Source organism: Chanodichthys erythropterus, chromosome 17 (genome assembly GCF_024489055.1).
Source record: "Chanodichthys erythropterus isolate Z2021 chromosome 17, ASM2448905v1, whole genome shotgun sequence".
NCBI lineage: Eukaryota > Metazoa > Chordata > Actinopteri > Cypriniformes > Xenocyprididae > Chanodichthys > Chanodichthys erythropterus.
In genome coordinates, this window is record NC_090237.1 from 13,370,464 (window position 1) to 13,514,642 (window position 144,179).

General features: G+C 36.4%; 1 protein-coding gene across 7 annotated transcripts; it reads right to left on the bottom strand.

Moving 5' to 3' along the window:
• Nucleotides 1-4,336: 4,336 nt before the first annotated feature.
• Nucleotides 4,337-111,459, bottom strand: ncam1b (neural cell adhesion molecule 1b). Of its 7 annotated transcripts, none has more exons than XM_067364326.1 (19): nucleotides 111,212-111,459; nucleotides 59,191-59,265; nucleotides 56,710-56,919; nucleotides 54,334-54,477; nucleotides 53,912-54,049; nucleotides 50,096-50,213; nucleotides 48,535-48,695; nucleotides 47,765-47,907; nucleotides 47,563-47,586; nucleotides 37,561-37,590; nucleotides 34,708-34,858; nucleotides 31,791-31,978; nucleotides 27,338-27,434; nucleotides 26,885-27,055; nucleotides 24,658-24,783; nucleotides 15,570-15,694; nucleotides 15,293-15,473; nucleotides 4,830-5,025; nucleotides 4,337-4,576 (listed from the first exon to the last, which is right to left on the bottom strand). In XM_067364326.1, exons 1-19 carry the CDS (start codon nucleotides 111,261-111,263, stop codon nucleotides 4,456-4,458), a joined length of 2,451 nt encoding a protein of 816 aa, XP_067220427.1. In that variant the 5' UTR covers nucleotides 111,264-111,459; the 3' UTR covers nucleotides 4,337-4,455. The 7 variants fall into 7 exon arrangements, with proteins under 7 accessions (XP_067220427.1, XP_067220426.1, XP_067220428.1 ...); XM_067364325.1 differs by having other exon boundaries at nucleotides 24,658-24,786; XM_067364327.1 differs by lacking the exon at nucleotides 37,561-37,590 and having other exon boundaries at nucleotides 24,658-24,786.
• Between the last annotated feature and the right edge of the window lie 32,720 nt (nucleotides 111,460-144,179).

Sequence of the window (144,179 nt, forward strand, 5' to 3'; positions counted from 1 at the left end):
AATATAGGTGAACATGTTCGATGCGTTTCCTCCTTTTGCAGGTAGGCCTACTTTGCGCCCGCATTGTCTTTGGATATGGTTTTTCTATATCTAAAGTATTCCCATAATGCAAATTGTAACTTATTTTTCAACGGGGCATAGAGATTAGAGATAGCAACTTCTGTCTCTGACATTGTCTGCTGTATGTGTGGAGCAAGTTTAGAGTGTAGCGAAGTAGAAAGTTGTTGTGTATGCGCAAGTGAAATTCTGCGTCTTATTTATTTTTTTACAATACCATAAGCAAATGTACACGATATGACAATCGCACGTGTTCATACCGTGATATATCGTCATACCGGTATATCGCCACAACCCTATTCGTCGCTGACAAAGACATTTGCAAGTTTTGTTTCCTACAATATATTGTACGTATCCAACTCGTCCATTCTCTCTTTTGTCTTATAAAGTATCCTCTTATTATTTTGGTGTTTGAAAACGCTTGCAAGTGATTCAGTGCGTGAGTGAAAACTGAATCGTGAAAAATTTCTGGCCTTTTTGCAAAACCCATTTGAAATCTGGCAAGACTAGTTCTGATTCTAAATGGCTGATAGAAAACACACACGACTTGATTGCTGAAATATTATCAAAGAAAATTATTATTCGGTCAGTATACTGTAATCTCCATTGATAGACAAGCATTTATTAGTAATTTTTTACTTGTGCACAGTGGTATTTCACTGGGGCTGGTGTCAATAAAAAGGTTCTAGCGATAATCCTGGAATAAAGTAAAAGACTGATACTAGGATTTTAAGAACTATTCTCAAATTTGGAACGACATGAGTGAGTAAATGACAGTTTTCATCAACTTTTAAATGACTAAAAGTATATAACGCATGCACATTCACTGATTCAGATGACCACATGCAGTGAAATTACAACAACTAATGGCTACAACAAACACACACAAACTAAGAACATCTAGAGAGCATCTAGAGATCCATACTCGTTCTGTGCTGGAGCAGATGGGCCACTGGAGCCAGCTGTCCCCACAGCATGTGACCCATCCTGCGGGATGTCTGTGTCTGGAGCCAGTGGGAGTTCTCCATCAATCTCAAGTTCATGATTCACTAAGGGGATAGCGACACTGCCCTGTGGGCTGATGGGATTTAAAGTGGCATGAGATGCACTCTGAACAGACTCAGGCGACTCAAATTCGTTTTCTGTTACTTTTGAGTTTATAGCACTGGGTTGGACAACGCTGGGAACAGAAGAGGGGACTTCTGACGGGACCACTGGAGGAACCTCAGCGATTGTTTTTGGGGCATCACCCAGGTCTACCAGGAGAGTAACATTAGCCGGGTCGGAAGACGAGGGAGATGAGATGGAGGTTTTGGTGTGATTTTTGGGGGTGCTGCTGTCGGGGGGTGTCAAATGGATGGGGTTAGCAGGGTCAGAAGGAGGTGCTGTGATGCTGGAGGTGAGAGTGGTGCTCTCGCTAACTGGGCTGCTCTGGCTAAGGTCAAAGGTGTCAGTGACTGTGTCTGAGTTAGTGGGCACAGAAAGAGGCAAGTCCACCACTGTGGCGGCAGTTTCCGTCACTTGCCTGTGAGAACAAGGAGAGAACAGAGACACAGACGGGTGATGTCGACACAGAGGGGAGACATTGAGGGAGAGACACCAAACCATTGCAGGTATAATATGTGGTTACAACACATATGCAATACCGATTTGAAATACAGTATTGCATTTCTTGTAAGAGAGGTGATAATATCAGTGATCACTAGAGGGAGTACTTGATCTAAAATATGAAATAAGGGGAAAGGAGTATAGGAAAAATCAGCATGATGTCAAAGACAACATGAAATCAAAATTGATTCCATTTACTTTTACATTTACCTTTTTTTTAATATTTTTTTTTTTTGTTCATAGTTTTTCTATTAATATATATAGGCTACTTTTTTTTCTGCTGATACAACAAAAGGAGGAATGGACAGCCAATAACATTTTTAAAATAATTTTTTTCATGGCTTTTTGCCTTTATTTGAAAGGACAGTGGAGAGGTGGCAGGAAAATACATTGAAAGAGAGGGGAAACAGGACTGGGATATGACCCAGGTCAGACTCGGGTCTCCACAAGTACAAAAGCTGTTCATTTCATGAGACACTTGTCATGACCTAATGAAAGCCTGATAGACATTACAAGTCCCATTCCAGATAATTTCCTACTAATTATTTAATTTAGCTAAAAAAAAATACAGTACATCAGGTTACATATGTTACAACTGCTGTATATAATGTTTTTAAAATACTGTAATGCTTAAAAGATGCAATTATTGAAGAGCTTTACACAAAGAAATAATAGTCAAAAATATTTTAAATCATGTACACTACCATTCAAAAGTTTGGGGTCAGTAAGATTTTATAATTTTTTTGAAGAAGTCTCTTTTTTTTTTACATCAATATTTATTACATAAAAATATAAATGCTTTAATTATTATTATTATTGAAATTCTTATCATTAACATTGATGAATGAATGGCACACTTCTTTATGTTATTAGTTGCCTTTCCTGGTGCATATGGCAAATAGTAAATAATTTTGAAAAAAAAAAAAAAAATCTAATCTCTTTTCCATACAAGGAAGTTTAATATCACTAAAGTTCAATACCAACCATTAATTACATCAGTCCATATTTAACAATGCTCTTGTTTGGTCTAAGGCTTAGAATGTAGTGCAGAACGTGGACTGTTTTATTGTGCCTTTCTAGTATTTGTCCTTTCAGGAGCCTGACAACTGTCATTTTATGGAATAGAGGTCCAACTGTGGAAAAGAGTGTAAAAATTCTTATGTTTATGAAAAATACAGTATATTAGAATGATTTCTGAAGGATTACGTGACTGAGGACTGGAGTAGTGATGCCGAATTCAGCTTTGATCACACATTTTACAATAAATCCACACAGAAAACAGCTATTTAACTGTATTTACGATCAAATAAATTCCGCTTTCCTCTCTTTCAAAACATTAAAGAATTCTTATTTCAAACTTTTGATTGCCAGTGTGTAAAATATAGACTAATTAGCCAATTATGTTTTTATTTTAGACACTTTCCTAACTTGGGACATAGGCTACTTGAATATGAAAGTTGCCAGTATTACCATGTTTTAGTGTAAGTTTGAGAATGATATTTTGAGTTTTATGAATCATTTTCAAATGATTGTGAAATTACTGAAGAAATCCTGACAACAGATAGACTACACAAACATTCACTCTTATCTGACATGCTGAAAACTGCTATGTTAATGTTTCTTTGTGCATTGTGTGATTAATAACATAAATGGCATTAAAATATGAAAAATCCAAAAAGGTCAGAAGTAGTTTGCATCCCTGGAAAAGAATGCATGTCGTTTAACAGTTTTTTTTTTTTTTAAACAGTAGGCAAATTTATTGTCTCATCATGTTCAGCTGCTTATCTTCCCTCATTCTTCAAGTGCCGGGCTGCTCAGTTTCTGTGGACAAGCATTTTGACATTGACGAGCGCTTTTAGAAAGACTGAGCACACTAAACGGATTAGAGTTTTTGCCTCAAGTGGGCCGTGCCCATGCGAACAATTCATCTGTGCTGACAGAAGGATATAGACTACGTAAATGTACTAATTCATTCTTTATATACATTTACGCTGCAACAGGCTGTCCCACCGGGAAAACTACTCCAGATGGCCAGTCCGCCCCTGATGCTAACTGAGCCTGCATTTATTTGATAAAAAAATACAGTAAAACAGTAATATTGCAAAATATTATTACAGTTTAAAAGAACTGTTTTCAATTTTAATATATTTTAAAATCTAATTCATTCCTGTAATGTCAAAGCTGATTTTTCAGCATCATTACTCCAGTCTTCAGTGTCACATGATGATCCTTCAGAAATCATTCTAATATGCTGATTTGCTGCTCAAGAAACGCATCTTATTATCAGTGTTGAATGTTGAAAACGGCTCTACTGCCTAATATATTAATACATTTACAGCATTCATCGTTTGATCAATTTAATGCCTCCTTGCTGAATAAAAGTATTAATTTCTTTAAAAAAAAAAACATACTGAACCAATACTTTTGAAAGGTAGCCTAATAAACAGTTGAAATCACCAGCCCAAGATACTCTTTGCTCGTTTAAAGAAACTTTTTTTTGTGATGCTACATTCACACCACCAGGTGTCAGTATATGCTTAGGGGAAACATGTTTGAAAACAGTTATTTTTCACAATTCCATTTGATGCCTAGTGGCACAGAACTTTAAGAATGCACTGCAAATGCGGTTTCATGTTGTCTTTGAGTGTGAGAATTAGTGAGGTGGTTTGGAATGGTTACTCAGGGTGTAGGAAACACTGATTTAATGTCATTGCAGATGTTCTGTGATGATGCCTGTCAATAGCATCAGTTAAAAGTGATTAAGCTCAGTACTAACACATAACATTGAGCTTACTCTGGTTTGGTCAGTGGGGTGGTCTCATTGGGCTCAGGATGTCCTTCTGCGTCATGATTGGCTGTGGCCTTTTCCTCTATCCTCACTTCTACAATGGGTTCTTTAGACACATCTTGACTGCATGCAGAGAGAAGGCATACACATCTGCTCATTATACAGCGATAAGTAGAGTTTGATGAGGTCACTAGTCTTGGCATAAGAGGAGCTCTTTCATGGTGGTTTGATAATAGAACAGCTTCTGTGACTGGAAATAATTAATGCTCAACATTCATATGCTTAACAATCCAAGGCCCTTGACTGCTCTCGATGTGTGATATGAGCTTGTTTGAGTTGATATAGTATTGTGTGCAAGAACATTGTGGATACTCACACAAAGGCAGCTTTGCCCGTCTCTATGTCTTTGCCCTTGGTGCCTTGCCCGGGTTTACCACAGATGCACATGAGGATGCCACACTTGTTGAGGAAGCAGCAGGTGGCGTCCACGATCAGCAAGAGCAGCACACACACCAGTATAAGAATACCAACAATCACTCCAGTGTTCAAGCCCGTCCCATCTCCCATGGAGTCTTGAGGAGAAAGAGGAGAAATACAGAGACACAGACAGAGCAGGAGGGATCATCAACCCAAACTGGAGATGCACAAAAAAACAACAACAACAACAAAAAAAACAAACATGAAATGTAACAGTCAAGCCAAGCATGAGTAATTTTCATATCACAAGACTATCAGGATTCAGCAAAGCAAAGACAATTGGTGAAGCCAACAAGGCAAAGCTAACAACTCCCCCCTCAGATTTAATTGTGCACTCGCTGAATATAATACACACACACACACGTTTGGACTTAAAGGGATAGTTCATCCAATAATTCTGTATTCGTTTACTCACACTCATGTCGTTTCAAACTTGTATGGCTTTCTTTTGTAGAACACCAAAGGGGAGTTTTTGGAGAATATCCTGGCTGCTATTTTTAATATAATGAAAGTGAACTGAGGGGGACTGAGGCCGTTGAGCTCCAAAATAACAAAACAATAACTCTTGTGAATGAGTCAGACTATGAATCCACTGAAATCTGAATGATTCATACAAAAAACAAACAAACAACAACAACAAAAAAAAAAACTATCAGACTAGAGTTCTCAAGTTCAATTTGCCCGATCCAGTCTGAGTGTTTCCTGAGTTAACAGCTCACTAGAGGGGAAGATTATCAGTGAATGATTTCAGTGTAGTACTCGCATAAAGCTACCATATGACTTCAGAAGACTTGTGCACAAGTCATATAGTACAGACTACTTTAATGATGTTTTTTTGGAGTGACAAGCATGTTAAAGGGTTAGTTCACCCAAAAATGAAAATTCTGTCATTAATGACTCACCTTCATGTTGTTCCAAACCCGCAAGACCTTCGTTCATCTTCAGAATGCAAATTAAGATATTTTTAATGAAATCTGAGAGCTGTCGGACTCCTCCATAGACAGAAATTTAATTACCACTGTCAAGGTCCAGAAAGGTACTAAAGACATTGTTAAAAATAGTCTACGTGACTGCAGTGGTTCAACCTTAATGTTAATGTAATGTTTTTGTGCGCAAAAACAAAACAAAAATTACTTTTTGTCTTCTATACGCTGTTGACGTAGTGAACACAGTACAGCACTTCCGTGTTAACGTCCGACTCAGTATTGTGCGTCAGCATTACACAAATGCATCATGCTGCTCATGTGAACAGTGTAGGCCAAAACTGAGCTGATGTCATGAGAAATCGAGTCCCCCCAGGAATCGGGTCTGCTTTAGGCCCCAGGCAGTAATGCCTGATCAAAAGTTGTTATCATGATGTCTTGACAAATTATAACCTATTTCACTATTGTATGATGTTTATTACATTAAGTTCACAAACAACATGCTTGAAATATAAAATGAATGCCTATGTACTGCATAATAAAACAAACAGGAAACAGATATTGGAAGCCAAAAACATACATAAGTTAATCAATCAATCAATCTATCTATCAATCTATCTATCTATCCACACACACACAAAAGTTTTGGGACGCCTGCCTTTACGTGCATATGAACTTTAATGACACCCCATTCTTAATCTGTAGGGTTTAATACGGAGTTGGCCCACCCTTTGCAGCTATAACAGCTTCAACTTTTCTGGGAAGGCTATCCACAGGGTTTAGGAGTGTGTTTATGGCAATTTTTGACCATTCTTCTAGAAGTGCATTTGTGAGGTCAGGCAGTGATGTTGGCGAGAAGGCCTGGCTCGCAGTCTCCGCTCTAATTCATCCCAAATTTTACATGGACTACCACTTTGTTGCAGAGTTGCTGTTGTTCCCAGTTGCTTCCACTTTGTTATAATACCACTAACAGTTGACCCAATCTTTCACAAATGTTTGTAGAAGCAGTCTGCATGCCTAGGTGCTTGATTTTATACACCTGTGTCCATGGAATTGATTGGAACACCTGAATTCAATGATTTGGAGGGGCGTACCAATACTTTTGGCAATATAGTGTATGTACATAAGCTAACTTAAAAAAAAAAAAAAAAAAAACAGTAAGAATGAGAAATTCTTGATTTCACAACCTATATGTAATGTAATTTAAAAGACATTAATGATCATAACGCTTTTTAAACAATATAAATCATAATGGGATTTTGCAGGAATTATAATCAGGCGCTAAAAATGAAAATAAAAATAAAAATGAGTTGAACCAATGGGATCACTCATGGTCCTAGAGGAGACCCAATTCCTGGGGGGACTCGATTTCTCACCACACCAGCGTTGTGATGTAGAACCTGGAAGTGCTCTATGTAAACAGTATAGGAGACTGACACAGCAGAGAAGAAACTGTTGAATAAAGTCATTATGTTCTGTTTTGACGCACAAAGTATTCTCGTCGCTTCATAAAATTAAGGTTGGACCACTGCAGTCACGTCATCTATTTTAACGATGTCTGTAGTACCTTTCTGAGCCTTGACAGTGGTAATTAATTTGCTGTCTATGAAGGAGTCAGAGAGCTCTTGGATTTCATTAAAAATATCTCAATTTGTGTTCTGAAGATGAACGAAGGTCTTACGGTGTGAAATGACATGAGGGTGAGTAATTAATAACAGAATTTTCATTTTTGGGTGAACTCTTTAATTAAACATTTACCTGTGTTCCACAGAAGAAAGGAAGTCAATCACTTTTGGAACAACATGAGCGTGAGTAAATGCTGACAGAATTTTTGCCTACATCTTTGCAACCCTTATGCTTTTGTTTGACCACCAGTAGTATAAAAATAATACTTACCAATAAACACCAGTGACAGTTAAGATGATGATATGATGACAACTGGCACAATAAACACTATTTATGACAGATTAAAATCTTAGTTCATCATTTCAAATTATATACACTATTGTTTAAAGAGTTGAGACCATTAAGATTTTTTTTTTTTAAAGAAATTAACACTTTTATTCAGCATAGATGAATTAAATTGATCAAAAGTGACAGTAAAGACATTTATAATGTTACAAAAAAACCTTCTATTTTAAATAAATGCTTTTAAACTTTCTTTTCATCAAAGAATCCTGAAAAAAATGTATCTCCGTTTATACAAAAATATTAAGCAGCAATATTAACGGTTTTTGACATTGATAATAATTAGAAAAGGTTCTTGAGCAGAAAATCAGCTTATTAGATTGATTTCTGAAGGATCATGTGACACTGAAGACTGGAGTAATGATGCTGAAGATTCAATTTTGACATTACAGAAATAAATTACATTTTAAAATAGATATAAATAGAAAACAGTTCTTTTAATTTCACAATATTACCATTTTTACTCTATTTTAAATCAAACAAATGCAGTCTTGGTGAAAATAAGAGACTTTAATGTTAATGTTTCAAAAACATTAAAAATCTCACCAACCCCGAACTTTTAAAGATATCAGAAAAAGACACTACAACATCATATAAAAAACTGAATTTAATAATGCCACATATGTGAACAATAGCCCCAGTGATGACTAAATTACATTGGGTCTCATTCACTAATAATTGCATTAATTATTTCTTATTTCTACACACAGGAGAACTTCTCACGAAAAATCTCCATCTAACTAACAACACGTGCGTATTGCACATAAATTTGTTCTTAACCTCATTCTAATGTTAGTGAATTTGGAGTATTATAAATGAGCGCCCCCATACACAATGTTATACATTTGCATAAAACACACCCAAAATATCTCCATATAAGTGCTTTCCGCACAACCTTTCGTCGCTCTCTGCAGACACGCTATTGCCAGACCCTCGAGCAATGCCAAGTGTGCCATTCTCAAAACCAGTTCAAACACAATAGACACATTTAATACCGACCCAGATTACAGACCTCTGATTTGCCAGCTGTAAATGTGCATATATCTGCTAATTATATCTGGAGTAATTGCTATTTAGAGAAACTTTGCAGCTTTTCTTACTCTTTCAGTGGATATGCTGCAATGAAATTAAAGATGAAATTAAGATGAAATTAAATTGTTTTTATTAATTTATGATATATAATATAATATAATATAATATATGCCGTGATAAGATAAAATATATAACTTTTTAAACACGATTATAAGTGCTTTTTGCGTATGTGTGGTTTCAGTTGTTTCTATATTTTTCGTAAATACAGAATACATTTTAGTACGTACAGATTTCACGTACAAATTTGAACGTATGCATGCTTAGTGAATGAGACCCATTGCTTTATTTTCCAAATATTACAGTAATTAATTCATGTAGAAGCCTCAAAAAGACTTTTAAGTAATAAAATAACATCTGAAAGTTTTGTTACAAAGTTTGTTCCCAAAGGACTGGTAGAGTATAAGTTCAAAAATCCACAGAGCAAAAGAAGTCTATTGAATATCAGACAAGATATATTTTCTCTCTGCTTTTATCTTGGTGTTTCTCTCATTCTTTAAGGTGACATGTCATTTCTGCATCATTAACAGCACTATATGGAATTGAAAAAGTAAGTGTTGTTTCCAAACATATAGAAGCCCACACAGGCCATACATCATCATTACTATTCTGTCTCTAACAACTTAGTTTAGGACTTCTATGGCCTTCTGTTTCATTATTTCTTCACTGTTTTTGCAGCTGACAAAGCTCCGCCCTCTAGGTTATTAATAAATAGCATTTAAAACTACACGAAAACAGATTCTCCATAACCTTGCCTTAGAAAAATCAAATGTTTATCTGAAAAAATGGCTAAGGTATGATTAATAAACACTGTTTTAAGGCGAGGCTTAGTGTCTAGTCAATTCCTTCTGGTGCCACTGAAATGACACATTGTAGCTTTACTTACATAATACAGTGCAAATGTCTATAGACTGGATGCGATATAATTTTTTTTTTTTACTTTTTTATTGACAAAAACTAAAAAGCACAGTCATTTTTAAGCATTTGGTCATCTAAAACGGAAATATATTTTGTATTTTCTTTAGTTGTAATCTGAGTTACTTTGTCTATGAGGCTCAGGTGTTCCCAGCACATTAGAGAGATACAGAAACAAATCATGCAGAGGATCCTCAACATGAGGAGAAGACATTTCCTCAACTCTATCAAAGCAAAAGCAGCAGTAACGGAGAGAGCAGGAGGGACACTAGAGTGCAGGAGACTGAAGAACCACTCAGAGTGACTACAAAACACAATGACGGACACAAGATCACAGGCAGAACAAACATTAACACAATAACCACAACAAAGGAAAGGAGGAAGAGTATTGGCACCAGGACGTTTGCGTTATGAGTGCATGTGATGATCCGTCCATATCCAAGCCCAGGAACAACGACAGGACAACAGAGAAACAAGGTAAAAGGGAAATGGGAAGAAAGAGAGAGAGAAAGAGAAAAACAAGAGGCAGAAAAATAAGTCAAACACAGAAACAAAGTTTCAAAATGAAAAAATAAGGTGGTGATAAAAAGGAAAATGAATGAAAGCATAAGCTGAGGGTGAAAGAGAATATGTGAGACAATAGTTGGGTCATTCTCAGTACCGCTGCCATGTGCATTCATAAATTATTACTGTTGAGATTCAAGTGCCCCGATTATGCTATTTTAAGGTTCCTAATTTTATTTTGGAGGTCTCCTACAATAGGTTTAAATGCATCCGAGGTCAAAAATGTTAAGCATTGCAGCATGACCTCTTTTCTCACAGTGTCTGAAATGGCTTGATCAGGGTCTCTCTAAACCCCTCCTTTCTGAGAGCCTGCTCTGCTCTGATTGGTCAGACAGCCCAGTGACCGGTCTACCACTTACAGCGCGTGTCGTAAACGAAACGCCCATTACCATATCTGAATTTCAGCTCTTGGAGGCTTCCTCGGCGCTTGATACACAGTGATACGAACAGTAATGGTGGTGTCGGTTTTACCGTATCAATACGATCCGAAGTCCTCATCCTTTGGAAGTACATGCAAAGTGCATTTGCTGTCACAGAACAGAAAAAAAATACAAACCAAACTATTCCTTCTCGAAATTTCAACACCACAAACCAAACTCTTCCAGGCCTCAACTACAACTTCAGAGTTTGAGGACGGGTCAAAGTAGATGTTGTTCACGGGCAGCCAATAGCTAGGTTTCCATCCACCTATTTTTATGCGGATTTTGGGATATCACATAAAAAAAACTGCTGTATGGAAAAGCCAAGATGTGCATAAATTCTAAAAATGCGCTTGTTTGAGTCAGATACATTTTTTTTAGCCGATAAGAAAACATGCACGTAAACTACGATGTAAACACATTTACTGAATAAATTCCTTGAAAAATCATGTGACTTTGCACGATGGGATGGCATAACTGGACAAACCAGCGGACCGATCTTTTTGCGCAGTATCTGAAATGCTGTTTTGGTTGTTCTTAAATGCCTGAGCAAAGTCTTACACGACTGTGCTCCCATACAGCAGGCATCTGCATCCCAAAGCAAGATAACACGTTTATTGAGTTTCGTCTGCATGCTCTGAGACGCAAGTAATTTATTATATATGAAAATTATTATGTACAGTGGTTTCTCCTACTTTTCTTAGATATATTTAGGGCCAGTTAATCAGGAAGTGATGATTTTGTTCTCTATGACTCACTGGATGGAAACGCTTTTTTTATTCGCAAATGTTTTATGTGATATTACAATTTTTTTAGCATAAGTTAAATTCGTAACTTTGGATGGAAACATAGCTAATGAAGACCAAAGGCTGGCATTATGCTTATTTGTTACAACCTTCATGCAAGAAGTGAGACTGGAATTACTAATGACTCATTTCAGGCAGTTCAAAATCGGTTCTTTCTTTTGGAAGACAATAACAACATTTAAAGTGCACTTTGATCTCTGAAACTTTGCAAACCTTTTTATATTAACACTGCATTAAAGATATTATCTGAAAAAGAATAATAAGGGCACTCTAAATTAAAATTATAAATTAAAACTATACTATACATCTATTAATGCCACTGAAACCTCTATGACTATTTTCAGTGATTACAACCACAAAACATTTAGAATATATTTTAATCTCTACTATCTATGGTGGTAACCTGTGTATGGCAGTTAAGGCCTTAGTACTTTGGGCCTGAGGTGGGAAAATATGATTTTTCAAAAGTAGTTCAGAAGTAGCTTCAAAGGAAATTATGATCAATACAAAATACAATAAAATAAAATAGCACTAAGAAAAGAGAAATAAAGAAATAAAGAAAAGAAATAACGAAATACAAAAAGTTCCTGAAGTGTTCTTGCATAAATGGCACCATGTCCTGAGGATGACCCAGTTAACAAAACAAGGCATGCAAAAGCCCAGCAAATGGTTTTGATGGGACAGCTGGAGTTGTTTATTGCACCATAACGAGGATAATAACAGAAAGATAATGAAGATTATGCAAATCACGCAGAATTAGCACTACACTTTATAATGTAGTCCCTAAAACACATTGTACATCACAGCCCACACAGTGAGTAGCAAGGAGCAAGCTATTCATTATATTTTAAGTTAATTAGGGAATGTATTTACCCCACTGTATGACTTTTTAACCATAATAATGGTCTGCAAAAAGCCCTCGAAGACTGCGAGGTGCTGCATTAAACAAACAATGCTCTACTGACTAAGCAGTTAATGAAGATGTCAGTACTGTGTAGTTTCGCTTCAAAGTAGACAAGAAAAATCTGGAATAGATGAATGCCCACAACAGCAGAGCAACAGAATATTCCGGACCTGAGCTCATTCATCTGTGACTAGAGAACATGTTATTTTTATGTGTATATAATAATTGCAACATTATATATATATATATATATACACACACACACACACACACACACACACACACACACACACACACAAACACATATATACATATATATAGGGGCTGTCAATATGATAAATTAATGAGTTAAAATTAGGTGCCTTGCTCAAGGGCACCTCAGTCATTTCCTGCAAGTATTGAGAATCAAACCCGCAACCTTCGGGTTACCAGTTTGACTCTCTAACCATGAGGCCATGACTGCCGCCTAAATAAGTAAAAGGATACTATTTTATTATGTCTGGACTGAAAAAGACCCACTGTGGTCAAAAATGTCACGCAGAAACTATTAGTATGGCAGACAGGGACAAAAAGTCTACTGCAATGAATTATTTCCCAAAGTTTTCCATAAGGAGGGAACAGATTCGTTGTGAGGGATGTGCAAAGTGGGCCCCATTAAACAAATCTCCACTGTAATTGGAGCAGTTGTGAAATATGCCTGTACTAGCATTGTAGCTCCAAGATGTACACAGTTAATTAACAAATAGCAGAATAATGCATGAGTTCTTATAAAATATTCAGCTAAGAAGTTATGAAATGCCAAATATGATTAAATAAACAGAAAACTTGCACACAAGTTGTTGAAAATGGTTATTTCAAGCAAGTATGTTCTTAAATGTTACTCAAAATAAATAAAAATATATGAATTGTAGTGGCTAACCGTTACATTAAATCACTAACATGTTGTAGACTTCTATTACGCCAACATCCAAGCTGTTCTCGGCTTTAACGTGAGTTATCACAGTAAAAAATAAAAACACTTGAAGCATGTTACTGCCAGCAACTTCAGTAAAGTTCTAGTCGGGAGGTGATGTGGTCTCATTAGCATGCTGCGAGGAGTGCGCTTCTGTACTCGGAGGTGTGAGTGAGACAAACAGCCTTTGGATGTGGGCCATTCGCAGCCTAGTATGCCAAAGAGAGCGGCGATTCAGCCCTCCTACGTCCAGAGGGCCGTCTCAGAGTGTTAATGAGGGAGAGAGACAACGAGGGACAGACAAAGTCTCTCTGCATTAAGAAGCACCAGATGCTTGTTACATTACAAGTGAAGCAGTGAACCCCAGCTGTGGCCCTGGCACGCCTGACCAGACCGCAACCCTCTCTGTTAAACAGCCGCAACACACTAGGTTTCGCAAACAGGAAGTGATTCTCCATCAGGCAGGGAGAAAGGGACTACTGCCCTGCTGCTAATGCTGAGGGTTAGCCTGGTCACAGGTGAATGGAGGCCAAATCAATAACATTAAATAGACAGTGACTCAGAGTGTACCTGCATGTGAATGCAATGGGTCTGTTGATTTTGCCTCTGTAATTCAAATGTTAGTGAAACAAAAGCTTGTTTTGCAAATGGACCATGCAATTTAAACCTAAAATTCTTTTTTTTTTTTTTTCATTAATCAATGCTGATTTATTTGAACATGCAAAATGATTAAATTAAAATAGGGAACATACTAGTACATTATCAGTTACTGGCCATATTAGAAAAATAAGTGATTGTTTTTCTTTGCGATTTTTTTGGATGTCCATTATTTGATAATAATAATAAATTTAAGTTTATATTTTATATTATATATATATATATATATATATATATATATATATATATATATATATATATATATATATATATATATATATAAAAAATGTAAAATATCCATCCACCCAGACAGATAATTATTATTATTATACATGTTTTTGGATGTCCATTATATAACAGATAATAATAATAATAATAATAATAATAATAATAATAATAATAAATACTATATAAATACTATATCCATCCATCCAAATAGACAGATGGATGCATTATTTATTTATTTATTTAATAATAATAATTATATATAAGTTGTGTTTTTGGATGTCCAATATATAATTAATAACCATAATAATCCATCCATCCATATGTGTTTTTTGGATGTCCATTATATAATAAATAATAATTAGTTGCAAAGTAACTGATAGTTAGTAGAATGTCTAAAGTGGATCATACAGTGGAAATAAAGTGTATTATGTATTTTTTTTTTTTTTTTTAAATAAATAACGAACATAACAGCTTAAAAAAAAATTCACAAAGTAAAATAAATGATACTTTTTGTCAGGCACAAACAGAACTCTTTACTGAGAATTTGCTGAATAAGTGTCATCATACTTGTTTGTGATCAAAATTGCCCCTCTGTCTCCCCTACTTTACACATTTGGCTAAATCTAAAACAGCTTAAATGGCCAGTTTGAAGATTGGTATCGGCGTCTCACACTATCTTATGTTATAGAAATATGGCATCAAGAATCCCATATGAACAAGCCAAATGTTTTGTCCGTGTGATTCGTGATCTGCCATGTAGCATGACTCACTGTTTATCATGCAGTGTAAGTGATGGCCCAGACTGCATTCACATGTTTGGTGTCATTACAGCTCTGAGTCAGCTGTTAAAATCAGTGTGCTTGAGATTGGTGGCGAGGGTGAACACAGAGAAGGAGGGATGGAAAGGGAGGCGGAGGGAGGGAGGGATGGTGGTTACCTGTGGTAGCTGCAGGCTCCAATGAGGTTTTGAAGGTCAGGGTGCCGGGCTTGGACTTGCCCTGCTGGTTCTCTGCCACCACAAACACGTCATACTCAGTGTCCCATTCCAGACCGGTCAGCATTACGTACTCGCTAACGTTGGGCAGGCGGATCTCAGGCTTCCAGTCAGGGTCTTCCCTCTGTGTACCAAAAAGCAGCCATGAAACGGTCACAAAAGAAACAAAAAAAGAAGGAAAATATTAAATATACATATTTATTCTTATTTGGACACTCACAGCTTTGTATCTGACCAAATAATGGGTGATTGGTGACCCTCCATCATCTTGTTTGATCCATTTTACTTTGAGAGAATTGCCTTTGGGATGTAGAGTTCCTTCGAGTATAGGAGGGCTGGGTTCTCCTACAACAACAAACCAGTAACAATGCCGTGAGAAAAAAGCACCATAACTTAAAGGGATAGTTCACCTAAAAATAAAAATACATCATCATCATCATCTACTCACCCACATCATTACAAACCAATAAGACTTTCTTTCATCTTCAAAACTAAAATCATCCACCAAATCATCTGTGCATCATGCAAGCTTGTGTTTACCATATTTGATGTGCTCTATGTATGGGTGCTGATTAATGTTTATATGTGAATAAAATCCTAAATTAAATCTGTCATTTAAAGCAATTGTGTCTCTTCAGAACACTTAGAATAAACTAGAGATGCACCGATGTAAAAGCTATTATTATCACTATCGGCCAACTGACGATAATCAGGGCCGATTATATCCTGTCAATCAAAAGGGTGCAAAAAAATGTGCTCAGACTGCAACTCATACATACTGTGTGTGAAGAAAATCACTCTTGTGTTGAATTTTAATGCAATAACAGATTAAAAATAGTGACATTAAAGCAGGCTTTTTTTGACCCTATGAATCACCCGTAGTTCAAGCTAAGGGTTGCCAGGTCTGTGTTTTTTCCCTACATCAAATATTATTCTTAGCACCTCCCATCACAAAAAGCTTTGTGGTTTGTTACTTCTGATAAGAATAAAAGTTTCAGTCTTCAAATTCTGTCAATAAATGGTGTTTTGACGCTCTTAAATGTGACGTGTCAGATCGCTGTAATGCCTCAGTTCAGACAGCAGCACGGAGCGCGAGGCTTTTCTTCCTCTTCAATAAAAGTTAACGTTATATCTCGAACATGCATGAACATCAAAGTTATGTTAAAAGACAGTACAACTTACCGGAATGTATCATGTCTCATGTAATAATCGGCTATCGGTAACGGCAGACACATTTAGTATCTGTGCATCTCTAGAATAAACCCCTCGATTGCTTTTACAGTGTCCGTATAACCTTATTAAAGCATCAAAGTGCTGGTGGAATGGACTTAAAATGGAAGGATTCAGGTTTCAATACAAATATGTTTGTTAAAAAGTCTTATGGGTTTGAAACGACATGAGGGGGAGTAAATGACATATGACAGAATTTAGATTTTTGCATAAATTATCCCTTTAATAAAGAACAAGGAACAAGGAAGTAAAATCAGCATTAATTATTGGTATTATTATGTGTAGTGACAAGCCGATACATCTGCCTTGTCAATTGCTAAAAAATGAATTTAACATTTTCCAATAGTACATAGTGTAAAAAAAAAAATTCATTTGAATCGTTTCATAGTAATAATTTTGGTGTACATCTCTTTTGCCGTTACTGAAGCGGCAACGTGTAATTTTCCTGCAAGTTACTGCACCAAAAATAAATAATTAGGTTTCTTAAAGAGTCCTCCATGATATAGTTCAAATAATCAGGTAGTTGATTCAAGTTACAAATAATAATAACAACAACAACATTAACAATGCACCAATATTATCAATAAATGCTGAAAATATAATTAGATGGAAAATAGCTGAATTTATTAAATTATCAACTGATTAATCATCAAAATGGTTGTAGCGCAACTCCATACTCATGCCATTCAGTTTGAGCCAGAAGTTGACATATGGGGCCAACAATGAAAAATTGACACACAGCAGCTTTAAACTGTATTATGCATATACCAGCTATTGGCCATTCAGGTCTGTAGATATCAATTCTGGCCAATGAAAAGCCAGTCGACCACTAATTATGTGTATTAAAAGGTGGCAATTTTCGAACTCCCATAATTCTTAGCCTCCTACACACCAATGATTCTATATAGGCAAGTAATAGAATAATATGACACATGCTGCTTGACTGGGTCTCCTTAGATGAGTAGGCTGATATTTGGAGGTCATGGTGAACTGTGAACATCCCTACAGAACATTCATGTGTATGAGCGCAGTGTGAATTGGGAATATTTCAATGGCGCTGTTCACTGAGGCCTCTCCTTCACGGGCCATCATGATCCATTTCATTTTAATGACCAGCGAATGCTCGTTTGATTCACTACATTAGTTTGACGCCGCAGAGTGACACGTAACAACATTGCAGGCAGAAGCTACGCGTGTTCACGGCGGATTGAAAAATGAAGGCATTTTACTCTCATTAAGGGAGTAATTAGCTATTAGCCTGTACGAGGGAGACACTTTCATTCACACGTCCTAACTTTTCAGGTCTTTTTTCTTTCATTCTGTTTGGACTACTTGTTCAGCCTGATATGAATCATTAACACTTAATTTTGTCTGTGCTGTATTGAAATAATGTCGTCAATACATCAGTTGCTTCACTTCTCCAATAAAGGAGGATACAATTTTTCAGAGAGGTACAATACACATCTAATTCTCTTTGGATCTGCTAGAAAACACCACCATAACTACAAAAACTGAAGGAGATGTGATAAAAATTCAGTAATTAATCTTAATGTGTTACGAGGCTATAAAAGTGCACACATAAAATGGTAGAAGCACCACTAACTGGTGTGAGGAATTACAATCCCAAACAATCAGCTCAATTAACAAGCAGATATTCTACTCGACTGACAGTTTAAAGGGTCATCAATAAACGCTCATCTCTTTAATAATGAAATTTCAGCACTGCATGATTAATTCTATCCTCCTTAGCCATCTGTCCCTGCAGGATACAGTAAATTAAGTTATCTTATGCACAAGGGAGCAAACAGCAGTAAATTAAATTAGACTAAAAATAAAAGTTTTACATGTTTGCAAATTAACTCTTAACGGTAACTAGATATTCTTGGGGGAATTCACCAAGAATTAATTGCTCCATTTATTTGCACATGCTATCTGGATTGTTTTAGCACATGATTCGCCAAAGGCATTATGCAAATTGGGTAATGCGCAAACACACCTTAAAAAAAAAAAACAAGACAATTTGGTTCTAAATACTACACTGTAAAAAGAAAAATTTTTTATGATGTTATCAACATTTTTTCTTTTGTCAAATCAACTTGACAATAATTAATGTGGTTCAGCTAACATAATATTTTGAGTTTCTGTTGATTAAACCAACTCAAATGTTTAACCAGGTAACATACTTTTTTAAGTTAAACCAACAATTTTTTTTTTTTTTTTTTTTTTTCACACCCACAGGAAGTTGAATTGGAATGAGAGGAATTGAAATTCAAAGATGGTTGGTTGGTTGGTGTTTAACACCACATCAGATTCCTTATTTCCTATTTTCTAGTTGGTTAACAGGTTTAAATACTACAAAAGTGCAATTTAAAAACTTTTTTTTTTTAAAGAACTGGAATGTGCGGCATTGATTATATATGATCAGATGCAATTTTTTAAGAAATTCAACACTGATAATGTATTCCAGGAAAGGAAATATTCTTCTATACTGGTCTACATTAGGTTTTTAAGGCCTAATGTTTTTAATCTTCTCGGTTTTTAATGCCTAAAAACCTTTAGAAACTTTTTAAATACTTTTTTTTTTTTTTTTTTTTTTTTATACAACAATCAAGGTTTGTCTTGGCACACTTTGCTTTTCTAGTAAACATTATTGCTATTTTATATTCTTTGAAATTCATTTTAATGTCTTATATTAGAAATCAAATTGAAAATCTGCATCCTGTTCACAGCCTCGATCCAAATTCAGCAATCAAATTAGAATTTAAAAGGCATTGTCGTTTTAATTTGAACCGACAATCTATCATGACCCTAATCATCATATAATGCAATCATGTCTTAACTTAAGAGTAAACTGCTCAATTAATATGGATTACTTTAACAACACCTTTATGAACTTTGTGAAGCTTGAGAATTTTTATCATGAGGATTTTCAATGGATGGTGAAGAATGATAAGTGCATATAAAAAAATATCAATATTTGTCTTCCAAAGATGAACAGAAGTCTTATAAAAGGTGAATAATTAATGACACAATTTTCATTCGAAGGTGAACTACTTTAAATATGCATGGCACTACTTGTGCAGGTATCACTTGGTTAAACTGGACTGCATATGGATCATGAATAATATACAAAGTGGCGCAACCGTTAAATAAAGTTGACTCTTTTACACATTAAAAAGACAAGCAAAATGCAGCCCAATATACTCCAAACATCGAAAACCTATTTAAATAATCAAGGTGTGTACGCAAAGTAAGCAACTGTGCAATGAAAAGAAAGTCGCAATATTTTTCTGTAGTCATCATGAAATTTACATGCAGGTAAAAACAACCGGAACATCAAAGCACATAGTTTGGAGAGGAGGGGAGGAGCCCTGTAAAAGGTTCAAAAGTTATGTTGAAAGGAAATGCGGTACTGTGAAAGTTACTGAAACATGCTTGAAACTGGAGGATAAATAAACCATTGAGATCAACCACTTGCAGCATCTACTGTAGCATTTGTAAGGGTTTTCCTAATTTGGATATAATTGTACACCGGTAGCAGCATATCCAAAGCAGCATAAGATGAAAGGATGTCAGTGTAGCGAGCGTCTGTAAACCCGCTGCTTGTCAAAATGTTTAGGCTGAACATAAAAGAGCGAGATCGTCATACCCAGCGATCGCTCTGGGGAAATGTTATTCAGCTCCAGAGCTTTTGATGTCATTTCCATGGTTGGCAGGACACGGCATCAACTTTTTTCTTTTTTCTTTTTTTTGATTCCATATTCAACACGGAAGATAATTTGTGTAGTCAGAGTGCAGTGGTTGCTCAAGGGTAACAGTCTCCGTTAAAAATTGGGAATGGATGAATTTTCATGACCTGTCGGAGGGGATTTAATTCTAGAAATGTGACAGTAGAGAGTTATAATGGCTGGTTAAGGATGAATGCAGTGATCCTGATGTGAGTGAGGGATAATCCTGTACATGAGAGGATGAAGCTGGGCCCGTGTGTTTACCTTCTGCTCATCAGTGTGGATGACATCACCAGCACCATGCAAGCCACATGACACAGTCACATCATATGCACGCACATGATTGGTTGAAAGGAAATTGGAAGAGGTTGCATGAAAGATACAAAAATACAGACACAAATGTAACTATGTGAAAAAAGATCAAGTCAAGGGTTAGAACAAACTGCAGAGAAACATAAAACCAAGCAAATCAAAATGGTTTTAAATCACAAAGATCACAACATTGAGCACAGAAGCAGAAACACACTGAGCAGGATTTCCTCTGAGAGATTGAGCATATGGTCTCATTTTAAACAACTGAAAAGCTAAAACTAGTATTTTTTTTACATATTCTAAAGAAAATGTGAGTGGTACGCACTTGTACAAAACTTGCAACAATAAGGGTGTTCTGCTATGTGGCTGCTACATTGTTCCTATTGGTTCTTAGAGTGTTGCTATGTTCTTGGTGGTTGCTAAGTGGTTGTTCTAGAGATGGTTGATCTATATGACATTCTGTTCTCTACATATGGCTTGGGTCCCTTTCTTTAACGCTCTGGTGCTCTGTCATTTTTGACCGAAAAATTTAACATTTTGTGTTTTTGTTTTTTATTCTTTTCATTCGAAAAAGTTAAAAAGTTAAATGGTCCTGAAAACAATAGTCAAATTTGTGCTCCTCACGGTCAAAAATTGGAAATGAATGGAAAATTAATTCCATCTAATGGAATCTTTTGGTACTGCGTCCAAACAAAATCTTACTGAAAGCTCATTTTTTGAAATATCAACCTCAAATATGGAGCAACTTTATTGCTTTGATTTTCTTGCAATTTTAGAGTAAAAGATATTTTGGAAAATATATAGTTCATAAAAAATTTAAAATAGTATTTTTGTACATTTTTCATAATAAAATTCTATAGCTTTTTAAAAAACTTTCTTCATTGCAGCAATAATCTGCCAAGTGTCGTCTTTAAAAAGAGACCAAACATTCAAGATTTACGACAGTTTAAAGGTGCAGTGTGTAAACTTTAGCGGCATCTAGTGGTGAGGTTGCGAATTGCAACCAATAGCTCAGTCCACAGCTCACCCCTCCCTTTCGAAGCACATAGAGAAGCTACAGTGGATGACACAGAACAAAGATGTTGTCGTCTGAGACAGGAGAGAGTAGCCAGTCAAGCAAATGTGCTCTGTAGAGCAGTTTGTCCAATTAGGGCTACTGTAGAAACATGGCGACGCAAAATGGCGAATTCGGTGTAATGGGACCCACGGTGTATGTAGATAGAAATGGCTCATTCTAACGAATTAAAAGCATTATGGTTCATTATGTAAGGTCTTTATACACTACTAAAAACATAGTTATGTATATTATATTGCATTTCTGTCAACAGATCCTCCCTAAATATTACTCCCACACTGGACCTTTAAGTTGTAAATTTCATGCTCAAAAAGTGAATAAATGGATCATAACTACTGCATACATATAATTTAGTACCATAAAATCCACTAAAATAGAAAATATTAAATAAAAACATTATTGAACTAAAATATAATATAACATTTCATTGAAGAAAAAAAGGGTCATTTTTGACCGCCACATGAAGAGCACCAGAGAGTTTAAGGTTAAACTCTTATGGGACCTCTGTAACTGCCTGTTCTATTATCCGCCAAGTGAAAAAAAGCTCTTATTGCTTATTAAAGTAATAACATACGTTTTTGCCACATGATTTGAGGTATTGTTCATGTGCTCAGCAAAAACAGTACGGGTTAAATGGGGCATCCAAAGTTTATACTTAGCATTACAGGTTTGTTCAAATCCTATATAAAGAACTGTGATAGTGATGCTTGCTTTAGTTGTCAAATCATATTTCTCAATGAAAAACAGAGGAAACACTTAAGTATTCATATAATACTAGGGGATCATGCATTAGTTTTTGGACAAAGCATGTGATACAGTAAGCATATAACACTGCATCTCAATCTCTAAAGAAATATTCAAAGTTGATCAACTTTAAATACTTCATATGTACTACTAATTGGATTTACTGTGTGTTGCCTAGAGATAAAGACATGTGGAGGCTTATCTGCAGCCACAAAACCACAGAATAATGTAATATAACTCTTATATTACATACAGAAGAATCTTTTTGGTTTCTGTTTTAATATAATACAATAATAATGAAAACCATCATACAGCTGCATAACAAACCTGTGTCCTCAGAATGAAAATGAAAAATCCCATCTAGGGAGCATATGAAAAAAGAAAATGTTCACTTTTATTTAGTTTGACAACTAGCATATTAACTTAAAGACCCCATGAGAACATATGACGAGTCCAGTTTTCTTTAATGTGTTCCTAGTGAAATGAAATGAAAAAAAAGTCATTCTCATTCTAAAGAGCATTTGACTGGACAAAAAAAAAAAAAAAAAAAAATATATATATATATGTTAATTTGCTCAAATTTACAAGTACAATGACATACAGATGCCCTCATTCTAGACATGGACTTAAAGCCACTCAACTCTCATTTTGATGTCATGGGGTCTTTAAATCCTACAACCACTAGAAATGCTATCAACAAATAATAAAATGTGGAAAAATGTATAAAAATGGATATGATGATCACAATGATCACAAGGGTAGATGAAACACTTACTTGTGTAAGAATAACCTAAAGGATCCCATGGGGAGAAAAAAAACAACAACATACAAATGGGAAACAAAATAGGGGAAGAAAATCACATAAAATGACAGGATGAAAAAAAAAAAAAAGAGAAGTCTGAAAATGTCAAAGGGTAAAAAGCCGGTAACAAGATCAGACAAATACTTTCTCATCACTCATACTTTACCTGAATTAGAGTCATTACTCTATGGACTACATCCTGGCTATTTTGCACTAAATGGGTTTTGTTTCATGTACTGACAGGAAATAAATCCCAGTGTACAATGTGTTGAGTGTATTATGTGGTAATGGCATCTCTGGAAGTTCAAAACATCCCGCTGATCACACAAACAACCACCAGGAGGAGTAAGAGGGTAGATGTGTGTGGTGTGTAATCGTGATGAGAATATCAACACAAATCACAGGAATATTCCTGTAGCGTGTGGTGTTATGACTGATTTTTATTGATGTTTTGTGGAATGTTTGCAGAATTATATCTCCTGTGTGAGAACAAGATGTTCTGTTCTTACCAGTTGGATTTCTCAATCAATTATTGGTATAAGAAATTATTTATGTAAGGTGTGACCGGTATATATATACAGCATGAACGTGCTTAGCAGCAGTAAAACTGGCAAGCATATATTATTGATATTCAGTGATTTGCAAATGCATCACGTCCATTAACCAATGTTCTCAATGCACTGAATTACAAATCTTAAAGTCATAACTGACTATTTTTAATGCCAATTTTTTTAATATTCTTATGTTCTGAAGAAGTTCTTAGCCTAAATTAATTGTACATCCATAAGCTTCGACCTATAAATGATACCAGGTTTCTCTTAATGATGAATAATATATAACCTACATAAAGTGCAAAACAATGGATAGAAAACTGGGAAATTTTATTGGTTGTCAAAAAGAGGTAAATATATTAAACCACCCAGGTATCGCCTAGAAAAGGTTGTCCTTCAAAACACAGAGACGCCACAGAGAGGCTAACAATTACTCTGAAGGAGCGACAGAGTTCAGTTCAGTTGAGAACAGTGTAAAGGTGAACCAGTCAACCATATCAAGAGCTCTACTGTTCTGTATGGGAGGGAGGGAGGCACAAAAGAAGACATTGCTCAAAAAGATCCATGCAAAGGCATGTCTGGAGTTGGTTAGATGAAACTAAAATTGAGTTGAATGCTGTTTCATTGGATTTGTAATTCAGTAAAATGAGAGAATAGTTCAAGGGACTGACATGTTAATATTCAAAGTACTTAATTCATTACGCCCTACTCTTTAGCACCATGAGCACAGACTGTGTCTTTTAGCGTCTGCGTCAGCCAAAGACTTCACACTAGCTGGTTGATAAGGTGTGTGGGCCGTCACGCCACGCTGCGCTGCTGTTGATGGAACTACGTGCTCCTGAGAGAGAGAGAAGTGGGATACTCACGGACATGCTCGGTTTTGAAGACCACTGACGGGCTGCTGTCGCCTTCGCCCTTGCCGTTGATGGCAGACATCTTGACTTCGTAATCGGTTTCGGGTTTAAGCCCGGTGACTGTGACTGAACTCAGTCCTGCTGGGAGGCAGCGAGAAGCAGATTTAATCAAAAACCCATTCATTAATTCATAAACGACAACATGAGAGTTAAATGGGCAACATAAAACCTTGCCACTGAACATGGCGGAAATACATTTGACATTTAAAGCTATGGGTGTACAGTGATGCTGACATTCAATATCATAGTAAAAATTGATATTTCACTAAAGAATGAAAAGTTTGTCCTCATTTACTTACCCTCATGTCATTTTAAACCTGTATGAATTACTTTCTTTGCCAGAAAAGAAGATATTTTGAAAAAAAAAAAAATAATGTTTGGTTGCCATTGACTTCCATTTACATTTCTCAAAATATATTCTTCTATGTTACACAGAATAAATAAACTCCAGGTTTGGAACCACATGAGGGTAACAAGTGATGACAATTTTAATTTTTGGGTGAACCATCCCTTTAACATGTAGTAATAACATGGGTCCATGTTATTACTACTGGCCCATTTATGAAACGTGAGCAGAATGCATTACTAACAAATTGTACATAAAACCATTTGTCTATTTTTATTTTAAGGTGTCCTTGTTACATTGTAATTAAATATTTAAGTACCGAGTAATATGAATTAACTATGTACTTACTATAGGGGTTAGGATTAGGGTTTGGTTTAGGGTTAGTTGAATGTAATTATGCATAATTTACTGTTTTTACTCAAAAAACATGTAACGTGTAACAAGGACAGTAGCTATGTTTCCATCCACCTATTTGTATTTTGTAATAACCCATAAAAACGCTGAATGGAAACGGCAAAATGAGCATAAATTCTAAAAACGCACCTTAAAAAAAACAACTTATGCCCTCAATTGAGGCAGATATATTTTTCATCCGATAAGACATGCGCATAAACTACGATGGAAACACATTTACCAAATAAATCCCTCGAAGCACAACAAAAAAACCTTGCGTGAATTTGCCTCAAAAGCGTACGTGATCGGATAACTGGACTAACCAATGGACCAATTTCATTGCACAGCATCTCAAATGTTTGTTTGATTATTCTGAAATGTCAGAGCCAAAGTCTGTCATCAGAATGATTTGGTTTAATTTCCTCCCACAAGCATCTCACATGATCGCGTTCCCAAACACCAGCCATCCGATTGCAAGATAACATGACAACGTTTACTGCGTTACGTCGGAGGAAAAAATGCCATATTGGCTTCCACAATTGCAACAACTTACATTTTTATTACAGATATTTTGCACCAATTTCCCAGGAAGTGATGATTGTGTTCTCTTGAACACATGGGATGGAAACGCTGCTTTATTTGCAAATGTTTTATGTGATATTCCAATTTTGTGCATAAGTTAAATTTGCAACTTTGGATGGAAACATTGCTACTGTAAGATAAAGTGTTACCAACCATCAATTGATTATTTTCTTCTTATGTTTCATGAATAAGGCCCATTACATGCAAATCTAATTCATTATAACAGATTCTGTTGTCAACAAGTTGAAATAAACTTGAAAACTTGAAATAATTGCATATTAAATACTGTACACTTTTATAGAAAGTAGATTTTTCCCTTCAATCCAGTTATAATGTCAAAGTTCTGGCACCCATTTAATTTTTTATTTTTTTATTTTACTTGAGTAATGGTTGCTGAAAATTCAGCTTTGTCATCACAGGAATAAATTACATTTTAGAATGTATTAAAATAGAAATCAGTTATTTGAAATTGTAATAATACTTAACAATATTATACTGTTTTTACTGTATTTTTGATCAAATAATCACAGCCTTAGTGAGCATTTTGAAAAAGATTTCTTACCAAAACATTACAAAACATTACCGACCCCAAACTTTTGAACGGTAGTGTGTTAATGTGACCATAGATGTGACATTAATATCATCGCAATTTCTAAATTAACCATTTTTAAAGTATTAGTTTCCAAAAAGGTTCTGTAATGCAATTTATAAATGACTATACTGATCTCTTATTTTATTACTATCAAGTGCTGTTTTCCACTATATAAGTCCCCTGCTAAAGTCTACAAACCACAAAACAGTGTTGATATTCCATATAATACAGATGGCTTCTTTCTTCGGTTCATGTGACAGACTTACCGTCTTTCACCTCATAGACTCGCTGCACCCATTTCCCTCGGCCCACCGCTCTCCACTCAGCTCGGTACTTGAGCACAGGAACTCCTCCAGTGGACTCGGGCTCTTCGAAAAGCACCTGAGCCGTGCTGGAGTACGGTTGCACTTGAGTAATGGCTGGCGCCGAGGGCACATCTGCACCACAGGGGAGACACTTTACAATACACAGTGGGAAAACTGCCCTTTAACAGCTTATGTCCAATAATACTGCCTGATTGTGCCGCTTTGTGCTGAGCAAAAGTTTACACAAGGAAAATTTGAGCTATTGTATTGCACTTTATTGAACAAAGGCTAGAATTGCAGATAATTCAAAAATACAGTACCTTGAAGGCAAAAAGCATCCAAACACTATACGATTTGCTACCGCCGTAAATTACTATATTGTGTACATTTTGAGATCAATACAGAGAAACAGACCAGCGGGGATCATGATGAACTCTCTGTATTCGGTTCCGATCTCATTGGAGGCAGTACAGTTGTAGGGGCCAAAGTCGCTCTGAGACTCTGGATTGACCTGGGACAGATCAAGTGAATGCATTAACCTCTAGTCTCTATCTCATCATTTATCTTTCAAACATGTATTTTACAACTGTCATTCCATTAGATGTGTATTTACTCCTGACAGAGCGCTCACTGTGCTAAAATATTGATAAGACGCACAGACTGCAGTAGTGCCCTGGAGCAACCCTACCCTTTCCTGTGTAAAGCTCACGAAAATCAGGTCCAGGTCACATTTCACCCCTAAACCAAAATAAATAAACTAGGTGTAATATTTCTGATACAGAAAATTAAGCTCGTTTATGAAACCATAAAGATTGTAGATGATGAACGAATCATTACAAATGTGAATAAATCATTCACATGAAATGTGTGACTGCCTTCCTGCCTTCAAAAACTCTATCATAAACCAACAGAATTTGAGTTTAAGCTGGAAAGGGAAAGAAACATTATTGGCTGGAATTACTGAAAGAATACATTCACTGAAGGAGTCTGAACAAGTTTTATTTTAGTATTATTTACAGTATATACTGTACTATTACAGCATTTATTAACAATTTTAACTAGCTTATATTTTTTATAATTTTAGTTCTCATTAAGTTTTTCATTAGATTTTTTTGTTTGTTTGTTTGTTTGTTTGTTTGTTTCTAGTGACAATCTGTAGTAATTAAACTTCAACTCATTTCCAAGGCAACATTTCTAATGTTGTAATATTCTAATTTGTTTTTTTATAGTTTTAGTTAACAATAATAACCCTGGTCTGAATGAGATTTTGAGCAGCACTGAACATGTTTGTGAATGATCTAGGAAATGTCATTTATAAACAAAATGCAGGGATCTAATGAGGCAAGGTAATTCAAAGTGCTTTACATAAAGAAGAACCAAATATATACGCTAAGAAATAGAGATAACAGAAAAAACAGAATTCCGCTATCTGGATGGAAGAGTTAGGAAGTTTTTAGGGAGTTTTTTTGTTGCCCATCAGAGTGGACCTAAACAGATCTATCCATTAGAGCGGATCTAAATGGATCTTCCTCACATTTAATTCTCCCAGAGCCTAGCTCTACCTGTTAAGGCACTTCGAACTGATAAAAACAGTTTCAATCTCCCCTTTTGCCAAGACACCTCAAACTGTGCCACACAGCCCCAATTCCCCTTTCGGAGATATCTTAACTATGCAACGCAGTTCAAATTTCCCCTTTGGAAAGTGTCCTGACTGTAATCCAGAGATATTTTAACTAAGATAAAATAAATGTTAACATAAAATAACTTGTTTGTGCCTGAGAATCTGCTGACCAACTGCACTAGAAAGAAAGAGCATGTCTTTCATTCAGTGTCATTAGAATGAATATTATTTAGAACAAGGAGCAAAAGATTGATAACTGTTGTGGTTGTGAATGTGTATGAATCAAAACAATCTTTCATAAAAAGGAACAAAACATTCAAGTCACTAGGATGTCATGAATTATAACAATAAAAAATAAATAAATAAATAAATAAATAAATAAATAAAAAAAATTAATAGTTCTAAAACAGACTTCATTTATAATTAGCAGGGCTGCCCTTAATAGTCAAGTCAAGTCAAGTCAAATTTATTTATATAGCGCTTTTACAATTGGTAATTGTTTCAAAGCAGCTTTACATATTAGAAGCACAGAAAAAAAGGGAAGTGGTTAAAACTGTACAAGCAAGCGTGGTAATATGTAACATATACAAGATGGTTCTACATTAAGCCAATGTCGGCTGACTTCCAGGGGTGGAAAAAACCCCCTAGGAGAAAAACCCAGCGTGCTAGCACTGGGAAAAAAGTCCTAGGAGGGAAAAAACCCCTTGGAAGATATATATATGTAAATGTATATGGAGATCAAAATCTGAATTGTACATTTTTATTATAGAGATTAAAAATCGATTATATATAAATATAATTCCAAAATACGTTTATGTTTGTGCGAATCATTTTTTGACTGACTGTTTTGAGAATGAGGGTCAATTCAAAGCAGGTCTTGCTTCAAAGTTAATCCTCAAGTGTGGATCGTTGCCTACTGTTCGCGATCCAACGTCACCTCCAGAAGAAGTAAGTGCATTTAATGTTTTTTGAGCAAATAGTCATTGCAGTCGATGTCAGCCAATTCAATAACAAATGCGTCTAAAGTTGTTGTCGTCGTCGTAGAATGTCTGTGTATATAATTTAAACCTTGTGTGTATCTAACGTACTTAGCAAACGTTATCACAGTATTTGTGTTTGTAGTTTCAAAAAATTGCGCGAACGTTATCACAGTGTGTGTGTGTGTGTGTGTGTGTTGCACATCCATAATTGCAAAGGGGACGTGATTAAAACTCTATTCGTACATAAATGTATCAAATAACCATTCGGAGACATCCTGCTCCATTCTCAATTGTGTTTCTTCTGCCGGAGTCTCTTCATCATCTGGGTCTGATTCCGGTTCAAACATGTACGGCTGAATGCCATACAAAACAGCGGGTCTCTCATTCTCAGCCATTCTGCTTCTACCGACTGTTTATTGCCATAAGTATGCAAGTTACGCCCTCATCCAAAGGCAGGGCGGGGATAGTCAACTAACCATTAGTCAATGAGAAGAGGCTTAGTTGTTTTTTATTAGTTAATTTTATAACATGCAATTAGTCGACTAATCGCTTAAAATGAACAACTACTAGTCGACCAGAAAAGTCTTTAGTCGAGGGCAGTCCTAATAATTAGAGCTGCACAATCAATCGTTAAAAGATCACGATTTCGATTCAAACACCCACACGATCTGAAAGCTAAATGACAACGTTTCGCCCGTGTCCATTAAATCTTATTTTAAATCTTATCATACCGGAACTGAACATTCAGATCTGTGTTCGCACTGCCGCTGATCCAGAATAGGTGTGAAACAGATTCACAAACAGTCTTTTCAACTACACATTATCATTATTTCTGTCTTGCGTTAAATCAAATTCTCACCGAAGTTCTGGGATAAAAGTTTATAGTTCGGATATAAGCACTGATGTCTACAGTAGTGATAGGGCAAATCACCTGTTGAAAGCAACTTAACGCTATCGATTACATCATTACCAGACAAGTGACTGTTGTACAATGTATTTGTCAATGAATCATTGATTCAAGAGATTTGTTCAAAAACACTGTTCATCCAGTAATGGAACAAGTGAAGTCTTTATGAGTGAGTCATTGAATCACTGATTCAGGAGATTCCTTCAAAAACGCTGATTCATCCAGCAATGAAACAAGTGAAGTCTTTATGAGGGAGTCATTGAATCACTGATTCAGGAGATTCCTTCAAAAATGCTGATTCATCCAGTAATGAAACAAGTGAAGTCTTTATGAGGGAGTCATTGAATAACTGATTCAGGAGATTCCTTCAAAAACGCTGATTCATCCAGTAATGAAACCGGTCTTTATGAGTGAGTCACTGAATCACTGATTCAGGAGATTCCTTCAAAAACGCTGATTCATCCAGTAATGAAACAAGTGAAGTCTTTATGAGTGAGTCATTGAATCACTGATTCAGGAGATTCCTTCAAAAATGCTGATTCATCCAGTAATGAAACAAGTGAAGTCTTTATGAGTGAGTCATTGAATCACTGATTCAGGAGATTCCTTCAAAAACGCTGATTCATCCAGTAATGAAACCGGTCTTTATGAGTGAGTCACTGAATCACTGATTCAGGAGATTCCTTCAAAAACGCTGATTCATCCAGTAATGAAACAAGTGAAGTCTTTATGAGTGAGTCATTGAATCACTGATTCAGGAGATTCCTTCAAAAATGCTGATTCATCCAGTAATGAAACAAGTGAAGTCTTTATGAGTGAGTCACTGAATCACTGATTCAGGAGATTCCGTCAAAAACGCAGATTCATCCAGTAATGAAACAAGTCTTTATGAGTGTGTCATTGAATCACTGATTCAGGAGATTCCATCAAAAACGCAGAGTCATCCAGTAATGAAACAAGTCTTTATGAGTGAGTCAGTGAATCACTGATTCAGGAGATTCCTTCAAAAACGCCGATTCATCCAGTAATGAAACAAGTGAAATCTTTGAGTGAGTCATTGGATCATTCATTCAAAACATTTTTTTTTAAATAATTAATCCAAATAATACATTTTGAAATCGACTGCAGCAATTAATAATTTGTCAGAACCTCTAGTAAATTTTGTTATTTTTTTCTAGTTGTCCGTTTAAAATTGTAATATAATATAAATCATATTTCTTTCTTTTGATTTAGGGGTGAAATATAACCAGCACATTCTTTTTCCAGTTTTGTTAAATTTCCCATCTGTGTATATAGTATCTGTGTGGTCATGTATATAGAATGTTTATGTTCTCAGGAAGGCGTCTGTGTGGGCCGTACCTCCAGGTAGCTGGCGGAAGGCATGTTGTAGATCTTGATATTGGAGGTGTTAACGTTAGGCAGCTGTAGGCCGTCTCGCAGCCACGTAATAGACACATCGCTGGGGTGAGCCAGCACTTCACAGCTGATGTTGGCCGGGTTGCCCTCCCACGTGTACACAGTTACTGATCCCAGGATTTTCGGGGCATCTGTGATGAAAGGCAAAGTATATACAACTGAAAAACAAACAAACCTGCTGGTAGCGCTGACCCTTTATCTACATACCGCCCGTCTACATCCGCTAAGGGAGAACAAAACCTCCATTCTAATTATCTTTGAAGCCTCAATTCTGAGGATAAGGTGGTTAAAGATCAAAATGTCCATGGCTTAAACATAGAGCTGAAAGCGGAGTGCTTAAAACACAGTGCTCTGCGATGTTGAACACATCTGTTCGTGGCAGTACATAAAAGCCAATCACGCTTCATTGGCTTCAAAAGGCCCCTCCTCCAAGCAGCGTCCCTGAATAGCATGTATAGAGGCCTACTTCAAGCACGAAGCTCGTGACGTGGGCCCGTGTTCCCTCACAGACTGTGTGCGAATAACTGTCGGCCTGCTGAGATACTGTTCTCACATTCATCAGAGATTCAGATGTCATTAGTCCCATCACACGGCTGCTACAAATGCACAAAACAAGTGAAGAGGGAGGCTGGTATTTTCACAGCATACGCCGCCGCTAATGTGAAAACAAATACAAACAGGCGCAGTGGGGGGAGCACAATAACAGCGAAAATGGGCGGTAATGCTTTGCTTGCTATTGATTGCAATAAAAAAGTTGAAAGAAGGTTAGTGCTCTGTTTTTGATTTCACAGCAATATATGAATCGTACAAACAAGTAAATGTGCATTTTCAGTCTGAACTTTGTCTTTGTTACTAGACTTTAGTCAGAGTAAATGCTACTTCAGCTCTATATACCTGCTGACCAATTAAATTGAAAGTTCTTGTAATTGAAGTTCTAATAAATGGATAAATGCCTGGTTTCACAAACAGTTAAGCCAAGATTAGGCCTTAGCTCAATAAGGGCATTTAAGTAGCTTTTAAAAACGTGTCTTAGAAAAAAAAAACATTACTGATGGGCATCTGATAGGATGTGAGACAAGACAATGACACTAACATATTTTAGGATATGTCACTTCAAGGTGCTTTCAGTTAAAAGAGCTTAAACCGAGGGAAAGATTTTCTACAATTTATACAGCTTTCTTCATCTGTAGCTTGTTCTGTCTTCTTTTGTCTTGTTTTAAATAATTTAAGTCTTTAGGCCGTCTTAGAGGTTTGCTGAGGCCCCCTGGTTGAAAATGAACATCAATATTAGCATTTCTATTAGGGATGTCCCGATCAGGTTTTTTTGCCCTTGAGTCCGAGTCCAAGTCATTTGATTTTGAGTATCTACCGATACCGAGTCCCGATCCGATACTTCTATAATACATAAAAAAAGAATAAAGAAGAGCGAAAAAACAGATCCAGGATTTTCCTTATTTTTTATTTAATTCACTTTGTTTGTTAACAGAGTTGTTGAATGTTAAAATAGAGCACTTCTGTGAGGTAGCTTGAACAATCAAGTAATAACATAAATTATTCACTTCACTTCACTTTAGTGCAACAGTAAATATAAAAAGTCTAATATAAAAACAAATATATTTGGTTTGATTTTGGTATGCTGCAGTCTGTGTAATAACTAAAATAATGTTAATATATATCATATTTTCTGGCTATTTTTCTTTAGATTTTTAAAATACACCATACTTTAACCCAAACTGAATAAATAAAAACAAGTTTAAATGGGTAAATCTCCAATACTAATTTTTGATTCTTAATTTTCTTTTGTGTCATGCTCATTCTTGTTAAAACACGAGACATGCTTATTCTGTGCATTTTGAACACTTTTTTTGTGTGAAATTATATTTATTTTGTCCATCAAAAGTGTGCTTTCACTTTAATTGAGCGTCAGCAGCACAGCGTGTGTCTCAATCAGCTCCCTAGTTCAGTAGTCAGGGCACTGATCAGGGTATCAGCCACATTCACTTTCATTATATACCGATTCACGACCTAGGGAGCTGATTGAGACACAGGGATAGACTCGGTGCCGAGACGATCGCGGCACTGCTGCTTACGCGACGCTCCTGCCTGACGCTCGAGCTGCTCCTGCTGCCTGTGTGAATGCATCCGTTGGTTACATGCACGCTGAAAAAATATGCACTGCTCACGCGCCGCTTATGCTTTCAGTGTGAACAAGGCCTAACTCTGTGCCACCGCACAACTATACATGTGTTACAAATAATGAAAATATATACACATATATATCCGAGTCCTGATCGGGAGGTATCGTCCGATTCCGATCGAGTCTGAAACCACGTGATCGGGCCCGATTACCGATCACTGGTGTATATATTATATATATATATATATATATATATATATATATATATATATATATATATATATATATATATATATATAATACACACACTCTGTATTGGATATATATTGGCCGATATCAGTTATATAATTGTGCATGCTTATTTATTCAGTTTTTTACTTTTATTTTACTTTTGCCATCATCTAACACTCATCATCTAAATTTCACAAAACCTTGTCACATTGCTCTTGGTTAGGACACAGCGTGATTTCAGTCTACTGGGAGGCTGTTTTCCTATCATTTGTGTCCGGTGGTGGGGGAGGGGGGGTGATAATGTTGGGGGGTGGCTGTAGTTTTAATACATTAACTACCATTCTCTACTGAGTAGCCATATGCTCTCTGGACTGCAGCCGAGCAGCAGTGCAGCTGTGAATTAAACATATGCCTTTGAGGCATATCAGTGTGGTATCCAACAGTACGTGTGACTGATAGAAGCTAATGAGGCTACAGAAACTATAGACTCACAGCGCACTTCCAGGTTCACAGGCTGTGAGGTCTCTCCAATGGCGTTGCGGGCAGTGCAGAGATACTCGCCGGCATCGGTGTACTGAGCGTACTTCAGGGTGAGCGAAGACACGCGGGCGTCACTGCGGACCAACACGTCACCATCAGGGCTCTGAACACAGAGACAAGGGAAAATTCACTGAAAAATTCATACTTTTCACTTCCTTCAGCCATTAAAATAATAGTTCTCCCTCAGATGAAAATTCTGTCATCGGTTACTCACCCTCATGTCATTCCAAACCTGTATGGCTTTCTTTTTTCTAACACCACAGGCTGTTAAACTCCAAAAAGGACACAACAAAAAAAGCACCATAAAAGTGGTTTTATGGCTTCAGAAGAATTTAAATATAGTAAAAGACAAGTATGAACTACTTTTTGGTACTTTTAAGGTGCTTTTAGACTGTTTTTTGGAGCTTTTGATCACATCCTGCCTTCATTTTACTGAGTAAAGCAACTCGGCATTTTGTAATACAAAGTATTTTGTTTTCTAAACAATGAAAAAAGTCATTTGGACTTTTGGAACATGTGTCGAGATGAATGATAGAATGTTAATTATGGGTTAACTATTCCTATATAGTTTGCAAGTAACTCCACTTCAATGCAAAAAACAAACAAAAAAAAAAACACTTTATTTTAGGGTCTTTTAACTAGTTGCTTATTAGCATACATATTACTAGAATATTGGCTGTTTATTAGTACTTATCAAGCACATATTAATGCCTTATTCTGCATGAACTTATTCTAAATTCTTAATCCAACCCAATACCTAAACTTAACAACAAATGTACATATAAGCAGTAAAATAGGAGCTTATTGAGGGAAAAGTCATAGTTAATAGTGAACATGTGTTCTCTATACTAAAGTGTTACCAAAACAGTTCTCTACTTTCAGACAAAAATGGCCATTTGAACAATTCTTCATTTTTAAGTATGTGAGTACTGAAAGATATCAAAAAAGCAAACCTGGTGAAAAGGAGGTTTGGTGAACGGAAGACATAAATAAGAGTCTTTTATGTGCTGAGTCTTTGGAGCGGAGATGTGAGGGGGGAACATAAATAATGCAGACCATAAGGTAGGGGAAGCCATTTCTACACCGCTGTTACTTCATCAAAAGCTACGTCACATGATCTCAGCTGGCTTGGACCATTTTACAATGTCCCAGTGCTCATTTTAAAGACAAGCATAGATCTTAACATGCCACGCTTGCAGTTTCTTTTAGCTTGCTGTTCCACTTAACCTTGTGGATCTTATGAAGATGAGTGACATCTATAACCAACGTTTCCTCAATGACTGCGCAATTTGCATATACTGCAGCAGGGGTGTCAAACACATGGCCTGTGGGGTAGATACAGCCTGTGGAGGGGATTAATCTTGCCAACAGGATGATTTGAGAAAAGAAAAAGAAAAATATTGTCAACAATTTTGCTTTATACATAGTCTTACAAATTTACGAATGTAAGGATGTTTAAATATGTTTACTGGAAAATGACAAAGTACAGATTATATAGGCTACAGTACCGTTCAAAAGTTTGGGCTCTGTAAAATTGTTCATTATAAATATTCTTCATTAAAGAGAAAGACTATTTGCTGTGCAGTAAACTGAACACTTGGGCTGAACAGATCTCAGAATGGGTGGAATGAACTCTTTCTCTTTCAAACATTCACACACACACACACACACACACACAATCTCAGACAGGACGGTAATGAGGACAGGAAATGCATTGAAGTTTCGAAGACTTCATCAAGCACAACATTAGTATTCCCCGCTCCACTTGGAACAGAAAAAACTCCTCTCTACACATTTCTGGTCAGCCGCTGCCCCTTGCATAAACTATGAATGAACTCGGCAGAAGCGTCGTGTCAGAGACAATAATTATGCCGGTGTTGTCCCAGGACTGAGTCACGCTTACATAATGCTAAGCCTTTTCATCCAAAAACCACCCAACAGCCACCCAGCAGAGCTGACTGGGCTAATTGAATAACCTCCTATTGGGAGCGCTGAACCCAGTCCAGCCCATTTCCGGCCCTCTTTCCCACAGTTTTCCCTGTCTGCTCTGGTCAAATGGCCAGACCGTGACCCCATATGCCATGGGACGTGCTCTCGTCACTGGACTCTGGTTACTATGTGGTACTGGGGTCAGATCGCGGCCCGTATCATTGAATCTCTATGACAAACAGCTATACACTTCAATCAGCGCATTCAACTGACTTTATCTCCCATTCTTCTGAGATAAGGCTCTATTTATTCATTTGCAACGTGAGAACGCTATATCATTAAATTTTTAGAGCCATAGTTTTCAGCAGAAAGGTCTTTTTAATAATGCACGCCAGCCTTCTGCAAAGCTTGGATGGAGGTGGTTTGCTCAAATGTCTATTTTTGTCAGGGCGGGAAAGGAAAAGTCTTTGTGTGAACAACAACAAAAGCATTTTGTGCAACATTAAATGCTTAAAGGAAAAATCCATCAAATCACAAAAACAACTTTGGAAGGAATAACATGGTCAGACATTATAAAGATTTTTTTAAACACATGCAACTTTGAGAATGCAGCCTTATGATGTCAAAATGGAATAAAACGATGTCATAATAACTTAGTTGATTAGACAGAATGAAAAAAGAGGCCATGCACCGGATATAAAGTGGAAACTACAACTATATCATTTCACTCTCAGGTGAAACAAAGCCATCATCATAATTCAGTAGATGGATCTGATGAGATTTCAGAGATTTGATCTGACAGGAAAGAGGAGGTTTATGGAGTTGATGGCTATCTTCATAATTTAGTTTATGGAGTCATGGATATGGAATCTCTACCTTGTGCTGTTCGGGCCGAGTCCAAGAGGCCTGCAAAGAACACAGACAAAACAACACAAAGAGGCAAAGCAGTCCTTTAGAAGGAATCCTCCGTTATTGAGAACAAAAGCACTCCACAATAAACACATGTTTACTGATAAGCATATGGGCTAAAGAGTGTAATATTACAAAGTGATGCATATTACAAAAAAATTATTAAATTAAGAAGCAGATTAACTGTTCAATTGTTTTGCTCCGTTTTTAGCATTACTCACTCATTCAGTTAAACAGGCTTGAATAGACTGGTCATTTGTTCTGGTTCATTAAAATTAGCTTACACATTCATCTTTTATAGTTCATAAAATAATAAATATAAAAATACTTATTGTTTTATGAAAAGCAAATGGCAAAAAAAAAAAAAAAAAAAAGGTTTCGGAGTCTTGATTTTAAAATACATTTAAACATCCCTAAAACGAGATAAACTTACATGAAATGCAAAACTCCAATTTTTTTTTTTTTTTTTTTTTTCAGAGAATAAATCTTTTATTAAGTGTATTTTTGTTACCCCATGGCAAAATGTTTATTTTTTTTTCCTAACAAAATGTAGTGAGGTTTAAACAAGCCTTACTATCTACAATTCTGCCTCTCAAGTAAATAGATTTTGTTTTAAGGGTATTTAGCTATTTACTGGAAAACAAGACAAAAAAGATTTTTTCAGAGCATTATGGTGACTTAAAAAGCATGAGTTCTTTTAAAACAAAAATCAGTGCTATTAATAACAATAAAAAAATGCTGTAAATAATAGCTTTCTTTTAATTTGCAGAGAACAGGACCACTTAATTTCATGGGAAACACTTAATACTTTAATACCACACAGATAAAACACTTCATGCAAACACTTTCCCATGAAAGTGGCTGAAGTTCTCTGTGGACTCACGTCACTTCACGTGGAGGCTGAGCGTGCACATGCTTAGTAACACGATGCAATGGACAGGAAATCACTTGACATGCTAGAACACATTGAGATTATCACCAGACAAAACACAAGAACAACAACAGTAATACACAGCACTAATTGAACGATGCCTGAAATGGTCTGCCTTCTGTGTTAAGCCGTGTTCACACCACTAGTATGGACTGAAGATGCTGTTCCAGTGTTGGAGGTAACGCATTATAAGTAATGCAATTTACGTAATCAGATTACTTTTTCATGTAACTAGCAAAGTAAGCATTACTTTTAAATTTACAATAAAATATCTGAGTTACTTTTTCAAATAAGTAATGCAAGTTAATTTGTTCTCCCATTTATTGACTGATGGCTCTCTTGCCCCCATGTTGAGAGAAATCAGGAGTAAGTGCAGAGGCATTGTGCGTTGTGTAAACATGATGGTTATTCTAGACTAGTTCTAGACTAAATGTGAGCATAAATTTACTCATTTACTTCTCCTGCGTCGTATTCTTCTGTATTCCTGAATGGCAGCACAGCTGAAAGGTTTGTTTTATTGAGCTGTGCCCTCTACTGTACAGGCGTGAATTTGTATTTCCTTTAGCCAGAGGCTCATTCATTTCACTTTTAGTAAGAAATGGCATTTACATTTGCCAAAAATATAACTTTTTTGTTGTTATAAAAACAAACAAACAGCCCAGCCCAGATGAGAAAAAGTAATGCAAAAGTAATGTAACATTACTTTGCATAAAAAGTAACTAAGTAACACAATTTGCTACTTTTTTTAGGGAGTAATGCAATATTGTAATGCATTACTTTTAAAAGTAACTTTCCCCAACACTGGTTGTCGCTCTGTTATTGGTAGACTGCACGTCTGGCCATATATTTAGAAAATGCAATCATATAACATATTTAAAACTAAGATCTTACTAGGAATTAGACTTAAAATAATTAAAAGTAGCTTTTCTGCTGTTGGAGAGTGTTGTGATATAAACTAACAGTGCTCAGTGCATTAAATCATTAACCAGATTAACAATTGATCAATTAACAAACTTAACTTACACAATGTCAAAAATTACCAAAACGTCATTCAAATTTGACAAATGTGACTAGTGCCGGCAAAATGAGTCAGAATGCGCATGGGTTAATTTTGAGCAACAGGCGAAACAAGTGAAAAAATGGTTTTCACAAAAATTAGTTCATTAAGTCCTCGTCTAGCGATCCCAATGCTCCAAACAGCTATTAAACATCTAAAAGTTTTTTTATTTGTACGTTTTCTGAGAGGAGTACCTTTCCTAGTAAAAAGCAAAATAACGGGATTGAGACCACAAGCGGGAAGTCGATCATGTTAGAGTGCTAAACAAGAGGCTATAGGACTAAGGTTTAGAAATGTAATGTTTAGGTTAAAATATAAATGTAAAAATAATAATAATATTAATTTAACGAATGAAAATGAATCAATGTCATTTAGGCAGGCTCTTGAAGCGAGTCATTCTATTGACGCCAGAGGAAAAGGCACTAGAGGGCGCTTTAGCATCTGTGTGTGTATGATGCAACACTGGAAATTAAATTTAGCATTTTTATATATTAAAAAACAAGTTGTATATCATTTATATTATTTTTAACAAAATAATAATCTTGCATAAGGAAAATTAGCTTGTATCTGCTAATTCTATTCATCAGTGTTAACGAAAACGAAAACGAATGGACGCAAAAGTACACGGACCGTCTGGACCAGTGAAATGTGATTTTCAAATTCGTGCTGATGTAAACAAAACAATTTACAAAGAATTACAGTATTTCGCCAGTATTGGCGAATATTCACGCATATATTATCTGTTGGTTAACGGTTGGGAAAAACATCTGATTATCATTACATTAGATCCGTGTGATAAAGTAGGTCTTAATATAGGCTGTCTGTTTCAATAATGTTAATCAAGCAATTGTGGAATAATGGGAAGAAAAAAAAAGTTCTTCCTATAGATATTTGGTTTTGACTTGGCTTGTGCCAAATTTGGTGGTATTACCAGGGATTTTGGTTGCTAGGTGATTTTGTTTGAAACCTTCAGAAAAATGGACTTTGCTGACTATCAACTTCAAACAGGTGTAGCTCAGTCATTTTTTGTTCACAGAGTCACAGAGAAAAAAAAAAGTGTAGATTTTTTTCCTCTCTCCAACAAACACAACAACATTTGCACCTTCTTAAATAAACTCAGATGTCTTGCTCCAAAAATACCTTCATACTACTGGTTGTCGCTTGCTAAATTCACTGCTCGTTTGCATGAAGTTAACATTTCTGAACTTTCGTTGCATGATTTGCATTTGTCGCCAACGGTCACTGTCGCTCGTGTTTCCAGCCCTCCACTGAAAATGAATGGGATCATGTCGCTTTGTCGCTGGCGGTGTGAACAGGGCTTTAGTGCACTTGAGCACAACAATGTGTCTCTGTACTGTGCTTGCAACAACAAAAAAAGGCAAGAAATGAACAGCGCAAGCCATTTTGCAAGAGCATCAGAAAAAAAACGAAACCCTTGCAGGGTTGTTATGATGACAGCAGGCTGAGTCTGCTAGACTTGCAGCTTTCATTTGGCTAACTACCTCCCTGGAGACCCGCACGGGATAAACAGTTATGATCAATGCCTTTTATTCTGCAACACTGTGTAATTGCTACTAATTAAAGTTAATATCTTAGTATAAACTAGAGCCCTAGGGCTAATGACGAATGTTTGAATGATATTTTCAAGCCTGATAAAGTACCAGAACAAAATGAACAAGCTGCTTATGTAAATGAAATGTTCAGATTATTGTTGACATTATTACATGATGATCATTCTGATTACATCAGGTGCCTGACGCCTCAGGGCTGCTCTGATCTCTCAAATGAACACAATGAACCTGGAGAACGAATCGCAGGTATGCATCTAGTAGATCTAACCAGCAGCTTATGCAAGCAAGAGTTTACGAACTCGTCAATAATGCACATTAAATTGGAGCTAATTTGAGGATCACATTGTGTTTTGGTGATACCGTGAGGGCATTTCCAAATGCATGAGGTGTTAATTATAAAATGCAAAAGAAAACTTTGAAAAGTTTTGTGCAATGTAGTGAGAGAGTCTGGAGCACACATGGGACAGTGGTATGAATGTGCCTTTGTCAAAATTCATTACTTTCTTAATGGGGTTATTTTCTTTTTTGTTGCACATTGTCTTTCTTTTATTGTGAGTACTAACAGTCTATTAACGCAATAAACATGCAGCAAAGTTTTATTGAAATTACATTTTTGGCTGCTAACCTGTTAACCTTTCATACTTGTGATGGAGCGGCAAAGGGGCATTCTTTAGGCAAGAGAAAATACTGCTGCGTTGAAAAAAACACTTCAAGCTGAATCTCTGAGCTCTGCTTCCACTCCACACTGCTCACTTCATTTATTTGGGAGGACATGCAGAGCAACAGCTGCTGCTCAGCCAGAAACAAATCAAGTTTTCAGCTGCTGATTTTTACTCTTATAGTTAGTGTTTTGTTGGTTGAAAGAATCCAATCTCCTTTTAATCTTGACTGGGCAGACTATGAACTTCTGAATCAGCGTTTTTGCTACTTTTTGCAACTTGGTTCTTAAAGTTACTGTATTTTTATAGCACAATTAATCATTGAATATCAACAGATCAAAGAGAAATTGACTTCTCGTTTGAAGTGAACCCTTTAATAACTTTCTTAGTTTTTTTATCAGATGTAATCAACTATGTGCCACAAACACTGATAATAGCGCAAAAGTTGTATTTAACCTGAAAGATTGCCTTAATCAATTCCCTCGTGCAGGACAGTAAATATTAACAAGGCCACTGTAAAAATCTTACGCTCCAGCGGAACTACCATGAGAGGGACAGTGTCCATATATTGGTTTCATCAGATCAGCCACAGTTTGCAAAGAAACACTATTTACCAAGCTCAGGGAATAGGTCGCTTTTCACTCGCTGCAGGGTCACGGGCCGAATGGACAAAGCTATCAATGACGGCACTACCAGAGGGCATTGATCTGAAAGAGCATTGTGTCTGAAAACAAGAGCTGCCCTACACATGCCCTGCTCTCTCTGGAGTGTGTCTGTGGGGTTTAGGAATGAAACTGCTCTGACCTGACTGTTTTATCACACTGTGTGTCCGTTTTACTACTGGTCTTCATTATAATTAAAGGGACAGTTCAGCTAATGATAAACTATTCTGTTCATTTATTCATCCTCATGACATTCTAAACCCGTATGACTTTCTTTATTCTGCTGTAGAACAGAGGTGTTTTCTAGCTATTTATTTGATAAAAAATACAGTAAATAAAAAAAAGTTATATTATAGTAATATTGTGAAATATTATTACAATTTCAATTAAGTTTTCAATTTGAATATATTTTTAAAATGTAATTTATTATGTGATGGCAAAGTTGAATTTTCAGCATCATTACTCCAGTCTTCATTGTCACATGATCCTTCAGAAATCATTCTAATATGCTGATTTTAAGCTCAAGAAACTTTTCTAATTATTATCAATGTTGAAAACAGTTGTGCTGCTTAATATTTTTGAAATATTATTTTTAGGACTCTTTGATGAAGAACAGAAAAAGAACAGTCAAATGAACAGCATTTATTTCAAATAAAAATCCTTTAAAAGTTAAAAAAAATTTCTAAAAAATATATTTTAAAAATACCTAAAAATATCCTTAAAGGATAGAAGAAAAATAGATTTTAATGCAAAATTGTGAATTAATAAAGGCTTAAAAATAAAATAATTATGTATAATTTACAATGCATACAAGACTATTAAACTTAAGTTTAACATTATTTGTCTTAAATACAAATATTTGTATTTTTATTTTTATCTCAAATGTTGCTATATTTTGTTTTAAATGAGAAAAAAAAAAAATTACATTAAGAAAATTATTATTTGCAAAAGCAGCTTGAACAGCCTGCTCAATAGTCATACAGCCAAATAAAAAGTCATACATGTTTGGCACAGCACAAGGGTGAGTAAAAGACGACAGAAGTTTCATTTTTAATATGCTCTACTACAGATTCCTCAAAAGAGACCCAGAAAGGGAGGCGCAACTGAAAAAAAGACAAGAGAGAAAGTGCCTGATGTATTGGCTCTTGTTCAGAGGTTGAATTCTCCTCTTGTCTTTCAACCGGATTGTGATAAGCTGTGGTCCGTGGCCAATTCTTTATCGCCCTGCGGCGCTTCTACCCTGCCATTTTTATGACCCGCTCATTTGTCTGGCACCTTGGTAAGTGGCCCAGAGACTGCAATATATGACAGTCCTCAACTCATTTTTTATTGACCCAACTATTACAATCAGAAGATAAGATACGAGCTAGGTCTTTCTGAGGGAGAAAACATTCATTTTAAAACGACAGGAAGCTCAAGACAGTGAACGATTTCGATGCACATATGAACGCGAGTGTAATACATGACACCAGCTGTGTAAAAGAGGGCAAGGAGAAGGTAGAAACATGCATCATGCAGAGCAAGAAGATCTAAAGGTCTAGTAAATATTTTCAATAAACCGTTCTCACATCCTCGAGCAAAGAAATTATAGCATGACATTGAGTTATTAAAAAGGAATTGCTCATCTGAAGCACCCAGAAAAATACTGTTGTGAAAAAAAGGTTGTGCGAATAAAAAAATAATAAAGTCCCACTTCAAGCATGTGATGTTCTGTATAGCACAGAGCAACAGCAAAGAAACAGCCAAGTGACACATTCAAAAATAATTAGCAGTTAAGGCAATTTGCTTTTCACAAGTGACTATTAGAAACACTAACTGTTGATTGTGTTTTTCCAGACTGCTTAGGTACAGTCAGCATGAAACAGTTTGCATTTAACTTCAGTAATGTGACATTTCTGAGCGATATTGATATGCAACAAGGAAAAGAATATGTAAAGTGGGATTTGAATTTAGCCCAGAAATTTTTTAATATTATTTGTTGTTATGTATATAGTGCATCACCGTTTAGTTGTACAGGTAAACACACTCAAATCCTGTTAACTATTTAATAATTGACTTATATTTTCCTGACTAGACTAGAAAAAAATAAAATATAAAAAATAAAAATAAAAATAAAAATAAAATATTCTTTCTGGAATAACATGTTTTGATAAATCATAATCATACACAAAAAACAGGAAAGTGTATTGAGAAAATAAGAAAATAAATATGATCAATTTTGATTTCATGAAAGACAATCAAGAGAGACAGAACTTTTGAAATATTATTTGTTGTTGTTTCTATAGTATAACACACTCATTTTGTTACTGATTTATATTTTCTTGATGAACAAAAAAAGCAAAATAAAACCAACTAAATATTTTAGGCAGTGCAAGTTTTCCATTTTAATGTTTAACCCTTTGGAATAACATGCACTGATAAATCATACCTAAAAAAAAGAATGTATATTAAAAAAGTAATATGATACATTTTGATTTCATGTTGACTGAAAGACAATCAACAGAGACAGCTGGTCATACTTGGTGCTAACAAATAAAAAAATTATACAGCCAAAGCAACCTGCTAATCATTTTTGTAACCATGAAAAAAATACATGGTGATCAACACAGGCTAGTGAAGAGATGCTAGCAGTCGTGACAACCCAACACCCACATGAGATGAGCAAGACTGGACAAGACGACACACAGAAAATGACAAAGCGGTCCAACAAAGAGCTTATATAAAACATGCTCCTCCAGGAACCCTGTGATGACGGAGACTCGGCATGATCAAAATCAGGCTTACTTTTTTGTCTTCAAAAAAATCCTTTATTTTGTATTTACCTCAAGAATAGAGAACAATAGCTCTGTTCCAAAATCTATTGGGCTGCTTCACTGTCGTTAAATAAAATATTGTTATTATTAACTAAAAAATTTATATAATTAATAATAAAGCTGAATTACAAAATATAAGTATTAGATGAAAAACTTAATCTAAACAAAAATTTGAAGTTTGTTGAAGTACTTAAATTGCTAACTAAATACAAACTAAAACTGAACAATCTAAAATATAAATAAAAATAAATTAAGCCTAAATGAAAACAGAAAATATAATTAATAGTATATAAAAAAATAAAATAAAATAACATAAGTAACCATTTTGAACGGCCTATATATTAATATTATAATATATATATATTAATAATAATAATAATAATAATAATAATAATAATAATAATAATAATAATATATATATATATATATATATATATATATATATATATATATATATATATATATATATATATATATATATATATATATATATATATATATATATATATATATTTTTTTTTTTTTTTTTTATTATTATTTATTTTATTTTTTTTTTTAAATACATGGTGATCAACCATGCAAAAATCTTAGGCCACAACCAAATTTGTTGTTTTAGCAATGTTTTAATGACCATCCATATTTATTTTTCGGTCTCTTTATTAAGATGTAAACAGAAAATACAGGAAATATGTACACACAAAAAAAAGAAATTGCTTCTTTAAGCAAAAATCAGTATTTAGTGTGACCTCCTGGACTTCTTTCAGTTTCTCAAAGCAGAAACTTCTCATCATATTTTGAAAGTTTTCTTGGCCTTCCAGTCCTTTTTCATTCCATTTAGGTTTAAGAGAGCCAGGTTCCTGCTGTTGCGCAAGTTTAAGTGGAGGTCAATAAATACTTGCCACTTTAGCCTATAGAAGCTTTTTTTTTTTTTCAGATTTTTTTTTCTTTCTGATTTTTAATACTGTATACAAAATTCCTGTATTTTCTTGGTTTAATTATAATAAAGAGTATGAGAAATAATTATATACGGTCATTATACCATTGCTAAAACAACATCTAATGGTGGCCTAAGACTTTTGCAATAGTACTAATATATATATATATCATCATCGCACCACAGGCTGCCCACTGTTGTTCAGTCGCCTAACTGCTGACACTTGCCTACATTGGATGAGAGTGTCGTGTTGCGTCAAAAGTAAATAGTATCCATTATAATCACTGACACTGTCTATAGTAACAGTATACAGATCCCTGGACCCATACTTCACGCACGACAACAGGACAAATGGAAGAGTGAAAGAACGTTCACTTCCAGGCATCCAGCTTTGTACAGACTTCATAAGCATCCCAGTGTCGGAAACTGGAAATGCCATCCTGCCATCCTGGACCACGTCTGAGGATTTTATGTTTGTTCAGAGCATTTGACTGCAGATTGTTTAGTAAACGAGGGCCAGTGTAATGGAAAGCTCGCAAAGAAACTTTCGCTGACAGATGAAGCAGCCAACTGTATTGGATCCGACAGTAGCTGTATCACAAACTGTAAGTAAATTATTTCATAATGCTTTGTCTGTAAATTATAGTTTTATATGGATCATTTTTTTCAAAACACTTACTCATGTGCAATAGCAAGTGGTCGTTGATACTGTTCCTATGCAATCATGTTAGCTAAAAATAACAGTGGCCGTTGAAAGGAGCCACCTTAAGGAACATATTAAAATAATAATAATAAAAAAATCCATGTCATGACCCCTTTAACAATATTTATAAATATCTTTTTCTCTGCAATCTTGAATTTATTATTCACTGAGCTCACTGCAATGCATTCTAGTATTGCCTTCTCTGCAAAGAAGAAATGCTGTGCTGCCTTAGAATCAGGTTAAATCAAGGTATCTTAGGCAGCAGCATAATTCATTTACCTAGCGTTTGGAACAGCCTTAGCGTCGGGAGCAGGCCTATGGTGCCAAAAAGCACAAAGCAGCACTAGGTTATGGAACAGAGCAAATGTAAGGCAATTTTTAGAGCTCATCCATCATCACTTTTCCTGTCAGGAACTGTTGCAATAGTATTGCAATTTCACCACCATGCATGTCTTTTTCACATATCAACAATTGCAGATAGTATCATGACTTGAAGAACTTCAGGAAATTGAAACACCAGACGGTCGATTAGCGAACGGCTTAAGTACGCAGACAACATCAGAGCCATCTTTGGAAAAACTGGAATTAAGAAACAGATCTAAGTGGCTCGTTACTATACCTGACCTTCTGATCTCATACCTGATAAATCCTCTTTTCGTGCTCCTGCAGACAAAAAGAATTGTATGCATGAAACAGCCAGAGGCAGGTGCACCATGACTCCATCACTGAACTAGCTTTTCCCTTGTCTGTCTGTACGACCATGATGAACATACTACTCTTCTAGCCCCTGGTCCCTCTACTAAACAGTGAGGAGACCCCATGCCTGTGCGTTTGGTGTTACCTGCTCTCCCTCTGTGAAGACACGGGTGCCGAAGCTCCAGGTAATGGTGGGCGTGGGGTCTCCGGTGGCCTCGCACGTTAACGTGACCCGTTCGTCCATTTCTGTGGTAGTCTGGCTTTCCAAATATGTGATTTTGGGTTGCACTGAGAGGACACATTTTAAAAGGTTAGATGACTCCAAAATTATATTCTTTGTTTATTCAGTCTAATGTTGAAAACCTATATGACTTTCTTTGTGGAAAACAAAAGATGTTTTGCAGAATGATAATTCATAAATGGCATGTGAAGACATGTCAGGCCAAATTTGAAGTCAATGATGAAAACAGTTTATATGTCTCTTGCCAATTATTTTGCCAATTTTTGGACATACAGATGTGTGAAAGCAATTTGAGAGCAACTTATTTCAGTCTGTTTCTAACTCAAACTATCTTTTGACTTCAAAAGATTTAGAATATGATCATACAACTACTTCTTTTTGTCATTTTTAGACCTCTGCCACATCCTTCCCTATTCACTTTCATTGTATGAAGGAGATAAATATCTTTCTTGCGTTCCACAGAAGAAAGTTAGTTACTTAAAGTTTGATAGAAAAATTCTAGTTGAAACGTTTTTAAAAATATATATCACAGAAGAAAAAAAGCCTACTTCTTTAAGGTAAAAAAACAATATAGTCATGCAACTACACCTTTTTTTCTGCTGAATTTCTAACATCGATAAAGTGCTGTCAAATCTCTAGACTCCTGAGAGACTCCAACTCTCATGGATTCTTACCAAAGACTTTAAGGCTAAGTTCGTGTTTGCTCTCCCCAGCTTTGTTCCTAGCAATGCATGTGTAATCTCCCTCGTCCAACTTTGCCACATCTAGTATTGTCATCTCTGAGCCATCTTCATTGAAGTTGTATTTATCCCCACTCTCCAGTGGAATGTTGTTCCTGAGAGGAAAGAGACAAATCTGAATATTTTTCCTTTTCAAAGAGCCTGTTCTGTTAGACTTACAATAATAAACTATTATTTAAAGACTTTTTTGTTACAATATAAATAGATAAAAATATAATAATGTATCATATCTAAAAAAAAAAACTACAATAATAACAATAATAATAAAAATAATTATTATCATTATTAAGGCCCAATCCCTGAAAGGGCAAAGGCTCTATTGTTATCCTCAGGGTTATTATTATTATTATTATTATTATTATTATTTTCCAATGTTTTAAGGGTTTATGGGGCCCTTATCGTGCTCAAAAACTCTTGAAAATTTGGGTCCGAATCTGCGGCCACTAGGCCGGGCCAAAGCTAGGATACAGTGTGGCAGGGTAAGGTTATATATTTACACAATTCACACCAAACTTTCTTAACTTGGCGGAAAGACATTGAAGATGTTAAATTGCGAAAAGATATTGGATATCTCAAACTGTGTTAACTGGGACTAAATTAATGTCATTTTAAATGTCGCATACTCAAACTATTTTAAAATATATTTTTTTACATTTACCTGGTTTAAATGCATATTGCCCATCATGCACAGTTGCCCTGAAGCCACTAAAGTGGCAGTGACACCAGGGCTTGGGCCTGTCATCGCTGCTTGCAGCTATATCTATTTATACTATTATTGTATCCTGGGCCTGAAAACCAATGGAACAAAGAATTCCTTCTAGATTCCTTTGTGTCAAACTATAATTTTATATATAAACACTTTTCCATGCAGCCCTATTTTCAATATTCACCTACTGAGATTTTCCTGAAAAAAACAACAAAAACAAACTGTATAAAGAAAATCGGAAACTCTGTTAGCCAACCTCTTTCAGCTGAATGGCTTTTATTCTACTTCTATTTGCCCCTCTATTAGTGGTCTTTGTGCAGACACTCTTGAATTCATTGGATTCTTGACCATGGTGGTGATCCCTTGATTTAAGGTCAAACAGGTAATAAATATACCATAACCTTTGTCAGAGGAGAGGACCTGAGTTATTCTGAGCCAAATAAACACCTCCTTCATCCCATCCCCCCAGCACAACCAAACAAAAGATCCTTGAGGCGTGCTGTATCATCCCGAGGGATTTGTGTCTCACGTTCTCTCCTCCAAAGAGCAGAGAGAGTACGCACACCCGCTGAGAACACAACGCTGGTTGAGGAGAGATCTGTACTTTAAAAGTACTAATGGTGTGCTTCACTATTCCTTGTCATCCACAAAAGTTCTTCATTTATTCAGAGGCTTTTTCATCTTGCTTTAAACTGCTAATCCAGAAAAAGTTGTGCATGCAGCAAAACTAGTGTTTCAGTAGTGCCTTTTTTTCTACTGGGGTGATTCTGAGGAAGAACATGGGCTTACCGCACCCAGGTCACCATCGGGTCAGGAAATCCATCAGCATCACAGGCCAGCAGGGTTGAGAAGCCCATGTCAGCGGTGGCATTCGTTTCTGCTTGACGGATTCTTATAGTGGGCAGGACTGTACAGAAAAAAGAAAACTGCAGGTTTGATATGTGGAGCCAAATATGACTTAAATCTTAAAGGTGGGGATATTTTTAGTATTTTCAAAAACGCTGTTGGACATTGTTGATATTTGAAATGAACCCAAACAAACCCACCACTCTCTTTATTGCTCTGCCTCCAAAACTCACACTCCAATCCTAACCACCCTGCTCCGAGTCGGTCTCGAACCCTGGCCTGATCACTGCTCGCAGGCAAGGCGATTGCACTAACAATGAAGCTAAACACTGCATTCTCTAGCGGTCGTCCGTGTGCAGTGGTTTACCATTGCGATTAAACGCAATGTGTCTGTTTAATCATAGCAGACAAAAATGCAGACAAAATGGTTTAAGAAAAATAAAGCACGGTTGATGAACAAATGACAAGGAAGCACAAAAATGAACGCAAAATACACAAGAGTAAATACAAACAAGAGATCGTTGTTAGTCACCAACAGCAGCACAGCAGCTCCACACAATCAAAACCCAGTGTTACTAACATGTAAAGCGGAATCAAAGCAGCCTCTGCATCCGTTTTCAGGCCTGGAAAGCTTTTCTAAGGGTGTTTTCACACCTGTAGATTGATTGCATTGTTCCGAAACAGGGACTAAATTTGTTACAATGTTGCATTTTCTTCTTGGTTCAGTTTGCTTTCACAAGGCAATATTTCAAAGCGCACCAAAATGTGCTTATGCAAGTCACATTCGTGTACAACATCCCCTTATTGGTCAGAGTTTTCTCAGCGTCATCCATTAAAATGATTGACAAGTTCGCTCCATGAGCATACTGTGGCTTTTTTGTACTGTCGAGACACACGCAAGCACTATACGAATTTAGCCGTCATTATGGCCTTTAATTATATTCATATTAATTCAAGCATGCTCTCTCAGTATCTCTCAGCACTGTCTAGTAGGCTAACAGTGTCGAGATGCATTGAAATACTATATGAATGTTATAATGCAGCAAGAGCAGGAATCAAGGCTTCATCAGGACAGTGTTCTTGCAGACTTGCACATTTTATGATGAGGTGCTCTTTGGTTTTTAACTGCAGTAATTAATGTGCTCACTCACAGAATCAAACACTGCTGCATTTTATATAACACATTTCCCACTATCAAATATGATATTGTTTGGGTCTGATTTCTTTCACACCACAAGTGAACCGCTCCAGAGTTCGTTTGCAATCGGGACGAGACCACCTCGTTCAGGCAGTCTTGGAGCCATTGTTTTGGTGTGGGTCCGAGAGCAATTGCCATGTTCACATATGCCTAAACGAACCGAGCCAAGAGAGAAAACACAGCAGGTTACGAAACAAAGGCACAGGTGTGAAAGCACCCTAATATAAAAATGGGTCCTAAAGCGATTGCCCAGTCATAAACTTTCATTCCAGTAATATTCTTTTGAGCTCTTTTGTATTGTGTCCCATCTCTCTTTCTGCAGTTTTTTTTTTTTTTCTTCAAATCTCCTTCTTGCTCATTCTGTCTCCTCAACCGCCATACGCCCCCTAATGCTGACTGGTTACACGTTTGTTGTTGGTGTCGGCCCGACTATCTTTCAAACAGTGTTTTTGAAAATCTACTTACTCCACCTTTAACACTACATAACACTTTTTATTCTACTTATAGAACACTAATATACATTTTCAAATTATTTCTGCCTTAAGGCAACATTGTACCATTCTCAAAAAAAAAAAAAATGTTTTCCTACAAAATAAGAAATTGTTTTATAATAATATTTCACACATTGATAGTTAAATCAATTTAATGAAATAAACTCTAACATTTAATCAGAAATCATGTTTTATATATACACACATGTGCTGCCTGCGGGCACCATAACATTGTAAAACAAGAAATTAGCACTTTACAGAAACCTCCTTTGGAAAACTAATATAAATATGTGCATAATGGGCACAAAAAGAAAGAAAAGTATGTAATGTGCAACTTTGACTACATTATGGTACAATGTTGCCTCAAGCCTCAACATGTACATGTTCATACATTTTCAATTACGCATATCATATAAGGTTATTTAAAATTCATGTTTACTCTTGCATAAACATGGATCAAATTTAGATTTTATGAAAGACATCAACAATGTTCAAAGGTTCACTTTGATAACATTCACAAAGAGAATATGGTACTGCAGCACATCTAACACCTGCTGAAAAAGGAATCAAGTTGGTTGCCAATGGATAATATAACCAATTTTTGCAGTTCTGTTAGTAAATATATGTTCTTCCTCTTGATAAAAAGGGATTCACAAATTAAGTGCTGCACTTGTTGCTATGGCCTGCACTGTGGTCGCTCAAGCAGGTAACAACAACATAACAAAAACCCACTAAGGTGTCAAATTAGACTCAAACAAGGAAAAAAACAAACAGAAATGCAGACATAAGAGGTGAAACTATAGTACCAGGTTTACCGCAGGAAGGAAAAACACAGCAAATAAAAAAGAAATCAAAAAGAGATGAGAGAAAAATGTCTGTGGAGCAGCTTGAGAACAGCTACTTCAAAAACCATCTGATCCTCAACACAAAACACTGAGCCTTATACTAAACCTCAACACCAACACAGCTGCTGATCAAATACGCAGCTCAATATTGTGATATCTTGTTTTAGCTAATCAAAAGATACAGTTAGCACTATGCTAAGCTAGTAGGCAAAGCTGTTTGCTTGCAAACTGAAAAGACAAAGAGAGAGAAATATATACATTTCTTAATTAAGCTTTGGTAACCTAATTTAATCTGTGATTCAAAAATACATTTATTGATTTTTCATGTGGATAAAAAAAAAAAAAAAAACTTTGTAAAGCATACTATAAAAGCTTGTTTAAACCACTGAATAAAAAAAGGTTATTGAGAATTTTTCTCTCACAATTCTGACTTTTTTCCTCACAATTGCCAGTTATAATGTCTGAATTGCAAGATATAAACTCACAATTGCGAGATATAAAATCACTGTTGCCAGTTATAATGGCAGATTTGAAAGATATAAACTCAAAGTCAGAATTGTGCGTTATAAACTCAATTGCGAGATATAAACTCTTCTTTACTCAGAATTGAATGATATAAACTTGCAATGGCCAGTTATAAAGTCCAGTTCTGAGGAAAAAGATTTGTCTCAATTCTGACTTTTTTTCCCCTCACAAAAAAGTCAGAATTGCAACATATAAACTGACAATTTTTAGAAAAAAGTCAGAATTGCAAAAATAAAAAGTCAGAATTGACTTTATAACACAATTCCAAATTTATTACTCAATTATGACTTTTTAACTCACAATTCAGTTTATATCTTGCAATTGTGACTTTATAAATAGCAATTGTGACTTTATACCTAACAATTCTAAATTTGTAACTCACAATTGCTAGTTTCTATGACACAATTCGGACTTCATAACTCACAATTGCGAGTTTATAAATAGCAATTGTGACTTTATACCTAACAATTCTAAATTTGTAACTCACAATTGCTAGTTTCTATGACACAATTCGGACTTCATAACTCACAATTGCGAGTTTATATGAAGCATTTTTGAGAAAAAAACTGAGATAAAAAGTAGCAATTAGACTTTTTTTTTTTTTTTTTAATTCAGTGGCAGAAACAAGCTTCCATAGCATACAGTATGTATGTAATTTAAGGCAAGCACTACAGGTTCAGTAAGGTGAATAAGAGCTCACCGTTAACAATCACTTTAATGCTGCGGAAGTCAACCTCTCCACGGGCTTTAATGCGGCCCTCACAAGTGTACACCCCCTCGTCTGTCTTCCTGATTCCTTGGATTTTGAGATGGTTGTTATTCAAAATCCTGAAACGGACTGTAGAGCAGAATAAGGGTGAATTCATTTCTTGCGGGTTTGAACAGATGTTTCTGAAATTGCGTATTAAAAGCACAAGCAGATTTATCAGTTTTAACACTTTTTTCATCTGTTATCCCATGGATTAATAAAGTGCCACATTTCTAAGAAAGAAGCATTAGGCTTAATGATCTCATCAATGTATTAATGAATGCAAACAGTTAGAGTTAAACAATATTAATCACCCTTCACATGCACTGCATAATTTTTTACATTTAAAGTTGAAGATAATACCTTTGACTTACCATCTTTTTCAAACTGGATCTTTGCACCTTTGTACTTCCACAGGACAGTGGGTGGGGGTGAGCTAATGACGTCACACACAATAATGGCATTGTCCTTCTCAGTGAACTCTTGAGGTGATGGGACATTTGTGAAGGTAATTTTTTCTGGAGGAAAAAGGAGAAATTTATCATGCAATCATTTATTTTGTATTGATGTAGCCAAGAAAACAGTCCAGAACAGTCAACTGAACACTGTTAAATTTAAAGGATTTGTTGTGGAGTGAGGGAATCTATCTGTTTAGTGTTGAAAATGTAGAATACAAGAAAATGAAACAGAATGTTTACAAACATTATTTCTTAATGTAATAATAAACTGTAACATATACACAAATTTTGACCCGGTGCGACTTATTTTCTGGAAAATACACTAAGCAGTAGGGCTGGGTATTAACAAATTTCATGATTCGATTCAATTTACAAGCTTGTGATTCGATTCCAATTCGAATGCTGTAAACTATACATGGGAGTCATGGGGACTACACTCAAGAAAGTTTTTTTATAAAAATAAAGTTATAATACTAACTTTACAATCACAATTATATAACTTCTACAGTTCACTTTTTTGAAATATTAACTAGAGCTGCAACTAACGATTATTTTTTCTGTCGATTAATCTAACGATTATTCTTATTAAATTTTTTTGTTAATTTAGTGGGGGTTTTTTTGATTAGCTAATGAATCCTTTGGATAACTTTACAAAAAATTATAAGTACAACTTCTAAAATAATATTTCAACTTTTATTCTTTTTTTTTCAACTGACTGACTTCTCATGTGATTTATGAGCTTCTACAACTTTTGACCTCCTAACTCCTTTCCACAAACTGATCATAGAAATAAAAACAGTATAAATAAAAATGGTAACACTTTACAATAAGGTCTCATTTATTAACATTAATGTATTAACCAACATCAACTAACAATGAGCAATATATTTGCTACAGTATTTATTAATCTTTGTTTATGTTAGTTAATAAAAATAGTCATTCATTGTTAGTTAATGATAGTTCACAGTGCATAAACTAATGTTAACAAATGAAACCTTATTGTTTGTGTTTAATAAGATTAAGAGAAAACTGTTATTCATTTTTATGGTAACACTATACAATAAGTGCAACCATAATCGCACTCTCTCAATATTCAAAGTGCAAATAAGACCAATTTTTTCTTTGATACAGAGCTAAGAGATTGTTACAACTACACTGCCCAGACTAAGATAGCTTTCATATTGAGAGAAATCTCGTTTGAATGCGCCCACGCGTTTACTTTCACTTTCACAATGGCGCGTACTCTGTGACTATGGAGCGGCGGCGACCGTTAACCCACTGAATTAAATGTTTTTCATTTAAATACAAAGCAAAGCGACAGTGGAGGTGTAATGTAAACAATGTGACGCGTCGACGCATTTCACGCACGTCGACGTATTTTCGTAGACGCGTCGTTGCAGCACTAATATTAACATTTAAATGGTCATAAAAACTCGCAAAAAATGCATTAAATATCAAAGAACGTTAAAAAAATATAATGAATATGTAATATGGTGCATATATTTAGCAAAATGCTCCTCTCTAGAGTTCTCTTTCTAGCTGATTAATGAGTTTATTGATTTAACAAGTTTTTTAGTCACTGAATATGGTTTTTCTAAGGTAAATTTGACGTTATGTGACATGCTATAAGCTGTTTTATTGACATCTTTCAGTAAGTTGTACTGTATCTTTTAACCTGCAGATGTTCATTCATATTTATTTTGTGCTGTAATTGGTATTAAAGTGGAGGAGAAAATCAGTTCATGTTTCCTTTGTGCTGCCTCTTCTCTTGAACTGAAGCGCAACAGCGATCTGTCACGCCACGTTAAACAGCGCCAAAATGGTATTTATTTTCTGAATTTCGTAATAAATGGAAATCTGAGACATTGTTTCATATCAAAAGTAACAATGCACAAAGTTTATTGCGATGTTTTGGATGGCAGCACGCTACAATGTTCTATTCATTCATCAATTGCAAACAGGATAGACTTATCGATTCTTGGAATTTAAGAATCGATATCAGTTTGTAAAACTGAGAATCGATTAAAATTGAGAAATCAATTTTTTTACCCAGCCCTAGTAAGCAGAAGCGTAAGTGTGAATTTAAACTGTTGATGATACTAGAGAGATTGAGATGGACCCCATAATTGGCACCAAGAATGTTTAGACCCTCTCCAGCTTGTGTGCCAAACTTCATAAGTGCTTGCCATACAACTACATAGAATGGCACAATCAAGTTTGTGATGTCAACTTTTGAATTAGCATTTTCTATATATTATATCAGCACAGATGAATCATAAACAGGTTTCTTACGGTATATCTTCAGATTGACTGTAGCTTCAGCGTCCTGATCGCCACTACTGGCCACACATTTATACGTCCCGGCGTTGTCGACCTTTGCATTGTAGATGGTGAGAGTGGAAGACGTCTCGTCGTTGCGAATCACGCTGACGTCTTGTTTGCCGGGCTCGATTTTCTCCCCGGTTGGAGAAAACCAGTCGATTTCCTTGGCCCCACCGATAACTACAACCCAAACCAAATGAACATATCAGCATTTATGGGCTGATCTTGTGTATCAAATGTGTCATCAAATAAATCACTCTGTCCAAAATAAAGCTGGTTTAACATCCACAGAGCAGAGATGAATCAATCAAAAACAAAATCAGGCTTGATGAGATTGAATTATTTGCGTGAATCAGTTGGGATTAGGTGTCGCAACAGCTTTCAGAAGGCACAACCTAAAACTTCAACCGATTCTCAGGTTACCAGTCTATTACCCAAATCAGTGGACCGTAGGACACAGCTCTGGTGAAGACTCAAGTGTTGAGAGCAATTATCAGAGCCGCTGTTCCACGCCTTTGAGCCTTCAAACGAAACCCAGGAGAGTGGAACCAGGAAAAACGGTTTTCAAAAGTGAGATATATGCACACAAAAGGTTTAACGTATTCCTCTTGTAAGCCTTATTCACATGGGTCTCATTTACTGGGTGATCCTCAGTGATATTGCTGACACAGGATACCATCAGTGACATTAAAGTTGAATTTCCAGTAGTGTACTATTTCAGTAAATGAATAATCTAGAAGATTACTGCTTTTTTTAGGTCACAAATACCAAACAAACTTCCATTCAACCTTTTCGGATCAGATATCAGGCCACTAAAATGGTTTAGCAGATTTTTAGAAGGGGACTATCCCCTTATAAATGACTATGTCAGCAACAGGCGATCAACAAGTAAACAGATGATCCCATCAGGGGACCCCTTTCCTAAAATATAAAAGGAAAATATATATATATAGTAATGCATAAAACCCTATTTATATTGTGTGAGAATAGTAGTAAATGTGATATGAAAATAATATATTTGCAAAATTAAATAATAGTTTATTTTGTTCAATAGGCAAAGGAAACAGTATTAAGTTTGTTTTTAGCAACCTACTATTCATTAGATGTATAATTTAAATCTGTTGAGAAACATTAACTCAAATTCAATTTCCACAAATATTGTTCCAAAGCAGTTTTACAAAGAATATTGGCTTAAAAACCCCAGAAAACAAGATAAACACAACAGTGGTTGAGGATGAACTCCCAAGAAAGATGCCTACATTAAAAATAAATAGTTTGTATTTGCTCCCTCTCTCTCTACACACACACCACCATTCAGAAGTATGGGGTGATTATTCAGCAAGGATATAATCAATTCATCAGAAGTGACAGCAAAGACTTTTATAATGTTAGGGGTCATTCACACAGAACGCATTTTTGTATTCCATTGCACTACTTTCCCATTGTTTTCTATGTAAACACACGCTTGATGGACCTGCAAGACCGTTACGCTCGCGTCTTTTGCAGCGCCTCGCACACGAGCGCCGCGTTTTCAAATTTTACACGCAGCACCACTCATCAATGTCAGTTCCAAAACAGTGGACCAATCAGAAGAACTCTGAGGCAGGGCAAGCTGGTTACAGTAGCAAGATCGCATGACAACGGTTTTATTTGACAGCAACATGGCAGAGGTGGCGCTCATTATTATCTTATTTCCTCGAGACCCTCGCGTTCTATGCTGCGCTTTTTTTTAAAAACCCTTCCTGAGCGTTTTTAGATGCAAAGACGTGTTCTGTGTGAATGGCCCCTTACAAAAGTTTCTTTTTTTAAATGTCAAATCAAAGAAAATCGCTGCTATAAATGCAGCTTTGCCATCACATGATTACATTTTACAATATATTAAAATAGAAAACAGTTATTTTAAACTGTAATAATAAATCAATATATTCATTTTTTGCTATATTTTTGATCAAATTTAGCAAATGACACTATTTTTATTACCTTAATTTCTCTGAAAAAGTCCACAAACCCATAACAATCCCTTTCCTAGATTCTAACCTAAATTTGCCTGTCCTGAAGGAAACACATTTGCGCATAAAGCAGAAAATGAGCAGTGTTAATGTTTCTGGTTAAATGACAGCAGGAGAGAAAGAAAGATTGACAGTAATATGCAATACAGATGGATAAACAGACCCATCACAGTTTGGTAGGCAAAGAACATAATGACAAGTTTGTTGAATGCCAAATATTTTATCAATATCTGATTCTGAACCAGATCTAACCTGGTTGCCTGCCACTCACTTCGCCCACACCGGAAATTCATTGGAACAGAATCTTGCTCCTTGACTAAGGCTGAAATTATCTATAAAACAAAGCGCTGAGGTAACTGTTAGAAGCTGAATAATTGCAGAAGCTCCTTAAAGCACTGTAATGAGGGCCGGAGGAAGGTTCCTGGTCAATATGAAAACTTACCTTCACACAAAAAGAAACGAGACTCTCCAACACTGATCTCACTCTGTGCAGGAGTAATATCGACCTGCAGAGAAACTGAAAAGAGAGAAAAGTACAGTATTAGGATTAAAGCTATAACAGAACGAAAGCTGGTCAAAAAAATAAATCATGATACAACTCACAACTGAGAAACTTTTCAAACTGTATTTCTCCACATGCATAATTCAGCAGTCTCTGAGAGCACTTTTCATTAATTCCATGCAAGCAGCTGATCTCTTCACTTTTACAGCCGCACAAGTAACTATGGAAACCCCTCTGTCATAGGCTCTTCAGATAAACAACGGCGCGTCATTTTGATCCGACTAAACGAGAGGCGACAACAGAGAGTGAAGCTAACAAGCTCATTGTCAACTCGGCCATTTCACCTCCTTAGAGTTTTGCAGGTTCATTTATTGCCTTATTGCCGCTCTGTCTGACGGTGGCATCAGCGCATTCAGCACTATGTCATAAATGCATCCCATTACGCTGAGATTTATTTCAGAGAAACTCTCAATCCCCACTTAAACTAATTCTTAGCTAGGCCAAAAAGCCTGTTTGGTTTTAAAAACTATACATCTGTCTGTTTTGTCCTCAGAAACTCTAGGAAAGTAAAGAGTATAAACAGATCAATATGTTTCAATTGAGGAAACGTAAAACCCAGAGCTTGGGCGTTAACTTCAGTGAGACCGTTACTCATTTCTCATTCATATGTCGGAACACAGGGGATGTTTGGGAAATGAGTAAAGACAAAGAGAGCAGATTGAAGACAAAATTGATCCTCTCACAGATGGTGGCCTTTAGTCTTCTAGGTAATTTAATAAATGGACAAAGCCGGACGAGGGTAAACCTCAATTAAATCAGCATATTCAATCAATACAATTGGATGTTTGTTGTTCTTTGTGGAAGGGCCATTTATTTCATGTGTCTTCACTCATTTATAGTCTTTATTTAGATAAAAAGAATAACTTTAATCTGTGAACTTGGCAAAGCGGTCAACTTTGGGAATGACACAAAAAGGCTGAAGTTCTGCTGAGGACAGGATTTTAAATTAATTAGCCTCTCATTAGCAGGGCATGCTGGGAGATGCATGGTGACACTGGTCGTGTGTGTAACAGACACAGACCTCTAATCTCTGAAGTCGCCGCTTGAATTCACTTTAAAGAATTACAAGAACAATGCTGCCTACAGTGATCAGTTTTGTTCTACTAAAGACAGATTTGACTTCTACACATATATATACACATATATTATATATATATACACATATATATTTAATATATTTGCACACCCTTCACATTCTTGTAAATATTTTATTATATCTTTTCATGTCACAACACTGTAGCAAAGTGTCATTTCTTTAATGTAAAGTAGTGAGTGTACAGCTTGTATAACAGTGTAAATTTGCTGTCCCCTCAAAATAACTCAACACACAGCCATTAATGTCTAAATATGGAGTCAAATTAATGACTTAAAGTTTTGCACAAAAATAAAGTTTTGCAAAACACAAAAATAATTGAGCAATAAAAAAAAAATGTTTTGCAAACAAAAATAAAGAATTGCAAAGGAAAAAAAGTATTGAGCGGAAAAAAATAAGTTTTGCAAACAAAAATAATAAATTGCAAAATAAAATAAAGTAGTGCAAAAATAAAAATATAATCAATTACAAAAATCAATGACAGCTGTAATCCTATTTTATCTTTGCCACATTTTTCATGCTCAAACCTACTAAATCATTTGCAACGCTCATTTTATTTTGCGTTTCAGTCATAGCGTGCGCTCACGATACCGGTTTTCCTTTGCGCTGCACTTTTCTGTGCAGGTCTCTTTATGCCGCTGGTCTGACGTGGGGGTGGAGTCAAGAAACGGGGGCACGCCCCCGCGAAATGCATTGGAGGGGAACGTAATCGGTGACAGGTGAAATAATTCTTTGACATGGTTAAAAATAATGAATGGTTTGTTTTTGTTGGTTTGTTTAGCATATGTTGTCGCCGATTACGACCCCCTCCAATGCATTTCTTATAGTAATATGACCCGTTGCGCTCTGTCTCACTGCCTGTATCCACTTTTGTGTCCTTAAACATTCGTTTTTTTGGGGTCGACAGCTTATAAAAACTTATTTCTGGGTTTTTTAGCTTGTTAGCTGTACACCTTGTCACACAGCAGCTTTTAGGCATTGTTCTGTTTTTTTGTAATGAGTCAGAAAAGACAAGAAGGCAGCCTCACGCAATACAAAGTCAATGGAGACGGTTGGATTGTTTTTCCCCCAGATTGTTTTGGGCGTGGTTTTCAGATTAAAATAAATGCGCTCTGTCTCTATGCTTGATCTGTTCTGTTGCGATCTGCGTCTCCTGCCGATGACGGCGTGCCCCCGTTTCTTGACTCCACCCCCACATCAAACCAGTGCCATAAAGAGATCCGCACAGAAAAGTTCAGCACAAAGGAAAACCGGTATCGTGAGTGCACGCTATGACTGAAACGCAGAATAAAATGAGCGTTGCAAATGATTTAGTAGGTTTGAGCATGAAAAATATGTGGCAAAGATAAAAGATAAAATAGGATTACAGCTGTCATTGATTTTTGTAATTATATATTTTTTTGCACCATGTTATTTTATTTTGCAATTTATTATTTTTGCCAGCAAAACTTACTTTTTCTGCTCAATACTTTATTTTTCCTTTGCAATTCTTTATTTTTGTTTTCAAAACATTTTTTTTTTATTGCTCAATTCCTTTTTTTTTGTTTGTTTTGCAAAACTTTATTTTTGTGCAAAACTAAGGCATTAATTTGACTCCATATCTAAACCACTGGCCGCAAAAGTGAGCTCACTTATATATATTTATTTATTACACACACAGGAAATCATATTATGCTTCAAAATGATATCTTCTGAAATCATGCTGTAACTTTCAGAACTGAAAATTTCTTTCTATATTAGAAAATTTACTGAACTTCTGCAACTATATTTATGTCAGAATGATAAATACATTAATGCCCATATTCACATTTCAGCAAAGTCTATTTGGTGATCACAAAATTGGGTTGCCCAGTTGAGGAAAAAGATGATGTTCTTGGCTGTTTGTAGCACATACAGCTCTTATGAAGTATCCCAATATTCCACATTAAAGAGTCACAAAATGGTATTTATTTTGTTTAAAACTATATACTTTAAAAATTACAAAATTTGACATTTGAAATTTTGTTTCATATCAAAAGTAACCTGCTCTGTCTTGTCATTCGATGCATTGTGAGTGTCCTCTTTGCTCCTATTTGATGTGTAGCATGAGAAGGGCATGGCTTGTCGGACATGGCAACAGTAACTAACTAAAGAGGGCGGGTATTTGTGAACGGTCAATTGAGTCTGTAGAACAGAATATTTCATACCAGGAAGAAAGTAATCAATTCTATTTTGTGGACATGAACAGCTATTGATGGCATATAATTTGCCTGTTTTAGCATTATAATGCATTTCTCATTGCTGCTGACCACAGCAGAAACTGGCTTACAAATCAATTGAACCAAGTTTGACAATATCCTTAGTGACCAAAGAAAAAAAAAAAAAAAAAGAAAGAAAAAAAACACAAAAAGACACTTCCTAATTTCTGGACTTTTTGTTTCATGTTTAAAGGAATAGTTCATTTTCTCTTTTCATTTACTCACCCTCATGTCATTCCATATGACTTTTTTTCCTTTTGTGAAATATAAAAGTGAATATATGATGACAATTTTTTTTTTTCAATATAATAAAAGTGAATGAAGCCTGTGGTGGTCAAGCACCATAAAAGTGGTCCACATAGCTGGTGAACTAAAGTCGCCTTTATGTGAGAAACAGACTAAAATTGGCTGAAAATCTTAACATTTACTTCTGCTCACATCTTAAAAAAAAAAAAAAAAATTTACTTAAGCAGTTCACAAAATCAGTCTAAATGATTAGTTCATGAATCAGTCTGATTTAATTCTTGAGTTCAATTCACTGACTCAATCCAGTTTCACTGGAAGGGAAAGGTAGTCGGTGTATATCAACTTGAATTTCAGTCTGATATCACACAATAGAAGAAATGTGGTGAACATAGAGAAAGCTTATGGTAGTTTTATGATACTTTTATGGTGTTTTTTCATCATTTTTAAAGCTTGAAAGCTCCAGTATCCATTCATTGTAAAAAGCAACCAGAACACTTTAGAAAACAATCTTCTTTTGTGTTACACAGCAGAAAGAAACTCACAGGTTTGAAATGACATGATTGTGAGTAAATGACAGATGTCTTTATCTGAGAAATCAATGGATGTGTGAATAGAGTTTCATGCACTATTTTTTAGTAAGTCGTGAGTGTGCTGTTGTGATGAGGTAGCTCTCTCACTCGCTCTCTGTGTTTGCGTGTTTTTGTGATTAATGAGGACACAAATTTGTATAATGACATGGGTAATACACTGGTATTATGAAGTAAACATGAACTATGAGGACATTTCATTAGTCCTCATATTTAAAATAGCTTCAGAAACATACTAAATAAAGTTTTATTAAAAATGCAGAATGTTTTCTGTGATGGGTAGGTTTAGGAGTAGGGGGATACAGTTTGTACAGTATAAAAACCATTATGCCCATGGAATATCCTCACTAAGATACCAAAACAAACCTTTGTGTGTGTGTGTGTGTGTGTGTGTGTGTGTGTGTGTGTGTGTGTGTGTGTGTGTGTGTGTGTGTGTGTGTGTGTGTGTGTGTGTGTGTGTGTGTGTGTGTGTGTGTGTGTGTGTGTATTCGTGACTGCAGCTGGATGTGTCTCTGTCCTCACAGCCCCACCCACCCACCCAGACACACATCATTTCACCTCATCTGTTTATCACATCTAAAATGATGCAAATGTACAACATTTGAACATTGTTGACAGCATTATTTTTGTATGCCATGTTTTCTATGCAAATATTTGAATGAATCATCTTAAATTTTAGCATTTGACTTCCCATATTATTTGAAATCCTCTTTCATATTTTCCTCTGGGAAATCAAATGGCCCTGCAGAACTGTCACACTGAATAAAGAGATAAAGAGATTCACAGGCATTTCTTCCTCCGTATCACTGCTGGAGACTGGGAATACCTGAATTTGTGCTATTTTCTACAACACAACTGAACTGCATGTAACCAGCTGGGTTAGTACTAGATGTTGATTTCAAATGCACTGCCTGCAGTCTGGCTGTGGTCTCATGGGTAGGTTACCATCCCTTAAGGAAGAGTTTCTTCATGACAAAAGGAAAAAACACCATGAGAAATGTCAGGGGGGAAACCATATCTGAAACCAACCGTTTACTAGCAGTACGGGAAATCAGAAGCATAAGAGACTAAATCTAAAGTCTGAAGTGAATGCAGAGATGCTACATTCACACAGAAAGCTTTAACTGGAATTAAAAGGTGCAGTAAGCAAATTCTGAGAAACACTGTTGAAAGTGGATCAGACCGAGTGCAGCAACACACAACACAGGGGGCGTATACACTCATGATGGGGGAGGAAGAGGGAGATTTGAAGAAAGACTGTAGAAAGAGATGGCTGAGAGACATTACAAAAGAGAAAAAGTCAGGAATATCACTGAAAAAAAAAAAAAAAAAAAAAAAAAGGTTGAGCTGTTAGGGCCCATGTTAATATTAGAAAAGCAATGGAAAGACCAAAGTGGGAAGGCCTAAAATGGATGCAGAGGTTGCATTGTTTCTGCTCCATATGTAAGTAACATTGATTTTGCTATGTTTCATAGAACCAAAATATGCTGTTGTTGTCATTTTAGCTATAATAACAGGACAGTCTGGAGTTGGAGTGATGCACTAACAATGAGCTTTAGCTTGGATATACTATTGTGTACTGTGTGTTCAGTTTTTGTTTTTCTTTGTTCATTCCTCATCTTTACTTAATTTTTCATGAAGCATTATTTTGCTTTGCTTCAGCTGTGATAAAGAGACATCCAGTCCGCACCTTTAAGGGAGGTTGCGTAGAAAAAGAAAAAACAAAAAAATCCCATAAACATGTAATTTCCACCACGTCTTCGTATGCCAAATATACACCGTTAAAGTTTGGGACAATTACATTTTTTGAAAGAAATTAATACCTTTAATCAGCAAAGATGCATTAAATTGATCAAAAATGTATAAATGTTACAAAATGTTACATTTTAAAATATATTAAAATAGAAAACAGTTATTTTGAATTGTAATAATATTTCACAATATTACAGTTTGAACTGCATTATTATTACAAAAAAAGCCTTGGTGAGCGTAAGAGATTTCTTAAAAAAAATAAAAAAAAATAAATAAAAATCTTAGCAAAGCCAGACTTTTGAACAGAAGCGTACACAATTAAATAATAAATTGACAATTCATTTGGAAATGACATTCAGAAAAAAAAATACTCTGTTCTAAAGGTGATTTCACTTGACCTATTTAAAAAGTAACAAAAATAAAATGACACCATGTTAAAATAATCTGGTCAAATAACAAAAAAGATAAGAACTTTAACAAAATTGTAAACAAAGTTGAAAAAACAACAAAGGTGACTAAGGAATCTAACTGCTAAACATGAGCAAGTCATTTTAAAAAGTAACTTGGAAATTATCAACATAATTAACACTGTGCAAAAGCCAAAATATATTCTGAGTGGCTGAAATTGCAAACATGCCTGGTTAGGACATAATCAATGACTTCACATGAGGAACTATGGGTTTATTTTTAGTTGAGACAAAGCGGGGGGAAGATTTACAATCGGTCTCAGACATTAATTGAAAATGACATGTTTAAAAAAAATAAAAAAAAACATCTTTGTAGCTTGATTAATTGTCTAATTCTGAAGCTTCAGTAGTGTGTGAGAAAGACATCATTGAGCACACTTCTGATCTCTGCCAAACACAAATTTACATTGTTCAAATGCAAATGAGTTAATCATTTTAACAAGTTGTCCGATATCTCAGTTCTGATTTAACCTAGATTCACCATGAGTCGCTTCTGTGTTTAGATGCTTCAATGATAAATGCTCTGCTCACCAAAAAAAAACAAAAACAAACTGATAGCAGGCATGAAGAGCTCTAAAATGCATTCAGAAACCTTTTAATTCCAGGCTGCACAAAAGGGCCATGATAAAAGTGATAATGGGGAGAGAGGAGACTCAATTATGAGGCATTTTATTGGGTGCAGCACATTCATCTGCTTTTATTCTCACTTCCAGTTTCAGCTTTTAAGGTGCATTTGTGTGCAAGTAAACACGGATAATATAAACTGAACCAATAATGTTTGCTCAACTAGATGCTCCTCAGGTCTCTGAAGGTGTTGTACCTTTTTCCACGAGTGCAATTCTAAAAACACAGCTCAAAACATTCTCTATGTGATGTGGCGCTGTTGCTTGGCAACATAACATCCCGTGTGTGTGCAGAGTATGCTAATGAGCTGAGTGGCGGGGTGTCCGGCGATCCACCGGAGCAGAGCCGCGGGCTATGTAACATATGTAATGAGAACGCAGAGACGATGACATTTCCATGCACAGCGCTGCGTTGAATTCTACATAGTGTTGTATTATTTTCAAAGCTGTGGGGCCGTTGTTTTACATAGTGGCATTTGAAGACGCAGCCAGATTCGGAGCCCCATGGGTACCACGCTGTTGTTTACACCCCGCTGTTCCATTCACCTGGGTTGACTCATTTCTACAAAAGCCACAAACAACTAAAAGTCATCTGAAAAGGTTACAGAATGGTACATTTGTTCTGAATGAGGCCAACTCTGTGAAAGAACAGGGCTGTTGGAGAAAGAATCCAATCAGCTTGGCTCAATACACCACTGGTCAATTGTTTAACCCTCTGGAGTCTGAGGCTGATTTGGGGCCTGGAGAACTTTTGACATGCCCTGACATTTGTGCTTTTTTCAGTTGTTCATAAACATATTAATGGAAAAAGTGTCATTACACTGTATTCAGCACAAACTAGGCTACAATAATATGTGAGGAACATGTATGTACATGTTTGTGTTTTTGAAGGAATAACATTTATGCGTGGTTGTTGAAAAAACAAAAAACTTAAGTCACTGAAATAAGGCCAAAAAAAGTATAATAAATCTGTGTTCATAAGACTTTAGGGTATTGGAGGTTGTAGACTAGAGTTTTTGCTTCAAAATTATGTAAAAATTATGCTGCCTACTCCTTCATATAAAACAATATATTGATTTAGTTTTTGTAAGACACTTTTTGCCAAGAAACACAGTATGCGAGGAGGCGTGAATCACCACTGAAAATGGGCCATTCTCACCTGAGAAGACAAAAGAATTGGATAGTAATGAGCTGAAATGACTTGCATATTAATGAGGCATTTCAGTCAGGTAGGCTGTGAAAAAACCTTCTGTGATGTCTCAAGCTCATTATGATATATGAAACATGCAGAAAAATATTATTACAATATAAAGTAATGGTTTTATATTATACTTTAAAATATAATGTATTTCTGTGATGCAAAGAGTCTGAATATAGACTTTTAGTTTAAAAGCATGCACATTTGGAGAAATATTGGATTCTCATATGCTTATGTCAATTTTCTATACAGAGGAGTTATATTAACTTAATATTCATTGTCATTACTATGAGCGCTGGTGTTTTCAATTCATCCTTGAAGTCGGAGGGCGCTCTGTGCATTTTTAGTCCACAAATTCATCTAGAAGAAGAAGAGGCTATTCCATGAATGGAGTTTCCAATTCATACAGCAGCAGGAGGGCTCTAAAGAAACAAAAACTCATCTAAACTTCATCTGTAGAAGACAAGTAATCAGGAAGTAACTGCATGTCTTCTAGAGATCGCTAACCATGACTTTTACATCCAGATAAACACTTTTCAAGACAATAAATACACGATTGAGATAATGAATGCATGTATTGACTGAATTAGCGTCTGAATAGCGCTGGCTCCGTGGGCGTGGCCGCATTAGCAGATAATGAGCAGAATCACGGATATCTGACATGGCTCTCTTTTCATACAGATTACATAAACAAAGAAGGTTTGTTTTCGATTTGACTTACATGATTTAAAACCTGACATCTTAACGTTTTTTTAGACATAAGTGTAATTTTTTTGTCATTAGTATTCACTAAGTTACAGTTCATTTTCTGAGAACTATCAGATTGGAGTTCGTTCAGAGGGAGAGGAGAGATCACGCATCATGTTAGTTTTCTTTATTTTACAAAAAGCACAACATTCTGTTTTTACTCTGAGTGTACACAAATGAAAGAAGATATTCCACAGATTAAAATGGTGTATAACTCTTAATTGTATGTGCAACATTGACGGAGTATTTTGAGTCTCTTTCACACTGATAAGAAAAAAACCACGGTGGTATCGCCGGCGATACCGTCAGACCTCAGAGTGTTAATCCAGTGGTTTTCAGACTTCTAGTGCCAAGGACCTCTAAATATAAATGATTACCTGCAAGCTCTGCCTTTTGAAAACAAAGACAGGTATTTATTTTCATATGAAAACTTGGTGATAGAGTGTGAGAAAAATAGTAAAGGCAATAAAATATAGGCACTGGCAGTGACAATAGATGCGTCAAAATTGACAACAGCAGCATTTTCTTAGCGATTTTACACTAGGTGAAAATAGTGATAGATTCTATTTACACCTTGTAAAAGTATCAGTTCTTTGCATTAAAGGTGCCCTAGAAGCAGAATTTGAATTTACCTCGGCATAGTTGAATAACAAGAGTTCAGTGAGTCTCAAACTCCATTGTTTCCTCCTCCTTATATAAATCTCATTTGTTTAAAAGACTTCCGGAAAACACTCGGATCTCAACATAACACCGACTGTTACGTAACAGTCGGGATCATTAATATGTATGACCCCAATATTTGCATAATGCCAGCCCATTCAACGCATTAGACAAGGAAAGGCAGTATTAACGGCTGGATCTGTGCACAAACAAGGTAAGCAAGCAAGAACAACAGCGAAAAATGGCAGATGGAGCAATAATAACTGACATGATCCATGATATCATGATATTTTTAGTGATATTTGTAAATTGTCTTTCTAAATGTTTCGTTAGCATGTTGCTAATGTACTGTTAAATGTGGTTAAAGTTACCATCGTTTATTACTGTATTCACGGAGACGAGAGCCGTCGCTATTTTCATTTTTAAACACTTGCAGTCTGTATAATGCATAAACACAACTGTCTTTATAAATCTCTCCAACAGTGTGTAATGTTAGCTTTAGCCACAGAGCACAGACTCAAATTCACACAGAATCAAACGTAACCATCTAAATAAATACTATACTCACATAATTCGAAACATGCATACAGCATGCATGACGAACATCTTGTGAAGATCCATTTGAGGGTTATATTAGCTGTGTGAACTTTGTTTATGCAATGTATATATAGTCGAGAGCTCGAGGGGGCGCATCTCTTAAAGGGGCCGTGCTGAAAAAAAAATCAGTGCATAGTTGATGCCCCAAAATAGGCAGTTAAAATTTTTTTTCAAATTCTAATTTTGAGCTGAAACTTCACAGACACATTCAGGGGACACCTAGGACTTATATTACATCTTGTAAAAAAACAATCTAGGGCACTTTTAAGAGTAATTAGATGCTATCTATACTTTATATTGACAGATATTGTTTGCACCTCAGTATTTTTGTACATTAACAGGATTCAATAAATTCATATGTATTCATATCTTATGTAAATGATTATATTTATTAAAATTATTAAATGGATGCTGCCTTATTGGGAGAATAAAAACCCTCCCTTCACCTAACCCTAACCAATAAATACTTATTATTAAACACTCGTTCACAAGTTATTTCCACTTTTAGAACATTATTTTAATTTTTATTGAAGAAAAATTGCAAGCTCGACACAAGGCAGATTCGAACCCGCGTCGATCGCGTTAAAAGCCAGGCTTGCAAGCCTTACTCTCTACCGCTACACCACTGACGATGTTGAATTCTACACGTCTTTCTTAAAACTTCAGCACCATTGTGCTGAAGAGTAGATACATGAAGATAAACACTTTATATATCTATTGACTTTATAAGCAATTACCGTGCTAATGGCAGTGACAAGTAATATCTTTCTTTTTCATTAATTCATACGCTAAATAGGTTGCATTTAGCATGTGCTTTACTAGCTGTGGAATTTAAATGAAAGAGTTAAGATTAATTGGTTACAGCTACAAATCAAGTAGTTGGAGTGGCATTTTTTTTGTTGAGCAATCAACTTAAAATTTTGTGTTTATGCTACTACTACACTTCTAATACTGGCTTGTCTAATGCCTTGAACATGAGCTGGCATATGCAAATATTGGGGGCGTACATATTAATGATCCCAACTGTTGCGTAACAGTTGGTGTTATGTTGAGATTTGCTTGTTCTTCTGAGGTCTTTTAAACAAATCAGATTTACATAAGGAGGAAACAATGGTGTTTGAGACTCACTGTATGTCATTTCCATGTACTGAACTCTTGTTATTCAACTATTCCAAGGTAAATTCAATTTTCAATTCTATGGCACCTTTAAAAGAGTTTCAGTTAAATTTGAAGTCATTGTGCTGAAGAGATACATGAAGTTAAACACTATCTATTAACTTTATAAGCAAATGACTGTGCTAATGCCAATGGATCCGTGTATCATTCGTTCATTCATTTCTATATAAAACCAAAAATCAAAAAAACAAAAAAAAAAAGTTTTTTTTGATTTTCCTTTTTAAATCCAAAATGAAAAAACGGAAAACGACTCGTTTTCCGATTTTCGATTTTGTGCTCAAATTAAAAATGAAAAAAAAACAGATAACGAGCCCTCAAATTACATTTTGGTTTTCTCATTGGATGCAAGTGGCTTACCGGAAGTGATCGTTACGCGCGCGGGGAAAGCCTCAAAGCGAGTGACGTGGCCGGACTGAAGTAGTTAACAATACATACTAAAATACAATAGTTAGAAAAATATGAGATGAAATAATTAATAAATATAAATGTGCATATACATATACAATAAATACATGCAATGTAAAAGCTAAGGAAACTGAATCATTATATAAAATACATAAAGTTGCTCAAAATATTGGCCATATAGTGTTATTATTGTTATAAGTTATTATTATTATTATGTATCCCTGTATCTGCTGAATTATGTTTTTCCCCCCAGTTATAAAGTCACAATTTTGACTTGTTTTCTCACAATAGCGAGTTATAAAGTCATAATTCTGAGATATAAACTCGCAATTGCGTGATATAGAGTCAATTCTTTGATTTTTTTTTTCTCAGTCAGAATTGACTCTGTATCACACAATTGCGAGTTTATATCTCAAAATTGTGACTTTATAACTCGCAATTGTGAGAAAACAAGTCAGAATTCTCAGATAAAAAGTCGCAATTACTCTTTTTATTTTTTATTTAGTGGCGGAAACGGGCTTCCATAGCTTTTGGTCTTGCGAAATACGAAATTTTAGGAGTTTTAAGGGACAATATAAATATATTGCCCTAACGAAATAGCTTTATTAATTCATGCATTTTATTTAATTACATGAATTAATAAAGATAATGTGACTTACTTTTCAATAAGTGCAATAATTCATGTAGCTATAATAGTAATAATAATAATAATAATAATAATAATAATAATAACAACTAGTTACTTTTGCATTAACACTGTATATGGCCAATATTTTGAGCAACTTTATATATTCTATATGATGATTCAGTTTTCTTAGCTTTTACATTGCATTTATTTGTTGTAGGCCTATATGTTTTGCACATTTATATTTCTTAATTATTTCGTCTCATATCTTTCTAACTATTGTATTGTAGTATATGTGTTGTTAACTACTTCAGTCCGGCCATGTCACTCGCTGTGAGGCTTTCCCCACGCGCGTAACGATCACTTCCGGTAAGCCACTTGCATCCAATGAGAAAACCAAAATGTAATTTGAGGGCTTGTTATCCGTTTTTTCCATTTTTAATTTGAGCACAAAATCGAAAATCGGAAAACGAGTCGTTTTCCGTTTTTTCATTTTGGATTTAAAAAGGAAAATTAAAAAAAAAAAAAAAATTTTTTTTTTTTTGATTTTTGGTTTTATATAGAAAAATGAATGAACGAATGATACACGGATTCCAATGACAAGTAATATCTTGTTCATTAAAGGGTTAAGTACCTGCCCTTTTCCCTTTTTTCCACACTGAAAATCATGAAAATACATCACATTAAGAAAGTAAAATGGGTTACAAATGTCATTCTGCAATCTGATTTGTTTTCAGGAGGATTATTACCAAAGTCTATCATTTTGCACAAATTCCTTGCGTTACCTCACTTAACTAGGTGCTCTGTCAGTTTGCGACTCTTCTTGGGTAAAACATCAAGCAGCAGTGTTTTCCTTCCACTGTGTTGATGACACTCACTACATAATTAAGCTGATTCCAGTCGCATCCTTGCTCTGTATAAAGTGCTGATGTGACAAGTTACTGTACAACAAGCTTACAGTTTCTACTGTTGTCACAGTTTCAATAGTCAAGCTGCTGTTGCCACTATATTTGCAGGAGCTACTGTATGTGTAAGACACCTGTCACGCTGCACTGGCTCATGGGCCAGCTTAAGCAGATTACCGCTGTGTATTTACAGTCGGCACTGCACCCAGAGAGATGCCACTGTGTGGAGAATATGATGAGCTACTTATCCGCAGCCCTGGGGCGGGAGAAACCCTCTCCCAAACGAGGGCGCCATCGGCAATCTGCTGAGCTAGGGGTATTTCAAGCTGACTTTTTTTTTATAAATATAAAATAATACACAAGCCTTACAAACTGGCTGTGCGAAGCAGCATGCGATAAATCCAGGGAGTGACATTACATAATATGGTCAGTCGCTTGCATATGGGGGACAATCTGGGGTAAACCATCAGGCTGCAAGTGGTTGCTAAGTCAGGCTTGCATTTGCTTGCTGATCATGCCACAACCACAGTGATCGTCCCTGCAACCCGTTGCTATGGAAACCACACCCCCCAACCCCCATCCCTCTCTGCTTGTAAAATCCATGTGAATAGGATGCAATAGACCACCACTGGAAAAGTCCACCATGAGCAGAGCCTGAGCAGGGACTGAGGAGAACAACATACACTTAGTCAAATGCTAGTGGTCCTTATTGCCAAAATGTTGGCTATTTTGGATAGTTTAAGTATATTTCATTTATTATTAATATCTATTATAAAATACTATATACACAATAAAACAACAATATACCAACAATTTTTCTTTTTTAACAAAATTCCTAGTGGAAATCCAGTGAGACAGAGTATTATCTTTTTCTGCCTAATGCTAAATATAGCCCTACCCACATCTTGACATTATATAATAAAAGTGCCTCTGAAGTACAGCGTGTACTGTTTACAATACAAAAAACAGAAAAAATGCTGACATTTTGAAATTATTACCATTTTAATGTCTTTTAATATCTGAAACATCACAGTTTGTCTTTTCCATTAAACTATAATATACTTTCCTAAATCATGTGAATTATATTAAGTTTAAGTGGCAAAACATAATGCGTACAAGCTGAAATACCATGATTTTAATTCAGTCACAAAATCCTACACCCAAGTCTCTATTATATTCGGGTCTCTAAATCCTTCCTTCAAATGTAAGTCTATCCTTTCTACCATTCTCCAGTCAAATATTGTAAGTCTGATTGCTTAGAAAAGCAATTGTACAGCTTTCCTTAAAGGTGCAGTAAGTGATTTCTGAGAGACGCTAGCTGTTGAAAGTTTAAATCAACACCTAAACAAACAATTTTGTGAATATTTGCTAGATGTCTTATGTGTGTTCTGAAAAAAATAAAATAAATAGTGTTTGTACATAGTCCTGGCTGTGTAAATAGATGAAAAAACAAAGAAGATTGGACAGATCCACGAAGAGCACCAAAACACTCTTTTAGCCAATCAGCAATAGGGGGTGAATAAATACACTCATGATAGAAGAGGAGAGAGAGTGAACAAGAGAGGTATTACCAGAGCTGTGAGCTGGTGAAGGAATTTCCCTTGCCTTGTAATTTGGAGTGGCTCAATAGCGCAATATGCGGTATTATCGCCATATACGGTGAGTACAGAAAAGAATCACCCCCTTTAAAAAAATCGAATGTTCTTCCTTTGAAGCATGAAATGAAGACGGACACCGTTTTTATCCAGCTGTATTTACTCTTTACAACTTATAACATCCAAGTGAAAGATATAACTCCAGCATGTCAGGAAAAAAAAAAAAAAAAAAAAAAAAAAAAAAACACTGAGTTGGAAAAAGGATCACCACCTTGTTTCAGATGAACCACCTTTTTCTTTAATTACAGCCTTTAGTCTGTTGGGATATGTCTTTACTAACTTTGCACATATACTTTGCAATATTTGCCTACTCTTCTTTGCAGAACTGTTTAAGTTCAGTTCAATTTTATGGTGACCGTTTGTGGACTGCAGTCTTCAAGTCATTCCACTGATTTTTGGGGGGTTCAAGTCTGGGCTCTGAATAGGCCATGCTAGGACATTCACCTTTTTCTCCTTCAACCACTGTGTGGTCAGTTTTTGTTGTGTGCTTTGAGTCATTGTCATGTTGGAAGGTAAATCTTCTTCCCATTGACAACTTTCTGGCAGAGGGCAGCAGATTTCTCTCATTTCCTCATCTTATTTTGCCCCATCCATTTTTCCTTCAATCCTGACAAGTGCTCCAGTCCCTGCTGCATAGAAACACCTCCATAACATCTCATCTGACCATAACACCTTTTTCCATGTGGCCTCAGAATTTTCAAGGTGCATTTTGGCCAAGCTCAGTCGTGACTGCATGTGGCCTTTCTTGAGGAGTGGCTTTTTTCTAGCAACCTTCCCATACAATCCACATTTGTGGAGAATTTGTGATAATGTTGTCACATGCACACAATGACCACTCTTTGTCATAAATTCCTGCAACTGCTTCAGAGTTGCTGTAGGCCTCTTGGTATCCTCTTTGACCAGTTTCCTCCTGGCTCTTTCATCCAGTTTAGAGCAACGTCCTGATTCAGGGTGGGTCTGGGTTGTACCAACTACCTTCCACTTCTCGATAATAGACTTCACTGTGCTTCTAGGCATTGATAAAGCCTTTGAAATGTTTCTATATCCATCTCCTGACTTGTGCCTGTCCATAGCTTTATCCCGGAGATCTTTTGACAGTACCCATAGTTGACTGTTTGCTTTCGTTGCACTACCAAGGATTGAAATGCTCCAGGAAAGCTCTTTTCATGCTGAGCTAATCAAAATGACCACATCTGATCAAAGTTGAAAGTCAAATTTCTAGACCCACTGTATATATGTATATTTGTATGTATAAAATATTTACAGCTTTACAGCGCATATACTTCAATGAGAGCGAGACATCACTGCCGCTGTCAGAGCGCGATCAGACCTTACTAACGAGTGCTGAACGCGGTTGGACATAGTTAAAAAATTATATAAAAAAAATTATGTCTATGCAAGTTTTATTTACTCTTATAGAAGAAGTTCCCATCCACTAGCATTATTTGACTGACAGACAGCAATGGTTGAAGTTAAAAAATCATCATTGATGATCTGACAATCGACATTTTGGCTGCGTGAGATTCTCCAGCTTTGTTGTTGTTGAGCAACTGAAACAAGGTGTTAAATCTCAGCCCTCTTCAGCAGTTCATTTGTATTTAAAGGGACAAAAAAAACTGTGCGTTTTTGCTCAAACCCAAATAGGGGCAAATTTGACAAGCTATAATAAATTATATGTGGGATATTTTGAGCTGAAACTTCACAGACATTCTGGGGACACCAGAGACTTACATTACATCTTGCAAAAGGGGCATTATAGGTCACCTTAAAAAAAAGATTTAAAAAGACCAATATTTTAAATTGTAATGACATTTCACAGTATTACTGTTTTTACTGAATTTTGACCAAATAAAAACTCAACTTTGGAGTTGGTAGGATTTTTAAAATGTTTTTAAAATAAATTTCTTCTGCTAACCAAACATTTTAATGGCAGTGTTTGCACAATGTGGAAGAAAAGATCTGTCACTCCCTGTGTTTCATCATAATGTTAAAAGTCGAAACCTGAATATAACCTTGCATGTAAATGTACCGAGTACTGATTGCCTTAGCAAGCACGCTAATTAATGTATCTTAGCGTTGCCAATTATAAAACATAAATCCCAGCCATTATCGAAGGCTTAATATGTCTAATCACAACAGCACACTTCAAACGCTTGCAAAACTTGCTTCCCCCAGCCTGTTGAAAATGATCAGTGAGTCAGAGCGCAGAGGCAGCGCAGATCTGAGAGTTACTCGAGGCAGATGAGATCTGACCATATTCAGGCAATTTGCGCTGAGTGCCCATCAACATCTGCGCATAACTTTACAGGAGCTCTCCAATGCAGCGGAGGCCAGAGGATAATTCCCTCTCCCTGCCCATAATGAGACTTTATTTAAGTGGCAGACTAAAGAGAGTAGGGAAGGCAGATATTCTGAGGCACTTAAAAAGGCTGGATAACAGCATCAGACCCCTCCTCCACCCTCTACAATCGCAGCTGCTGCCTGTGAAGGCAGGACTGTTTGTGCTAAATTCAAGGGTCTCATGTTGCATTCTAGTAACAAGAGGAAAACATCAGCCATTGAAAGACTAGGCTTAGGCTCAATAATTTGATAAGTCCTTTGGAGCATGAGGCTATTATGATATCAAGCATTCATGCCTGTAAATGATGAGGGGGAACATGACCGGACCCCCAGAAAGGGGGAGTGGACAGAACCTTGTGCTTTTCCATAATCCTCAGTTGATCATACACTAAAAAAAATCATACACTGTTTGGGTCAAATTTGGACAAACCCACAAATTTAAAAAAAATTTAAAGCTCCTGTCTGCGATTTTTCCTCTTTGTCGCCATCTCTTGTTTGAAACCTGCAATTGCAGTCATATGCGGAACAGTTATCTGTACGTGCGTTGTGCCCCGGCACAGATCGTCAGCGCGGATGAATCTAATGCTTGCTGTCAGTCACCGCACCGGTGTGGATACTGTACTTCAGAATCACAGATTCTACGTCTTTAAAGTATGACCAATATGAGAATTTTCACTGGAATATCATCTGAACAAGTAAGTAACATGTCTGCCACTTTTGTTCTGACCAACTGAGGAAAAAAGCATTAGGCCTACAATAAATTGCACTGCTAATGGTGATTAAATCTAACGATCGCTTAGCTTGGATCATGCCAAACCGTGCAAATTATTATTACTGTTATATTGTTATCAGCTTTACTATGACTATGTGTATATTAGAGTTACCTGTAGATTTCAATTTCTGTATCTCCAGTGATTCTCCAGTTGTGACTAAGGATTGTCATTTCTGGATTATAATCCACCATCAAAATGATAACCCACACAGCAAAAGAACTCCGAGGCGGATCGGCCGCGGAGGTATCGCGACTTTCCGGACCGTATCCGCGAACGGACCCGTATCTGCGTTTACTTGCGCGCAGTAACAGATCCGCAACGAAGGCGGATCGCGTACCCGCCGTGGCTCCGCACTGCAGCCGCGATTAAATCCGCTGCATCCACGGATCCGACATGGGTCCGCTCAGGATCCGCTGATTGACAGTAGAATTTACGGCGGCGCCCGGAGGCAGAGCTGATCCTCTGTGCGGTGCCAAAACGAATGTGACCGTCACGCGGGTTTGGCGACTTGAATGCGGATCTGCCTAGGAGTCTCCTGCTGTGTGGGAAGTTTAATTATTTCAGCTGATGTGAGAAAAGGCTATAAATGCTCCGCTACAAGCAGCATCCTCACCTGATAAAACCGACTAGCCTGGACGGGACTCCTTCCTTTCTGTTTACGGACATGACGTAATGACGCACAGACGAACTGCTGCATGCTCGTATTTCCCGCGGAAATCCACCATGTCGCTCTTATTATAAAACATTATTACAAGCTTACCGTTGTGAATCGAGATAAGATAATGAGATAGTTTTGAACACTGGCTGGTTATGTACTTGTTCAAAAGTTGATTTTGGATAATTTTTAACCATAAAAAGTTACGGACTGCAGCTTTAATTTTAAAAATTGGTTTGGTTTGTCCAAGGTAGTATTTTTAGTGTGTAACTATTTACCTGTTGCAATTCCTAGTTGATATACAATGATGTTTGCAGCATTTCGGCAAAAATTGAATGAAAAAAAAATCTAATAATTTAAAGCTGCTGTCCGTAACTTTTTTTTAATTAAAAATTATCCAAAATCAATTTTTGAGCATGTACATTACCAGCCAGTGTTCAAAACTATCTCCTTACCTAGCCTGATTCACAACAGTAAGCTCTAATAATGTTTTATAATTCAGGGGGTACTGGTGGGTTTTTGCTGGAAATTCGAGCATGTCACCGTCATCGTAGAGCATGTCAACGAGTCCCAGCTAGTAGGCTATATCGCATGTGAGGCAGATCATTTATAGCCTTTTCTTACAGCAGCTGCAATAATTAAACTTATCATTTTGATGGCAGATTGTATGGTATGACAAATTAACGTTAGTGATTAAACTGTACAGAAATTGAAAACAGGTAACGCCAACACACTAAATACACAGTCATACAATGCTGATGTTGTTAACATTAACAATTTGAGAAAAGTATAACAATCATAATAATTTGCACGGTTTGGCGTGATCTGAGCTAAGCGATCGTTAGATTTAATCACTGCTGGCAGCGTGATTTATTGTAATGCTTTTTTTTTTTTTTTTTACCTCAGTTGGTCAGAACAAAAGTGGCAGACATGTTACTTGTTCAGATGACATTCTCCAGTGAAAATTATTATTTTGGTCATACTTCCAAGACTACAATCTGTGATTCGGAAGCACAGTATCCACACCGATGTGGTGACTGACAGCAAACATTAGATTCATCTGCACTGAGGAGCCGGGCCGAGGCACAACGCACAAAGATAATAATCCCGCAAACAACTGCAATTGCAGGTTTCAAACAGAGATGGCGACAAAGAGGCAAAATTATGGACTGTAAAAAAAAAAAAAAAAACCACTTCCATAAATTCTCCCCTCAATTATTTGCTATAAAATATAACTTATTAAATTTGTGAAAATTATTAATTAATCCACACAGACAAATCAAAAATAATACTTTTGCCTTTCTAGAACATTAATTTCAATTCCATTGCCATCTAGCTTTTGCTTTATTGGACACTGGAGTCTGTTTTCACATTTTTGTTTTTTAGTTTTTTTTTGTTGTTTTTTTAGATCAAAACAGTTTGCACTCAAAACACTGCTTTGCATAATCATTTCATTTCTTCAGATGCACAACCCATGCCTACTTCAGTATGTAAAATGTAGCTCCCTTTCCCTAGTGAGCTGCCAATACAGCATTTTAAGACATCATATCCAAAGTGAAGGCTGTTCCAAATAGATAAGATGCAAGATGCAATCCCAGAGTGCACTGCAGCAAGCTCAGTGGAAAAAAAAAAAAAAAAAAAATTCATCATTCAAGGTGGAAAAAAAATCAACTAAAAATATACTAACATTCAAATCAATACTAAAAAGTACACATAAAATAGTTTAATCTAGCTAAAATTGATTATTTTATCTCATATATGTGCGTGTGCTATGTTTGAATCAGCTGAGTCTCTTGTGCACCAGTACAGAGTTTCTGCCTATAGAATGTAGAGCGTTTCACATCAGTCATGTATGCGGTTCCTTTTAAGTTAGGACGCTGAAAAGACTGCTGTATATAGGAATTATACAGCGAGGCAGCTCATTAGGTTTGGAACAGAGCTCGTTTCACACATTTTATCACCTGCTAGTAATCAGGACGTAATTGAGCCATCAAGTGCAACCACTGATGAGATATCACCATAGCATTTTTCATTCATACCACAAACCATTTCAGGGAAATAGACCTTTATGTGTTTATGTACGATCTCAAAACGCCAAATGGTTCCTTCTTTCTATCTTAAAATGACGGTGCCCCTTTAAAACAACTGCAGCACAATAGAAGATAAATGTAGTGTCGCCACTGCGAAATAAAGATTTAGTACCAAACCAACAGCGTCGAATGTTTATGATCTTTAAGGCTTGTGTGCGCATACAGTGTCATGCACGAGTAAGTTAATTACGACAAAAATCATATGGAGAGACAAAGAAAAATCCAAAGGGTCATGCATAATACAAATCACCTTTTAGCAAATGTTCTCTTCAGTCATTTTCTCTCTCTGTTATTATCATGTAGCAACTGTGGTGATAAAGATATATTAAGCTGCACAACAAATAAACACTTCAGAACCCCTCCCCCTCATTCTGGCAGCCAGTTGCCCACTGAGAGAAATGCGTGGAGCAACTTGGTCTGAAGAAAACACTGTGAGAGTCTGAAAGCCCAGAACACACCTGCATTTCATCTTTCACTCACAACCCACTTTGTTGACTTTAAATGGCACAGCCAGACACCTACGGCTCGCCTATAACCACTCTGTGCGAGTTATCACTTTAAATCAGCAGAAGTAACATTCATTGTCATAGTTACTGCTTACCACCACTGTGTAAATGTGTTATTTTATCAGAAATGAAAAATGTGCCATCATTGTTTCCCTTTTATGTCGTTCCAAACTTGTATGACATTATCTTTTGTGGAACACAAAACAAGGCAATCTGAAAAATGTCTTGGTGTTATTTTGTCACTACAATGAAAGTCAATGGGCTCCGATGTCGTTTTTGACCCCATTGACTTTCATTGTTCAGCCAAAAATAAAAATAAAAAAATCTTCAAAATATCTTTTGTATTAGCCAGAAGAAAGTGTATTTTCACAACTGAAAATCTAGAAATTTGCCTTAGCTCATGCTTTGGATAGTTTACATCACATGTATAGAATTTAACGTTGGTTTGAAATGAAAAATCTGTTTAAAAAAAAATAAATTAGTCTGCATAAACCCCGCCCCTTTTGTACTTTCATTCAGACCTACTTCCATCCTATCAGCAACTGGTTGATAGTCTAAGTCTCTGCCGTACATTTTTTTCTCCATAATCTGTTTCACTCATATGTACGTCACAATATGAAAGAAACCACTTTCGTAACTTTAATACAAATGTAATATAAAAAATATAAAGATTCTTGAGAGTATGATTTACTCATTAATTCAGTTCACTATAATGGTCTGAAGATTCATTCATAAATGGACTGATCCAATTCTTGAATACAATGATCCCATTGCAGCAGTTAATAGTCCACTTGAGAGTAAGATAAATCAGAAATATATTTGCTTTATTCCTCACATAAAATATCATATGAATTCAGAAGACTTGGGATATGGTGCATGAGATGTGTGGACTACATTCCGTAATTTTATGTGAGTTCAAGAGGCTATACAATCTGTGGATTCCCCCCCCCTCTTTTTTTTTAAGGCTGAGACTAGTTGCCGACCAAAAATGTACGGTTTAAGTGGCTCAAATAACTCACATCACATAAACAACTCAGAGTTTGTTTGTTTTTTACTGTCATTGTGCCTACACAGTGTACAGGAGAAGGGTGAGCCTCATCAAGCTTGGACATGACCAGTGAGGGGATCAGCTGGTGGTAAATTAGTGATCCAAATCTGAAGAGACATTGGATTGACTGTGAGAGGATTCCTTTAAAGCGAGCTGTGAGTGGGCAGACACTGTATGTGGGATACTGTGAGAGCCTCTTAACAGCAGAAAATCACATTTGGGCCAATTTGTTTTACAAGGTGCTGTCTGTTGGTATGGCAAATCACCCAGAACATTTTCTCAAACACCTGGGTAATGATTAGGACTGGACAATATGTCAAATATTCAAAATAGACTCAATACTTTGTGAATATTGCAATGATTGTATTTGGTCATTTAGTTTTCTAAAGACCATGTAAGCCATTACCCCCGCTGTTTCTTTAATGCACAAAGTTCTTCAATCTTTTGCACAAATCTATGGAAGCTTGTTTCCGCCACTAAAAAAAAAAAAAAAAAAAAAAAAGTCAATTTTTATTAAATTTTTTTAATTTTTTTTTACTTTTAATTTGGACTTTTTCCCCCTCGCAATTGTTAGTTTACATCTCGCAATTCTGACCTTTTTTTTCTTCTAGGAATTGCATGATAAAAACCCATATGCTTTTAAATGCTTAATAAAAAATAAAAGTATGTACTCTGTGCTTATTTACAAAAAACAAGATTGTATACAGTTTTTTTTATTATTATTACTTTATATTTTGATGACTTCTAGCATTAAAAATATTTGAATATAAATATTGAGATATTAAAATTCTTGCCATCACCCAGCCCTAGTAAAACCTACAGTGGTAAATCAAACTAGTAGGATGTCTAAATGATATGACTCATATTTTGAGTCAGCACTGAATCTATATTAGTATAAAGAACTCAGAGAGGGGGCAACCCCTGTGCAGAGAATTTCCAAACTCTCTTATATCACTGTTATTTTCCAAAAAGATAGGGATTTTCTCTTCAAATAATTTTCATTTCATCTAGGCATTTGCAAATAATACAAAGCTCTGACATTTAAGAGGGCGTAAGGGCCTATTATGCAACATTTTTCAGCACTTCTTCACGGTCAACTCAAAACTACTAACTGAATGAAATCTCAACACAGAGGTTGCTGCCTGCAGTATCTTACTAAAATACTACTGTTAATATATTTAACCACTGAAAATGTTGCACTGAAATGTATAACCACAGAGACAGCTTTTCTTTAAAATGTGATTTATATCTGCTGAATTCACACTGAACTATATTGCATACTATGAACCAAATTAAGAGACTGGAGTCACAAATTTGGAATATAACTTCACACAGCAAAAAAAAAAAAAAAAAGAGGATTTCTGAGATTGTGGGTATTCCCAAGTAAGTTTGATTAATGCACTGAACAGCCAGTAAGAGAGGCAGTAAAGGGGGAGGAGACGGATCAGTGGGAAGAAAACTGAATGTAATGTAAGGTTCAGTATGGCTATAGAAATGGAAATACTGTCTTTCAGTTAAAAAGGCAATAGTTTGTTTACTGTAGAAACAAAAAAAAAATGTGCACATTTTCAGCTGCTAGTAGGTGTTATTCCTGCTGGTAATGCTTAGTGGGCAGTGCAAATATTTATTAATGTGTGGAATTTGTTTGTATATAAATGTCTATATACAGTATGCATCATATCATATTAGATGAATAGGAATCAGCTTGTGCTCTTTGTCATTGCAGCAGTCTACTTGTGGCGAAAATGCAAGCGCCAGACTATCTGGGTCGTTGCAAAGCCACCGGCTGGTGCAGAATCTGCGGCTGGATGAGGTCAGATTCCTGTAGTAGTTTAGACAGTAAACAGCTCGGTTTGATGAGCTTTTGCTGACTTGTTATTGGAAAAGTCTCTCTATAAAGCAAATCTGTTAACTTGGTACCAATTTTGTGCCCTGGACAGGTATTTTTCCATGTACTATACACTAAGTAACATACAAGTAAAGCATCAACCTACTAGGTCAAGACTGAAAACAAAATTACTTTTCAATAACATTAATGTAAATACACCAATAAATTCAGACAACAATGGCAACAATGTGTGCTTCAATAGCCCAAATCACACTAGAATTCAACATATTTTCAAAATCAACTAGTCGTAATGGTTGTCTGAACAACTACTCGACTAAATTGTAATGTAATTAGCAACAGGTCTTTTCTTCCAAATTGTGATGTACATTCGAATGAAAAAAAAAAAAAAAAAAAAAAAAAAAAAGAAAAAGTAGGGCGGGATCTTAATGGGAGTCCATCAGTTGATGATTGGATTTTGAGATGTGGGCGTTACACTCAAAAATGAATTTAAGCTTTAAGTTGATTGTGGAGGGATGGGATTTAAGCAGAATACATGATTGGAGAAAATACAGTGAAAATACAGCTAAGAAGTGGATCTTTTCTTTTATTAAAAAGAGTTTTATTAAAAATGAAAACAAACAGTAATCCACAACAGCTATAAAAAAAAAAAATAATAATAAAAATCAACATAACATGGCAAAGACAATACCAGAACAAAGGGATAACAAAACTGAAGGCATTGATATAAATAAACAGGTTAATTGGAACTAAAAGTGCACAAGTGAAAACGATAAGAAACCATGCAAAGAATCAAACTAGAAACGGGAAACAATGCAAGCAAGACAGGGAAGTACAAACTCAAAGTCCAAGGAACAGAAACTGAAACTATAACTGAACGTGACAGTAAGGCTTTTAAAAACTGAAGTTGACATGCAATGCTAAAATTCATGGGACGCAACGCAATTGTTAAATGTCTCACACAGTATTCAAGGCTGGTTGGCTGCTTTGATGAATCAATGCATCTCAATATGCTGCTATCTGCCATTTGCCATAACAAATGAAATGAATGTGCAAATTAGCTGATGAGCAGGGGAAATGAAAACTGACAAAGTCTGAAACTGTTTGAGAACTGAGCGAGTCTGAAAGGTTTGAGAACACTTGGGTTAAATGACAATCAGTGGCCCGGGACGGGGCGCAAGACACTGACCCAGAGTGGGAGTTCACATGAACGGTCTTCATGAGATACTCAATATGATGTTTGAATCCAAGCCCACACGTCAGCACAAAAGTACGTTCTACTTTCCCAAGGCACATTTTTAAATATCATGGAAAACAAACTGGTGGGCGTCTATTCAAAAGAGGTGATGACTTGAGTTTGCGCCGTCTGGCTGAAAATAACTGTACGTCTGCGTTCAGATGTCCTGTGCACTGGCACGGAGGAGATGCTGTGGAGATGTGGGAGGAAAATTCACAGAAAGTAATTTACGAAAATGTCATTTCAACCAGTGAAAACTGTTCAATGTCATGAGGCTCGTTCTATTTCCTCTGCTGCTCATTTCTTTGTCACCTGAGACGTTATTTCAAGATGATTAAGTGCCATATTTAAAAGGGGAGGAAGGAACGAATTGTTATCCAATAGAAAGTGTGTGTGTGGGGGGGGTGGGGGGGATAACCAGCAGCCAAGGAATTACAAAAGTGTATAAACAGTGTCATTTTTTTTTTTTTTTTTTTTTTTTTTCAATCCTCAAAGTGTCTTTGAGGAATTTTGGCAATCCAGAATATTTATGGCTCAGCTTCAGTCTAACACCGCACTGAGTTAATGCTGTCTGAGAATGAATAAATCCTACTTCTGATACAGTTCCATATTTCTGAAAATGAATTCAATCATGATCATGGTGGGAAATGCTACATGTGGATCATCCAGTCACCATAAATTTTATTAATCTGATTTTTGGATCCTCATCATCATATGCATTGGACCACACACAAGTGAGACGGGTGAGGTCACCTGAGGTGGATTTTGTTTTTTGGCTTTCATGCTGCTGTACAACAAAGATTGCGGAATTTATACTTGTTTTGTGCTTGGTGTTGGATTTGAAAAATATATGTAACCATGTTCACATAACAGATATTCACAGATTTCTCTTTTTGGTAAACAATTTTTCTTTTGTTTACCAAGTCTTGCTCGTTAAGCTAGTTAGGAAATCTGTGGGGAACAGGGTTACAACAGTCAGCTTGCCCACCACGTAAGGTGATAGCCTGCTTCCAAATGCATAAAGACAATGGCCAATCAGGGGTGTTTAAGAGTGCGCTCAACAGTGCTCAAAATTCTAGGGGGAAATGCTGGTATAATCACATTTTTTAAATTTCAATACCATTAGGTACCAAATCTGTATTTTTGACAACCCTACCACCACGTATAATTAATAATTAACAAATCATGCCGTTTCACAAGGTCAACACAAGGTGACAGCACTAGATTTTAGGCCAGGTGTTGCAGTAAAACCGTGAGTGAAACAAAATTTGAAGCGCTGCCATTTCTGTTGCTTATGAGAAACATAAATGTGCCAAAAGCAGTTCTGGTATTTCAAGCAAAGTATACAGGCTAATAAAACCAGTGATCAATATCAATATTTGTTCCATTTCTTCCAGAACTCCACAAACAATTGGCAGCACAGAGCTGTTTTTCATACATCAAGTGCGTCAGGGACATCTCTCATTAATCCATGCCATTTCTAATTATGCTAATCCACCACAGTCTGTCTTCTGGGCTCTCGGGCAACTCAGCATGTACCAAGCAATACCCCTAACTTCTCTTAAATCAGACCTGCTGTAAAAAATGCAAAACAAACCAGCAATAAGCACCAGCACAACAACCCCAGAACAGTGACAAAAGAGTCAGTCGATACATGCAGTTATTCAGTTTTATATCTGTTGTAACCTAATTTTCTCATGTTGTAGTCGTGGGAGTAACAAGGCCCCTAATCTCATTGTGAGAGCACAAAATGGCAGCATTCAGCATCGGGAACTATTGTAGACTTGTGTTCAGTTTTAGCAACAGATGGCCCTGTCTCCATTTCTTAGCCATAAGACCTTTCCTGATGAAAAAAAGGACAATTTGGCCATTCATATCCAATGAATTTTCCATTTTCAAAACATTCCCAAACTGAACTGAGGCCAACTTGAGACTAAATTCTGTTACTGTATGAATTAAATGTTGTGAAGTACAATGTTTGTCACACCATCTAGGAACAGAATTGAACCTCTGGAAAACATCAAGATCAGTTGGGTCCTAGGGTCAATAACATGATGCACTTTTTTCACATATATAGTAAAAAATATCAGGGTGATTCAACTGTACTGATATCATAATGTAGAAAAAAAAAAATTAAAAGAATAAAATTCTTAGAAAACCATAATCATAACTATTCATAAAGTGCTTTACTGCTGGGTGAAGCGATAGTTCACCCAAAAATGAAATTTCTGTCATCATTTACTCGCACTCAAGCTGTTAAACACAAAAGAATAAACACAAAAGAATAACACAAAAGAATATATTTTGAAGTATATGGGTAACCAAACAAACAGTTGATGGGCCCCAATGATTTCCATATTATGGAAAAAAAAAACACTATGGAAGTCAATACTCACATTAACAAGCCAAAATTCAGGCCTTTAAAATATCGATACTTGGCATCTGTGTATCGATACAATATCCCCACACAAAATATTGCGATACTATGCTGTATTGGATTTTCCCCCACCCCCACTAAACAGGGCAATTTAGAGTGAGACCGCAACCCTGTAAATGTGCCAATAGGAGTGGGAAGTTCTGCGGGTGATCTACTTACAATGCACAAATTAAAGAACACAGACGCAGCCAGATAATTTCCATAATGACCAAAGCAGTCTATCAAGTAGTGGTTAAACGAATCGTTGTTGATTTGTGATCCGTATGGACCAAGCCCCACAGTTCGGGACGTATGTGATTCGCGGATCAATTGCAAGTTTAACCGCAACAGAGTGAAAGGTTATCATTTGCACGTGTTTTGTCTTGCTAGTTTACATATTAAATAGATTTAAAACCATTCCAGCGCTAGAAGAGACAAAAGAGGATTCGGTATCGCACACCACTCCGTTATTGGTGAGTACAGACACACATACAAGGCTCGTGCGCACGCACAAAGAGAGAGAGGCGCATTTCAGATAGATCGTGAACTCCAAATTGATTTCTCTTTCGCATCCTCAATGCACTTGGATGGACACATACACGCATTATGTCAGTCAAAATACCCCTCTCAGCAAGTATTCTCCGGGTGTGCCTCTAATGTCCTGAAAAGTGAAGCTGCGGGCTCTTTGATCGCCCCCTGGAGGCTGGATGCAGTACAGGTCATAAACCCCGCCTGCTCAATGCAGACGAATGAGACTTAAGTTAAAACATAAAAATAAATTATGCTTTAAATAAAATTTTCCGAAAGATGGTTTTGGTCATTTAAGGCATCACGCTGATTTATATTCAATTGTTCGTTTTTGTGATAAGTTTGATTTTAGCTAGCAATTTGGTGCTATAGAAACGGGCGTGTCGTCGTGATTCACAGTTGATTGACAGCTTGTCTGAGGACTGTCGGGGCTTCGAGGGGAGAGTGAAGATAAATAAATAACTATTAATTTTCAGTTTCTGTGTTATTTCACAACGAAGAATTGAGCTGTTCAGCAGTAAACTGTACTAACTGACCTACAGGAGCTGATGGATATCTGAGCTTTTCTCGGTAATGTTAAATGTGGATTTCATAAGCTAATTAATAAACGTTATTAGTTAAGATAACATGCCGAAGGTTAGCTATGACGGAAAAAAAGCAGGTGATCGTTATCTGGCAGTTACTAATTTTATTTTTATGGGTATAAAATAATAATTAGCAGGAAAAAACTAATGATAACCTACTCTAATTAATTATAGAGCACGGTCCACAGCAATCGATCTCCTGTAACGTTAGTTTAAACCTTTTATTTAAAATGGCAGGACCGTTTCTGGCATTTTAGAGTTGTTTCTAGTGGCATATTATATTGAGTTTATCTACTGAATTTGCTGTTTCAAAAATATTATTGCTCTACAAACAGAATAGCCTATTATTTTATAGGTAGAATTTTAAATTACGTACAATTTATATAGCCTATTTAAAATACATCAACGATGACGCAGTCGTCTGGGCGGAAGTTTGATACCGCGACTCCACCTCTGGGCTCCACTGACGTTTCCTTCTGCGCATGCCCAGGTTCCAAACTGATGTTTTTGCGTAACGTGTCAGGGCCCATTGGCGTCCATTATAGCTTCAGTTCAATACAATGGAAGGAAGCGGCGTCGCGTCGTCCATCTTTTTTTACAGTCTATGGTATTCTCCTAAACACATTCGGTCTTAATTGAACGAGGTGAGAATTCGGATGTATATCTCTCGGATGTGTGCGTGCATGGGGTCTTACTCTTAAAGTGACAGCAACCTATAAATACCTGCTGTTGTCTGTCATGTAAATCAAACAACAAAACACAGCTTTAACAAAGATTAATCTATATTAAATTTATACAGTGAACAGTGTCATTTTACATTAAATTATTACATTTCTGTACATGAACATTAATACTACAGTTTAGTGTTGTCACGGTACCAAAATTCCAGTAGTCGGTACCATGAAAATTTTACGGTTCTCGGTAAAAACATTAAATATGATTTGGAGTGTGTGTGTATATATAGGGTACCTCAATGAAATAAATTTTGAAATATAAAAAAATAAATAAATAATTAAATGCTCAAACATCCATTGTGTACTGTTGAAAAAACCAGCATATGCTGGTAAGGTAGGTTTTGAAGCTGTATGCTGGTCAAATGCTGGTCCTAAACTGGTCCTGCTGGTCCATACTAGTCCTAAGCTGGTCCTGGACCAGCATAAACTAGCTCAAACCACCATACCAGCTTCAAAACATACTTTACCAGCATATGCTCATTTTTTTTCAACAGGGGTAACAGACGTGCGTGTTTATTTTAGTTTATTCCGTCAGAGAAACTACACACTACAGGCTGTAAAATAAATATCGGTAAATAATGGTAACCTAAATAATAAGAAAGTTAAATATTATTTCAAAAAGCATTTGTTTATTTCCACACAAAGACGCGTCAGCCAATGTCCCGTTATTACTTTGATATAGCCACTTTGCGCTTTGAGAGGGATGTGGGACACGACCAGAAAAGAGACCATTTCTCTTTAATAATATCTTCGTTATCTCTTGATGTTACAAACAACTGACACTTGTTGTAAAAGGTCTGAAGAGTGAGTTTTATCCTCCGCAGGGGCAAGACATTCAGACTATGTTTGATTTTGCGCTGCCAGAGAAAACGAAAGTAAAAATCACTGGCGTGTGAAACGCGCTATACAAATAAACTTGACGCGCCTTATAAAGTCTAATAACAAGCGCAAACTCTGTTAAATAGAAACTGACGTGCAAGCAAAAAGGTTTCTGTCCTACGGTGTTTTTTCTACTTTACCACAGTAAATAATGCGAATATCCTATAATAGGCCTCAATGCGAACAAAAGAAACATTATAATCCCCTGCGTGAGTGAAGATTTGGGAAAAGAAACAGATTACATGTTCAGTGGAATAACTAATGGAATATTGTTAAATTCTCTGCTAATCAGGTGACCAGATCGTGATTCGTAAAGCAGAATACGAAGCTTAAATGTATGGACTCACGCACCTCTCTTATTCGGCATTAACCAAAATGTTTCCATGGCTGCGATGTCACATTTAATTGCTAACCTATTATTTCTTCTGTAAACAAAGCTTTGCGCTTCACTCGTGTCATATTCAAGTAAATACTAGCACAGTGCTATCAGTGGGTACCGAATATACCCGGATTCTCGGTACTACCGGTACTACAGAAATGCTGGTATCGTCACATTTTCAAAATTTCAGTACTGACTTGGTACCGAATAACCGGTACTTTTGACAACACTACTACAGTTAGACCTTATTTATTTGTAACTTTATGTTGCATTAATCTATGCTTGTAATTGGTGTACAGTATTTGTTCTTTTTACAGTCTGTTCACTTGCCTTTAATAATGTATTACTCAGGCTAGTAGTTTCTGCTGTGGTATCAGAATAGTTAGCCCACTTATTTCTTATTACTTTAACTAGTTCGGACTGTCCGGAACGTCTTTCATGCTGAAAGGCACGCCTGTATCCGCCAGGCTTAGCGTTAGCACTGAATGAATGACACTGTCCCCGCTGTTACATCACGTAAGGTAAATAAAAGGGTGACATCTAGTGGAGAAGACTATGTTTAATGTTTGCAGAAATAAATACAACAACAACAACAAAAAAAAAGATTTCTGGCTTTTAAGAATCAATATCGAATCGACCACATTTTTAAAAACGATTAATCGAAAATCGATTATCGTAAGGCCTTTTTTTAACCCCCTGGAGTAACCCCATGGGATGCATTTTTTTGGACTTGAAAATCAGGAGCACCATTTACTCTCCAATTTTACAAATGCATATGCAATAATGTCAGCCACAACTTTACATTGCTAATTCTTCACTGTGTGTCTTTAGTAAATCCTGACAGTAGTTTCTTGATGCCAGAAGGGTTGTTAGTAAATCTGACCCATAGACTACATCTCTGGGAACATGCGTTTTAAACTAGATTTTTTATAATATATTACTTTTATCGAGGACATTAATCCATAATGGATATTAAGAACACCCCAGCTGGAACTTTTACATGTTCAATAAACAGCTTCAAGTGTAAATATAATGCCAACAAAGCTCAGAATTGATTTAGGCAAAAAAAAAAAATCAATGCCCCACAAAAAAATGCAACAAGATCTGCCAAAAAACTGCTGTTATTTGGTGAAAAAGCTGCTGGAAGAAGCGTGTGTCATATCTTAGTGGCAGGGCAACAGATGGCGGAGAGGTACCTCCTCCCCATAAGCCAGCCGTAGGCAGCCACAATATTTTACAGTCATGCCAACATTACAGCAGCACACTCAAATGCACAGATCAACCTCATTCCTGGACATCTTGAGATATGCAGTGTCTTACGACAAAGGAGAATCAAGGATTCCCTTCTCTCGCCTGGTCCAGGTCTATGAGACTCTGGGCTTGACTCCTAGAGCTGAGGGAGCTTATCAGAGCTCTCATTATGAGAGAACAGAGATGATCAGAGGGAACAGATCCATGGCTGGGAGCGACGCTCACATCCAACCATTCATCTTGTTCTAATTATAGAATAACAAGCAAAGTGTCTGCCGAAACATTCACATGCTTCAGTAAATGGGAGCTGTGTTGAATGAAAGATAAGCTACCAACTAAATAAACATTAATTTACTGAACTGCTTGGATGTTTAGACATTTAGCATTAAGTGAATCCTACCTGCCAATGCCAAACTCAAGTTCACAATGCTGGGGTGTCATGGGTGATTGCTAAAACATTGGTAGTGGTTGATTGGATGTTCTGGTTGATTTTAGAGCATTCTTAGTTGGTTGGTAGGTTGTTACTTAGTGGTAACACTGTTCCTTTTAAAATATAGGATTCATTTAGAATTCAAATTCACAAGCTCTCAATATGATTTTGATTTCCATTCATTTGGATTTATTTTAAATTATAATATCCATTTTGCTTATATATAAAATAATTTCTTACTCTGCTAAAGCTGAATTGGCTACTTTGTGGAATTGGGTCACATTGGTTACATTTCACACAAATGATCTTAGGATTTTAGGATAATTCAAATTAAAACCCTTCGCAAAGACCCGCCCCCCCTTAGCTACTGTTGCTTTAACTGACAAGCCATGGCGCTGTCACGCCACACATACACCGCGGAGAATGACAACGCGTCGACAGACAAGACATAGCAGGTTACTTATGATATTAAACAAAGTCCCAGCTTTCAAATTGTGTAATTTAAGAAATTTGAACAATAAAAATATTATAAAAATACATATTTTTAAAAAATTAAAAATCATTTGAAAATGAATCAATATATTAATAAAATTATAAAAAAATATAATATAATAATTTATATATATATATATATATATATATATATATATATATATATATATATATATATATATATATATATATATATATATATATATATATATATATATATATAAAATAAACCTGTGAAATAAACTGATTTAAAATTTAGCAGCTTGTTGATTCTGTGATCCTATTATAGTATTTACTAACATAAACGAATAATAAATTAAGAAAGAATGAGTATGGGAGTTTCTCACCTGCACTTAGGTGTTGACATTCTCAGCACTGTCAAAATAAAAGCCCCACTTCTGACACTTACTGAGTCAAACAGAAAAACTTATCGGCAGAGTAACAAAAAAGAAAAAAAAAAGAAAGCCAAATATTGGCCTGGCGATATATCGGTCAACAACTATTGTTTTGTTCATATCTGTAGCACAAGATGAGTTACACATTTGAAGTATGAGCAATAGTAATAGTGATGCTTAACAAGCAAGCACCACTATAAACATAGGATTAAATATATTTAAGATTGAATATATATGTTTCTAACCTAAATGCATCATTCTTGAGGCTTCATGGCTGCTCTGTGCAACTACATTTGATGATGGAGCTCAGAATGAAAAAGAGAGGTAGTGACCCTGTTCCGTCATCATGTATTTACAGAGCGGTGGACAGAGGCAGTGAAGCAGAAAGACTAATGCATGTTCTCGTCAAGCTGTGGGTCTTGGATGACGCACTCGCTGCAGCCTGACGTAGCAAATTTTCTGCCATCAGACCAGAAGGGACATTCCTGATTGAGTGCCTCGTAATGCTGCCTGTTGGTCCACAGAGCCAACCATTAAAAAATAAAAAATAAAATGTAACTATCCCCGAAATAAACCTCTCTATTCGTAAGTACACTTTGAGATGCAACATGAGCATGAAGGAAGCCCCACAAAAGCTGCTTGGTTAGTAATAATACTGGTATCTGTATTATCACTACAGCACTAGTAATACTAGGGTGCTTCTTGGCGAAAAGTGAGATTGTTTGCCTTATTCATTTGCGTTTCTGTTGTCTCTGATGGTCTGACTGCCCATGGACATTTTTATCAAACTCTACATGGAACATCCGGGAGAAAAACAGACAACACAGCAGGGGTCATGACACATCCAGCTTCTGTTGGCCGAGAAAGTGTGAGGCATTTCAGGCAGTGGAGGTCACCCAGTCACACTGGACTCTCCATCTGTGTGTCTGTGCATGAGTGTGCTCGGGCTCGTAAGTGGGAGAGAGAGAGAGGGGGAGAAAAACAGACAGCAAGAGAAAGAGGCAGAGAGGGGATGTGTGTGTGTGTGTGTGTGTGTGTGTGAGTCAGAGAAAAAAAGAATAAGTAAGAAAAAGAGATGAGAAGGTAAAAAGAACTGTAAGACATGTGTAGACACTTCTTTTAACGTTACATGAAAAGTACCGCTTTTCACAAATAAGGTACAAAATTTGTTGATCATCCACATCAGGAAGTCACACTAAATATATGGAGAGGGGGAAGAAAAAAAAATAAAATATTCGCAAACCTCAAAATGCCTCAGTTTCAATCTTTTCAGCATTTTGGGACATGTAAATACAGTATGTGTGGTTTCAGTGCTTCAGACTGTGACCAAATGGTTGCATTTTGTGCCTTTTTTCATGCCAGTATGACTCAATTTTGCTAGAGGTGCGACCACCATGTTGCCCAACTGATATCTGCCGTTTCTGTTGCACATAATGCACATGAGAAACATCAAACAGCAAACGAAAGGAAAGCAGAACGAAACCGCGCTACTCGTTTGAGCTGCGAAGCACGGACTGTTTATCAGCTCGGATAATAAACAGCGCAGCCTATGAGCGCAACACAGCACGTGCATAGAAGGTTCTCACGCACCAATCTAGCGTTACTACGGAGCACTGGGAGATCGAATGAGAAAGCGCTGATGTGAAAACTAGCAGAAATACTGGGCCGTGAATGAACAATATTATTATATAAAGCTCTCCAGTGAGTAACGCTAACTGTAACCATGGTTGCAGAAATGGTCAAATGTTTTTACATTATTCATTTCAGGGTTCATGCAAACTTTTGGGAGTGAAATTCAAGCACTTTTCAAGGACTTTTTAAAGTGCTTCACACTTTTTCCATCACTTCAAATCTCCAAATATGACCGAATTTAAATGTTATTTTTAATGCCATGATTTGTAAACTAAGATTTTAATGATGAAGGAACACTTTGTTTCAAACAAACCTTTATTTAAAAAGACATGAAATTACCAGTATAACCAGCAGTACTTATTGGCTTATTAGCCATTTCCACTCCCTAATATATAGGGAAAAGAAGGAAAAGTCACAAAGCCTCATGGAAAACAAAAACTTTTCTTCAAATTGTGACTGAATTACACAGAAAGCAAGTAAAGAGCACTCATTTTATAATCACTGAAGCTGTCATTCAGTTCACGGTACATTTAATAAGAGTAGAATATTAAAATTTTTTGAAGTTTTTTTTTATGCATATTTACATAGTTTTTTTTAAGCTCAATTCAAGCTCAGTGCTTTACTGACACATTTCCGATAAATAAACATATTATTATTAAATGCACTTATTAATGCAAAACAATAGCAATATGATTAAATTACTTTTATGATTAAACCCCCACCCCCCGCCCAGCACCACCAAATCAGGTGCTGGCGCCACTTTTTGTAGATCTTAGTGGGGCCGGTGCTGCTGCTCTCAAATGTTAGTCTGGAGCCCTTTGGTTTTATTATTTGTTGGTTTGCAGTTATTAAGTTTAAACTTAGATTTCAAAAGGGCCTGTTTACACCTGGTCACTTTATCCATTTTCTCTAATCGGATAGCTATCCGATCGTGAAAAGACCAGATGTAAATGGCCTCCGAAACGCTTTCGAGACGAATTTAAAGCCGGTCACTCAAACCACTTAAGGAGGTGGTTTTAAGACACATTCCAGACAAACCTAGACATGTTATAGCCAGATATGGCAGTGCTACTACAACACATCGCTGCTGATGTGTGGAGTATCTCTTCAGCAAGAGCACGCACAAACTACCGCAAATAAAACTGAAAGTTCGGCATCGCAGTGTCACAGACGTTCAACACACAAACAATTAGGGCTGACCGATATATCGCATGCGATTGTCACGCGCATTTCATCAGTAAAGCCGGTTCCCTGATTACCGCTAAATCGCCATCACCTGCTTTCAAATGAAGTGGCATTTCGGGGTGGGAATCGGAGGGTACCTCACGATACAATACGATCACGATAAATGGCTCACGATAACGATAATATCGCGAGTCAGCGATTCTGCGATAATCGATATATAGCTAGACAATCCTATAATGATACATCGCGATATTGGTCTTAATATGAAAACAAAATGCATGTGAAAAGGTTAGTGCAGGTTAACGGATAAATCTGATCTTATGTACATTTAATAGAGTTCACGTCACCGAAAGCAAGAAATATGAGGTGCATTTTATTGACCATCAGTTAATTTCAAAATCAAAGACTGCAATAGGAGAGAGTGGCAACAGCACTGGTATAAGGTCTCATTACTTTTAATGAAGTTAATTGTGTGTTATGCGTCTGCGACTTACTTTCACTTTCATATGCGGCAGTTTGCGCGTCAGCTTGCTGAAGAGATCTGCGGTGATGTGTGATGCAGTAGCGTTGTCATATCTGACTCTCACATGTTTCAGTTTAAGTATTTTTGGGAGAAGTAAAATTTACATATGTAGTTTCAACAACCAGATGCATTTAGACTGAGCATAGACAGTTTTGACTGGAATGCGTCCCAGACCATCTCCTGAAATGGTTTGAGCGATCGGATTTAAATCCGTCTCAAATGCGTTTTTAGGCATTTAGACCTGGTCTTTTCACGATCAGATAGCTATCCGATCAGAGAAAATGCATGAAGTCGCAGGTGCAAACAGACCCTTTGACGTTCTTCAAGCGCTTAGATATACACGGGAGCGTTCGAAAGCAGGCGTCTATCAGAGGATCCCTAATATATGCTTTCAATGCTCCCGTGTAAGCGCTCGGTGAAGAACGTCAAAGATGTCTACGACTGTCACATCAATGGTATAAAAGTGCGTCAAGACTTTGAACTCAAACGTGGCTGGGGCATCTATTTCTCACACTGCTGTCCGCCATCCTGTTAATAACCTCTTTTTCTTAGGCTAGTTAACTTAAGTTCACGTTTCCCTCATTCATGTGTCGAGCACCGCCTTGAAGTAGGACGTTTTGAGCAAAGAAATATATATATATAGCACTTTATTTTTTAAAATTAAAATATCGATATTTGGCGCAGCGATGCGATTCTCGTATCGCACAGGGAAGGATGACGTCCCACCCCTATTTAATAGACAGCGCCGTAGATCACTGACAAGCCACGCAATATCGCGTTCATATTGCAGATGAATCGCCTTCGAAAAATGAACGCGATATTGCGTGGCTTGTCAGTGAACTACGGCTCTGTCTATTAAATGCCGCTCCATTTGAAAGCAGGTGATGGCGATTTAGCGGCAATCAGGGAACCGGCTTTACTGACGAAATGCACGTGACAATAGGCCTTTTTCACAAGAATCGGAAATCACGTGACGCAGGGTAAAGTTAGTTCCGCTATGCGTCTATAGCTATTAGATTGATATGCTCTTTTCTCAAATATCGCTTCTTACCTTTTCTGTTTTGTCTGTTTTCCAAGTTGCTGTTATATAATCTACAAAGAAATTATTTTCTACTTGTTTGTAGCTTATACAGCCACTCAGACCGTTGCTCGAATTTACCGGCAGGTGGATTATATTACCAGCTGTCATACAGTAAAGGCTACACATCTCATTCAGCAATTTCCCCGATCGCATCACGCACGACGAACACTATTTATATAATTTAGTCATTAAAAAATGAACTCCCAATATATTCTTTAATGGGGGATATAAAGTCGTGAGATAGCCTACACAATATTGACGTGAGTTTAATACGTTTAAAAAATATATAACATGTTAATCTCATATAGCATCACATCCCACATTCAAGCATATATTATAACTAATCCTGATCGATTAAAATGATTAAACTAAGACAATTAATTTCCAACACCACAATGTACACAACTATAAGTCTTTGCATTAATGTTGCAACAACACAATAATATTTATGATGATGACGACAGGAAAATATGAGTGAGCGATGACTGAAGTGTTTATATCCAGAAATATCAGGGTGCGAGCGGTCGTTTCATGAATCAGAGGATCAGACTTGCCTGATAAGGGAGTTGCCAGCTGATCACTTCCCCAGCACGACACTAAAAACACTCTATAGCCTGCATCCCAATGTGCATACTATCCACCCTAAATAGTACTGAATATTACACAACTATTTAGGATGGATAGTATGCACGTTGAGATGCAGGCACTGTCTGTACAGCACATGGAGCGCGATAATGCACAGCCGCGCCAAACATACACGAAGAATATAACCAGTTTAACCGCCATCACTTTGAATTATTTATTAAATTTAGCTCTTAATGAGAGCTCTGTAGTCTCACCAATAATTCACCAAGAACGTTCAAACATTTTCATGACATTTAATTCGTAAAACGACTTTGATTTCCGAGCTGGTTCTGATCGAGGCTATCACTGTAACCAGAAAAACGTTTACACTGCGTGGATCGTTCCGGAAGCCAAAAACCCGGAAGTGTGAAATTGGCCTATCGCATGTGATATATCGGTCAGCCCTACAAACAATCATCTTCTTTAAAAGTAGTGAGCCTAAATTATCTTACCAGTGCTGATGCCGCTCTCTCCTATTGCAGTCTTTGATCTTAAAATTAGCTGATGATAAATGAAATGCAGCAAATATCTGTTGTTTCTGTTGATGTGAACTAAATTTGCATATTGCGCCGAAACTGAAGATCGGATTTGTATTCGTTTTGGAGATACATTTATGTGGCCAAGTGTAAATGGAATGGTTTTAATAAGTCAGATAACTATCTGATAAGTAAAAACACGTGACCAGGAGTAAAGAGGCCTATAAATACCATAAAAAATCTTTGATCATTTCACAATAAATCGGGTAACAGAACTGAAGTTGGGGACATTATATTTGTGCAATTACATTTTTGATAATTAAAAATAATCAGTTACTTAAAACAGTTCTTAATAAAGTGAACTGAATATGGTATAAAATGTTAATTATTGGATATAGAGAAGATCAAGAACACGTATTGTGTACGTGAATAGTTAGCCATATTTCACTTACAAAATAAAGCCTCTAATTGCATTTCTTAATTCAGTTTCTCAGTATTTTTCAGCAGAAGACATATGCTATAAAGACATCAAGCACTGTGGAAGAATTAACACCAACCCTGCAAAGAGAGAACATGCCCTCGGGAAAGAAGAGGCTAGTGAATAAATCAGAACCATTAATGAAGAAAAGAATACTGCCAAAGAACTGATGTTTTTGAATGCAATGTGTCAGACCTGCAATAAGAGGTGAAAAAGCAGACAAACTAAATTGTTGTAGGGGGTCTGGGGGCATCCTCTCCCACGAAGAAATTGTGATTTTAACATGTAAACGGAGCATTTTGGTGCACCCTGACAAGAAAATAAATGGAAAAAACATTTGCTTCAAGTAAAAAAAAATAAATAGATATTGACACTAGGGCTGGGCATTGTCACAAATTTCACAATTTTGCAATTGTGATCTGATTTTAATTTGATTACCTTCAATTCAAAATTGATTAATTTGGTGCCTATAAGGTAAAGTACATAGCAAATTTCCTCAAAGAAAAAAAATCTCTCTCAACTAATGCTGTAAACTATTCAGGGAACCACAGCTGGTACATCATTATATTATTAAAGGTTAAAAAAATAATCGATTTGTATGCTACTTGCACATAAATTACCCATATATACATGCTTTTATGACGTAATTATGTTTCTACTCATTTTTTAGGCTATATAAACATTTAAATGCTGTCATAAAACGGATTTATTCAAACATACATTCAATATTGAAGCACATGTCAAGTACAAATACAAGGGATGCTTCTTTCCAAGTTCATTTTTGTAGCTATTAACGAGTTTTTGGACACTGAACGGCTTTTCTGAGGTAGGCTAATTGGGATGGTAAATGTGACATTTTATACAAACTGTTTTATTGAGATCTTTCCGCAGTTGAAACACTCATTGAGCGACTACATGAGACATGATACGCATTTCGTGAAGTTGTACTCTATCTTTCAACATACTTTGAGAGGTTGTTTTAACTAGTAAAGTGGAAGAGATGGTCGGTTTGTGCGCTCTGCTTAAACTGAGGCGCTGTCACGCGCCACAGAACGTCAGGAACAATTGCGACAGAGACGTTAAAACTGTTTAATGCACATAAATCATCATTCTATATTAATGTATGCTTTGCTTTCATTGAAGCACACACACACGACTTGTTCATAGAGGTTTTGCTTTATAATTTAAGACACTGGATATTTCAGTAAAATTAAATAAATTTTACCAAAATTATTGGTAATTGCTGAGGTTTTTCCTGAATTTCAATTAAAATCACCACATGATTGACATGAATGCACGAGGAAGTTTGATAACACTACTAATCAGAGCCAGATGTGACACTGACAATTTGGATTGTGAAGATTACATGGGCTGCAAACTGCAGACATAAGGCTCTTAAGAAATAATTTATGCAACAGATGATGCACATTACCTTGCTAGTATTATATTATAGTGTTACTAAGCCTAATTACATAATTGCTTACAAAATATACACAACTATTCAAAAGCATGGGATCACTACGATTTAGTTTTTAAAAAATGTATAGTTTTGATTGCATGTCAGTCAAGAAATTCACTGTATAATGTTACAAACATTTTCTATTTCAAATAAATGCTCTTATTAAACTTTATTAAAATACCTTCCAGGTAAAACTTACATGTCAAAAACAGCAATTCCAAATTTATACAGGGAAGTAAAGGATGCTATTATCAAGGATCTGAAAGGCATAGATTTTTTTTGCTGCCATTAATATTTACTGCTAGGAAAAACTTTAAAATTTAATCAAATTTAATTTAAATAATCACAACAATGTGTGAAAATTATTTAATGAACAAACAAAAAATGTATGAGAATTAAATGTCAAAGCAATAAAACGGACAATTAATCGTCATAGCCCTAAAACAGGCAATTAATCATCATAATCGCCATGTTTTATTAGACAATTAACCATCAGCCAAATTTCATAATCGTGACAGCCCTACTCTCTGGATCGTTCCCTATTCTCTACAAAGTGCACCATGTGCCAATTACCATGTAAATGTGTGAACAAATGACCGATTTCAGCCTCAGTTTCAGCATAGTGTAGTGTATAGTGTTTATAGTGTAGGAGGAGGCGGGGCTTCAGATTCTAGAGAGCATTTGATTGGACAGAATAAGAAGCTGAAGTGCGATGTGATGTCATGAAAATCCGTGATCCATTTTAGTGTAAGTTTTAAATGGTTACATCTCCTTAATGCAAATTTTGTCATTGTTTTGGAACACACCAGCTTATTCATAACCTTAAGGCTAACATATTCATACTAAAAGCTAAAAAAAACTGCAGACCTCACTGAGCCATCAGATTTTATCAAAAATATCTTAATTTGCAATTTATTTTTATTTCATATTTTGCATTTGACAGTAGTAGTTTTTTTGCCTGAACATAGCACATACCGAACCATACCAAAACCTTGATTGTCCAGATCTATTAATTTTTAAAAAGAAGTATTCAAAATTAAATTCGCCTTATTCACCTGGCGGCCATTTTGAAAAACTTGAACGCCGTTGAGGGGTACACAAACCCGGAAGTTGGACTCAGATACAGTACTATCAATCAGTAGCAGCAATGGAAACGACTACGAATCTTGCCATTTTTACATATGATTTGACTGTTTATTTTAATAAATATTAAAAATATAAAAGGTGTGCATCGTAGCTGACATGTAGATGAACACTTTACAGTTGTTTTTATGGCTGTTAATTATTCCCTTCAAATGTTATTGAGCATTAAATTATGGCATTTATGTATGAGCGTATATACAGTAGTGAAAAATAGCCATATTTACACATGATTTGACAGTTTATTTTAATAAATATTTAAAATATAAAAGGTGTGCATCATAGCTGACATGTAGATGAACACTTTACAGCTGGTTTTATGGTTGTTAATTATTCCCTTCAAATGTTATTGAAGTTAGAATCGTGCATACCAATGTCGGATGTAACTTTAGAGACAGTCCTTAAATTTGCGAATATCAAACGTCTGTCGTCAAACCAACTTTATGCCAGTGACCAGGATGCCTTCTGTTATTTTTTATCCACTCTCGACGTAGTCCCTTATCCTCTGGAAAACGGTGAAAGGTTTGTCCACTGATGGATTTTTTCCTGTGTGACGAGCACTGGGGAACACAGCAGTGCCGCGCCATTGCCGCTAAGAGAAATTCCCGGAAGTGGTAGGTGTACCCCTCAATCTCCTTAGAACGTTCAAGGTGAATAAGGCGAATTGCATGTAAAAACTGCAATTCATGACCTAAATACAGCTTTTATGAGCATGTTAAATTAAAATTCATTTTGAGTGTTTTATTATTTCTTAAAAAAAATAAATACTTCACTGCTTCTTAATTTAAAAAAAAAAAACTTATGCCAAGTCAAAGGCATGTGGTTTGACTAAAAAAAAAAATGTCATCCAACAACAAGCAGAAAAATGCAGGGGAAAAAAAAAACATCATAATACAATACAACAGGACCAATGACCCTGGATTGTGTGGATGTATTAATAAAAGTATAGAGCTCCGAACATCATGTGACCCATTCTATTTACACCACCATGCTGGCAGGCAGGGACAGTCGGGAGTGAATATGAAATGAATGGCATTTTTTTTTTAAATTAAAGTGCACATAGACCTGTACATAGCAAAATTTAATAGATTAAACATAATAGATCCCTATAATGTCCTCAGGGTGCTTTTAACATGTATCGATAAAGGAACAGATAGCTTTTCTGACCTGCAGGATCCTGATATCTACAACTACCTCATCAACTTTCCCTCGTCCTACTCCAGAGACTCTTTAAAAGCCTACAAAAGCCTGAAGAGGTACAAATGGACAATTTAATTTTGTAATTAAAATTCAACTTTAGAGTCTGCTGGCTAAAACCTGCTTCGTCATCATTGGAGACCCTAAAACTATGATACAAACCGAACCATGAGTAACACCCCAATTCAAAAATTGCAATAATATTTAACAAAACCAATGTTTTTAATTTTGATCAAACAAATGCAGCGCTGGTGAACATAAAAATATTCTTTCAAAAACATCTTACTGATCCCAAACTTTTGAACAGTAGTAGTACATCATTATGGACAAATTTGGATGCTGAATCATTTATTTCCTAATCGTGCATTTCAGAGCATTGCCTTTTTGTCAGTGGTATTAATCCATAACACTCTGACTGAAACACCCCTGAGTTTAAGGATTTCGTAGACCAAAACTGAGAGCTTGACAGTAATTATTTGCCAGTGTTCAGGCCAACACTGTTAGACCATGTCCATAACAAATGTGCGTTTGGCAGAGACTACATTTCAACAACATCTTACTGAATAAAAACAACAGCCACATCACTTAAGCCACCTATTTTTTTGCAAACCTATAGGGTAATGACAGCACATAGAAAAACAGAAGTCATAAATAATATTAATTACAGGTGATGTGTTAAGGTAAAGGGCTGATCTCATTAAGCAAGAATATGCTGCTGTTCCTCCAGCATTCTGCAGGCCTAAATCTGCCAGCTTTACTCATAATCAAAGGTGAGGCCAAGCAGAAGAGCTACATCCCAGGGAGCCATTTAGTCAAACAGGACGTCCCACAAAACTCAGGGCTCATTCCCAGACATTTCCATTTACAACTGACAATGCAACTCCAATCCAAAATCACTGTCAGAAGCACATCCATATTCCATCACAAACACTAGTTAATTTAATAAAGCCATCATACTGTATAACACAGTTATAACAGTAATATTTAATAAACCATCTGCTGCAGCTCTCTGGGAAATGATCATAGAAATGTTAAACCATCTACTGGGACACAACATGTCAGACGACACGATAAGCTTTTGACCTCTGTTGTACAGAACAATCACAGCTGAAGGCTTTACGGTTTCAATGATTCAGTTGCACATATGGGGAGGCCCTACATGAACTCACCACCCAAATGGTGTAGAAACGCTGAATGTAACATGCTCTTGCCCCTGAAGGCCTTCACGGATTATCCAGTTTAGTGACATATGCCATCGCTACACTGGTTGAACCTTGAAACAGAAACAGGCCACCAAGAATGACCTCTTGGGAAAAAAATGGTTAGGCAGTTTTATGACTACAGGAAGACACTACATGCCAAGATAATAACACATATTATGATATGGTACAACAAGATCAATGAACCTTGATTGTCCAGATATATTTAAAAAGCCTACAAAAGCCTGAAGGGGTACAAATGGACACAATCTAATTTTGTGATGGATATTCAACTTTTGTGTCTGCCAGCTAAAACCTGCTTCGTCATCATTGGAAGGAAGTCAAATTGTTAGGTAACGCAATCGACCTTGTTTGTAGGTAGCCAGCATAGCTATATCACTGTAAGTACAGTAGACATCATAAATGTCATGAAATCTTAACCCGTTTATTCCCATATTTTTCCCAGACATGAAAATATCCAAATGAGGTGTCATTAAGTGCCCCTTAAAATAATATTTTTTTTTAAAAAACTTTTTTTTGAAAAGTGTGTGAATAATTGTTTTATGTTCAATTGTGACCACTGGGATAATGTGTATACTAAAAATTCTTATAAGGCCATATCAGCCCAGTTATTTAACACATTTTAAACTTTTCATGTAAATTTAGGGTTACTATTAAACATAATAACCCTTGTACAACACTTATAGGAATACTGAGATAAAAAATAAATAAATAAATAAATAAATAAAAATACAACCATCTGTTGTTTTGTTGCGTTGGTTAGCACATTTTATTGCAGTGAACCATTTCAGCCGTCTATCAGGATCCTTAGGAATATGATAAAATGATTTCCCCTTAGCTTTCCCCCGCCTGTTCTGGCATCCTGCCACATAGCAGCTGTCCAGCATGTTGAAATAGCAAGGTTTGTAAGGTCTAAACAGTCTGGTTTTAAATTATTGTTCGACCACCACTATCGATACCAATGCCACAGCCGCTCTAGCACTCACCTGATGGCCTGCCAAAATGGCGGAGTTATGCGTGACGTCAACCTCCGGAGCTCTATTAGAAATTACAATTAAAATGCCAGTTATATTTATCTGAGTTTATCTGAGTGTGTTTTTAATTTCTGAATTAAAATTCATTTTGATTATCTAACAAAAATGTTTTTCACTGCTTATTAACAGTTGAAAAACCTTTGTATGCCAAACCAAAGTCATGCAGTGTGAGTCAAGTCAAGCGGTCAAACCACATACAGAAAAATGCAGGTGGAAAAAAACCTTAAAACAGAAAATGATATCACTGAAAGGAACCCTGCAGACCCCCATGGCTGTGTGTCAAGGGCAATAAGGTATCTTAAAATATCACAGAATTTGACCTATAAAACAAGAAATGGTTAGTTCAGACTGTAAAATGTCATGTGGTGTGACTCCCTGAAAATAAGTAATATTTGTGAATTAACAGTATATACCTTGAAAAATAGAAAGAAAGAAAAAAAAGAATAAGATATGTACACTCTAGGGTTGTGCCGATGGACGATATCATCATTGGAAAGCCCGGATGAGTCATTAGTTGGGAAATAAAATAACCCTTCTAAAATATTCTGGCTGACCCCCCAGCGTGAGTTTTTCAAGGCGACCGTTATTTAGAACGTATCACTTTATGGTTTCCATGGTGACGCGTCATTGCTTGTTATGTCACACACCGCAGCGCTGTATGACTGATGATCTGCTTTTATTTCAGTTTTCCTTTTTTATTCAAAATATTCACTAATTTGTTAACTATAACATGAAATATCTGATATTCCGATTGTCAAATACGTGAAAGTGGATGTGTTTTGCTGTTTAAACAACTTTATAATGATTGCTTTAGTTGAGCTATACACTTTATGGGCGTCGCCATATTAGTTTGTGCCGCAGGTTCTGTTGGATTTACAACATCTTATATGTATTTAAACATCCGAAACCTAAAATAAACATTATGTGGTTGAAAACACTGCATATGTGTGATATATGAAAAGTGCTGTGCGCATCCATCTCTGGTTTAGAGATGGACGCGCACATTTGAATTTGGCAACTGATCACGTGATGCACTACACTGAACGTTCTAATCACACCCGTGTGATCGTACGCGTCAAAGGGATAAAGTAATAAAGTAAAATAATGAATAATAAATTAATTATATAATAATGAAAAATTTAAATACACCCCCGACGATATCACCGTCCATCACGATGTTTTACTGTAAACATCGTCAACTGCTAATTTAGGGGACATCGCCCAACCCTAGTACACTCACATGCATTCTAAGTGCAAGGAAAATGTTACTTTTAGTTGATGGTTACACCACATGACGTTTAAAAAATCATTAAATTTAAACTTTTCTTGAAAATAGTCACTGAATTATGGGTTAAGGCCAAGAGCAAATGGTTAATCCAAATGCAGACACAAAATAAGTGTTCCTATGAAACATCAAATGCAGACGCACAAATCTCATCAGTGATGAGGAAAAAGATTTCCACCCAGTCACAGTTTGTGCATGACAACCACTCTGCGCGCATTTGTGTGGGTGTATGGTGGTAATGATCAAGGGAAATTGATCTGTCAGCACAACATCTGTCCTGTTAAATCCTATTTTCTTTAGGCCACGTCTCCTCAAATTCAGAAGTGAGAATGTGAGATCAGCCTGTCGTGTTTCCGGATCAGTGGCGGCGCTGTGGGTTACATCATATTTATTGTTTTTGTCTAACTCAGGCCCTCAGAGTCAGGGCAGGCTATCTCTAGCACAGCTAATTAAAAGCCCAATAAGAGCTTAACTGCATATCAGGAGATTACATCACAAAGATGACTCATGCCCACAGCCTGGGGAAGTGCATCATGTGACCGCAGGGCTCCGCCCATCTTGTCTCTCAGATGACACTGACGAGGTCCCAGAGCATCTCCAGCAGAACAGCCTTGTGTTTTCCTCTTATCATCAAAACAATGACATAAGAGGATGCACAGCAAGCATTTCATTTGCTCATTTTGCCTAATCAAATTTCCTAAATGAGAATTAAACTTTGTGTGTAACTTACACTTTACTAAGGATTGTGATGATACCCAAAAACTGACACTTTCATCGGGCATACACACAGGCAGCCAAATAAATAAATAAATAAATAAAATACTACCCCCATTCATACTATATAGAACTTTTTTTAACGGTCACAAAGTAAGTTCAAATTCAAATGTAGTACCTATTTAGTTTGTGATTTTGGACACACCTTTGGGTGTGGGCTTCTGTTTTGATCTGAACTAAAACACATAGAAACCATCCAGAATATCCAACCACAACACGCTGGCACTATGGTAGAGAGTCTTGAACTGGCAATTCTTTGGAAAATTAAAATCTATTTGTTAACTGTTACGCCAGGGTTTAAGTAAAAAAAAAAAATACAGGTATTCAATCTGTATAAAAGTATAATTCAAACAAAAACAAAAATTCTGACATCATTTAGTCATCCTCATGTTGTTCCAAACACAACATTTTGTTCATCTTCAAAACACAAATGAAGATTTTTGTAATGTTCTCATCATTTTTGTCCATCCACTGAAAGTCCAGACAACCAAAAATCAAAAAGTAAAAAAAAAAAAAAACAATGAAAGAAAGCCATATAAATTGAGTGTTTTAATTCAAGTTTTCTAAAGCGACATGATCGCCAATTAAGTTTGTTCATGCGCATCAAGCAAACACATTGTGTTACCATATTTGCTGAGCTCTATGCATGTACATGAATAAATGCCTAAATGAAATCTGTTTATCATATAAAGCAACTTTGATTAAACTGCTCAATGTGGATTACTTTTACAACGGTAATGAATTTTACATTACTTTAAGAGATTTTCTGTTTTCTTCCATGCCATAAATTACAGTTATACATCAAACATGGATTTTCAACCAATTAAAAACAGTACGGACTACAGCTACTACAAAGATGTGAGTGTGCTTGACAAACAAGACAACTGTTAGTACTGACCAATCGGCAACCTTCCGCTCTCTCTCTTGAATCCAACATGGAAGTGCAATTGACCGTTCGCAAAGACCGGCCCCCTTTAGTTACTGTTGCTATGTCCGACAAGCCATGCCACTCTCTCGTCACACATCATGTTCTCACGCAGTGAAAAATACATTGCAGAGCAAAGAGGACACTGACAACGTGTCGACAGACAAGACAGAGCAGGTTACTTTTTATATGAAACAAAGTCCCACATTTTTTAGTTTTTAAAGAAATTCATACAATAAATACCATTTTGTGGCTCTTTAATGTGTCGTGACAGATCGCTGTAGCGCCTCAGCTCAAGTTGCTGGTAAACTGATCATCTCTTCCTACTAGTTCATTTATAGTATCAAAAAAACATGAATGAACGTCATGTTGTTTCAATCACAGAAAGACATCAGTACACATCATTTTTCAAGTTTATGTCCACCTACGTTAATCTGCGAACTCCCCTGACTGCTTTGTTGGACAAAATGGCGGATCAGTGTTATGATTGGTCAGATCGCCTGTCAATCAAACTCCTGGTGAAGGGTCAATTCATTGACTGGCCACTAGAGACAGGCTCCAAAAGACCCATGTGTGTCTACAGCCTGGTACAAAAAGTGGTTTTGGTCTATATAGCTATTTATGCCCCTCATGACAACTGTTGGGGGGGGGGGGGGGTGATGTTTTTTTATAACTCATTCATTTAAATTATATTAAGCCTTACATTTCTGCATAATTAAGGGTGTGGCCACTTGAGTGACAGGTGGATTGCTGCTGCTGTCACTACCAGCCGTTTGTCTGCTGTCTGTCAGCTCCACCCATGTCCCGCCTCTTTGCCCATTTTCAGTTATCCGGGAATTATGTGCTGCCAAGATGGCGATAGCCGGCTTGGCCCACTTTAGGCTTTAAGAATGCTCATCAGAAACCTACGGGTGACGTCACGGACACTACATCCATAGTTTAATACAGTCTATGTTTTGTATAAACATTTGTTTCAAAATTCACATTTGAGGTTTGAAATATACAGAGCCCCTAACTAGAGGTCTACACGGAGGACCCGAGACCCGAGGACCCAGGACCCGAACCGGGATCTGTATGGGTTCGGGGCTATATTTTCCAATGGTCAGCCGGGTCCGGGTCGGGGTCGGTTCCCGGGTCTGTTTAACATTGTGTGTAATACCCGAGTCGATCGGACTTGGAGAACACGCCATTATCAGAGTCAGTCATCGCTGTGCGTGTGTCGTTTTGTAACTTTCAACTTGTAAAATTAGGATGAGAAACGTATGAGCTTCTGCAGTGACGCAATGACTTTACCTTTGACAACTGGCTCTTTTATTTAGAAGGTGGGACTTATTCCTCCATACCGATGAATGAACCGTCTTCTTGTTATATCTAAAATTTTTGCTTAGAGATGACAGCAAATAAGTAATGCTTAAGTCAGCAGCCATGGCACTGGATGAGCAATTGTTATTATAATCCAAATGGGCAAACAGTCTAAATTATTATGCAAGTTGACTCGAGATACAAAAAATGCAAAACTGCAAGCAAAGTCGCATTTGTCATCCATCACCGTGACAGCAAGTGGACTTTTAAAGCTGGAATAATGAGTGGATTAAGCATTTCATTGGCAAGAGAGGAATAACATGGATGGAACTTTCTTGGCAAGGATTGTGTGCATCACAGTCAGGGGAGAGGGCTTCTTACATTCATTTAGGCAAGACAAAATGTTTAATTTTCACAACTTGTTTATTGACTTGTTATAGCAATTTGCTGTGGAATATGTGCCGATCGGGTCCAGTCGGGTCTGTGTCTTCCCGGCCGGGTTCGGGTCCAGCTTTCAAAAAATTGACGGTCTGCGTCGGTTTCGGGTAGTACATTTTTGACATTTCTCGGTTCTGCATGGGCCCGGGTCCAACTTTCAAAATAATAGACGGGTCTGGGTCGGTTCAGTGTAGCACATTTAGTGTAGACCTCTACACCTAACAAGACTTGGTAAAAGTAAAAAAAAATGTGAGATGGGATTTTTTGTTCCCATCTCACATTTTTTTTTACTTTTACCAAGTCTTGTTAGGTGTAGAGGTCTACACTAAATGTCAACGCTTTTAAGGATGAAACTTTTGTGTTCTTTGCGAGCGCCCATTTAATTTAGTTCCCCGTCACCATGTCCCTTTAGGGACTCTAATTTATGTTGTAAAACAAAATGAGGAAGCAATGTTAACCACTGATTTTATTTCACTCATAAATACAAAACACTAATAGCCCATAGGAAATTCCAGAGGGAATCTATTATGAATTAGGGCCCATCCCATACCCACACTTGTGGTCTTGGCCACTTGAAAGCTTGTGCATGGCAAGCCACAGGAAGAAAGTGTGCAAGACTGTCCTATGCCTGAAAAATGCCACAGCTCAGTGCCTTTAACACACACTAAATCCATTCCACACTACCTCTCGGAGCGGTATTTGAGGCTTTGCATATCCCATCATTCACCATGAACTCCTGTGGACACTTTAGTGCAAGTTAAATTAATTATACATTACATATAATTATTTAGTACAATGTAAAGTGTTGCTCATAAATAAAATAAAGAATAAAACTTCACATGTCCCCAACAGTGTAATATACTAATGTGAAATTTAGCATAATTAATAAATGCATTCATTTATAGACAAAAGCAATGTTAATTAGCCATTCATTTTTATAACTTGTATGACTTCTGAAGAACAGTGATAACATAACTGCAATGTAGTTGGGATTCCTTGGTGCGTATGATGTAATACACAAAACAAATTAATTACATCATTTCCCGCCCAAACTTGCTGATTGGATCTTTCTCGACTCGTGCAGCAGGTGGACTGCCAAGAAATTCATCCCACAACAGTCCCATAAGGATTTAGAAAGGATCAATTTAAATCAATGCGATTCTTCCGAATCCTTCTGCTATCCTATAGACGCTTTAACAGAGCACAAAGTACAGGACTGCTTATATTATTAGCTCAGATAATCCTGTCTTGTTAAAGGACAGGTTCCCTTCCCAAAGCCCACTGTATAGCCTAGCAAATTAGCTCAAAACAAACAGTCCCTATAAGCGGTATTATAAGGATACCTGCAATAAAGTAAACAACACATTGCCTCTCACAAACTGTTACAGAAACAGATGCAACAGTGCTGATCAATGAGCATAGCAGAATTCAAACAGGTCCACGGATGCACCTGCATCACCGGCCATAAAAGTAGAATGCAAATCAGAAAAATGCACAAAAGCCAAGCTATTTATTATATAATGGTTTATATTTCGTTTACGGCTACTGCATAACACTTGAACGCGGTCTTACCTGCGCTGCCAAAGAAAAGAAGCACCAAGATTATCGCCTTGGTCGGAAACATTGCAATCCCTTTATGAAACACAGTGTGTTTACTGTTTATTATTGTCTTCCGTGCTTGAAATGAAGAATTCGTAATCCGTGAATTTATGCCTGCGAAGTTTCCACGAAGTTTTCTGGACGGGACGTGAATATGTACGAGGATTCTGACCGTTGGACAGTATTGATATTGTTGCGGTTTAAATTCGCGTGCCCATATGTCGCGCGCTGAGAATGAGAGGCAAGAGCGCGTGCACACGCGGCTTCAAGATGCACGCGAATTAATCCGCCCAATCAGCGGCGCCTCTGAGGAAAGACAACGATATCATCAAATAATGCACTGTCTGAACCCAGCCTGGAAACTAAATACGACTACAACATGCACCTGGACTGCCCGGAGAAATGAATGGGAGGGGAAATCGATATACAGCCTAAACAAATATTTTCCACATAGAGTATTTCGGGTAGATTTAATAGACACGAATATTTAAAGGGATAGTTCACGCAGAAATGAATATGTTGTGTACATTTACTTTACCTCATGTGTTCCTGTAGCTATAATATAAAAAAACAAATAAAGAAAGAAAGATATATCAGAATGTCAATTTCGATCACATTCGCTGTAAATGTATTGAGAAAGATGCAACGGGTGTGAATGGTGGCTCATTTCTTGATATTAGCTATCTCTAACAACATATTGTTATTATAATTAGAACGTAATTTTAAGACACCCTTTAGTAAGGAAAAATTAAATTTAGCAATCATCTTTTCTCAATATGTCGGAGTAATGTGCAGGCGGCGCCCCATTTTGTCATTCTGGAAATAATGATCTCCCTCATGCATCAGTTCACTGATGTTTCCTTTATCTAGCTCTCTATATCCCACGCAGGGCTGAAGAGGAACTGCTTTTCATTGTGGCTTTAGAAATGAATCCATGGTGAACTTTCAGAGAACAAAAATCATCTTGAAGTAGAATCCAAGTAGCCAATTTAAAGCCCTGCTGGCCAAGTGTTTAGTGAGAACTGGCAGTAGACTTGTTAGTGTCCACATTTCATTTTATTTGCAACAATGATATTTGATTTCTCCTGAAACGTATCTGAAACACATTTTTACACACTGATGTATAGGCAGACCTAGCAAACTGTCTATTTTAGAGTATATTACATAGTTTATTGTTTATAATTTCATATTTTATTCATATTTATGTCATATTTATAAGTTCATGATATGATATTTGCTGTTATAATTGTATAATATGTTTTTCCTATTCTAATTTCTGTTTAAATGAATGTTTACACTCTAAAAATGCTGGGTTAAAAGTTTGGTTAAATATGGACAAACCCAGCGATTGGGTTGTTTTGACCCAGCGGTTGGGTTAAATGTTTGCCCTACTTGCTGAGTGTTTTTTTTTTTTTTTTTTTAACTCAACTATTGATTAAAAATTACTATATGACTGGCTTAAAATGAACCCCAAATAGATTGGAAAATTAAAAATCAGACACATAATTACTAGAGGCATAATTACTAGAGGCAACAATAATAATCAAAAGGTGAACATTTATTAATAAGCAATTTAATAAATGTTTATTGTTTAATCAATATTTATTAAACTTATTAATAAATGGTAATTTCCAACCTATTTTGGGTTCATTTTAGGCCAGCAGTATAGTTGAGTTAAAGGTGCAATATGTAGGATTTATGTCCGCTAGAGGTCGCTAGAGGCCTATTCAAAACAAAGGCGTAGCTTGATGACGCCAAGTTTGAGCACGTAATCTTGGGACATGTGGTCTTCACATCACAGCTGGTGCAAAAAAATAGGGATAGGACTCGGGAAGAAATCATGTTCATGGATGCAATTATCAACATTACTGTAGTATGAAGCAGAGCAGGACCGAGTGTTGTGGGAGCTGAACGAGGCCGCTGGAGCGTGACCAGCGGGACTTTTATAATGTCACAGTCGCCGGCGCCGCTTCCGCTTTTCCAGTCATGAGTATGAGGTAACGCAGCTCTGTTTATCATATTAGATACATTTTAGAGTGTTGAAAATTATGTTACTCTGTGCGTTCGCTCGGCGGCTGCTGTGAGACACTTGTTTGAGACACACTGCAGTAAGATAGATTGATTTTAGAATATCATATTAAATGCTGGATGGCTTGTGTTGATAAATAGCATGCAATTAATTTTAAAACATATTGTATGATGGAGAAAATTCTGTATTGCTGTTACTAAAAATAAAGCTGCATCTGATTATGCTATGTTAGCTACTTCACAAAATAATGTTTTTCTCTGAGGCATGGTAAAGCAAAAAATCAAGAAAATTAGATTTAAACAATAAAACTAAACGTGTTGAGCTATATAACAACAGTTAGTTTTCTGTCTATTAATGTAACCAAAAAGTTGTTCCCTTGCCTATAAAGACGTGTAATATATTAAAGCATCTTTGGTGTTTCCATGGTTTCTACAAAATAAAACCGGAAACTGAGGCGACTCCTCACACGTCCCGGAGCCTTTGTTAAAATAGCAATTTTCTCACAATTTACAAATAGTTGGAAACATTTGGGATATTGTAAGTACTCAAGTGCACAAAATATATAACACTGGCCTAGTGGTTTTTGGATATTTTACTGCAAAAATCTTACATATTGCACCTTTAAATAAAACTACCCGGCAGGTTGGGTCAAATTTTTAACCCAACAGCTGGATTTGTCCATATTTAACCCAACTTGGGTTATTTTTAACTCAGCATTTTTTTAGAGAGTAGGCTACTCCATTTTTTGTGACATAAAGACACCAACAAAAACTTAATGTATGGGAAAAAAACAACCTGAAAGAGGCAAAGTGAAACAAAATAGTAGTTCATCATCATTATCTTGTTGTTCTTCATTTTGGCTATCATCACTATAGAATAATTTGAGTAGAATAACTGGACAATGTTACTTTGTTAGTAAAGATCTCAAAGGCTATCAGATTACCACCACGAGCAATCATGTCATTAAAAGCGGGTGTCATTGTCATTTGAGACATCTTGCATGTTATAGTAACCTTCTTTGTGTGATTTCTGTGCGATTGTTATTGTTTCTTTGTACACCACAGAATTCGATATGTCTGCCTCCCGAATTTTCCTCTGCCTGAAAATCAGCTGATATTAGCCTACTGTTAGCAATAGGCTAAACATTTTCACGTATGCTATTAGATATGCATTGGTTTTGCTATAGCATGAGTTTTTTTAGGTAACTTGAAAAATATATATTGTGTTTTGAACACAAAAGCAAAATAAAAAAAATAGTAAAATAGTCTTGTAGTGGTTTAAAAACAATCCGTTTGAAAACTCTCTTTTGTTTCCACAGAGGAGCTGGAAAGATTTGTACAGATGGCACTAACAGCTAAGGGAAATGTGTTTCTGCCAAAGTTTTGTTTGATGAGTCCTCAAGTATATCTCACATTTCACGTTTGGGCAAGAAAATTAGTGTTGACAATAGCATTCATCACTGTCATGCTTAATATGCCTGTTCTTACAGTAATAATTTAGTTTCCTAGACCCTATGTGACAATTATTCTGAAACAAGTAGTGTATTCTTTCCCCGTAGTGTATTTTCTAACATTATTAATCGTGCCATTGGCGTGGAGAGATTGGGTAAAAGCGCCGAATGATGAATTGTTTGTATCTGCTGACATCTGCTGGTCAGATCATATACTGCAAGCGCGATCCTGCTATTTTGGCATATTTTCCTGTAGAGGGCAGGCTTGTAACGCATTTAAAATGCAGACTGAGGTCTTACTCTTATATAGAAAGTTCTGTATGTAAACATGTAAAGCATGATATTGAGTGATCCAAAAATCTGATTGGCTCCTTTACAAGAACACAAGAAGAACTGAAAGTGGGCAACAATATTGATTTTAAATCTCAACAGATTCTCACGCTCCAGATAAACAATCTGTCTTTCAGTATAATGAACAGTGAAAGTAGCCTACTTTAAAACACTTCCTCTTGGGTTGTGCTTGGCAGCATATAATAATTAATCTACTAAATGTTAATTAACTTTTAAGTTTTTCTTTTTCTTTTAGGGAATGTGGTTTAAGACTTAGGCTATATTGTCATAAATCTTGTAATCCCTCAAAATAATTATGACAAGTGTCCGTGTCTATCTTTATTTTCACTCCTGGAACTTTGCCATTAATATAATGTATTTTTTGTTTGTTTGTCATTTGTTACCTCCCTTTACACCCGCATCACATACATACATTAGCATTTCAGACATGTACGCAATTTATGATAATCATAATTGGAGCTACTTTTAATTGTAAACAGTTTCCAGATTCTTTGGATTTCCTGTATGTTCTGAGCACAAATATCTTGCAGTCATTTTCATTTTCAAGCTAATAAATTCCCCTGTTTGCAGAGATAAACGCCTAATGTAATGATGTTTTGCGGAGAAGAATCGCCCCACTGTGACAAATGAGAGAGAGCTGAATTACTGCCATTGAATGTAGCTGCAATACGACTGTCTAATAAAAAATGAGCCAAAACAACAGAATCCATTACATGCCTCTAAATGCCTTGATTCAAAAAAGCAAATTGGAATAAACAATTTTAGTTTGATTATGGTTACTTGATTTCCCCCTCCTGAAATGAAGTCTGAAGTGTGGGCTGGTTGACAACAGAAAGTGACATAAGGGCTTGTGATTCTTAGTTTGCATTTATATGACAACAATAGACACGGTTTTCCATGACAAAAGGTTTAACGTGCACAAACGCATGTTACCAATAAATGTATCTGCTCTTTGTTTGCACCATGATAGCCTTTTTATTATAATCCAGGATGATACTGAAATGTGATGTTCTTTTAGGTCAGATATTCTTATTGGGATTAGGCCTACTCTAGCCTATAGCATTGATAGCGAATGATTTTCCCCCCGAGATGCGTGCGCATACCACACGTTAACATGAAAGTTTCAATCGCAGACCTGAATGGCCAGCGTTTTCTTTAAAAAGATTGGATAACATCACATTACATCCGCTACTATGGCCACATCTGAGCGTATGATGATTCATTCATGAGTCGTATCAAACTTCTTCCGAGCCCAATAACGTCAATGTTCAAAGAGAATAAGCCATACTTTGAAGAATGATGTTTTTTCTATTCTTTGTTATTGATTGTGTTGTACACTAGCTATATGAAAGCAACAGAGAGGTAGATGGAACATTCACCTTTCATTTCCGGCACTTTAGTCTCCATTCTCATTCCCACACAGAAAGAGCAATTTTTGCCCAATAGATGTTGCTTTGAGCAAATTCAAAATAACAAAGCCCAAAAAGAAAAGAAAAAAAAACTATAATAGAAACCACACCATTCTCACATTTGTACACAAAGCTGAAATAGACCTTTTCGCTGAACCTCATAGTGTTCCATTTCAGACAGAGTAAACAATAAGGCATACTGTACTTTCATTTCAGTCGCTGGCATTGCTTTCTGCCATACTGTGTGGAGAGCTCCACCTTATTATTATTATTTTATTTCAAATTATCCTTGAATATGAATCTTTTATTTGCTGTGTCCTTCTTTTTTGTATCCTGCATATCACCAAGCTGTTGGACTCATTTCTTCAAGAACAGCACTAAGAAAAATACTCACACACACATACACGCTGATTTTTATAATGCGCATTTTCATGACCCACAGAAATGTGCTGGACCCACCTGAGTTTCTCTTTTTCTCTCTCTCACTATGTTTCTCCTAATCTATTATCAACACAACCACTTAACTACTTCTTTTCCTTTTTAAGAAATACGCCTACTCGTAATAATAAAGATTATGCCAAACCACTACATACACTTTTAAAAAAAAATATCACCTTGACATTTTGACAGCCACACAAGAATATAAAAATAAACTTGAATTCAAAAAGTGTATTTCAACACTTTACTTCCTGTGTATGCACTTAAATGTAATTGGATGTTTTCTTGTAAACAACCTTGAGCTTTGGAAAGGTAACAGAAATGAATTATTATATTACAGTTACAGTTTTGGTTGACAAAGGGACGGTAGAGGATCCACTTGCAAGCAGTAACTTTAATAAAAAAGTATTCAGGAACACTAGGAGAACCGGAAACCAAACCAAACCACAAAATAAACGAGAACACACACAAAAAAAAAAAAAACTGAACCAAACAGGGCAATATAATTATACAAGATAATGAGGGGTAAAATTAGAAACAGGTTTGACTAGTCAATCAACTAATAAGAAACCATAGCAACCACAGACAAAGGGACTAAACATTAGAATTTAGAATTAGTGTGTCCCAAATCGTAGTATGTTGAAATGAGTATTCCAAAGATACCCAGATGGTCTACTTTTTCCGGTTAGAATACGAAGTGCAGACAAAGTGCACTTTTTCTTCACAAAAACAGTACATACTTTTAGGGCGTAGTATAAGTAGGCGAATTGGGATGCAGCAATAGTTTAAAAAAAAATGGTCAAAGATCCAAAACCCAGACAATGGCTGCATCTGAAAACTGGAAAATGCTGCCTTTGGAGGACACATTTCAAGGTAGGAAGGCATCAATGCACGTCCAAATCAAATGTTAGCTTCACTTCCTGTTTCCTGAGATTTGAACATAGATGTATCCTTTGCTGCCTTTGATATCCCACAACCCTGTGCATTCTATTCTGTGACAGTTGAGCTAGAAAAATAAAGATGTTGTCCAAAAGTTGTGTTTGCTGGTCAGTTTGTGTAAATGTACATTTCTGACCAACATTTTCCACTTTTGATGTCATTTTGAGTGAGAAATTACTACTGTAGTAATTAAATATTTGTTTAATTCTCAACAAAGCTCTCGCTATTTTGCTGTAGATCATTAAACTGTTACGCTGCCTCAGAAGTCTGTCCGAAATCAGTTTCGTGAGGTGCCTTCATTCACAAACACTGCCTTACAAGTCATTGCTTGATAAGGCAAAGAGGCAACTAAGACGATTAAGAACAATGGCGGAGCTAGAGGGAGGCAGGACCCTGGTGGAGCCAAAAGAGTGAAAGTGACATGTAAAAGCCAAGTATGGTAATCTATCAATCTTGGACTTTAGTCCTGGTGCAGCCACAGGGCCTGATGTCTGCAGCAGAGCCAGGGGGGTGATATACCAGGGCAGAGTCAGAAGGACAAGGGGCCACCATGAAGGATGACAGACAGGCCACAATGGATCCGAGGGAGCGAGGGGTTGAAGAGCCAAGGCACAGCCGTAGGGTCGAAACACGGAGGCCACCCTTCCAAAGACCATGGGGGATCTGGGTGACCAGGAGAATGTGGTCGCGTTGGTGGAGCTGGTGTGCTGCTGAGGAGAGCTGGTGGATTATGAGGAGCCAGGGAAGTGGACAGAACCAGTGGGTCTAACAAGACAGGCAGAGGATGTAGAAATTCCAGGGTGGGAGGTAACTCTAGGACTGACAGGGCTGCTGACACAGACTCAGGGACAAGGTACTGAGCCCAGGTACATGTGGCCTCTCGCACTGGCATCAGTTGAAAGTACTAATTGTCCAGTCCATTTCAGAAACACACCTTGAGAGGGCCATCATTCCAGGGCACCTGATGGCTGAATTTGAGGAACACTATAAAATCCATGGAACGGCCATCTTAATGGAGGAAGAGTTAGTCCTTGGGGTGGATGATGACTGCTGCTAGATCCATCTTGGGACTGCTTTTCTGTTACAGATTGGTTGACACAGGGAGAGTAGAGGATCTAATTGTAAGCAGTAAGGCCGTGTGTCCACCAAAGCGTTTTTAGCCAGCTGAAAACACTAGGCACTCTGCTGAAAACGCCTAGCTGTGAGCACTTGAGAGTGCTTCGGCAGCGCAACGTTTTTTCAGTTGAGACGCTTTGCTTAGTATGATATGGAATATCCACAGTGTTACTAGTATCTCATCTCACAAATACTTTGTTTCTGTACTGTTTCTATAAAAAAATGTTGATAAAAAGTATTTGCTGCTGTCGACGTAAAGTATTTGCTTTGGCACTTGTTTTAAATTATTTTGTTCTGTTACTTTTTTCTTCTGTTTATGGTTGTACAAGCAGAATGTGGTAGTTGGTTGGTGTTGTATTTGTCCCGCCCCTCCTCCACTGTGATTGGACGACTGGGTACAGCGCTGAGTTTTACCCAAAGTTGAACATTCTTCAACTCTAGGCGACCAGTAAAAAACGCTGAGCATTCAGCACTTAAAAGCGTGAAACAGCTCAGTGTGAAATAGCTGCTCAACACCTCGTTATGCTCCTGGTGTTTTAAAAACGTGGCAAGAATGCAACTGAACCGAAAAAAGAAAAGAAAAAAAAAACACATAAAACAGACAAGAACAGACAAAAGAACTGAACCAATATAATATAATGGCTACATAGGCTATACGTCATTTAATAGTTCTTATTATATTATATTATATTATATTATATTATATTATATTAAATTAAATTAAATTAAATTAAATTAAATTATATTATATTATATTATATTATATTATATTATATTATATTATATTATATTATATTATATTATATTATATTATATTAAATTAAATTAAATTAAATTAAATTAAATTATATTATATTATATTATATTATATTATATTATATTATATTATATTATATTATAGTTTTTAAAAGACCAACATAACATAGTTAGTCATACTGGGACACTATACAAATTGTTAATAAAAAGGGAATGCAATAATTTACAAATCTCATAAACTTATATTTTATTCATAATAGAATATAGATAACATATCAAATGTTGAAAGTGAGACATTTTGAAATGTCATGCCAAATATTGGCTCATTTTGGATTTCATGAGAGCTACACATTCCAAAAAAGTTGGGACAGGTAGCAATAAGAGGCCGGAAAAGTTGTGTACATATAAGGAACAGCTGGAGGACCAATTTGCAACTTATTAGGTCAATTGGCAATATGATTGGGTATAAAAAGAGCCTCTCAGAGTGGCAGTGTCTCTCAGAAGTCAAGATGGGCAGAGGATCATCAATTCCCCCAATGCTGCGGCGAAAAATAGAGGAGCAATATCAGAAAATAATTTCTCAGAGAAAAATTACAATGATTTTGAAGTTATCATCATCTACAGTGCATAATATCATCCAAAGATTCAGAGAATCTGGAACAATCTCTGTTCATAAGGGTCAAGGCCGGAAAATCATACTGGATGCCCGTGATCTTCGGGCCCTTAGACAGCACTGCATCACATACAGGAATGCTACTGTAATGGAAATCACAACATGGGCTCAGGAATACTTCCAGAAAACATTGTCGGTGAAAACAATCCACCGTGCCATTCGCTGTTGCCGGCTAAAACTCTATAGGTCAAAAAAGAAGCCATATCTAAACATACCAGAAGCGCAGGCTTTTTCTCTGGGCCAAGGCTCATTTAAAATGGACTGTGGCAAAGTGGAAAACTGTTCTGTGGTCAGACGAATCAAAATTTGAAGTTCTTTTTGGAAAACTGGGACGCCATGTCATCCGGACTAAAGAGGACAAGGACAACCCAAGTTGTTATCAGCGCTCAGTTCAGAAGCCTGCATCTCTGATGGTATGGGGTTGCATGAGTGCGTGTGGCATGGGCAGCTTACACATCTGGAAAGGCACCATCAATGCTGAAAGGTATATCCAAGTTCTAGAACAACATATGCTCCCATCCAGACATTGTCTCTTTCAGGAAAGACCTTGCATTTTCCAACATGACAATGCCAGACCACATACTGCATCAATTACAACATCATGGCTGCGTAGAAGAAGGATCCGGGTACTGAAATGGCCAGTCTGCAGTCCAGATCTTTCACCCATAGGAAACATTTGGCGCATCATGAAGAGGAAGATGCGACAAAGAAGACCTAAGACAGTTAAGCAACTAGAAGCCTGTTTTAGACAAGAATGGGACAACATTCCTATTCCTAAACTTGAGCAACTTGTCTCCTCAGGCCTCAGACGTTTGCAGACTTATAAAAAGAAGAGGGGATGCCACACAGTGGTAAACATGGCCTTGTCCCAATTTTTTTGAGATGTGTTGATGCCATGAAATTTAAAATCAACTTTTTTTTTTTTCTAAAAATGATACATTTTCTCAGTTTAAACATTTGATATGTCATCTATGTTGTATTCTGAATAACTTCCACATCATTGCATTCTGTTTTTATTCACAATTTGTACAGTGTCCCAACTTTTTTGGAATAGGGTTTGTATTTCATAATGAGTTGTAAACCATAAGAACCTGAATTACTTAGTCTTTAAGAAATATTCTGATTATTAAAGTAAAAAAAAAAAATCAAAGGGCCTTTACTGAAGTTGTCAGTGGTCCTTTCAAATATGTTGTAATTCCAGGCTTGTCAGTGAAGGAATACTGTATTTGATTCAACTCTAGTCAGCTGGAGCTGTCTGCCAAGAATTCATTTGTATTCACAACCCTTTTACTATGCACATCTCTTTTTGTCATGAGCTTCTTATCAATTTTCAATTCTCTGCTTGACTACTTTGCACACACAAACATTTTATTACTGTGATAGCTCACTCCGGGATCAATCTGGAAATTCAAGTGACCCTGGTATACCAAACGGCTCATGTAACCCTTTTAAGTGTCATCCATCAGAAACAGATGAATGCCTGTTTGAGTTGTCCTACCTGTTGAATACAAAGAGCAATCAAACATGGGGGCATAGGGACAATGCACATAATTGGAGGGTATCTGATTCAATTTGCTGCAGATCATTTAAATGGCAATTAGGTGATTTTTCAGCGAGAGATGTGCGCTTGCTAAGAGCAAGGGAGAAGTGTCGGAGCAATCACACCAAGGGCTCACACAGAGTCCTTTAGTTTTGTGTCACTAAAGTTGGATCATTTGCATGTCAATGTGATGCGATGAAAATGTGGAGAATTAAGCCAATCACAAAGCAGCTTGTTAACAGTGTGATTACACAGACAGAGCAGAGAAAGCATCAAAGGAACATCCTTTGGTAACATGGTACAGAATTTAGTTCAGAGTCACTTTGTAATAAAAAATAACAATACATACATGTTAAGGTCACAGATATGCATGACCTTTACGCGTCCATGTTCCGTGGGAATCTAAGCACTGCATGATTTGTGCTCAGTGATACAAGGACAAAGGGAAAAATATGCATGACTCGCACCTCCCTGGCGTACCACTTCAATAACACTGAATATTGATGTGATTGTTGATTTGTTCTGTGGGCACTGAAAATGCCCTCTCTGATGGTTTTCAGAACAAGAGCAGAGAGCACAGCCACAGAGGAACAGGACAAAAAAAAAGGAATTCAGGTGCATATGATGGCAGAGTAGACTTCTGCCATAAAGGATGTTTTATTCAAAATGCCTTGTGCATGCTGAATTAGACATGGTAGAGCTTTTTATTTTGTAATTTTATGTACATATTCTATCTGAGCATTGTGGTACAATCCATTTCTTGATTCACTTTTATCATAGACTCTATCGTATTCTATATCAGTTGCTTCGTGTTTGAAAGCCCTAAAAGGTTCCATATGGAACTATTTTAAAGGGTTAAAACAACTGAACCACATAGGGAAAGATTTTATATGGAACCTTTCAGGGGTTCCAAACATGAGACTATAACATTTGAACTTTTGAACATTTTTCAGGTTTGAAAATGCGAGGTGCACCGCACTGACTTTTTTTTAACTTAGAAAAGAGCAGTGCACTCAGGGGTTGCCAATTTCCACAACAAAACCCTCCCAACTGCTACTCAAAACTAGCCCAAAACTAGCCTAATCGCGTTTTAAGGGGGTCCCACGGTAAAATTCACATTCGGAGCTAAATAGCATGTTATTTGGGGTCGCTTCAACCCACGGACATGAAAAACAACCCGCGGCTACAACCCGTAATACTTTATAGTAATGGTCTCGTAGAGCTTAAAAAAATGTTATTAATGTGATTACTAAAGAACAATTATACATAAGCATACTATCCATCCATAAGTATAATAGTATGAATTGGCACTTTACAGAGTTAGGAGATGAATGCTAATGAGAATCAGCAGGAAGTTATTTTATAGAGATAATGCACATATGCCAACTGGGACAGCTCATCAAACAATATAGCTATTAAAACTGAAACATATGAAACCACAATCTAGAAAATTGCATGACAGACAGAGATGGTGGTAATATCAAAGGGAATTATTTATATCCGTCCCAGCTTTTATCTGGTGGAAAAGGTGGTCATCTGCTGAATACTCAATCAACAATAAGAACATTTGTCATAATCCATCACAATTGGTTTGGGCATGTTGTTTGAATGCAAGGACGACCATACTGAGTATCAATAGTGCACAGAGATGTTTCAGTGTTTGTAAAGTATCACTCCTGTTCACAGCATTTCAGATGATCCCCATGTAAAAATATGTATACTTCCCTACTGCACAGAATGCAAAAAGAAGTAGGTGAACATGACCTGGATGACGTAAATCCATTGAGATTTTGAAATGTGCAAATACAGGGTGACACTTTGCTATCCCACAAGTCATTGGGAGATAAGGCGCTGTCTATCTATCCGTCTGTCCTAATCATAAAAGTATTCAGAACTGTGTATTTAAGGATTGTGTTTTGCCATTTTATATGGCAGTAACATCTAATACTTTGTTTAGTCTATATAGTAACTTGTGATAAGAAGGCGTTCTCTCTGATTCGTCGAATTGTGAATCGTCGGTTTGTTTGATTCCAAGATTGAGGAAGCCTTATTTAAGCAGGTCATAGCAATGTCACATGTCAGCCAAAAGCAAAGAAATAAACCAGAATTGGACCTTATCTGAGTCACAAAATTTTTATATATTATTTATAGAATCATCTTAGCATTAACAAGCCGGTTAACCAGCAGAATCACTGAAGGAAAGAAGAGAACAGAAAAAAAAAGAGACAAACAGAAACACAAGAGCTACTTCAGCCACAACTTTAGATGAAATCAACTGAAGGTTAAAAAAAAGACATTAAATCTCTCCAGATCTCAGCAGAAGATTAAACAACTCCACAAACAGCATTACAGTTTCACATATTACTTACCAGATTGACTTTATTTCTGTCATTCATCTACAGAAGTTCTTATTGAGAATTATCAGAAGTTTAATGCTCATGTTTGTTTCATTTGAAGTCACCATAATGGAGATTGGTGTTTCCATTAGTTGCTGTGACAGTGTGTTTGTCAAACACACATGTAGTAGCAAAAAAAAAAAAAAAAACTGAAATTAGATCAGATGGTGATTTTTATCTATTGATGGTTTTATTATTCTCATGAAAAAGCCTGAATCATTGATGTCATTTGAATATAATAATTGTTTTGCCATTAATACATTTAAACTACAGTCACTGTTTTACTGCAACATGAGACCGCACAGTATTTCAGAAATCAGACTATTGAAAATAAAAACCATGTACAGAAAATAATAAACTACACTGACAAACACAGATATGAGCAATCAGCTCATATGAATCTCAACAATGGCGACAACACAATATTCAGACAATCAGATCAACTCTGGACATCACAAAAGGCTACTAAAAGAGAACAAAAACCACAGCAAAAAATAAAAGCAAATAGTTAGAATTACAGAAAATGATAGGACAATTCAGCTGTATAATTTATTCATGCTGTGATGCATGCTGGGAGTTTTGTACTATTGTTCCCAGCATACATTGCAGCATGACACTTTTGATTGTCACCATTGTTGAGATTCATGTGCTGATTCTTGATGTCTTTGTGTGTCAGTTTAGAATCCTTTTTATTTGAAATTTTATAATGGAACAAAACTAATTATTAACTAGATTATTAAAAAAAAAACAAACAAAAAAAACACACACACAAAGACATCAAGAATCAGCACATGAATCTCAACAAAGCTGACAATCAAAAGTGTCATGCCGCCAGTGGCGTAACTTTGTTTTAAAAAGTGGGTGGGACAGGAATGTGTGGTGGTGGTGGTGGGGGATATTGTAATTGTATTATTATTACAATAATAAATGTACAAAATTTATTGACATAGACCTCATGTTTAATATGATAGTTTCATTCTTAAATCTACTATAATACAATATATTATTAGTCTCGGAAGTGTTTGCATTAGTCAATAAATAGGTGAAACAGCATTTATTATTAGATTGTCCTGATGGACTAGTGGTAGAGATTTTGTTCAGCATGCCAGAGGTTCTGGGTTCTAATTGGGAACAATACTACAAATAGTACAAAACTCCCAGCATGCATCACATGCATCACAGCATAAATAAATAATGCAGCTGAATTGTCCTTTTATTTTAATTAATTCTAACTGCTTGCTTTTTTTTTTTTTTTTTTTTACTGTGGTTTTTGTTCTGTCTTTTAGTAGCTTTTTGTGATGTCCAGAGTTGATCAGATTGTCTGAATATTTTGTTGTCAAGATTGTTGAGAATCATTTGCTGATTGCTCAAATCTGTGTTTGTCATTGTAGTTCACAGGGGTGTGTGGGGGGGGGGGGGTTCTTTTCTTTTTTTCTAACTGATTTCTGCAAAAAAAAACAGACATTGAAATCTTGTCACAAAACCAACAGTTTGAATCCTTTCAAATTTGACTGTCCCTGAAATCTCATAACGGAATAAAACTGACCATCACTGAGATTGTCTGACTATTATGTTCTGTTATCTTCTTTTTAAAGAATTTTAAAGAAAGTTTGCTTGAATCAGAGCTCTGGTGTGACTGTGTGCAGCGCATTACAATACTGAGTTCTGATTGGCCAATCGTTGTTTTCTATAGTTTGTTAATTATTATACAGGGAATTTTAAAATTTCGTTTATATGATAAGATTTACAAAATATACATAACACTGTTAAACTAAAGGGGATGGTAAGGGGTATGGTAGCTTTACAGAGTGGATGCTTTTTGTCATTTTTTTCAACAGGGGGAATGCCATCCCCCACATCCCCCTTCAAATCGAGCTCTGAGTATACACAGTAAAATCCCTAGAGTTAAATCAACTCTGCTCAGAGTACATTTGGTCCCTCTCTGAATAGTGTTAAAATAACACTGAAGCAGAGTTAAATTTAATGAGATAATTAAGCTATTAATTAAGTGATGATTGAACATTAATGATGAACACCTGCTGTTAACAAGCAGAATCACTGAAGAAAAGAGAAACACAAGAACTACAACTGACTTCAGCCAAAACCATTTAATTGAAATCAACTGAAGGTAAAATACATTAAATCTCTCAAGATCTGATCAAAAGATCTGATTAACTTATTACTAACCAGATTGTCACACGCCTAAAGAGGTTCATATTGAGAATTAATAGATGTTTAGATGTTGGTGTTGGCCAGAAAATTATGCCACCATTGTGGTGGTCATGGTTTGATTTAGTTGGGCTCTTGACCCTTTTATATTTTTAAAATAATTTGTGTTTGAACAATTGCAATAGTGTTTCACAGCAAACACTTGTATATTGTTGAATTAAAAGCCTAAAGGAGCAAATCAGCTTGAATTTACATCTTGAAAGCCATTTCAAATTAGCACCACAAAGAAGTCTCTTTCTCTTTGGTTTCTTGACTGAGATTCAGCTATTACAATTGCAACCAAAAAAAAATCCATTAAACAAAATGCCACCGCAACGCTTTTGTGCTAAAAATGAACAACTATTACCGCTCAGGCTTATACATGAAAATATAGCATACAATCCTCAACAGTGGTGACAATAATTATTCATACTGCAGTGCATGATGGGAGTTTTGTCCTATGGTGATACCCAGCATGCATTGCAGCGTGAAGCATTTGTTTTATCACCATTTTTGAGATTCATATGCTGATTCTTGTATGCTATGCTATGTCTGTGTTTAAATGATGCAGTAGTTCAAGTTTTTTAATGCACTGCATGGTTTTAAAATTAATATATCCATTCAATATATCCATTTGCTGCAGCATTTTCTTCTCACGCTGTAGTTACACAGAGTTGGTAATTCAAAACCAAAATGTAAATTACAAAACATAGAAAGTCTAGGGTCAAGAGCCCAACTTAAGCAAATGCTGATCTCCATGATGGTGGCTTTTCTTTTTTCTTTTCTTTTCTTTTCTTTTCTTTTCTTTTCTTTTTTCTTTTCTTTTCTTTTCCAATAAACCTCTGTTAATTCTCAATTCTGTAGATGTTTGAAAATAAAGTCAATCTGGTTAGTAATAAGTGAAGCTGGTAATGCTGTCTGTGGAGTTGTTTAATCAGATCTACAGAGATTTAACAATTTTTATCTTCAGCTGATTTCATCTAATGCCAAGTTTACACTATAGGATTTTAAGCCCAATTTAAGCCTGATTTGCAAGTTAACAAGCTCGCCGACAGGTTGGGCTGTGATCGGGAGAAAATCAGCATGTGATCAGCGCTTGCCTATCTTTATGTGTGAACTACTGAACGACACATCAAAAAGGCTCACTGACGCATCGCCAACACCTCACAGACGCCAGACAAATATCTAGCATGCTAAATATCTGGAGCTGTTGGCCAACTCCTGTGGTGTCACGTGTCGCAACACAACAGCCAATTAAATATACAATAATGTCTATGGAAGCAGCAATAACAGTCCATTCAAATATTATTTGCCAACGTTTATTCATATCAGATACACACTGTGTAAGAAACTATACATCTCACTCTATTGTTCTCCAACTTCACCGGCCACATGTATTTCAGGACAAATGGATGAATTCACATATATATTAAGATCAAGGTCATTATATAGGTTTTTAAATGACAAAACACTCACTTGCACATATTTGAGAATCGGAATATCAGATAGTTGATGACATGGTAAGAAAAGCAATACATCTGTCATACAGTGTGGCCGGCTGGCCGCGGTGTGTCACTTGACAAGCATGACGTGTCGTCATGAAAACGATAAAGGGAAACGTTCTAAAACAACGGTCGGTTTCCTTAACTCTGGGAGGTCAGCCAGAATATTAAACTTTAAACTTTTGATATATATGTTATTTTAATTTTAATTACATTTATTTCAAAATTTAATCTAATTTCTTCCCAATGCCCATTTTCAAATAAAGTCATTGACAGAGTTGTTGACAGCTCGTGTAGTGTGTAACCTCCTTGTTGCGGATCATTTACGTAGTAAACACCACAACGACTTAAAGACTCCACAGTCACGTAGTCTGAACAGCACAGTGATCTGCTGACGTTTAAAGTCCTGTAGTGTAAACTTGGCTGTAACAGAAGTCAGTTGTAGTTCTTGTGTTTCTCTTTTCTTCAGTGATTCTGCTTGTTAACAGTAGGTGTTCATCATTACTGTTCAATCATCACTTACTTAATAGCTTAATTATCTCATTAACTTTAACTCTGCTTCAGTGTTATTTTAACACTATTTAGAGAGGGACCAAATGTACTCTGAGCAGAGTTGATTTAACTCTGTGGATTTTACTGTGTAACCTTTTTAATTAAAATGTGCTCATGTGAATAGCTTATATATACAGTAGTTCTGTTGTGTTTATTTTGTTTGTTCTGAGAATAGACATGACCTTTTTTCCTCACTAGAATTCCTACATAACGTGCAATATTCTAAAACAACATTCGGAAGCAATAAACTACATTAAGGCAATTCTAAGATGGCATACTATGCGTTTGTCGTGTGTACTAAAGAATTCTGCCAAAAGTGAGGCTGATGTGTTCAGCGATTAGAATATAAAGCTTACAAAATGGTTATCATAAATGGCGCTAAGACCCAGAATCTGCCCTACCTAAATTTATGGCCAGGAGCCGCTACTAGTTACTTCTGATATAAATGCATTAAATACTGTATAGACTATAGAACAATTCTATATAAAACAACAGTGGATTTAACATCAAAATTGAATGTCTGTTAAAATGTATGTTTTTTTATGTAATCTCAATAGGGAGAATAATAATTTCAAGAATGTTTTATGCAATTTTGTATTATTTATTTGAAAGATTTAAAAGAGCAGTTTCATGTCTATCCTTGCATTATTCAGTTGGTTGAGGTTTATATGGGATTTAGAAAATAATCAATTCAAAACTTTTTAGAGAGAGTAATTATAGGCCAGTAATCTAATTACATGGTTGATGATGTAATTACTGTAGTAGCTAGAAATGTATTACTTTTTTAGAGTAATTTACCAAACACTGGCATGAACACAGCAATAGTAGGATATTCCAGAGCTGCGTTTCTCAAAAAAGTTGTAGATCTAAGTAGATCGTAGAGCCATTGGCACCAATGATCTCTACGATCAACTTAGATCACAATGCTTTTGAGAAACGCAGCAGTGATCTACAAATAGCTTTGAGTGAAAATATTATGAACAAATGACAGAAATAAGCTGTATTAGTGCATAATTAAATTCCACCTGCATAGAATTTCACTTCTGCACACAGTGCGCCCACCCATTCAAATACCAAAACCATTCAGATGCCTTAGAAACCTGTTTGCTCAGAGCAGACCTTGTACATTGCGGTCTAATTATGCAATTTCTCACAAAATGTCATGGTTGCCCATTTCATAAAGTTTGACAGCTCTCAGATAATTACATAATGTGACAAATTTGATCATTACCAAGAGAAAATTAAATTCTGTGCTTGGGCGCATTAAGTATGGCAGCCTCACACGGCCTATTCGAACATTTGCTGATCTGTCATGCAGTCCCCTAATGCTGAACATTGTGCCAAATTGAAAATGACAGCGGGGCTGAGATTCCCCCAATGAATTTTAAAACCACAAGTATCCTGGTGGAGACGAAAAGGAAAACCTTTTCTGTCTACCTTTCTGTAAAATAACCCAGAGCATTTGACTTGCACAGCGATGCAGAAGCGTGATCTAGCCCACTGTGTGCGCTTAGCTTTTGTCCAAAATGTTATGATTGCCTTGAGCACTGAATAAGAACCATTTTAAACATTTCTTTCAACATTTGCAGGCATGTTTTTTTTCTTTCAGATTAAACGACCTTCGGTAAAATTCGACAGTAGTTTTCTTGGGATTTTGTGCCATTATAAAAATCACTACAATTGGTTTACTTGATCTTTGCCATCTTGCTTTAGTGCAAAAAAAAAAAAACCAAAAAAACACTTTATTGACAAAAGTTTTGGGACGCCTGCCTTTATGTGCACATGAACTTTAATGACACCCCATTCTCAGTCCATAGGGTTTAATATGGAGTTGGCCCACCCTTTGCAGCTATAACTCTAGTAGCTTTAACTCTTCTGGGAAGGCTTTCCACAAGGTTTTGGAGTGTGTTTATGGGAATTTTTGACCATTTTTCTAGAAGCGCATTTGTGAGGTCAGGCACTGATGTTGGTGAGAAGGCCTGGCTCACAGTCTCTCCTTTTAATTCATCCCAAAGGTGTTCTACTGGGTTGAGGTCAGGACTCTGTGCAGGCCAGTCAAGTTCCTCTACACCAAACTCGCTCATCCATGTCTTTATGGACCTTGCTTTGTGTACTGGTGCGCAGTCATGTTGGAACAGGAAGGGGGCATCCCAAAACCGTTCCCACAACGTTGGGAGCATGAAATTGTCCAAAATGTCTTGGTATGCTGAAGCATTAAGAGTTCCTTTCACTGGAACTAAGGGGCCAAGCCCAACCCCTGAAAAACACATAACCCCCCCTCCACCAAACTTTACACTTGGCACAAAGCAGTCAGGCAAGTAGCATTCTCCTGGCAATCGCCAAACCCAGACTCATCCATCGGATTGCCAGATAGAGAAGTGTGATTCGTCACTCCAGAGAGCATGTCTCCACTGCTCTAGAGTCCAGTGGCGGCGTGCTTTACACCACTGCATCTGACGCTTTGTATTGCACTTGGTGATGTAAGGCTTAAATGAAGCTGCTCGCCCATGGAAACCCATTCCATGAAGCTCTCTACACACTGTTCTTGAGCTAATCTGAAGGCCACATGAAGTTTGGAGGTCTGTAGCTATTGACTCTGCAGAAAGTTGGTGACTTCTGCGCACTGTGTGCTTCAACATGCGCTGAGCCCGCTCTGTGATTTTACGTGGCCTACCACTTCGTGGCTGAGTTGCTGTTGTTGCCAATTGCTTCCACTTTGTTATAATACCACTAACAGTTGACCGTGGAATATTTAGTAGTGAAGAAATTTCACAAATGGACTTATTGCACAGGTGGTAACCTATCACGGTACCACGCTTGAATTCACTGAGTTCCTGAGAGCGACCAATTCTTTAACAAATGTTTGTAGAAGCAGTCTGCATGCCTAGGTGCTTGATTTTATACACCTGTGGCCATGGAATTGATTGGAACACCTGAATTCAATGATTTGGAGGGGTGTCCCAATACTTTTGGCAATATAGTGTACAATAATATGTTTAGGACAATATTTATGAAGCTGTAACACTCTAGCTCTTGATTCAAATTAGGGAAATGCACAAATTGTTATTAGAGGATTAGAATAATTTAGGTCACTTTGTTAATAAAGCCCTCTGGTTCAATACTGCATTATGAATAATCCACAGGGAAGACACTATGTTAAATTAAGCACACTGTGCTCCAACCGTGACTTAATATTTTATTATGACTTAATATTTTGCAGTACTTATGCAATCATCTTCTCTAGTAACACCCTAGCTTTTTGTCAGCTGATGGCATTTTAAAACCAAGGGTGATAGCATTTAAATCACAAACTGTTTGCTCTTTTATGGCTCTGACTTAGTTTTAGCGTTAAAAGAACTTGGGTCAATAACATGATGTACATTATTTTTGTCTGGATTTATTACATTATTCAGAAATATATTAAAAATGCAGTTCTTACATGTAATTGCTTGAATACTACTCTGTGATGAGCATGATTTTAAATTTGAGAATTTTCTCACAATTTTACCAGCAACATAGTTTAGCAAGTCTCCTCATATCCTGATAGCAATCACTATGTTACATGGTCCAAATGTATTTTTATAAATATATATCGTCTGTGGAAGGCGTGGGACCATAAAATGTTCATTCACATCATATTCAATCAGAATTAAATAATACGATGTCCTACCAGCCTGTCAACTTATGTTTTTACATAGGCTACCCTCTCGCACCCTGTTCGTGCAGATGGAGCACCGCAAACAAACAGAAGCCACCTTTTACAGTTCCTACCAAATCAAAACTATGAGCTTATGCTGCATTCACGCCATAACTACTGTAGAGATGGCAACCCGTTACATTCTAACCAGAGCGGTTCACATCCTCATACTCTGAATTCTGCGTTTTCATATCAACAGTATCAATGCTGAAATGAATCTGCAGCAGTCAGGTACAAGCTCTCTAAGTAGTTTAAATTCATTATTAGGCTATGTTATGTGCTTTGAGACATGAGTTAGTTTAGCGCCATTTCTTGTGATGCTTTGCAGAGAGCAGCGTGTGTGTGTGCCAAGCAAGCGGCAACCTCCCCCAGTTTCTCTTGAAGCCAATACGGAAGTGACTTAAACTGCAATTCATCAACTGGCCGCTAGGGACAGGCTTCAAAAGAGAGCAGCATCTCATTGTTAAAAATGTTAAAATGCCCAACTTTACAGCAAAAAAAAAAACATGTTTACAGCTGGTACAAATTGTGGTTTTGGTCTATACTGCTAATTTTACCCTTCATGACAACTCTGAGGGGGGTGAATTTTTTTATAACTCATCCGTTTAAATTATATTAAAGTTCTGCATAAATAAGGGTGTGGTCACTTGAGTGACAGGTGAATTGCGCTGCTGTCTGTGAGCCGTCATTCAGCTAATTCCAGATGCTGAATTTGGCATCTCTGTCATTTTTGTGCTTATAAACTATTATAACTAAAACTGCTGCATTTTGAAAAATTATTCTTTGGACGCAGGCTCATTTGTTTGTGAGATAAATATGATCAAATAGAGTTTTACAACATAAACGCTGCTCAGGTTGCATAATTTCTTGAAGGACTATAATGGAGAGCAGATCATTCAGGAGAAATGTGATGCAAACAATGGATAATATATCAATATTTCATGGATTTAACACTTTTGTGGACAAAAAGTACTGTTTTTTGTTTTTCAATGAACATTTTACCCAAGTGCCATGGATTGGATTCATCTCGCGATCACTATTTCTTTATAAAGTATGGAGTCCCGTTTGATTTTGCGTGTTGTTATTTGCACACCCGACACAAATTACAATTACTAGTGCTGGAGCATCTATATCATAAAAAAGACACCGTAGGCTATATTGTAAACCTTTAGAACTTTCTCATGATATAACTTGTTATCTTTATTAATATTTTAGATAGTATCTAAGATAGCTAGCTAGCTCCTTTGCCTGCTAACATGATCACATCAAGCTAGGCGGGGATGATTTCAGCAACCAGGCACCTCAGTTCCAATCACGTCCCGCCTCTTTGTCCATTTTAAGTTATTCGGGAGTAACGTGCGGTGACGCGCTGCTAAGATGGCAGCGGCCTCATTTTCACTTCAAAAATGCTCTTCAGAAATCTACGGGTGACGTCACAGACACTACATCCATATTTTACAGTCTATGGTGCCAAGTGTGCCATGAGTCCTGAAAAGTGAAGCCAAAGGGTGTCAATCTGTTTATTTCACACCATTATAATGAGTTGTTCTGAGTACGGGGCACCTTGATATCGCCGCTCCACTTCGTACACTTACTACTGCACAGTCTCTGGCTCCAAGTTCACTCTGCGCAGACTCAAGACTCAAGATGTCATGGCCATATAGAGCTCTGAAGGTTGTCGTCATGCAATCTAAACTCCGCCATTTTGGCAGGCCATCAGGTGAGCGCTAGAGCGGCTGTGGCATTGGTATCGATAGTGGTTGAACAATAATTTAAAACCAGACTGTTTAGACCTTACAAACCTTGCTATTTCAACATGCTGGACAGCTGCTGTGTGCCAGGATGCCAGAACAGGCGGGGGAAAGCTAAGGGGAAATCATTTTATCATATTCCTAAGGATTCCGATAAATAGACGACTTAAATAGTTAACTGCAATAAAACGTGCTAACCAATGCAACAAAACAACAGATGGTTGTATTTTTATTTATTTTTATTTTTTTGTCTTTTATCTCAGTATTCCTATAAGTGTTGTATAGGGGTTTTTATGTTTAATAGTAACCCTAAATTTACATGAAAAAGTTTAAAATGTGTTAAATAACTGGGCTGATATAGGCTAACGTTATATACGAATATTATACACATTATCTTCAGGAAGCATCGGCGCACAGATGAATCAGTGTGTCGAATCTGCTGTTCGGAGTGCCAAAGTCACATGATTTCAGCCGTTGGCAGTTTGACACGTGATCTGAATCATGATTCGACACACTGATTCATTTATGCTCCGATGCTTCTTGAAGCTGTGTTTTGAAATCGGCCATCACTAAATAAGTCGTTATTTTGTTTTTTTTGGCGCTCCAAAAATATTCTTGTGGCTTTATAATATTAATATTGAACCACTGTGCTCACATGAACCAATTTAAATATGTTTTTAGTACCTTTATGGATCTTGAGAGAGGAAATGACATTGCTCCCTATGGAGGCCTCACGGAGCTATCAGATTTCAACTAAAATATCTTAATTTGTGTTCTGAAGATTAACGAAGGTTTTACCGGTGTGGAACGGCATGAGGGTAAGTAATAAATGAGAGAATTTTCATTTTTGGGTGAACTAACCCTTTAAAGCTAGGGTCGATTACGTTATCTAACTACACAGTTGACTTACCCTTCCAATGACGACAAAGCAGATTTTAGCTGGCAGACACCAAAGTTGAATATTAATTACAAAATTCAATTGTGTCCATTTGTACCTCTCCAGGCTTTTGTAGGCTTTTAAAGAGTCTCTGGAGTAGGGAAAGTTAATGATGTAGTTGTAGATTTCAGGATACTGCAGGTCAGAAAAACTCTCCGTTCCTTTATCGATACATGTTAAAAGCAACCGGGGGGCATTATTGGGATCTGTTATGTTTAATCTATTAAGTTTTGCTATGTACAGGTCTATGTTTTAAGTGCACAGTGAACTCTGTTGCCTGAAACTCATGCTGGCGCATTTATTTCATATTCGCTTCCGGCTTTCACTGCCTGCCAGCATGGTGGTGTAAACAGAATGGGTCACATGACATCCGGCACTCTATTGGCACATTGGCAGCTTCAGTTGCTACAATGGAAGAGAGTGAAGGTGCGTCATCCATCTTTTTTTTTACAGTCTATGGTGTGGCATGGGTTTTTAAGTAGGCGTGGCTTTGGAGACTCTATGAAGGGAGGGTGGGATGTTATGATTTGAAAGCTAGCTCGCAATTGCTAGCCTCTCCGAAAATGTCCTATTGCACCTTTAAAAGCTACATGACATTTCTCACTAGAGAGGTAATAACAGCGCTGTTTTTGAAGCAGATAAACTTACAATTTTGCTTTTGTTGAGAGATGCACAGTCTGCTATCAATGGGTCAAGCCTCAATTACTAGGTCTAAAAAGACATTTTGCAATTAACAATGGAGGCGTGGGATGAGGTGCGTAAGAAATTAGTCCTACAGACAAGAGCATTTTAAGAAAAAAATCTTGACAGATGTCTTGAAATACAACATTTGAACAATGTCGTAACTGTAGTATAAGCAAAATAATTGACTCCAGTCTGTTGAATTATTAGAAAAAAATGCACACAAATTTTATGGCCCATAATCAGTTATTCCTTACATAATATAAGGATGACAGGATGATAAACAAAATGTTTACTTTTTAATGATTTATTCCTTTAATTATTAGCAAATGCATAAACATGCTACAAACAACCATACACTTTATACAAGCGAAATCTTCACCTCTAATGAGGCATTCACACAGATGTGTAGTGTGCTCCCCACTGATTGCTGGAGTGTATCGTTTAAATGTGCCATATCGAATAATTTTTTCCAATTAATGTTTGAAGAGCTCCATGCTCAGGATTTTGCGGTGCATTGTTAAACCATGTGAGCTTTATCTGAGTAACATTTTCTTTTTGAAAAGCCACATCTCATGTATTAATGCACTACATATGGCCTTGCTGACCAACACCAAATAGAAAATACTAGTTGTGGTGACGGTTTTAATATGACATTTGTAAGGCTTGGCTCTCTTTAACTGTTAATGCCATATAAGGTTTGAATGTTTTGTTAGGAGTTTGACATTGAGTCTCTATTAGGCAGGAACCTGCACTATAAAATTTATTTAGAGGATATATATGTGACTGAAAAACAGTCTCTTTATACTGTTTGGAAGGCTGGTACCCCAGTACCAGCCTAATATCTTCCTTTCAAACCTCTTATAAAAGTGCAGTCCATGAATGACTTGCACATTCTGCCTGATTATTGGATAGATTCTGCTGCAAATAGATTAATAGTAGACCTATCCACAGTTCCCTCTGCAGTATATGATTGGCAGGTCGGTGTAGAAAAACCCAGTTAAAATGGTCTCGAGGGTATGAAGAGGAACTTGTTACATCCAAATTGCCAGAGGACTGCAGTTCTGCTTTGTGAGCCATGAAGCTAATGTTTATCTCTGGGCCAGACACAGTCAGCACAGTGTAATGAGCCACACAGCATTGAAATGCCCCAGAGAGGTGAACCTTAGTAATCTGATTTGATAGTTAAAAAATAGCATTTAATTTGAGTATTTTACATGTTCTATAAATTGTCTTAGAATTGGTAATGGAATGGAAAGAGATGTTCTTGTCATACAAGTCAAAAACATTTTTATAAGTTTAAATTCACAGATTCTATTAAGTTTGTTTTGATTTGGTTGAGACCCATTCAGGATGATTTGCAGACCATTAGTAAACATAATAGATGGGCATTATCACATTGGCAGGGGAATCAGCCAGTCAGTGTTGCATGTTCACATAACTTTTTGTAGGCTATTTACTCTTGACTTGTACTGCAAAAAATCTTTTACTTAAACAATAGGACAGATTGTGGCTTTTGATGGAGATTTGCAGGGAGGGTGGGATCGTATGCTTTTAACCCTGAAGCTGATTTGTCTGAAGCTGATTTGGAGCTTGGCGAAGTTTTGACATGCCCTGACATTTGTGCTTTTTTCAGTTGTTCATAAACATATAAATGACAAAAGTGTCATTACACAGTATTCAACACAAACTAGGCTACAATAATATGTGAGGAACATGTATGTACATGTTTGTATTTTTGAAGGAATAATGTTTATGCGTGGTTATTGAAAAAACAAAAAAATTAAGTCACTGAAATAAGTCCAAAAAAAGTATATTAAATCTGTGTTCACAAGACTTCTGGGTATTGGAGGATGTAGACTAGAGTTTTTGCTTCAGAATTATGTAAAAATTATGCTGCCTACTCCTTCATATAAAACAATATATTGATTTAGTTTTTGTAAGACACTTGTCTTGTCAAGAAACACAGTATGCATGGAGGCGTGAATTTTCATGAATAATGGGTGATTCTCACCTGAGAAGACAAAAGAATCACATAATAATGACCTGAAATGAGTTGCATATTAATGAGGCCTTTCAGTCAGGTAGGCTGTGAAAAAACCCTCTGTAATAATGTCTCAGCTCATCATAAACAGCAATACTGTGAAATATTATTAAAATTTAAAATAATGGTATTCTATTATATTCTTTGAAATATAATGTATTTCTGTGATACAAAGTGTCTGAACAGTTATGTTACCTCTATGGCATTTCATATAGGCTTTTAGCTTAAAAGCATGCGCATTTAAAGAAATATTGATGGATTCTTATATATTTATGTCAGTTTTCTATGCTGAGAAGTAATATTTATTGTCATCACTATGAGTGCTGGATACTGTGTTTTCAATTCATACTTGCAGCTGGAGGGCGCTCTGTACACCTTCAGGCCACAAATCCATATAAAGAAGAAGAACCAGGAACTAACTGTATGTCTTCTAGAGTTTGATAACCATGGCTTTAACATCCAGATAAACACTTTTCAAGACAATAAATACACGATTGAGATGATGAATGCATGTATTGCCTCTGAATTTGCGTCTGAATAGCGCTGGCTCCGTGGGCGTGGCCGCATTAGCGGGTAATGAGCTGAATCTCGGACTTCAGACTTGTCCCTATTCTCTTAAATGATGTTTTATTAACAAAATTCGGGAGGAGCAGGTGCAGATTATTAGACTAATTATCACAGGTGGAAAGCATTCAGCTAATCAACCAATGGAGGTATATATACGGCACACTTACCTCCGTTCGTTTGACAGTTTATCAGCATCCCTCCACCACCCCATCTCCTCACTTCTAAATTCCATCTCTCATAACCACATCCGGGGGGAGTACTCTGGGTTCGGGCCAAAATTCCGAGCTCGGAGCCCTCCCCCTGGACAGCACGCCAAATACGCATTACTATCTCTATCTAATCATATGTATATGTGAACTCGTGAATGAGTAATGGGCGTAACGTTCAATAAACCAATCAGAGTGTAATCTCCCATTCCCTTTAAGAGCAAGATGCACTCGCGCCATGGCGGATTGCTATTTACATGCCGGAATTTGTTGGCGGAAAAGCTGAATGCTTTTCAAGCGAAGAAACTGATCTGCTCGTGCGCGAAGTTAAAGCGCGCGAGCAGATCATCTACGGGACAAGCAGGATATAACATTATATATATTATATAATTATATATTATATAACATATAACATTATAAAATACACTGACTTATTAAACACACCGATTCAACTGAGGAGTTCAACGAGTGATGTTTTGCTGAAATTACCTGTTAAGTGGCCAGTCAATCTTTCAGTCGTCTGCGTTGGATGCAGGCTTTCAAATAGCTCCACGCGATCAGTCAGTTAATATGTGTGTGTATTGGCAAGATTGTTCAATTAATTAGCCAGTTTCGTTCATCATTATAAGTAGTAATAGGCTGAATTGAAAATAGGTATCCTAATTCTAATACACACAATGACTATTCATCATTACATTTTTATATTTATGTAGCCTACACAATAATATTCTTTTACACTGTAATCCTTTTGTTTTTAATATTTGGCATATTTGTGTGATGCGCATCCCTGTGTGTAATAAGCAAAGTCAACGCGCACTGTGGACGCGCCCAGAGGCGCAGTTTCTACCAACGCGCTCTAACAAAAAAATATTGCGCCACTGACTTTAGACTTTAGACCAGGTTTGAGTTGGTCTATGGCACAGTCTGTTTTCAGCTCCTTAAAATAGCAATGCGCCGGCAATGCGCCTAAACAAACCTCTTTTTTAGACCAGCACGCCCATGGGCGCACTAACTGGCGCAAATGCATTTACTAATTTAAGGACGTGGCGCTGAACGGGAAAACGCGAACGGCGCCGGACGCAAACTAGCAAACACACTTGTGCTGCGCCTTGCGTCGCATTGCGCCGGGTGTATTATAGGGCCCAGAATGTTTGATTTCGATTTGACTTGCACGATTTAAAACCTGACATCTTAACGTTTCTTTAGACATAAGTGTCATTTTTTTTTTGTCATTAGTATTCATAAGTTACAGTTCATTTTCTGAGAACTATCAGATTGGACTTCGTTCAGAGGGAGATGAGAGATCACGCATCATGTTAGTTTTCTTTATTTTACAAAAAGCACAACATTGTGTTTTTACTCTGAGTGTACACAAATAAAAGAAGACATTCTATAGTTTCAATTGATATATTACTTATGTCTCTATGACAATAAAGGACGGAGTATTTTAAGTCTGATTTGCTGCGATGTGAAAAAAATCCTACAAAACGAGCCGGCGCGTTTTCGGACCTCAGGGAGTTAATGCTAACAGGCTAACATTAGTATTTACAGATCACCTACTGCACCTTTATTATACAGTGCTGTTTGAAAGTTTGTGAACTACTTACAGAATCTGTAAAAATGCGAATAATTTTAAAAACATAAGAGGGATCATACAAAATGCATAGCATTTTTTATTTAGTACTGTCCTGAGTAAGATATTTTACATAAACGATGTTAACATAAAGTCCGCAAAACAAAAAAAAAAAAATAGCTTAATATATAAATATGACCCCATTCAAAAGTTTATGAACCCTTGATTCTTAATACTGTGTGTGGTTACCTGGATGATCCACAACTGTTTTTTTGTTTTGTGTTGGATGGTTGTCATATTCCCTTGTTTGTTCTGAGCCATTAAACTGCCCAAAATTCTTCAAAAAAATCCTCCAGGTCCCAAAAAATCTTCCGTTTTTTTTTTTGCTTATTTGAACCATTTCCAGCAGTGACTGACACTGTATGATTTTGAGATCCAACTTTTCACACTGAGGACACCTGAGGGACACAACTATTAAATTAAAAAAGGTTCAAACATTCACTGATGCTCCAGAAGGAAACACGATGCATTAAGAGCCGGTGGATAAAAACCTTTTGAATTTGAAGATCAAGGAATATTGTTCATACTTTGTCTTCTGGCAAACATTTTAAGTGTCTTCTGTTGCTTCCGAAGGGCAGTACTAAATGAAAAAAAAAAACATATAAAAGATATTTAAACAAAATAAGAAAAATCTGGACATCTTTATCCTGTTCAAAAGTTTTTTACCCCTGACTTTTAATGCATCATGTTTCCTCCTGGAGCATCAGTGAATGTTTGAACCTTTTTTAATAGGTGTGTTTGAGTCCCTCAGTTGCCCTCAGTGTGAAAAGATGGATCTCAAAATCATACAGTCACTGCTGAACAGGGTTCAAATTTACAAAAGATGGTTGAAATCTGAAGAATTTTCGGGAGCTGGAGGATCTTTCTGAAGAATATTGGGCAGTTTAACTGTTCAGAACAAACAAGCGACTCATGACAACCATCACAAAACAAAAAACAGTCAGAGATCATCCAGGTAACCACACACAGTATTAAGAATCAAGGGTTCACAAACTTTTGAGCGGGTCGTTTTTTATAAATTCAGCTATTTTTTTTGTCTTGTGGACTATATGTAAATATTTTTTATGTAACATATCTTAGTCATGACAGTACTAAATAAAAAATAACATGCATATTGTATGATCCCTCTTATTTAACGAGTTTGTTTGCCCATATAATCTTTAGGGTATTGGGTTAGCTAATTTGGCTTGCTGTCCACTGAGGAGGGGCTCGATGAAGCATCTTCAACTCGAGCTCTGATATACCCAAAGTGAATAAATATAGGATGTGATTACATAGGGCAAGGTACCTGAGAAGAAGGTGGAGTTCGGGGAGGTGGAGGGATGCTGAAACAGCTGAGACTGAAGAGAGGTAAGCAGCTGCTTATATACTCTGGCTGTTGATTGGAAGATTAGCTTGCTTCTCCCTCCCTACGTTTAGGAACTTCATTTTGTTAAAAATATTCACAATTTCGCAGGTTCTGCAAGGGGTTCACAAACTTTCCAGCAGCACTGTATATGATTATAAAATATTTAAGTTTAGTTTTCTTGCCACCATTTTTTTTTCTTGTTTTAAGCATTCATTTTGTAAGATAAAAGAGAAACATAATACAAACATTCTGTAAAAACAAGTCTCTCAAGTAAATATATTTTTTAGGATGTTTAGATTAATCAGTATTTAATCAGGTTTTTGTGATATTACATAAAGATATTACATTTTCTGAGAATATTTCATCACCACCAGTGTTGGAGGTAGTAACGCATTACAAATTACGTTATCGGTATATAAATATTCAAGTAACTAGTAAAGTAACTCATTACTTGTAAATTACTTTTTTTACATTATTTTCAAGTTGCTTTTTCAAATAAGTAACGCAAGTTACTTTGTTTTCCCATGTATGGACTGACACCTCTCCTGTCCCCGTGTTGAGAGAAATCGAGACTAAGTGCAGAGGCATTGTGCGTAAACATGACGGTTATTGTAGTTCTAGACTAAATGTGAGAATTTATCTCACTTGCACAAAAACAGATTCAGTTTTCAGCAAAATGAGTAAAAACTGTGAAATGCAATCTCAGAATATTGCACAAACCTGCAATAATTTACAATAATTTACTGCAATTAGTTACTGTTTTAGGAAGTAATGCCATATTGTAATGCATACTTTTAAAAGTAACTTTCCCCAATACCACATTAACAAATTCTTTTTTTTTATAAAAAAAAACATAAACGATGTTTGTCATAAACCTCTTGTTTTAGGTTGTGTATATATATATATATATATATAATGTAATATATATAATATTTTATTATATATTTTTTTATATATATTATATATTTTTTATATATTTTTTTTACAAGAAAATAGGGCAAAATACTGATGTAGAAAAGTTTTAACACAATTTCACTAGAACTTGCAGGCTGCATTGCTGCCCAGGGAATGCATTTCAAACCCTGTTGTGCTCTTTTTGAACGTAGACACACCTTTTGATGGACATCGGAGTGATGGCTCCACTCTCTGAATGTTATCTGCTTTGACCAAATCTGTTGAGCAGACTGTAAAGTGCACTTTCAATTCCTCAGAACCATTGTTCCCTGTCCCACAAAACGTTGTTATTGCAGCCTCGTTTTGAAGCAGAATCTTGACTCGAATAAAATAGATTTTTTTTTTTATATATATATACTGGTTTATTCTTGAAGTTTTGCGGGTACAATCTCCACTACTGACAAGCCAGGACATTTACTGCCTATACATTCCATGAACCGAGAATGGAGTATCGTTGTGCTAAATGTCTTTATTTACTCATCACTGTCACTGCTAACTACTGGCCTAAAAAACAGTGCAAATCTTAAGAATGTGTGTAAAACCATTTGCCGGCAGGTCTAGTCTTCAGATCATTTTGTAGGTCTGATATTGATTTTTTTTTTCTTAAAATAGTCATTGACCAGCAAGCAATAGGTAATTATCCTGCTATTCAAATGACAAGAAGCTCAACAATGTTCATTTAAAATGACCCTTTGTGACAGAACATTTCTCTAATTAATATTATGCAAATACAAGAGTACATATGGCATTGGAAAGAATGGTAAAGTAATTATGGATTATGATGTTTGAAGATACATAAAACTAATTTCCTTATGCAAATTAATCCAATTAAAAATACCTAACCTTTCTTACAATCTCACTCTTTAATTTGAATATGAATACTCTATACTTCACTCCTAAAATTAGTTAATGAACTCCGAAACAGTAACTTAGAGGTTGGAATTTGCAATACAGTGGGGGAAAAAAAATTAGTGTGAAAGATTTTATTGCAATGTTGCCACGGCACACTCTAGTGTATCTTATTTTATGAAACTCGCAGAATACTGAAAATGCAACTATGGTTATATGTGTATCAAGGGACACACTAAGTATGCTCTGTGGACCCTCTTCTTCCACTGCCTGACTCTGAAATGTCCTGTTTATGATTACCTCGAAAGCCCTCCAATCAGTGTACATTGTTACTTGGTCATCAGTAAAAAAAAAATAAAAAAAAAAGACCTCTCAAGTACAACACACACTTCGGTCCACCCCAGTATAGCACAGTTCAAAAATACAAATGATTAATAAATACACTAATCAGTCCAGCATAAAAAAGGGGGCTAAAATCACAAGCTAAAAATGTTTGTTTGTAATCACCGACCCTTACACTGATTGGAGATGTCACTTATGTACCTTGATTTCAATCAAAAAGGTTGTTTAGGTCATCTAACTTTTGACATGTAGGTCAACTGGTTTTGCTTTTGGACAAAACGTTTTACACGGTGATGACCAAAACAGAACCAAAATTATTTATCATACCCCAGACAGCAACATAGTGTGGCCCAAATCCGACCCAATTCTGGTACTATGTTGCTGTCAGGGACAAATGTAAATAAAAATGTAGGGTAAGCCTCAGAGTAAAAACAAGAGGTAATTGTGCCTTTATTTCTTGTAATTGTGAGTTTGGTAACACTTTACAATAAAGTCCCAGTTAAAGGGTTAGTTCACCCAAAAATGCAAATTCTGTCATTAATTACTAACCCTCATGTCGTTCCACACCCGTAA

Excerpts from the sequence above, each read along its gene's own strand:
- ncam1b (XM_067364325.1), bottom strand. The coding sequence starts at position 111,263 with ATGTTTCCGACCAAGGCGATAATCTTGGTGCTTCTTTTCTTTGGCAGC. Across the intron at positions 59,266-111,211 it reads TCTTTTCTTTGGCAGCGCAG|TTTCTCTGCAGGTCGATATT; the intron begins GTAAGACCGCGT and ends CTCTCTTTTCAG. Across the intron at positions 47,587-47,764 it reads TCTTCACAGAGGGAGAGCAG|GAGCACGAAAAGAGGATTTA; the intron begins GTAACACCAAAC and ends TTTTGTCTGCAG.